This window comes from Candoia aspera, chromosome 15 (genome assembly GCF_035149785.1).
Source record: "Candoia aspera isolate rCanAsp1 chromosome 15, rCanAsp1.hap2, whole genome shotgun sequence".
NCBI lineage: Eukaryota > Metazoa > Chordata > Lepidosauria > Squamata > Boidae > Candoia > Candoia aspera.
The window spans coordinates 3,791,041-3,918,239 of record NC_086167.1 but is presented as its reverse complement, the minus strand read 5'-3'; the positions used below and the strand labels follow the sequence as shown (position 1 = coordinate 3,918,239).

General features: G+C 46.1%; 2 protein-coding genes across 2 annotated transcripts; one reads left to right on the top strand and one right to left on the bottom strand.

Annotated features, from left to right (window-relative positions):
* Positions 1-10,865: 10,865 nt before the first annotated feature.
* POLE (DNA polymerase epsilon, catalytic subunit) lies at positions 10,866-68,325 on the bottom strand. The gene is made up of 49 exons (XM_063315808.1): positions 68,216-68,325; positions 66,733-66,868; positions 66,150-66,230; positions 64,817-64,861; positions 63,965-64,057; positions 62,802-62,956; positions 60,779-60,920; positions 60,153-60,233; positions 59,750-59,857; positions 58,926-59,036; positions 56,207-56,292; positions 55,618-55,737; positions 54,514-54,646; positions 48,574-48,687; positions 46,907-47,119; positions 46,481-46,588; positions 45,082-45,210; positions 44,045-44,147; positions 43,776-43,922; positions 42,778-42,923; positions 41,920-42,068; positions 38,438-38,530; positions 36,099-36,243; positions 35,385-35,542; positions 34,967-35,162; positions 33,329-33,543; positions 33,005-33,107; positions 32,788-32,868; positions 31,187-31,309; positions 30,214-30,432; positions 29,160-29,369; positions 27,621-27,764; positions 25,797-25,937; positions 23,258-23,411; positions 23,069-23,175; positions 21,685-21,861; positions 20,731-20,954; positions 20,201-20,421; positions 19,255-19,459; positions 18,989-19,162; positions 17,679-17,804; positions 17,096-17,228; positions 16,692-16,863; positions 15,593-15,724; positions 14,504-14,697; positions 13,719-13,919; positions 13,011-13,136; positions 11,584-11,673; positions 10,866-11,410 (listed from the first exon to the last, which is right to left on the bottom strand). The coding sequence occupies exons 1-49, from the start codon at positions 68,323-68,325 to the stop codon at positions 11,297-11,299; spliced, it is 6,888 nt and encodes a 2,295-aa protein (XP_063171878.1). The 3' UTR covers positions 10,866-11,296.
* Positions 68,326-68,823: 498 nt separating this feature from the next.
* Positions 68,824-83,667, top strand: PXMP2 (peroxisomal membrane protein 2). The gene is made up of 5 exons (XM_063315807.1): positions 68,824-69,397; positions 76,944-77,048; positions 78,019-78,181; positions 79,707-79,826; positions 83,206-83,667. Exons 1-5 carry the CDS (start codon positions 68,835-68,837, stop codon positions 83,272-83,274), a joined length of 1,020 nt encoding a protein of 339 aa, XP_063171877.1. The 5' UTR covers positions 68,824-68,834; the 3' UTR covers positions 83,275-83,667.
* The last annotated feature ends 43,532 nt before the right edge of the window (positions 83,668-127,199 follow it).

Here is a 127,199-nt window from a genome sequence, read left to right as displayed (position 1 = left end):
TATGCAATTCTTACCTCGATCTGGTGTCAATTATATTTAAATATACATTAAATCCGATCAAGTTTAGCTTTCGTCTTCACCCACCTGGAAGCAAACTCCTACGTCCTGGATGCTGAGAGGTCCCCCCACCCCGCCGATGGTGATTTTCTATTGGGGGGGGGCTCAGCAGAGGGTAGCATCTGCCTGATTCTGTTTAGGACTGGAAGCCAAGCAGGGTTGGGCTTGGTTTGTACTTGGAGGGGTGACCACGAAAAAATCCCAAACCGGGAATGCAGAAACCATGCCACAAAGCTGCAGTGGCAAGCAGCTTTGGAAACTGTTGTTTCCAAGGTAACTACATGGCTGTGTCCATGAAGATACTGCCAATCAGGCTCAGCTCAGGTTTACAGCATGTTAAGCAGGGCATGCATTTAAGTATTAATTTTTATACGGCTTCCAAAAGATTGTGTCACTTCCAACAGATTGTTGAGGGTACCCTACATCAACTGAGAGGTTCCCCTTGTGCTGACAGAACCAGAGGGGAACTTTGCCAGTGCACCTCTGGAGAGGGCCCTTCCATGCACTGGCCATGCCAGCCTCCACATGTCCCAGGACAAAGGGAAAGAGGAAGAGTCTTTCACTGCCATTTACTACAGGCATACCTACGTTGTTTGTCTGACAATATCGAAATGGTTTGTCTTCTCCTAGGATGCTTTTTTTGTTTTTTTAATTCCCCAGCCTGGCCTACATCTCTGAGATTTCTTGGTGGCCACCCATCCAAGTACTCACCTGGCTCGACTCTACATCACTTCCTTTGAAATCAGCTGAGGCTTGCTACGTACAGGGGATGATATTTCACACCCTGAAAGCAACTACCGGTAACCAGATGCCAGCCCCACTAAGAAGACCAGCCCAGAAGATCAGCTCCATAGAAGGACCAGAACTATCCTTTGCTGTACATAGGCTGTAATGGCAGAGTCTTGCAAGTTTGATTGTGCTGTACCTCCCCTCCTTTGATTACCCCAGTGAACGAGGGAGCCTTATCTGCTTCCAAATACTATCTTGTTTCCCAGGACTTAAAGAATCCTTCAGCCCTCTTTGCTTAGATAGCGATTCTTGCATATTTCTGTCAAAGTCACCTCCCTTACTTTTCTACACCAGAAGAGATAGAGAGAAGAGACAGATCTACACATCAGTTTTATGGTGTTTGGAAAATATCAATTTAGTTGACTAGGTTCACACATTGAGTTAAACCATGGCTTGCAGGCTAAGCCTTGATTGGTTAGATCAACACAACATGTGACAATCTAACACTTAGATAAGAATTAGCACTTAGATAGGAATTTATTAATTAACAGGAGGCAACACTGATTAATCCTGAACAAGTTATGCTAGATTCTTCCTCCTTTTATGATAGAGTTACTAGTCTGGTTGATCAGAGAAATGCTGTGGATATAGTATATGTTCTTCAGCAAGGGATCATTACCTTGTCGTGGTGCTGGAGCTTGAGCACCTCAATGATGCCATGAGCTAAACCGTGAAGGGCCACCCAAGACGGGGAGGTCATGACAGAGAGGTCAGACTAAATGCGATCCCTGGGGAAAGTAATGGCAACCCATCCCAGTATTCTTGCCATGAAAACTAAATGGATCAGTACAACCAGAGATATGTCGGTATACCATCAGAAGATGAGACCCCCAGGTCGGAAGATGGTCAAAATGCTACTGGGGAGGAACCGAGGTTGAGTTCAACTAGCCCCAGACGTGATGACGCAGCTAGCTCAAAGCCAAAAGGATGGCTAGCGGCCGACGGTGCTGGTGGTGAAGGGTGAATCCGATGTTCTAAGGATCAACACACCATTGGAACCTGGAATGTAAGATCTATGAGCCAGGGCAAATTGGATGTGGTTATTGGTGAGATGTCAAGATTAAAGATAGACATTTTGGGCGTCAGTGAACTGAAATGGACTGGAATGGGCCACTTCCCATCAGATGACCACCAGATCTACTACTGTGGACAAGAGGACCACAGAAGAAATGGAGAGGCCTTCATAATTAATAGTAAAGTGGCTAAAGCAGTGCTTGGATACAATCCAAAAAACGACAGAATGATCTCAACTCGAATTCAGGGCAAGCCATCTAACATCACAGTGATCCAAATATACGCCCCAACCACAAATGCTGAAGAAGCTGAAGTAGAGCAGTTCTATGAGGATCTGCAGCACCTACTGGACAACACGCCTAAAAGAGATGTTATTTTCATCATGGGAGACTGGAAGGCTAAGGTGGGCAGTCAAATGACACCTGGAATTACAGGTAAGCATGGCCTGGGAGAACAAAACGAAGCAGGACATAGGCTGATAGAATTTTGCCAAGACAACTCACTTCGTGACTTCATGGACCAGACTCTTCGTGACTTCATGGACCAGCCCACGCCAGAGCTTCCTGTTGGTCGTCAAAACCCCCAGCTCCCCCAGGGACGAGTCCGTCACCTCTAGAATATCATCCATCCACCTTGCCCTTGGTCGGCCCCTCTTCCTTTTGCCCTCCACTCTCCCCAGCATCAACACCTTCTCCAGGGTGTCCTGTCTTCTCATTATGTGGCCAAAGTATTTCAGTTTTGCCTTTAATATCATTCCCTCAAGTGAGCAGTCTGGCTTGATTTCCTGGAGGATGGACTGGTTTGATCTTCTTGCAGTCCAAGGCACTCTCAGGATTTTCCTCCAACACCACAGTTCAAAAGCATCGATCTTCCTTCTCTCAGCCTTCCTTACGGTCCAGCTCTCGCAGCCATATGTTACTACGGGGAACAACGTTGCTTTAACTATGCGGACCTTTGTTGTCAGTGTGATGTCTCTGCTCTTAACTATTTTATCGAAATTTGTCATTGCTCTTCTCCCAAGGATTAAGCGTCTTCTGATTTCCTGACTGCAGTCAGCATGCGCAGTAATCTTTGCACCTAGAAATACAAAGTCTTTCACTGCCTCTATGTTTTCTCCCTCTATTTGCCAGTTATCAATCAAACTGGTTGCCATAATCTTGGTTTTTTTGAGGTTTAGCTGCAAGCCAGCTTTTCCACTTTCTTCTTTCACCTTCATCATAAGGTTCCTCAGTTCCTCTTCACTTTCAGCCATCAAAGTGGTATCATCTGCATATCTGAGATTGTTAATGTTTCTTCCAGCGATTTTAACTCCAGCCTTGGATTCCTCAAGCCCAGCATGTCGCATGATGTGTTCTGCGTACAAGTTGAATAGGTAGGGTGAGAGTATACAGCCCTGCCGTACTCCTTTCCCAATATTAAACCAGTCTGTTGTTCCGTGGTCTGTTCTTACTGTTGCTACTTGGTCATTATACAGATTCTTCAGGAGGCAGACAAGATGACTTGGTATCCCCATACCACTCAGAACTTGCCACAATTTGTTCTGGTCCACACAGTCAAAGGCTTTAGAATAGTCAATAAAACAGAAATAGATGTTTTTCTGAAACTCCCTGGCTTTTTCCATTATCCAGCAGATATTGGCAATTTGGTCCCTAGTTCCTCTGCCTTTTCTAAACCCAGCTTGTACATCTGGCAATTCTCGCTCCATGAATTGCTGAAGTCTACCTTGCAGGATCTTGAGCATTACCTTACTGGCATGTGAAATGAGTGCCACTGTTCGATAGTTTGAACATTCTTTAGTGTTTCCCTTTTTTGGTATGGGGATATAAGTTGATTTTTTCCAGTCTGATAGCCATTCTTGTGTTTTCCAAATTTGCTGGCATATAGTGTGCATTACCTTGACAGCATCATCTTGCAAGATTTTGAACAGTTCAGCTGGGATGCCGTCGTCTCCTGCTGCCTTGTTATTAGCAATGCTTCTTAAGGCCCACTCAACCTCACTCTTCAGAATGTCTGGCTCTAGCTCACTGACCACACCGTCAAAGCTATCCCCAATATTGTTATCCTTCCTATACAGGTCTCCTGTATATTCTTGCCACCTTTTCTTGATCTCTTCTTCTTCTGATAGGTCCTTGCCATCTTTGTTTTTGATCATACCCATTTTTGCCTGGAATTTGCCTCCAATGTTTCTAATTTTCTGGAAGAGGTCTCTTGTCCTTCCTATTCGATTGTCTTCTTCCACTTCCGCGCATTGCTCGTTTAAAATAATTCCTTATCTCTTCTGGCTAACCTCTGGAATTTTGCATTTAATTGGGCATATCTCCCCCTATCACTGTTGCCTTTTGCTTTCCTTCTTTCTTGGGCTACTTCTAGTGTCTCAGCAGACAGCCATTTTGCCTTCTTGGTTTTCTCTTTCTTTGGGATGTATTTTGTTGCCGCCTCCTGAACAATGTTGCGAACTTCTGTCCAGAGTTCTTCCGGGACCCTATCTACTAAGTCCAGTCCCTTAAATCTATTCTTCACCTCCACTGCATATTCCTTAGGAATATTAGTGAGCTCATATCTAGCTGATCTTTGAGTCTTCCCTAATCTCTTGAGTCTGATCCTAAATTGTGCAAGAAGAAGTTCGTGATCTCAACTACAGTCAGCTCCAGGTCTTGTTTTTACCAACTGTACAGATGTCCGCCACCTTTGGCTGCAAAGGATGTAGTCAATCTGATTTCGATGTTGTCCATCTGGGGAAGTCCATGTATAAAGCCGTCTCTTAGGTTGTTGGAAGACAGTGTTTGTTATGCAGAGTGAGTTGTCTTGGCAAAATTCTATCAGCCTATGTCCTGCTTCATTTTGTTCTCCCAGGCCATGCTTACCTGTAATTCCAGGTGTCATTTGACTGCCCACCTTAGCATTCCAGTCTCCTGTGATGAAAATAATGTCTCTTTTAGGCGTGTTGTCCAGTAGGTGCTGCAGATCCTCATAGAACTGCTCTACTTCAGCTTCTTCAGCATTTGTGGTTGGGGCGTATATTTGGATCACTGTGATGTTAGATGGCTTGCCCTGAATTCGAATTGAGATCATTCTGTCGTTTTTTGGATTGCATCCAAGCACTGCTTTAGCCACTTTACTATTAATTATGAAGGCCTCTCCATTTCTTCTGTGGTCTTCTTGTCCACAGTAGTAGATCTGGTGGTCATCTGATGGGAAGTGGCCCATTCCAGTCCATTTCAGTTCACTGACGCCCAAAATGTCTATCTTTAATCTTGACATCTCACCAATAACCACATCCAAATTGCCCTGGCTCATAGATCTTACATTCCAGGTTCCAATGGCGTGTTGATCCTTAGAACATCGGATTCGCCCTTCACCACCAGCACCGTCAGCCGCTAGCCGTCCTTTCGGCTTCGAGCTAGCTGTGTCATCATGTCTGGGGCTAGTTGAACTCATCCTCTGTTCCTCCCCAGTAGCATTTTGACCATCTTCCGACCTGGGGGTCTCATCTTCTGATGGTATACCGACATATCTCTGGTTGTACTGATCCATTTAGTTTTCATGGCAAGAATACTGGGGTGGGTTGCCATTCCCTTCCCCAGGGATCGCATTTAGTCTGACCTCTCTGTCATGACCTTCCCGTCTTGGGTGGCCCTTCACAGTTTAGCTCATGGCATCATTGAGGTGCTCAAGCTCCAGCACCACGACAAGGTAACGATCCTTTGCTGAAGAAAGTTATGCATCTAGGTAAGAAAAACAAAGGAAGCATGTACAGAATGGGGAAAATCTGGCTCAAGAGCAACACATGTGAGTGGGACTTGAATGTACTAAGGGATCACAAGCTCAGCACATCCCAATAGTGTAATGCAGTTGCAAAGAGGGCCAATAGCATCTTGAGGAGCATCAAGAGGGGCACAGATTCCAGTTTGGGAAGTAATTACCCTGCTCTACTCTGTGTTGGTCAGGCCTCACTCGGAGTGCGCTGTTCAGTTCTGTATACCCCAGAGTAAAAAAATAATTGATAAGCTGGAGCAAGTCTAGAGAAGGGTTAGCAAGACAGTGGAAACCAAGCTCTACAAGAAATGGTTAAAAACCTAGGTATGTTTACCTTGCAGAGGAGAAAGTTGAGAGGGGACATGACAGCTGTCTTCAAATATCTCAAGGGCTGTCAAATTGTAGAGGGTTCAGACTTATTCTCACTTGCTCCATAGGGTAAGGCTAGAACCAATGGGATGAAACTTCAAGGCTGTAGATACAGATTAGATATGAGGAAGAACTGCTTGACAGCAAGAGCTGTCAATCAGCGGAACATGCCACTGGATGTAACAGTTTGCAGAGACTGGAGAATCATTTACTGTATTAGGGATGGTGCAGTGAATTCTACAATGTGCTGGGGGTTGGATTTGATGACCTCTTAAGTCCCTTCCAACTTTATAATTCTATAGCTCTATATTAAATGATGATGCAGTGTCCCAACAGCTGGCAGTACACAGCACATTGTGATATTATGGTTTGCTTGATTTTGGTTTAGTATGTTTTTGCTTAATTAATTGGGTTGTGAAAAATGTTCCATACATGGACAATTCCATGCACAGAACACCCATTTCCCTGTGCTGTTGCAGGAGGGAGACTTGCATTTGGTCCAGATGTAGACCAAAATACACCTGTTCCATAAATAAGTATTATTTTTAGGGGGAGGGAAGAAAACAACAAAAAACTTGGCATTGCTTCCTAAGCCTGATCTCCTCAGCATTTTCCTTTTCTTATCTCCACTTAGCCACTGTCACCAGTGTTCTTGGCTTCAAGCATGACCTATCCAACAGACACAAGCCCCTTTTCCCCCCTAAAGTGGGGATGGGGAGAGGGGGAAAAGAAGGACACTGGAAAGAGGCAGGACAGTTGGATATGAGGCACTTGAGGCTGAGGGATGATGGGAAGGGAAGGGAAGGGAAAGATTGGTGCACAGACCACATGGAGGAGAGGGCAGAGAGAGGCAAGGTGCACTGGGCTTGTCCTACCAGCTCCAAAAGCAGGATTTTGTCCTGCTAAAACTCTGGGTTTTGGTTCTGCCAAACTGTAGACTGCCCAGGAAAGGTTAGTGGAACTTGCAAGACACAATGTCAACATTTTCCATTATGTGCTCACCCATACACTATAGTGAAACCAACCATGACTTCACATGATGTATCAGCTTAGTTTATAAACCCAGCCATGGATACTGAGCAACTTTGTTTTAAAGCAGATTAAAAATAAGTTTGAAAAGATCTTTAAAGTGAAGATGGGCCATGACGCTGTGTCTGCCCATTTCATCTCTGGTCCGTCTGGGAACTGTGACCTAGGAAGAAGACCCAGTACCACCAGGATTCCTTCTACAGCTCCCAGAGTGGCACGGGCCCCAAAACTTTGGCCCTTTTTTGCACTGAGGAGAGGTAGGGAGTTTAAAGGGAGAAATGGAAACGGTACAACTTCGAGATGCTTAAAGCTCTCATTTCACCCACCAATCTCCTGAATCCTCTGTCTCCATCAACTTTGGGATTGTGGCCTTGACATGCCATGCAAAGGATGGTCCAGTCCTTGTGAAGATGGATGATGGCTGCAGTCCCTTTAATTTTCATTGGTTTGTTCCATAGACAACAAGCTCCCCCAGTTCTAAGTGCCAGTTCAGTCAATTAAGGGGGAACCCCCCCCAACAATTTCAGTGGCAATTGAAGCAGGACAGAGAGCACATTTTTTTCCTCCTAATCAGATTGCCTGACAGTTCTGCTCCTGAAAATGCTGCACCTCACCATTTTTCCAGCCCACCACAGAGGGGGCACAGTAGCAGCCATCGATTCCTCCTTCCTGAAAGACACAAAAGCAAAGAAAGCTGCAGGGTCTTTCGAGGAGGTCAGCCTTAACCTGGGGGTAGGAAATCAGAACTGCAAGACTAGATTTCCAGCCGTGGCACCCTGGAAGTGTTTTATAAGCCACCGTGTATGCAAAGAAGAGTCCGTTTTCACTTGGAAAGAAACCAGGAGTGGGGCAGCAGCCCACTCCTAAGATTCTGGCTGCATTTGCAAGCTCTGCAGCAAACAGTAACTTTTCAGCTGCGCTCTCAGGCAGAAGAGGGCAAACTATTTCTTCTCTTGAAGGCTGCGTTCTCATGACAGTCTGTTGAGGTCAGGGTAGGCAGGGCTAAAGCCAGAGGGGAACAGGACCAGAGCCACTCTCTCTCTCTCCTCTTGCAGACAGCCTCTTTTCCTCTGCCTTTCTTGTGACCCCTCCTCTTCTTCCTCCCCAAGGAGGAGGAAATACAGCTCTTTGCAAAGAGCCAGCATGATTGCTTGATTTTGAAACCAGGCCAGGAACAGCTGCTTCTCCATCTCTGACATGAGGCCCTTCCTGGGATCTTGGGCAGGACCTTTCAGTGAAAAAGGTAAGAAGCCGACAGTAGGTAGAAGATGCAGCAAGGGAATTTGGGTAGCTGGGACTCCATTCTGTAGTGGACACCAATTACCCTTTATGTACCAACTTCTGGCCACTTTTGATCTTCTTTAAATTGGAAATTGTGAAAAAATAAACAGAACCTATGCTGGTGCCACATGATGGTATGTGAAGGTTAATGGTCCTGAGACATTGGCAGAGAGAACAAGAGGCACGTTGGGGGTCCTCTCCTAATGATAAGAGCCACTAAGCAATGGAGGGCTCCTCTTTGCCATAGGTCTTCTGTGGGGGCAGGATGGCCACTGCTGGGGTTGGTGTAGTGGATTAAGGAGTTGGACTAGCTGTCCTCAAGGATACCTTCTCTGTAGTCAAAGAATCCAAAAACACATAAAACAGATTGCAAGTTTCATCCCTTCTGCACAAAGCCCTCTTCTTTGATTGGCTTCCTGAGTGAAAAAGCATGGCAAGCCAAGTGAGTAGAAGTTAATTGAATCAGGCAATTTACCCAATCCAATTAGATGCATGGGGCATGGCCAGCTTCTGGGAAGCTCAAACACTTGAGATTTGCCTTTATCTCGGGAAGGGCTACTGTTTCAAAAGGGTCAAAGGGGAGCCTGTGGAGCCATGCAGATTGGGTTTTGGTTTGGCTAAATCCCAACTGTGCAGTGCTGACGGATGCAAACTGATGGCACTTTGGAGAAAACTGATGCTACAACCACAGGGAAGATTGCCCTATTTTTCAGGCCAAGGGCTTCATTCTGTCTTTAAGTGACATGCAGAAAAAGACGTGGGATTAGGCCCCAAAATTGAGCATCGCTGGGACAAAAACTAACTAGCTTGTATGACTGCTTCCCATTTATTTTATATGAGACAACCCTGGGTCATCCTTTGAGAGAAAGTTAGTGCAGTCTGATGTGACCAGAATATTAAATTTTAGGCTAACCATAGTTTTTTTACGCCAATGCTGGATGGTCCCATGATCATCTAAGAAGAATATACATTATAAATAGAAAAATAATTGTAGTGGCAAATGAGCTTCAGTAATAAGTCAATATTTACTTATCTAAACAGATAAACAAAATGACCATGGGTGGGCAAAAAAGCAGTTGACTGCTTGGGGGAAGCTGGCAGGGATTGTTGGAAATCATGATCACGTGACTGTGGGAACACTGCAATGGCCACAACTTTGCAAATAAAACCAGACTGAACACTGGAAATTTCAATTCCATAGGAGTAATGGGTCCTGGATTTCTTACGCATTCGTTAAGTTAGTGGATTTTAGGTACGCTGATTCAAAAATTGTGGCAGCATAATGCACCGTTTGGGCTAACTTGAGGGTACAAACAGATAAAGAGATACACACAATGAGAGGCTTAGTCGTAAATAGATACTTATTTTAGCCACATTAAAATTATAATTCAGTGGCAAATTTCATGGGGATCTGGAGGCTGGACCCAAAGCTGTCAGGAGACATGTGGACTCTGAAGCTTTGGGTGAGCTACTTTCGGCACAGAGGGGGCCCAGAAACGAGTCAGGTTGATCTATCTCTTGGACAACTCTGCTCCTAGTCAAGAGGGTCCAACCTTTGCAGTTTGCAAACTCTTCCTGCAAGATGAAACTTGTTTTTTTGTATACTCCAATTTTCCAGCCCATCTGTTCAGGTCTGCTCAGCCAGGAAGCCAAAGCAGGTACTTTATCATGCCTGCACATGTTGCTATAAATGATGCATTGTATGGGGAAGGTTAGAATGCTTCTGCTTCTCTCCCCATTTTTTACTCTCCCCCCCCCCCCCGCACTTCAGATAATGGCAGTGGCGCCACTGTGATCTTTCTCTGTGCTGAGATAGATGGTCATGATGAGGCGCTGAGACAGTCCAGGAGGAATTGTTGTCTCTTCCATTCCTTGACTAGATCTAGCCAAATTTCATTAGGAACCCCATTAGGAGCTGTAATGATTTCTTGACTTATTCATGTACTGTCAGAAATGCCTTGTACTCAGCCAAAGAAGTACAGGAGGGATGAGCTGATGGCATGAAAAAGCAGGTTAGAAGCTCCTATCCAAGGAGGACTCAAGGTACGGAATGGTAATGATAATGCCAGACCTACAACTTTTCAAAGGAATTACTAAAGTTGGGAAATCTGCCAAGCAAATTTTCCAAAGTCGTATGGCCCCCTGACAGAGTCCACGGGGCTGCAGCTTATATAGAAGTCAACCTTTATACAGCTCCCATAGGTATCTTTTTCTACAAACATCTTGCTGGACAGCATAGCTCATGGGGGAATTCCCTATTGACTAATGGCTAAATAAGGGTTCTGTAAGTCTCTAAAGCAAAACATCCCAGAACATGTCATAGTCCCTGCACAGAGGGGCAAGAGAGAATATGGCTGAGTTCACAGAACTTGCTGTTCTAGGCTAAAACCAAGCTGGGGTCCAGCACATTGTGGGGAACTCCAACCATTGTCTTAGCAGGTGGTAAGAACCTGGCCATCATGTTAAGCCATCAGGCAGTTTATTTCTTTGGGCATTGCATTTTATTTGTTTCATTAACCTGGATTTAGGTTGTATGAACTCAGCCTATTTATGAAATAGATTGGCAAATGCTGGTTTGAAGAAAAAAATTTATTTACACACAGACTTTAAAACAAACCAAAGCCAAAATAAAAACAGCAGAAAATCTGGGCAGAAAAATGCCCTATAATCCAAAGTCTGTCTGCTCCTAGTCTGCCAAAAGGGGCAAGGAGCAGCCAGAGTCTCCTCATGTTTCCTTGCTGCTGAGTTTCATGAGACAGATTGGCCTGATTCTGACAGAGATACGGCGTCTCTTCTTCCTCACAAGGCCTTCATTCTCCTCCTGAAGCTTCCATGTGGGACAGGACCACCTCGAGGCCTGCAACTTTCTTCCTCCCAGGGCAAAGTGTGCCTTGCAAGCTGCCTATACAAGCACTTCTGGTCCCAGGACTTCACAGCCAGGCAGGAAATGAGCCTGTGCACTATGGGTGTCATTTCTGCCTGACAGGGTAAGGTGCTCCTCTCACGAGAGAAGCTGAGGATTCATGTGAAGCAGCCACTGAACATTCTCCAGCAAGTATGCCATCCCATAATGCCGAGCAATGCCCTGGAAAACCTTCAAATGATCCAGGAAGCTCTGGGTACGAGAGGAAAGAGAGACAATGAAGGGAAGATGGGCAACCCTCAACCAGGGGAGTGAGAGATGAAAGTGGGGGGGGGGGGAAGGTGCTTCACCGCTCAGGGGACAACAAAGGCCAAGCACCGGAGGGAGGGAGGCTGGGAAGAGCTAGAAACTGGGGTTGGATATACCTTGGTGTGGAGGAGGAGGTCGAAGTCTCCTGCACAGCTACAGTACACGGGCATGTGGGTATCCTTGACGCCTTTGCATTTCAAGCACACCTGAAACACTCAAGACACAAGAAATTAGGCTCTGCTTTAAATCCCCCAGATAACAGTCCAGCCTTGCCAAGTTTGCAGCAAGCTCCACAGCCGTCCTCAGCATAGACCGGAGGACTCTGGTCCACCCCTCGGACTCGAGGGCATGAAGCGTCCAACCACTGGACCCGCCTTCAAAGCAGCTTGACTCCTTTCAAGTTTGAGCCTGAAAAATTCTGTGTTACAGCAATAGTTATCTTGCTTCTTCCTTTTTCAGGCTCCTGTGGAAGCCTGAAAAACGTCAGGCTGCATTAAGGGAGGGACACAGCACTTCCCATCGTCTTCCTAATAAACTCACTTAAAAGTGGAACAGGGTAGCCACCAAGGAAGGAAACCAAGCTACCTCAGCATGAATAAAATAAAAATGAGAGGAGAGGAGAGCAGCGCAGACTGTCCCATTCATTTCTTTCCTCTTCATTGCGAGAGTCCCTGTACTACAAGCCCAGACCTGGATTGTGAAAACTACTCCATTTTCATCCGTGGCAGGCGGATCACATAATGGTGCAGTAGTTTTTTAAGAAACAATTTTTAATCGCCCATCTCATGACAGTGACTCTGGGCAGTATACAAGGCTTAAAACAACAAGCAGCCAGCCTGGAGACTGCTAGAACCCCATTTGTGCCCCCCAACAAGCATTTGGAAATGTTCCCCCAGATCTGTTGGCCAAATGTTGGGCAATGTAATTTGGTTAGGGTTTCATTTAAGCAAAACAAGGGAGAATGGGAATAGCAGGCCTATCTGTGCCAATCAAGGAAATGAATGAGACAATCCCCCCATCCTGAAAACAGGCCAATATTGAAGAGGTTTAAGGGTGAGGAGAGGGACGCGGTGGCGCTGCGGGTTAAACTGCTGAGCTGCCGATCGGAAGGTCGGCGGTTCGAAACCGCGCGGTGGGGTGAGCTCCCGTTGCTCGTCCCAGCTCCTGCACACCAAGCAGTTCGAAAACATGCAAATGTGAGTAGATTAATTGGTACCGCTTTGGCGGGAAGGTAACGGCATTCCGAGTCGTCATGCTGGCCACATGACCCGGAAGTGTCTATGACAATGCCGGCTCCAAGGCTTTGAAACGGAGATGAGCACCGCCCCCTAGAGTCGGACACGACTGGACTTTACGTCAAGGGAAACCTTTACCTTTACCTTAAGGGTGAGGAGAGGTGTGGTTTGCATATCAAAGAATGTCTGCCATTCCACCTCCCAGGATGGCAGACAGGGCAAGTCATGTTTCAGAGTCATCTGTGTGGGCGGGCCTCCTGTTGGCCACAAGCCCTCTGCAGGGGAGCAGCGACCCCTCCCTTCCTCACCAGATCTTGCAAGGTGAAGGCCATCAACTTCTTCTGCAGCGCCTCCACAAGAGCCATCTCAATGGCATTGGAGTCATACTGGGATTGGCAATTGGAGCACAGCCAGCTAGGCAGCAGAGCGCCATCCTGGAAGAGAGGAAGCAGGACCACAGGTGGGCTGTGAAGAAGAAAGGGGGAGGGGGGCTTGCAGGAGAACGGTTTCAGATGCAACTAGAAGCACTGCAGTGGAAGAAGGACCAGGGAACAAGTGCTCCTTCCTGGATGGATGAGATCAGGACCAGGCAATCTACATCCCATATTTATTGCAGGCCCCGGAATCTCCCTCCTAGGAACGTGTAGGATTTGGAGAACAGCTCATTCCTGGAGTCCTCCCCTCTTTCCCTGAGACGAGAGCTTCTCCCATGCATATTTTCAACCTCCCCCAATTCTCTTTTTGCAGCTGCCTGAGCTTCCTCTGACCTCACTTGGTGAATTCTGCTTTCCAGCTATTTTGAAGCATGAAATACATGAGGAAAAAAAAAAGAAATTAAATAGAAAATCCTGGAGGAGTCCAGGTCTAGGATGTGGCTTCATCCTCTTTTTGAAATCTCCCCACGCCTTTCCCCTCCCGCAAACCACAACCCCCATAGGGAAGGAGGAGAGACCCCCAGGAGGGGGAAGGTGAGACCAGCAGCAGTGGACTCTGCAGGCCCGGAAGCTGCCCAGTACCTGAAAGAGAGCAGGATCCTTGCAGAGGTCCAGGTCTCTGCAGAAGTTGCAGCTTCTGCAGATCACCTCTGGGAGGACATAGGAGCGGCAGGGGTCCTGGAAGTTGGCCTCCTCAGAGAATTCACCCACATCAATGAGACGGAGGAGGTCCCGCTTCAGCTTCTGCACTTGGTTGGTGATGTTGGCATCCAGAGACAGTACCTGGGGGCAGAGAGAAAAGGGGGGTGGGCTTCAGGCAGGGGCCATTTTTATCTTGTACTGGGGATGCAAGCAGGACTAGGAAATACAACCCAGGGGTGCAGTTCCCCCCCTTCAAAGACTGCAGGCAACTTCCCCTGCTGAATTTCTGTCTGCTCCAGATGTGGCAAAGAAAGTAAGCATTTGACAATAAACATTTCCACACAGAAGAAATAATTTATGCAACTGATGACATTTATATCCCTCATTTCTGGCAACACATTTAGCACTCCCTCCCCCAGTTTTTACCAAACAGTCCAATTTTATAGGGAGAAAGAGCGAATGGCAAAGCCACCCAGTAGACTTCCCTGGCTTAAGGGAGCACTTGAATCTGGGCCTCCCAGTTCTATTCCAGTACTATGACCTGTGCCACATGGATTGCCTTTCTGGCCAGCAACATTGGGAGTTGCGCCCAAACGCACCTGGGCATGGTTGAGCCAACTCACACACCCGCCTGCTTGGACCCCGAGGGGTTCTCAGGACATCATTTTTGTCCCAGCCCCTTCTTCTCTTGCACACCGGCCAAGGCTCCCAGGGGGCTCCCTCACCTGACAGACATATTTGATGAATTCCAGCGCAGGATTGTTGAGCGTCAGATGTGAGCCAGGCAGGGATGGAAACATTTCTGAGGGCTCCGTGGTGTGGCGAGAACCAGTCACTTTCTTTTGGATCTTCTGAGTGATGGTGAAAAAGCTCTGGGTGAGCTCGTTGGAGACATACTCCTGCGAGAAAGCAATGGAGCCTGGAAGGGAGGAAGCAGGCAGAGGCAGCCATCACTGATGGGGAGGCAGCTGGTATAGAGGAAGACACCCCAAAAGGGCACACGGTTCATGCTTTATTCAGTGTACAATGGACATTTCACCCTTCTGTCCATGTGAGAGAGGGCCTTAAGTTTCCCACTCCACATAAGCAAACCCATCTATAGTGGTTTATAGCTTAGTTTGTTGTGTTAATCTGACACTTGAGAGCTATTTCATTAGCCATAATTAAAATTAATAATGGCTTGGCACAATGGGTGAACCCTGCCATTGAGCGGGGTATTCTTTGAAGACTCTGCCCGTTAATTTGTGTGGGCTACTTTTAAGTTTTGCCTGAGAGGAAGAAGACAAATGCATTAATTAATTGAAATAATCAAACAATTAAGCCTATATTTAGCCCTTTGGTACTGGTGCTGCGGGTTAAACCGCTGAGCTGTCGATCGGAAGGTCGGCGGTTCAAAACCGCGTGGCGGGGTGAGCTCCCGTTGCTAGTCCCAGCTCCTGCTCACCTAGCAGTTCGAAAACATGCAAATGTGAGTAGATCAATAGGTACCGCTTCGGCGGGCAGGTAACAGTGTTCCATGTAGTCATGCCAGCCACATGACCCGGAAGTGTCTACGGACAACGCCGGCTCTTCAGCTTAGAAACAGAGATGAGCAGCGCCCCCTAGAGTCGGACACGACTGGACTTTACGTCGAGGGAAACCTTTACCTTTACCTTACTGCTTGTGCTATGCGCAAAGTTGAGAAAACAGCACTTGCTGAATACTCCTTGGGGAGACAAGACTGGAATCAGGGGCTTCCACACTTTGCCACTGCCCAGCCCAGTTCTTCACTGGAGGAGCCTGAAGGTGGACATGGGGAGCCTATAAGCACTCACCTGGCATGGTGCCTATTTCTCCTACCGCCTCCTGGGAGCTCTGGCTGCCTGCTCGCCTCCTGACAGGGAGGCTTCTGTGGGTGTTTCGCTGCATCTCCTCCTTCATGCTGTGGTGAACAGCAACAATGTATGCTGGGAAGAGGTGGTCAGAATGGTGAAAACCCAAGCCAAGGTTCGACCCCCTTCCTCAAACTGCCTCTTCTGGAAGCTGCAATGTATTATATTCAGCATACATTTCTTCAATTATATGTCAAATCAGTGAGGGCCTACAGATTCTAAATCTGTAATTTCCTACTGCTTTGCATGCTCTCAGCAAGAAATCCAGCCCCTGATTTTTTCTTCTTTTTTGTCTTAAGTAACAGGTAATGGTTAAAGAGCTTTCTGGCAGCATTTTCTATCATGTGCTTTTGTAAAATTCATTTATTATATTTCAGAGAAACCTCAAGAGAGATAATCTTAAAGAAAAGTGATGTTGGGAAGAGCAGAAATAACAGAACCCAACAGTAACATATAGATCCACAACAGATTTATAACAAATGTTGTTTACGAGTGAACTCGAGAGCCAGTTTGGTGTGGTGGTTAAGGCACCAGGCTAGAAACTGGGAGACTGTGAGTTTTAGTCCCATCTTAGGCATGAAGCCTGCTGGGTTAGTTACTCCCTCTCAACCCTAGGAAGGAGGCAAGGGCAAACCACTTCTGAAATCTTGCCAGGATTTCACAGGTCTGGCTAACTATATGGAAAAGAACTAGCTACTGACCTGAACCTGCTGTTCTCTGGGAATTCACACTCTGCATTTTGCACCTGTGCAACACCCTGCTCAGAACATTCCAGAGACATGGAAAGCACCTTGCACAATGCATGTTGCGAACCGACAAGGACTCCTGTGCTCTACAACATTCCTAACTTGCCCTGTGCAGGCATAGAAGCCATTCTAGGAATCGCATGCTGGAGTAATGGAGCCCAAGAACCACTGGGAGCATGTGTGGCAGAACTGAAGAAGGGCCCTGGAAAGGACCCTGGACCTCTCCTTGGCCTCTTCAGAAGTGAACATTCAGCCAGGGCCCACTGCTCTGAAGCACAGACGTCTGCAGAACTTACCAGACACAATCATGAGGAAGTAATTCTGACAGGAAGCTGCCTGGGGCAAATACTGCATGATGTTCCAGTTGTTCTCCAGCAGGTCCTCTACACCATCTTCTCCTAAGCCTTCTTCCTCCTCCTCCTCTTCTTCCTCACTGTTGGCTACATCTGTCTGTTTACTCCTCATCTCCTGTATTTTAAGTTATTCAAAACCAAGAGTTCCACCTGCACAATGGCTTCTTCCCTGTTCTAAAGCACCTGGCACCCCTCTTGTTCCTTTTCTTTCGTTTGCCCTAGAAGAGGGCTATCATCTATCTCCCCTTGGTGCAGCTGAACAGAAAAGCCCACCCATACAGTTCCCTGTATGAAGAGCTCAGCCCCTCACAGGGTCGCCAGTGCCCCTCTCCTTGCCAGCCTTTTACCTCTCCATGGTGAATCTGGGATGGCACTTTGCCCTTGACCCCACCGTAATTGGTGGGGTCCATCCACAGCAAAAACTCCCAGCAGCAGGAAAAGGAAATGGCCAGAGAGTGGAAGAGTTCTTTTGAATGGATGCTGGAAGAGAAAAGACGAGCACCACTGAGTGAGCTGTGAGATGTCTCCAGAAAGAGGCAGGATGGCCCTCTTGGCTGCTCTCAGAACGCTGCAGCAGGGAGGTGGGAGAGGCAGTACCAGGAGAAGTTGGCAGCCAAAGCCTGAGCCCAGTGGCACAAAAGGCTCAGGAAGCTTGATATATCCTTCTATGAATACGCATAAAGGTGGATGGGCTTTTTACGTGCCCACAGGAGTATCTTCTGTTCTCCAGAATGCCAAGGTGGGGCAGCAGATTCGAAATATGAGGGGAAATTCCAGGGCTGTCCTGAAATTCCCAGAACTGCCTCCTTTCGTTAAGTTCACAATGGGGCACAAACCATTAGCTTTTTTAACACAGCCATTGAATAATCTCCCTTCCTAACCATGGAAATGGCTCAGAGCTGTGGCACCCTCTTTCCAGGACGAGCATACCTGTTGGTGATATACTCCACATAGGCAAGGGCATCTTCGATTCGGCGCTTCTTGGTGCACAGGACGATGCGGTTGAAGTTAGCGTAAATGACGGAGGAGCCGAGGCGCTTGAATTCTGCCACCAACCTGCGGAGGAGAGGCAGGAGGTAAAAGAGGGGAGTGGATTTAGTCCTGTGTAACCGGGGACCGTTGTGGAAATGCTACATACTTGTATCTTTTCTGTTACATTTTACTACTTTTAGGGTACTGTAGCTTTAAGAAGAAAAGCCTCATGGACATCCTGAGTCCTAGAGAACAACAGCTCCCTCCACACCTTCTTCTTGTTTGTCTGTCCTTGAATTTTCCTCCCTGGCCTGCTTTTCCACTGTTCTTCCAATGTGTCCTCGGCATGACTGGGCTTTTCACCCACTGCTGAAGAAGTGGAGCGCAACTAAGATTGGCCTGTACCTGCCCACAAGCCCACATTGTCGAAACCTGTCCTGTTTGCTCTCTTCAAGGCTGTTAACTGCCTAGATCTCAGTAAGTACTGTGACTGGTTCCATCTGGCACTCTTCTCAATCACTTAATTAATCCTAATCAACCTCCTGACCGCTAAATCTCATCAGGATATTCCTTCTATCATTGTTCCCAGGATTTCCTCTCCTCTTGGTTCAGAGTTTACCTGTGTACAAGAAATGTATCCAAACCTGTAACAATACACTGCAGAGAGGAGGGTGCAGCAATCTGTGCTACAATTCTAATTGCCTTTGCCCTGCTGCAAATTCTCCTAACAGGCTCCCAAGGAGACAGCCCACAAATCCCACAGAGGACGCTTCCTCTCAAGATCCAGGTTGTCTGGGAAGAGGACTTCGTGCAGCTGGGTCTGCACTGAGACAAGTCTTTGCACCCAGGCTATGGAGCTGGTTGCAATCAGCCAGGCAGGACTGCACAGCCTCCAAAGGCTGTGTCGTGGGCAAAGCTACGGAAGAGCTCAAGATGTGGTTTTATTTGGGGTACCCCCCAGTAGAAAGCCTCCCCCCCACCAAACTCAGGGTGACTCAAACCAACAGGTTTTTCAACAGAGTTAGTTCTCTGGCTGGGCCTGGGTGAAAGTCAAGAGCCGTAGGCAGAACTCAGCCTAATCCAGAGAAACAAACTTTGCACAGAGGATAACGAGGCAGCTCCAGTGGTGCAAAACAGATGCCAGTTTAAGGGAGGCTGCATGTGCCCCAGTGATATGCCCTATCACTGCATTTCCCCCATCCCTGCCCAGCGTGTCTCTCTCTGCCCCCCCAGTTCCACTACTTTGGCTCTCTGTAGGAAAGACTCACTGCAGAAAGAGCTTCTTCATCATGCCGTGGAGCATCCGATGCAGGGCAGGATCGTAGAGCAAGGAGGCTGGGGAGCGCAGCCAGCGGTAGAAATGGATCACTTGGTGGTCGGCATAGACATTGTGGTACTGTGTGATCTCCTTCACCCAGCCCACCACCAAACTCTTCAAGATTCTGCACAGGAACAAAAAGGACATCCCTCATTCTCCAGGTCCAAGATAAGCTACTTCTCTGGACATGGAGGGCTGGAGGGGGCCAAGCCGCACCTGAAAGTGTTGGAGCAAAGGGCAGTCTCATCGTAGCTGGCGGGGACACTGGCTGCCTGGTTCCCCATGACCATATCCTCTAGCGATGCCTGCTGGATCACATCAAAGCTGATGCACATGCTGGATGCTCCCTCCATGTCGTTGATATGATGGGACTGCAAGATGGTGTTTACAGCAAGGTTCTGGATGTCCAATTCCACACACACTGCAGGAATGGCAAAGGGAAAGTCTTCAACTTCCCTGAGGATCCACTTCCCTCCTGCTGTCCAAAGGGGACAGACTCAACCAACAGAAGAATGGCCACACTCTTTATTCCCCACAGTAGTTGAGGGAAGAGTTACTTGTGGGAGAGGGAGAGACAAACTGCTAGAGAACCAGGACCCCTCACCCTACCGGTATTAAACAGGGAAGGAAAGATACCAAAAGGTGGCATGGTCAGGATGACATACAGCTTTCAAGCCATTTTGCCTTGATCGTTCTGCTTCAGTTTTCTCCCACACAGTTCTAACCTGGCATTACAAGATGCCAGCAAAGAACTCTTGGAAAAACAAACTCACCCAATATGCACATTCATGGAGCAGGGTAAACATGTGGGCTGGGGTTATTGTGCTAGGCCAATTGCACCAACACCTGGAATGGCTCTTCGGTGACTTCTGAAGACACCCCCTTACCAATGGCGACCAAATGTTTCAGACAAGATTCTCTATGTGCTGACTAAGGTCCAGTACAACTTTCCTGGGGCAGTGGCAATGGTCTCAGCCTAGCCTAAGGGATGGACAAAGGCCAAGAAGACACCAGTAACGCAGTCAGGGGAAAGGGCCTGGCTGATATCAGAGTGAATGATCCTTCCTCAAATCCTTTTCCATCTGAGGGAATTAGCATGACTGCAGTTTGGCTGCCACAACAGGCAGAAACAAAGCAAGATCTCCATCCCTCCATTACTCACCTGTTGAATAACAGCCTGGGTGGTTGATCTCAACAGAGGCCCTTTCATCAAACTCCATGACCAGGCGACTATCATCTGCCTCCTTGCCCCCCAAGTCTGGGCGAGAGGTGGGAGAGAGCCACAGGAGATGATTGTGGCGGTGGAGGTGGCGAGAGAAGAACAGGTCTGTGCCAAAGGTGGAGATGTCATCTGGGAGGTTCCCAATAGGGAGGTGATAATACCTAGAGCAAAGGGAGGAACATTCACCATGCAGCTGAAAGCAAAATGCTTTGCTAAAGCTTGTACTGCATCAAGGCCCCCAATAAAAGGGTCCTGAGGTTTCAGACATCTATCCACATGAGACCTCAGGAATGGTGGCACTGGATGCCAATACCAGCCTTTGCTTGCTATTTCCCAGCTCTAACGTCAACCACTGATCACTGAGACCTAAGTATAAGAACTAAGCCTCCGGGTCTGGATTCAGGACAGGTGAGCCACACAAAGTTTCCTCTGGCTTCCAAAAGCCCATTTCTGCATTTCCCAAGGTTCACCTGCTCATGTCAAAGGCGTGAGACAGGCACGTGTCCAACTTGAGGTAGCGGCGGATCATGTGCCGGGCACCATGGCGCTGCCAGTCCAATATGCCGTAGTTGATGTCATCTGTCACCTGGATAGGAACCAGCGGGAACTCCTCGAGAACAGGCATGCCACTGACCAGCCTCTTCAAATCCCAGTTAGATTGCACAGCAATGAGGGTGGGCCCCCTACGCTCGTCCTGAGATAGACAAGATAGATTACTCAGAGAGGATGGGAGAAGCGAGAATTTATGTGAGAGAGACTTTTCTTACAGGAGGGGAAATGTAACAATGAGTTTGGCAACTTCCTCAACCACAGGTGGCTTTTCTTGACTTCCAGCAGCCTGGACAGCCCTTTCTAGTCTGACCAACAATCTTGCCTTCTGAAAGATCAGAACCAAAGCACAAGCCATGTGAAAGGTTAGTCAAAAAGGTAACGGAACCTTGGACTTCCCTCTTCTAAACCAAGAAGGAAACCTTGTCAATTTGGGGCAAGCAGTGGCAGAATTTATAACATCCTCAACTTCCATATATTGCTTTATTGAAATGAAGATATTGGTCTGCACTGCTTGGGACTGAGGAATTGGGCAGGCTGAGGGGGAGCAAAGAACATCTAGAAGTAGGGATTTTGTGTGGGCATGTAGTGCAGACCCTCACCCTGGGCAGCTGCTGTCACAGGCCTCTGAGCAAATGTGATTTATTTTCTCCTCCTCAACAGGTTTTTGTATGAACCTTCCAAAGAACAACAACAACAACAAAAAAAGCCCCAGAAGATCAGGAGTGGCTTTGCATTCAAGAGGCTGTGTGCATAGCAAGACAGCCGGATGCTCAGGTCAGCAGGGCCCACCCCAACAGCCAAGCTTCCAGAGTCTCTCCTTGGGGGTGCTGGGTGGGAAGAGGAAGACTGCAAGGGGGGTGTTCAGGCCTTACCTTGTACCCCATCAGGAGGCGCTGGACTGCCCTGCAGACACTCTTGACATCTGTTTCAGCTCGAACTTCAAAGATGTGCTTGTCTGGAGGGAGCAGCTCTTGGCCCACCTTCTCCACCATGGCAGCATGCTCAGCAGAGTACATGTTGCTGAGATTTGGCATCTGGTTACTGCGCACCTAAGCCAAACATGTTGTGTTACACAGGAAAGGGAGATGACCTGCAAGGAGGACCCTAGGCAGGGAGTCTAAGGAGCAGTGAAGCTTGACATGAATCTGACAAGATCTTAAAACACAGATGTGGGAGGGGGGGGGCTGCGACTTTCAGGATTGATTTGTTGTTATGGCTTCTACCCTGCTTTGCTGCCACAGCAGAAGCACAGATCTATTTTTGCCATCCTTCAGTTATCCAAATGAAGGCTATTTATTTTATGTGTTTACTTTACATTTATATACTGCCACAATCCCAAGATCTTTATTGTGGGTAAGTAATTCCGCAGCCTGCAGACTCACTGCACACCTTCAAATACCCACAACTTTGAGCACAAAGCCACAGGCAGAATTGGACCATGACTCTGGTTCTCGATATAGAAGAGCTGATATATGACAGCACTTAGAGCATCAGAGCAGAAATTGGGATAGAAGAAACCCTGACTTGGCTATGAAATTTGCTAGGTGGCCTTGGTCACCAAGGCTGCCTAGCAAATTTTCCCAGCTAGTCCCTCAGGGTTGTTGTGAAGATAAAATCAAGGGTAGGTCTATAGATGCCTTTGGAGCTCCATGGAGACAAATTGGACTATGAGTCTAGTAGATCAGAGCCAAAAAAGTATCTGCAGTTCCTTTGGCAAAGATCACTACGAAGTTCTGCACAAACCTCTGCCATGAACGACTGAGGGTGCATTCTTGTGCATCTCCTGCTTGTTTCTATGAAGTTTGGAAAAGAGGAGATTTCTGCTCAGCGGTCTGGCTGTCTGCCCTGCAAAATGAATCCCTGAATCCCTTGTTATCACTTTCTCAACATCCATATACTGCAATCTTCTATTTTCCCCCAAGTTGCTAAGCATTTTTGCAGTTTTATACAAACTGTGTCTAGATTAAAATGTAAGAATTTTCTACAAATGGAAACAAAAAGCAATACTCTTTGAAAGCAACATGAGATATTTTATTGTAAATATGTAATTGGGGCAGAGAGATTAGGAGAAAAACACAGGACCCTGTATCGTTGGTTTTCTTCTACCCCGCAAAACTTTCCAGCAACAACAGGAGGAAGGAAAAATGATATTTGGTCTGAATTCAGTAATAGTTCCAGATTGATCCCAATATGCGGAGGAAATTACCTAGATCTTCACCCCAAGCTTCTCCCTTATTTTCCTGCCTCTGAACTTACTGTATCAAGCACAAAGATTGCTGCTTTGCGCTGGGAGGGGATGAAGAGGCCAAGCAATGCCTTGCTGCCTTGGGAGTGGTGGTAGAGGTAGATGTGCCGGATGCTCCCTAGACACAGAAAGGAGCCTTGTATTAGAGGGGAGTCAACATCTCCACTGCTGCAGCACAGATCAGCCACACGCCTTCCTACCTGGCTCCAGGTAGCTGAACTGTGCCAGAGACCGCCTCTCTAGGTGCTCCAGGTCAAAGGTCTCAGCCTCCCGGCCACTCAGATGTCTCACCAAATGCCTATTCACCATGCAGACGCAGCCTAGGTGAATCAAGGCCCGCAGGAGTAATGGCACCTGGGAAAAGAGGAATCAGCTGATAAGGGTGTCTGTAGCATGCCACTGTCAGCCCCAGGTGTTAACCCTCTGATATCAGAGGAGTGGATCTCATGGACCAGACTGGCAGAGTGGAGATTAAGAACTGCTGAAGAAAGAAGAGCAGTGTTTGACCAAAGCGAGGTGTCATTCTCCATCTGTGGAACCAGTGCAAATGGCTTCTCCCATCCACTGCAACAGGCTGATGCAAATTAATGTCAGAATAATTACCCTCTCCCAGTCTCTGAACTGCCTCCTGCCTGTCAAGAGAGTTTACCTAAAGAACCAAACATCACCCAACACTCAGTACAGAACTTCTGCAATTCTGATTTTGGAAACCTGAGCGTGATCCTCCAAGATCTGCTTAACATGGAAGTTATTCTTCCCAACTGAAATGCTCGTCACCTGCATCCATCAGATCGCTAACTGGCAGCTGCAAATTCTGGAGACACTTCTGTAGATCCTGACTTGCTTAGCTCCCTCTTCTGTCCCCCTTCCTGAAAGGGCTTCTGTATTCTCCAGTTTTTGCCAGTAAGGCAATTATAACCAAGGCTGCTCCAGAGGACATCATGCTGGCCTTGACAGCAAAGCATAGCTCCTGTGCATCTTATTGCTCCCAGAAATGACTTTAAAAAAAGGAAAAGAAAAGCTTGAAGATGATTTACGAGGTCAAAAGTCAGGGGTAGGAAAGGTTCCTGAGGATGATCTCCCACAAAAGGAAGAAAATAGAGAATAAAATAGAAACAAACACAAAAATCACACGAAATGTTGCCCGTGTTACCGCCTCGCCAACTGAAGGCTGCTACCTCCAGAGGATCTGAATCCTGGAGACTTCAATAAAGGTGCACATGCGATAAGTGTGTGCACGTGCCCATATAGGAGTATACATACTTGCCAAAAGCCACACTTCATAAAAAGGGGTGGGAAAAGTCAATTGATTGAACAACTATTGTTTTAAATTAAGTATCTAATTTAAATTAAATAAGGCATCTCATTTATAAAATTGAAATCCCACCCTGCATAAACACACACAAACCACTGTCATATCCAGAACCCACAGTGGAAATAACAGGGTAGTGAAAGGAAAAGGGAAGGGGAGAGAAATTGAGAGAAACAAAACTGGATGGAGATCCAGCAAAGAGAGAGGTCTCTGGGCAGTGAAGGAAATTTGAGGGAGAAAGGCTCTGTTCAGACATTATGAGAGTCCAGATTCATTAGCCAAGCAGCAGGGATGAACTTCTTCCCCCCACGTACTACTGGAGGGGAATCATCATTAAAGGCAATCACAGTTTCAGCAGTGACGATATTGTTGCAGAAAAGCTGGGTGTCTCTGAAGATTAGACTGCCAGGATCAGAAGGGAGGAGCAGCTCACCCTCGCTGCTTGCCTGATGCATTTTAACCCTTTCTGTATGGCTCAATAGAATTTGATTGTTTGTCCTTCAAGTGTCTGCAGGGAGGCAGGAGGAGAAGAGAAAGCGGTGCCATCTTCTCCATCTAGGGCCCCACACTCATTTTTCTACCGTCCTCAATCCTGAGGCAGAAGCGGCCTCTTCCACACCATAGGATCTGCCTTTATATGATTCTACTATCCACCAAGATAGTTGCAGGGGGGAGAAACCTGTCTTCCTTTTGGGTAAAAAAGGTGCTTCTTTGTCCTGCTGAACCTTCCCCCATTATTTCTTCCCCACCCAGCCCCCAGCTTTGCTCCAGCTCTTCCTCTGCTCTTAACTGATTTCCCCCAATCCATAGATTCATTTTCTCAATCTCCTCCCCAGCTTTTTCCCTCAGGACAGCTCAAAACGGCACCAGGAGATCAGGACCAAAAGAAATAAAGGGAAAAACAAAAATCAGTAGGGAGCAAGGGAGAATCCTTTCTCCCCACCTTCTTGACTGGAGCAGCTGTCCTCTCTTTCTGGGTTCAGAAATATAGAAAGAAAAGTGCTGAGCACAGCAATCTACGTTCATGTTGGCCTCCTTGAGCAGGATGTCTGATTAAGTTCCACTGCATTTACTCCTCAGTAAGCATGTATAAGCCCAGGTTGGTGGCAACTCCTTGGCAACTTAGATTATTTTGAAAAGCTAATGCCAGACCTGGAAGTAGAAAACCATCTTGGGAGAAAGAAGTGGCTTGAATTGAATGAGACTGCGCAGTTGTCAGAAAGGAAGAAGGCAGGAGCACCTGTGCGTGTCTGCGGAGGGGACAGTGATGGGTTAGGTACAGTTTCCTCTGGCTAAAAAAGGTTACTGAAATCACATAAATATTGCAAACACTTTTTATGGTGTGGCTGCGGAAGAAGCAAGCGTATCACCTGTGAGTCTACGCTCACCTTGGCTCCCCCCATTTTCTATCTCAGTCAAGACATTACCTGGGTCTCATAAACCCCCTCAACGTCTGGGGCAGAGAGACTGGCATTGATCTCATTGATGCGTTCTAGATACATGTCTTCAGGCACTGAGTACTCGTACAGGTTGAAGACCAAGTTGGAACGAGGAAGAATTCGGCTCACCTGCAAAGAGAACGGGAAGAGCTCAGAAAGAGGCCTCTTTTGTTACTGGCCTGGATGTACTGATCGGTTCTGGGAGCTTAATCGATTTATCCCTTTAGGATAATCAGATGGCCTTTGCCTGTATGAAGCTCCCTCCCTATGGAATGCACCCGCTCAGGATCCACACACTTTCGGATCTTAGGAAAGAAGTTCCTTAGGAAAGCTCTTCTTTTTTATCTAGGCCTCTTCAGCTTGAATTGGTTAATTTGTTAACAGTGGTTTTAACTACAAAGTGATTAAAAAAACCTCTATTTTTCATTTTTAATCTTTTAGCTGCCTAGAGCGCTCTGTGTAGAAACGGAGGATAATTCTCCCCCACAAATTCAAAAGCCTAGCAAAATGAAATGGAAGAAAGGAGGGGCACAGGTCAAGACAGCAGAGGTGAACTTCATAGGAAGGGTTAGTGATGGCCTGGGAAAGAGCAGCCTGAGTGCCCAAACGAGAAAGTTTAGGGCGCAGTGGAGAACGGTGAGTAGAATTCCAAAAGAATGACAGTCACTGAAAATCCTAACACCACAGACACGGAGGGAAGTGGCTGTAATGACTGGCCACATCTGTGCTATGTCTATCTTCCTGCCAGAGAACAGCATTAATTACACCTTATAACCGCCAAACACTCTGATTTATCAAGGGTAAAAGGTTTTGAGGTAAGGGATAAGGAGGTCCTTAAAAAAGGTTACTGGAAAAGGAAGGTCTTCAAGGAGCAGAAGAAAGAAAAATGCAGGAGGTTGGAAAGTAGAAGCATGCAATACAAGTATGGACATTCCAAGAAATCAAGAGAGATCCGTGCTACTTGCACAAGAGACAGAACTACACATCTGCACAACATAAAATTCAGGTCGAAAGAGACAGCAGGAGCTTTATAACTAACGGGAGGAGGAACAAACTCTATGAACTCCTGAGCCCAAATGTCAAGAACAAAAACGTAAGTGAAAAGGAAGAGACTAACAAGCTTAATGGAAGGGTGCTCAGTAATTCGCAGACAAACGGAGCAGGGAAGCTGGAAGTCTCAGCAACCAGAGGCTCCACTGTTCCTATGTACGAAGGCTCAGTGCGTGGGACAGAAAACTGAATGTTTCATATTATCATGGCTGTACAAAATACTTCAGGAGAAACAGATGGATGGTGTCTCCCTAGAAAAGATAACAAAATATTCACGGAGGCAAGCCATAATAACAATTCTGGATAACTACTACTACTAGATTCCCATGTTGGGAAATTGATTTTTGACCACTTAGAAATGGTTGATAGATGTGAAAGTGGAAGGAACTTTGAGGAAAAAGTGGCCATCCCGTCTTGAAAACTATGATAATGAGAGCTGGTTCTGCTCAGGGTTAGGAGAAAGAAAGGAATCTAAATTAGTTTAATTTGTTGAAGACTCCAGGGCCAAATAGATTGTAATGCAAGATGCTAAAACAGATGATGGATGTTACTTCAGAGATATTCTTTGTAAACTCTGTGATATCTCCAAGAGCTGATCAAGGGCCGAAGATGGGCAAGCGTTGCCCTTGTCTCCAAAGAGGAGAGAAAAAAGGACTGTGAAATCTATTGGCCAGCCAAACTGATGTCAAAACTAGGCAGAATTCTAGAAGAGATGGGAAATCACATACCGTTCACTAGGAACCAACAGTAAGTTTAACATACCTTTTTATAGACCGTGCTCTCTTCAGGTTTAGGAACACGCTGATTGATGTAGAAGGTACGTGGGACATTCAGCTTGAGGCAATACAGATCACTCCCAATCACAGCCCAGAGCTTGAAGAGGCCTGGCTGGCTGGTCTCAGCAATCTAGGAGGAAAATCTTGACCGTCAACTATGGTGAATCTTTGGAGAAAAGGCATGAGGCAAATTTATACTTGGTATTATTAAAAAATACTGTTCAGATTGGACATAGCTTAGTATACTTGTTAGCAAAGTTTTGAGTCACACACAACACTGTTATGATCAGCATTCCATGTATCTGGTAACGAACTAAAACAAACAAAAGTTATTGGCCATAGTTGATGGATGACATCTTAATGAAGAGCAGTTGGTGTTCCTGAAGGTTATTCCTTCCACTGTAAGGGCTGCCTGAATGCCCTGTGATTTGAAGAGCAGTACTCTGCCCAGTCCAGGTTGAATATTGCTATTTCCAACCTCGCAGTCGCTCTCCTCTGCTCCCAACTCTTCTTGTTTAAGTCCCCATGTCTTTCCACCAATCCCTTCTCCTTTTTTTCATGCCCTCCTGCTTCTCTGATCTCTCCTCTCACTGCCTGCTGCCCTCCCATATGTAGGCGTTGTTTCAATGATCTGCAGATCCACGTGCCTTCCTTCCTTCCTTTTTTATTTAATTATTTTTTTATCCCACCTTTATTATTTTTATAAATAACTCAGGGTGGCAAACATACCTAATACTCCTTTCTCCTCCTACGAGCAGCTCAGTTGCCAGGCCCGTTATTATTAAAGGGACTGAGCTGTGCCAATTATAGGAGATACCTTTGGACAAATGTTATCTTCACTGTTATTGTTATGCAATTTATATAGCAATCCGAGCCTTCAGTCCTTTTCTGAACATTGGAATAACCTTAAAGTTTAAGATGATCATCTCCAGATTGCAAACAGGAGACAGGTCATCAAAACAGTTCTTGGTCAGGGATTTTCTGTTCCATGTACTCTGTCTGTCAGATGAGATGATGGAAGGATTTGTGCTGGATTTGTAGAAGGCAGATGCTGCATTGTGTGCATGACCAAGTATAATGAAATGGCAGGAGTACCCACTGAAGGTGACAAGATGCTTGGGTTATTTTTCAAAGGCGCTTCAAATGCAAGCAAGGAAAAGAAATATGAGCAGCTTAGGGTGCCCTGATAAAAGGCAATAGAGCGTAAGGAGGAACAATCTGACCTTTCCACTGAAGTGGAAGAGGAGCAAAGAAAAGGAAGGGAGCACAGGGAACCACCTCAGGAATGAGAAATCACAAATGAAGCTCTGCTCCACAGACTGTTGGCCCCTCCGTTACAGGACGTCTCCCATCACAATGGGGCAGACAGGAATCCCTCCTGTTTTCTCTAGCAAGGGGATCTGAGGGTTGAAGGGCACCATAGTTGGAGGGTATCAGGTCACTCTACAGGCCGTTGTGCCCACATTTAATGTTGCATCTTGCCACGGTCCTCAGCAAAAGGTGCGCGCTCCCCGTCGCCCCATACCTGCACTATCTGCCAGGGCATATCAAGGATGCTGCGGGCTGCCTTGCGCAGATAGATGCTCAGCCCCTCAGAGGGCCCAGCCCGAATCGGTCCGCCACCCAGAACCACTTCTCTGTCTGCCAGCCTCCGCTTCTTCCGGTGCTCCTGGCGCTGACGAGCCTGAAGCTCCCACTTTTTCTTATGGTAGCAGAGCCAGAGCAGGCGCTCCTCCTGTGGCAGAACAAACACAACGGATGCAGCTGTTGGGAGGGGCTACCGGCTGCTGCAAAGCCATCTGGGGTGCTTTAGCTCAGGGACAAGAATTCTGAATATTTCATCTAGACCAGGGGAAGGCAACCTTTTGTGGCATGGAGACTACACTTTTTCTCTCAGCCCTGCTGAAGGCTCAGAGGAAGCAGCCAACAAATTTGGGGGCTTTAAGGGACAAAATGGGTGCCACATTTTGCAGAGGTTTAGGGCACTTCTGAAATGAGGGAAGCAACCTGATTTGGCAGGGGAAGGTTCAAGGAGTACCATAGGCACCTTAAGGCTCTGCAAAGCTTAAGGCACTCATTTCATCCCTTACCTCCCCAACTTTCCCCAAAGAAGACAGCTGGGTTTGGAAGTGTTAGCCCTGCCCATCTTGATCCTGCATCTCTGATTACTTCATCTCGTCTTTTCACAGCTTCAACAGCAGAAGTAACAGCTAATCTAAAATTAGGGCTTCAGACCAGGCAGGGTAATTTATTTGTAAAACGTTTGTTACAGACCTTATATGTTCATTTGATGACTATAAATACAGCTTTTAAAAACAGAAGCCAGAAACATGTCAAATGCAAGCCCATGTGTGGCACTCCTTGAACGGGAGCAGCTGCTCTTCACAGTGCTTACCAAGCCCATCTGAGCAATGGTCAAAACCTTCCAACAACTTCCTTTTTCTGAAGCTGTCTCAGGAGTGAGGGACCATTGACTTTCCCACTGGGCAGCCCCAACACCAGAGCAACCCCTGCTTCTTATTTGCTGAGATTTTGGCCTGTTCTCTGATGCAGTTGCAGTCCTGAAGAGGCTGACTTACCTTAGTGGTACCAGTGGGTGGTGGAGGTCCCAGAATCTCCCTCCAGGATTGGGTGAGCTCCAGAGCTTGGGATTGCTGCTGGCTCTCCTCTGCTGTGGGGATCCGTTTACGCTTGATTGATATAGGGAGCACTAGCTGTAGAGCCTTGGTGGCCCCAAAATCCTCCATATCAGCCACCTGAGTTTTTGGGATATCCTTCTGGGGTAAGTTAGCAGAGACCTATGGGGAAAATCCAGCAGTTGGTTACATACTGAGTTATGGCAGAGCTCTCAAATAACTGATTCATATTACCCACTGAATTAATAGCTATGGACTAGAATTACGCAGTATTCTCCAATGCCTCTTAACAAAATCCCCGCATTCTTAAAAAGAAAAATATATCAGATCCATCATGTCATTTGTCTTCATCCTCCCCATAATCCCCAGATGTCAGAGGCTATGGCAGGGAAGTGCAAGTTTGTTATCCAAGGTACAACCCACCTCTAAAAATTAAAGAGAACTCACCCAACCCCATGTAGTCCTGAGCCAATCATAGGAGGGCTATATCAGTCTATCATTGGTCCTTTTAAGCCCATGTTATCCTCTCCTATTATTTACTCAACATGCTGCCCTACTAGGTAGTACTTTTACCTATTTCCAAGTGTTGAGCCTGCTCCACCACTCTTCTCAATCCAGCTGGCTGCCTTAGAGCCCCAGGAAGCTATACCAGCCCCACCTGCACACGCCCACAAGCTTGTTCCTTTAAACAGGAAGGAACTGGTGGTTATAGAGACAGACTGTTTACCAATCCTGAACCTGTCCATACCCAAAGGCCAGCTGAAGCCTAGATCATATTAGGGAGATGGACAGTGATCCTGACATACCAACCTCGCCCTTTAAATTTGTGATGACAAAAACCTGGTAAAAGCTTATGAAGTCGCAGGGTTGTTTTTTTTAAGCTTTGAATTGACCCTGTGTAATATGCCACTCTTACCTGTCTTTTGCCTTCACTGACAAAGAGCTCACTGATTTTTTTCTGCTTGTACACATCATTCTTCTCCAGCAGCTTCTTGTGCAGCCAGTCTGGGTGACGGACGCGGGGAACCGGATTCTTCACCTGCCAGGACACCTCATGTTTACCACTTGCTTGTTTTCGTTTCTTTCTCTTGCTGCAGCAAAGATGCTACTATTTTGTTTGCCATGAGCAAACAAACGACAATAGCAGTGACCCTGAATTTAGAGTCATCTTCTGCCAGAAAGCCAGTATTCCCTGCCTTGAATCCATTTGAACGGTAGTATGGACTGGAGTTTTTGGGGTGTGTGGAATTTGGTGCAGGATCTCAAGATCTTTACTCTGCGAGGCACCAATACGGCAAAGGATCCCTCTTCTACGTATTTGCTCTAAAATCTTATGGTTGTTCTTGTAGAATTCTTTTATTTTATGTTTTTATTTTATATGGTTAAAGATTTTGTTGTCTTCGATTTTAGATTATGGATTTGTTATGGAGCAATAAAACAGCCAGATTCAAACAAGAATGGAGAAATACGCTCTACAAAAGACATTCATGTACAGTAGCATGTTCTTCTGAACACAGAATACAAGCCTCGTGCACAATATGCAGCATAAACCGTCCACAGGGAATGACGGTGCATGAAGACTGGAAATCTTTCCCTTTAACACTCCCCCATCTTAAGAGTCCACTCTTTCCACACCCCACCACCACCCCCCGCTCTCCAGTTCCAAGCAGCACTGCGCAGAGCTAAGACATTTATCAGCAACCTGACAGGGACAGGCAACCCATTGCAGGGGAAATGGGAGAAGAGACCCTGCAGACGTTCCCTGAGGTTAAGTCTAAACTAGTTATTCTTTGCTCCTGAAGGGGTGATCATTTCCATTTCTTTGCTGCATCGCAAAACCCTTTTCGTTCACTGGTTAAACTTCTATTCTGCCTTTTGATCAGGAGCTCAAGGCAGCGTACACAATGCTTTTACCTTTGACTTCCCCCCAACAACCTCGTGCGGCAGACCGGGCTGAGAGCGACTGACCTGGCATAAAGTCATTCAGAGCTGGGCCCCCTCCCTAATCCATCAGCTTCACCACTACTTTGCCTTGGTGTCTTATGGGATGCTTCCACCTTATCTGCTGGATGCAACTTGCAACATTGTGAAAACTTTTTCATTCTTTTGGAATGATATTCTTTTATCATTTGTTTTATGCAATTCTAACTGGCTGAACTACGTACAGTACAAGCTTCTGAAGGATGGGATATAACACCTTTCTTCCAAGGAGCTCAAGATGCATAACTCCATTGCAACTTACAGCCCTGGGCACTTCCCAACTTCACGAAGCTCTGTCTTGTGCACTTGGATTCTGCCCAGCGCTAGGGTCAATCCCACATGCAAAGCTTCTGCTACGCTGAAAAAAACTGGCAAACTCTCTGAGCCAAAGGAAGGGAGGGAGGCCAGAAACGTGTTGGAGCCAAGAGCTTACAGCTTATGACTATAACAGCACAACACAAGGATGGCCTCTTGTGCCTTCAGAGAGCACGGAAGAGTCCAGGCTGTCACTAAGGATTCGTTCCCAAGCATAATTACCTGCTGCAGAGCTGCTGGGATGGTGATAATCTTTTGGATTGTGCTGCCCAGTCTTTCAATATAATAGTCCCAGTCTAGGATCTATAGAAAAACAGAAAACTCTGATTAAGGGGACAAAATTGAGTTATCTAAGCTAAGACTCTGGGGCTTAATGTCAGCAACCTCAACCCTTTCCATCCCGCTCCCCACCCCATTCCATTCCCCCTAGTTTGCTCACCATTCGGATATCAAAATCCTGCAGTGAAGGGCTTTTTAGCCACTTCCGGAGATAATGCCTGCGCACAGAGAGCTCAGCCTGGAAGATGGCAAGTGGGATGGCTCTGGATGGAAGGGAGAACATATCAGTTCTCCTCAAAGCCAGTTGGGAGACAAGCATAAAATCACCTGAAAACTTTTTCTGGCTGCACGTCTGGGCTTGTGCCAAGCTCTTGACCCTGCCTCAGAAAGACGACTGACTGTATCCCTTTAGGGTCTGTCCCATGTTCCAGTCCATCCTGAAAATGAGAATAAAAGCCCCCACTCAAAATGTCTTGGCATATACCTCTCTGTAACTGGGGAGCCTTCTGGTTTCTTTGAGATGATAAATCGACAGCTCAGACCTGCATCCTTCACCATCTGGTCCCCAAGAAACTCAGCTAAGCGCTTGGCTGTGCTGATGGAAGTGGATTTTTGCTCTCCGTAGTCCTCCAGCCTCCGAGACATGGATCTGTTCTCCGAGATCAACTCAAACAACTCAGAATCAGGCATATTGGCTGCCTGGAAGGAGAAAGACACGTTTCTTTTCTGCAGCTGTAGCTCTAGGCATTGTCCACTATGGATTCACACGTGTGGGTTCAGTGCCCGCATCAAGCTACACATAGCTCCACCCTTCATGGCTCCTGCTCCTCTCTCTCAGTACTACATTCAAACATCCAACATGTTCAACCATGGAAGCAAGAAGAAGAGGCCCTGCACCAACAGCAGCAGAACAGTAAAGTGGGCTGTGTAACCCAAATTAATGTATTCTCCTTGTTTTGGTCTCTGTGTAGTCCCATTTATGGGTAGAATAGCAACTCTATCTATCTATCTATCATCTATCTAATTTATCCCCGCCCATCTCCTCCTGTCGGAGGACTCTGGGCAGTTTACAACAATCGATTAAAACCATCACAATAATACAAAAAGTAAAATACAGTAAAATATATATATAAATAGAAATAAAAAAATAATAAAAAATCCAGGTGGTGAAGAATCTAAAACAGTCCAAGTGTGGGAGGAGTGGTCTATAAGAACCATCCCCATGTAGCTCTATTCCCCTCTCCACCCCAAGCGAGGCGGCAGAACCAGGTCTTCAGACTCCACCAAAAGGCCGGGAGCGATGGGGCGAATCTCACCTCCGGGGGCAGATGTCATGAGTACTGATGGTGAACAGGAGGGGGCCCCTATCCAGGGGGGAAAACGCATGCGTAGTACTGGGGAGTTAAGCAGCCATTCAGAGAGACACAGATCAGACTCTCCTTGACTTTTGGGGTTTATCTGTCTGGGTTTTTCCCACGCTTCTTCAGTTTGTTAGGATTTTCTGTCTAACGTAGCAGTAATAAACACTAGAGACCTATTCCTTGTCTCAGTGTGGTTCCTGACTGTTAGGACATCAGCATGTTCCACAGGGTGGGAGCTATTGCAGAGAAGGCCCGCTTCCTGGACCCCGCCAGATGGAATTCTTTTACAGACGGGGTCCGTAGCATGCCCTCTCTGCACGATCGGGTGGGACCGGTTGATGTAATGGGGAAGAGGCGGTCCCTCAGGTAACCTGGCCCCATGCCATGTAGGGCTTTAAAGGTGATAACCAACACCTTGAATTGGTATTTACTGGGTGAAGAGGCAGATGGTAACTTTAAAAATCCTAAACAGCTCTGAAAGACTGTTTTTCACTGCAAACTTAATCGAGCATTAAGACCCGCAGGAAATGCCTTTCTGAAAATGCCTCTGCTTTCCCAACTGTTCCAGGAGATGGTGGTCTCTTTCCAGAAGTGAATTTCCCAGAGCCAAAAGCAATCTGCCTTGTTCCAAAGGCCACAAAGCCATGTGGGGACTGACTGCCCACATGCAGTCATCTCATCTCCATTCCAGAGGCACAAAAGTGCTGCAGCGATAAACCTGACCATCTGCTGCAGGAACAAACCCAAGTCCTGACTCCCACCTTACTGTACAGCACGTCAAGCCAGTAATCGGCTACGTTGGCGACCGAAGCGTAGACCTCCTCCAAAGTTGCGCCCTTCAGGAAGGCCTCAAAGACCGACGACTGGAAGATCTTCACCAGCTGCAGCTCTCCCCGTCGCTTCACTTCAAACCCCTTCAGCTCAGCCAGGGAACCGTCTTCATTAAACACAGCGTATCTGAGGCACAGCAAGCACCAGCAGGGCTAAGACAAGCTCCCTTCCTCCCTCCCACAACTAGTTTTTGGGTGGCAATATCCAATTCCAACTTCACTGTAGAATCCAGGCGTGCCAGTGTGCTCGGCCAACACATTTCAGTACCTTCTGGCCTCCACCACCCCACCTGCCCTATCTAAGGACACTCCTTCTCGGAATTTTGTCTTCCCAGTCCCAGTCTCTCACCTTTTTTTCAGCTTCTTGCCCTCCTCCTTGGAGGCCGGAAGAATCATCGCCAGGTAGGGCCCATCAACTTCAAAAAAGATACTGTTCTCCGAGCGGGAAACATACTTGAGGGATGCTGGGTCCACCAGCTCCTGGTACTGATCGTTTGTAAAACCCTCCTGTACAGAAAGTGGAGACACACATAGCCTTTGGCCCCATTTATGTTATTTCTGCTAAAGAAAGGGAAGGCACATAATGACACACAGCGTTTAAATTTTGTTCCACTCATCTGTTGTATATTTTGTGAACCAGACCATCACATTAAGCATCATACAGTTTACTTTTTCAAGCATGCATATTATGTGAATACAAGAATTGCATTTTGTCAACCCTACTTTACAGTTTAGGCCTAAGATGATCTAAGGAACCAGCCTATCAGATGCCTGTTTGGTCTTACACGGTCCCAAGCTATGAATATTTTACATTTGCCTTCCACTGACTTTGTCTAGCTGAAATTGTCTATTCTAATCAGCAGCAAGTTTCTAGACAAGAACCTTTCCCAATTTATCCAATATACAATACTGGAAATGTCCAAAGAATCTCATAACTGCAATTAAGTGCTGTGCCCAGAGTAATGAGACCTTCTTGATGGGCCCTTAACATAAATGCTAGCTACTGAACCACAACAATTGACTATATCCTGTGGAGAGAAGAAAGCCGCATGGAGCTCCTTACCTTCACCATGATGTTCAGCATTGCCCCTGGATAGGAGATGGTCACCTTGGGTTTCTTGGCACTGGTTGACTTGATGACAAAGTTCTCTGGAAAGCTATTTGGAAGTACACACCATATCCCATCTGTGTCAAGCTCCAAGGGTCTCCTGGAAAGGAGAAAACAGGAGACCATGTTCAGATGGTCAGGTCACAGAATGTCACAGGTCACAAGGCCACAGTATGCCATACGAAGGCCAAATACTGCCAATGCCACAGTGGTTAACAGGTGTATTCTAAAACCTCTATATTCTGTTTTGAATAGCTGAAAAGACTTCCCTAACTAGAACAAAGCAAAAACTGAATAAAAGTGAGGATGCCCTTGGGTTCCACTCAGCCGCAGGGAGTAGCATCCATGCAGTTTTCTTGACATGTTACAAGAAGTGGTTTGCCATTGCCTTCTTCCGAGATGCTTCTTTTATTTCCTTCCTGAAAACAAGAATTACACATGCTCCAAGGGCTGGCTGTTAGCTCTTCAGGAAGAGGCAAAACTGCCCACCCTCTATTCCACAGTTTATCATGGAGGATGGAGTATTCTTGGACACAGGGAATATGGGAGGAGCACCACCACCAAGGAGCCTCCCAAAGGAGAGAAGGAAACCAAGTGGAGGGGAAAAATACAGGAAAGAAAAGGACACAAAGAACTGTCAAGAACTCTTTCACTCAGGAGCTTCAGAATAGTTTCCAGGGCCTCACTGATGATGGTCTCACTGGACAGGTGGGTGAAGAGCAGCTGCCACAGGCCTCAGGGACTGAGGAAAAGGACTCTACAAGCTTTACAAAGGGAAAGATTCCTGCCTCTGCTCTGATGAAGAGGAAATGATGGGTGGTGGGAATTGGAGACTCTATTAAGAGGGACAGTCTGCTGGCTGGACAGGCTATGAAGAGAACTGAGCTGCATGGGATGCGAAGGAAAGATTCCCAAGGTCCACTGACAAACAGCTCATTCTACTAACCTACCTAGGAAGAAATGACCTGTCTGGACACAGCTGTGAAGACCCTAAAAAGGGCTATGAAGCCCTGGGCAGAATGAGGGGGCCAGAGGCACAGAAGGGGTTTTCTTTCTCTCTCTCCTGTTAAAGGACACAGCCCAGGAAGAAGAAAGGAGTAATGGAAGAGAACAACTAGCTATGCAGATGGACCCAATGCAAATGGCCTGAATAAGATGAGGGAGTGCTGGGAACAGGGAAGTTTGTTTGGAAGCCATACCATAAACATGATCCAGAGGGTTTTAAAGTGAATTCTGGGAGGGACGGAGAAGAGAGCTCAGAAAACAGTGCAATCCAAGTACTGGCAATGGGACTGGGGAGGTCTGCAGGATGTGATGGTGACCAATAAGCACTGCATAAATACAGAAAGGAATAGGTCAGGTTATGTGACTCATATATGTCTTATTACAAATGCAGGGGAAGAAGAACTTGAAGTCTTAATGCAGAAAAGTGAATAAGATTTAATAGGTGTTACTGAAATGAGGTGGAATGAAACACAAGTGGAATACTAGTCGCAAAAAGAATGCAAGGAAGGGGAAATCACAATATTTTGTGCAGGTGTGCTACAGACCTCCAAGTTAGATTTGGATAATGCTCCTTTCGGGAGGAGAGACTAATTACTTGGACACCTGTTAGAGAATCAACTTGGCCAGAAGTGCAAGGTCCCCACAATTCCTCAGCAGTCTTTCTGTTTTATTTTCCAGAAGATTGGAGAAGAGACAAAGGAGCATGTGTAGAGGGAAGCAAGAGATAAGGTGCCTAGAAGGAAAAATGGTTGTGAGGAATGGTTGGAAGCACCGGGCCTGGAGAACAGAAAATTGCGGTGAAAACGTATCTGAAAGGTATCCTGTAAAAGACGAGGCAGGGTTGTTCCAGGACAAGAAGCAAAAGGTTTAAATGACAAGGAAATATATTTTGGTTGGATATCAGGAGAAGTTTCCTAATGGTAAGAGCAACTCAGCAATGGAACAGGCTGCCTGTTGGTGGATTCTCCTTTGCTAGATGTGTTCAAAGTGAGGCTGGATGGACTGGACTAGATAAGACGAAGTCTAAGGCCCCTCCAGCCCGTGAACTGTATGATTCTATGAGTCCCACTCTAGTCCCTGAGGAAAGGCAAGATGCCAGACTCGTTCCAAATTATCTCTTGCAATCAGAAACAGCAGACAACTGGAATTGGGTGCCTCCTGCTGAATATACCAGATAAACTGAAGGAGAAAAACTTCCTGGGGCAAGATAATACCTCCACTCTTAGAATTTCCTCCGGCTTACCTGCTAACCTTCTCAGCTGCTACAAGCAGCTCATTCAAGGACTCACCCAATCTGCTCAATCAGTTCTCTAGCCTGGGTAATGATATTTGCACCAGTGAAGCAGACAATGCCAGCCATTTCCATGGAATACCACCGGGCCCTGCATAGGGGAGAGAAAATGCTGGGTAAGAATGGGTCCCAGGTTCTATGCCTGGAGCTGCAACACTGGCTCTGTGAATAGGTTTCAACAATCCATGCCCTGAAATTTAATCTGATCCAAGATGCCTGGAGGCTTGATACCCTGGTGGCTCAGAACACAACCTGAGAAGTTGGAAACTCAAAGTGTTAAAGGGCCTTTTCAGTGATGGCACCACTTCTTGAACGCTTCCCTGAAAAAGTTTGACAGCAAACATTCAGGTCTTTCTGCTGCTAGGCAAAAAGCTTCCAATTTCCCCAGGCTTTGTAGAAAATGATTTCACAGGTACTAGATGTTGCTTAGCTACTGGCTTTACGGTTAGAACAGCTGTTTTTTTTCTCTATGTTGCCTTTTTTATTCTGGTTTTTATAACTTTATATAAGGAGATCCTATCAATAGATTTACACACTGTCCAGGGAACTGTGCTTATTGGATAGCCTTAAAGTGCAGGAAATGTTATTACACGTAAGCAAGCAAGGAAGCGCTCTTTTAGCCTCGCCAGCTCCACCTGCATGTTCCCAACATTTCAGCACAGCCAAGAACAGAGTCTCCTGGTGACCGTCAGCATGGCTAGCCATCATACCAAGGATAAATTTATTTATTATTCAAATTTAATTACCGCCCATCTCCCCCAAAAGAAGGACTCTGGGCGGTTTACAATAAAATCAGGCTCCAAATATAAACATTAAAATCTCATAAAAACGACATCAGAATTATTATAAAATACAATAAATAAATATGAAATCCAAGAAGGTATAAAATCCAGGCTGGTGGGAGGGACTCTAGGGTGCGAGCCACCCCCAAGAATGGTTATTCACTTTCCCGCCCCAGGCAAGATGGCAGAACCAGGTCTTCAGGGCCTTCCGGAAGGTCAGGAGTGAAGGGGCCTGCCTCACCTCCAGGGGCAAGATGTTCCAGAGGGCGGGGGCCATTGCAGAGAAGGCCCGTTTCCTGGACCCCGCCAGATGAAATTCTCTTACGGACAGGGTCCGCAACATGCCCTTTCTGGATGATCGGGTGGGGCGGGCCGATGTAATAGGGATGAGACGGTCCCTCAGGTAACCTGGTCCCGTGCCATGTAGGGCTTTAAATGTGATAACCAACACCTTGAATTGGACCCGGAAGCAAACTGGCACCCAGTGCAGCTTGCGCAGCAACGGTGTTATATGTGCCAACCTAGGGGCACCAAAAATGGCCCACGCAGCTGCATTCTGGACCAGCTGAAGCTTCCGGATACTCTTCAAGGGTAGCCCCATGTACAGCGCATTACAGTAATCTATATGGGAGATGACCAGGGCATCAGTGACCGAAGAGCCTCTCACTCCAGGAAGGGGCGTAACTGGCACACAACACGAAGTTGCGCAAAGGCCCTCCTGGCCACGACTGCCACCTGCTCTTCGAGCAGGAGCCGTGAGTCCACGAGGACCCCCAAGTTACGCACCGGGTCTGTCTGGGGCAGAGCAACCCCATCCAGCAATAAAGATGGCAAGTTCCTTGGAGCAGAGGGGCCATTAGCCCACAGCCACTCCGTCCTACCAGGGTTCAGCTGAAGCCTGTTGTTCCCCATCCAGGCCCCCACAGCCCCCAGGCACCTGGAGAGGGCAGTCACAGCATCTCTTACTTCCCCCGGGGTGGAGATATACAACTGAGTATCATCAGCATGTTGATGATCCCTCATCCCGTGATGACGGATGATCTCGTCCAGCGGTTTCATGTAGATGTTAAAAGGGAGAGGAGAGTGTACCGACCCCTGCGGCACCCCACAAAGGAGGGGCCGTGAGCCCGATCTCTCCTCCCCTATTAGCACCGACTGGGACCGGCCCTGGAAGAAGGAGGTGAACCAGCGCAAGACTACGCCACCCACCCCCAACTCCCTGAGCCGACCCAAAAGGATACCATGGTCGATGGTATTGAAGGCTGCTGAGAGGTCAAGGAGGGCAAGGATGGATGCACTGCCTCCATCCCGCTCCCACCAGAGATCATCCATAAGTGTGACCAATGCAGTTTCTGTCCCATATCCTGGCCTGAAACCTGACTGAAAGGGGTCTAAATAATCCGCTTCCTCCAGGATCCTCTGGAGCTGCAGTGCCACCACCTTCTAAACCACCTTCCCCATAAAGGGGAGTGGGAGACTGGACAAAAGTTATCCAGCACGGTAGGGTCCAGGGATGGTTTCTTGAGGAGGGGGCGTACCAATGGCTCCTTAAAGGCCGCCAGAAACACCCCTTCCCGCAAGGATGTATTTGCCATCGACTGGGCCCAACCACACGTCACCTCCCAAGCTGCCTCACCAGCCAGGAGGGACACGGGTCTAATTGACAGGTGGTGGCATTTACAGTCTGGAGGATCTTGTCCACTTCCTCAGGTCCAACAGGATCAAGCTGTTCCCAGATAACTGGGTAAGTACACTCCCCAGGCATCTCCCCAGACTCCATCCCACACTTGGAGTCCAACTTAGAGCGAATCCAAGCAATTTTATCTTGCAGATGCCCCGAAAATTCCTCAGCATGGCCCTGTAGATGATTTTACGGATCCCCTTTCCCCAACAGGGATCGGGTGACCCTAAACAGGGCCGTTGGGTGGCATTGTGTGGATGCAGTAAGAGCAGAGAAATACTGCCGTTTCGCCGCTCTTACCACCACAAGGTAGTGGCTCTAGCTTGTGTCCGGTCAGGTTCGGTCTTTGTCTTTCTCCAGCGGCACTCCAGGTGTCTCTTAATCCTCTTCGGAACCCTCAGCTCCTCCGTGAACCACGGGGAGTGTCGGGTTCGATAGGATAAGAGAGGTTGCACAGGCGCGATCCTGTCCAAGGCCCCGGCCGCCTCCCTATTCCAGGCGGCAGCCAGGGCCTCCGCTGGATCGTGCAGCAGATCCTTGGGTACAACCCCCAGCTCCCTCTGAAACCTCACTGGGTCCATCAGTCGCCAGGGGCGGACCAACCGAATGGGCCCTGCCTCCCTGCGGAGGGGGGTGGCATATGAGAATCCCACGGTCACCAGGGCGTGATCTGACCATGACAATGGGGATAGATGCGGCTCTCCCCTCAGATTATCCAAGGAGAAGTAAAAGGGTGTATCACAGATGGTTTCTCTCTTTAGTTTTGGTTCCCATCATAAAATTAAGCATTCTGCTAATAAAAATAGTATTAGTCTACCTTAAAAGGGGGTTGTAAAAATAGAGATAACCTAAGTGAAAAGCTTGGACATGCAAGAGGGAGCTATAACAACTTTAACATGTCCTCCTGCTTTTATTAAAACTTAGTCTGAAAGCAACTGTAGGATTGGAAGAAAAGCAGCTCCTCTTTAAGGCTTTTCATAATTCATTCAGAGCTGCCTAATTTAGTTTCACACTCACCCTTTGCGCATGACGTATCCATAGAAGGAGTTGAGGATACACTTGTGTGCCAGCTGCAGGGAATCATACAAGATCTCCATGTTCTTGCAGCGCTTCACTTCGGAGGCGTCGCCCATTTCAGTGGCAGCTGCCAGCTTCTTCTTCCATACCTGGCACAAGGAGGTAGGAAAGACTTGTGGTCCTCACGGGGCAGCAAGCCCCACTCAAGAAGCTCCATCTCTGAAGGTTCAGAGACGCATTTCTTGAGGCCTGAAGCAACCGTCTACCCAGGGCTGAACTTATTTATTGTATTCAATTTGTATAGCTGGCCATCTCACACAGCCAGGAACTTCAAATTTCCAGAAAGGCAGTAAGTTCAAAAAGATGTTTTTTTCTGCCTTGATAGCCATTATGGTAATTTTTACTTTGTACCGTTGTATGAGTCAATAGAAAAACAAATGCTTTTAAGCAGTACTATTGTGAATTAGACTAAACTGTATTGAGCTTGACTCGTGGTTACTTCAGGGTCACGTCCATGTAGTTTTCTGGCAACAATACGGAAATAATTTGCTATCAACTTCTGGGACGTTCTGATGATTCCCCTATCAAGCCCATCACTGTGGGATCCTCAGGAGGACCCTCTGTCCAACTATTAACCAGGTCTAACCCTGTTGAACTACTGCTTCTAGACAAGAATCAGCAGCTACTCCCACCCATTAAGGCTTGGCATAGAAATTAAAACCCCCATATTGCCTAGCCTTTGTTCCCCTGCAGCTTGGATGGTGGGAGTCAGTCCACATATCTGAACGGCGCCCAGCTGGAGAAGGAGGCAGGCATATTTGGGCTATGACCTGTTTGGCAAAATAACCCCAATCGCACCTTATGTAACCCTTTGAACTCATAGCGACGATCCCGAAAAGCCCGGACAGTGTCTACATAGAAGGAGTTTTCTCTTTGGCAAATAGTGGTGACACGCTCCTCCACTTTCGTCACATGGATCTTCTTGTAAGCTTTGCGACAATAATCTGCTCAAAAGATAGAGCAGAGCTATTTTATCTCAAACACAGGGCATTTCCAGAAAATCATTCCAGATCTTCCATACACACACATACACCTTTCATCAATGTTGTGTTTGACTTTACGTTTAAGGAGTTTCTGAGCATGGCAGAACTTTGCATGAACCTATGAAAAAAAAAAAGGTATTATGCTCATGGGGAGGTCAAGCCTCTAGCTGCTTAAATAAATCTGGATTGCAATAGCCATTTGTAGTTGCCTATGTGCCCGCACATTTCCAGACTAGAAAAGGCTGCTTGGGCTGGTTTCCACTGAAATTATCTGCTGTCCTACTGATTACAGAGCTGTCTGCAGCTGAGAATGAGCAGCAATTTCCTCTCACACCAGAGCTGGTTATTTGGGCTGTGAAGCACTTTGAATTCAAAGGGAAAATGCTTCGAAGCCATGGAGGGTAGTTGTGCAATCCTGGGAAAAGAGGTGCTATACATGTGCCTACATGCGCTCTGAAGCACTGCACATCTTTACCCATCTTCCTACAAGTTTTGTGCCATACAGAACATGTCCAAGCCAAAGAAAAGTCCTGGTGTGGCAGAACAACCTGGCTCTGAAATCTGAAGTCAGATAGACGACTATGATTGCCACGTCAAAAGCCTGCACCTCCAAACTACGTGGGAAAAAATCCTAGAAAACCTGGGAATCCCATACAGTTCTGGCTGCATCACTTGCATTACAAGACACCCCCCTTCACTCGCTCATCCGGAATGACAGTCTGAATAACAATAAAACTCTTTTTAGATCCTGAAACAAGCCAAGCCACGTTCAGGCAAATTTCAGGCCTAGAACCAAGTACATTTTATTCTCACCAGCCAAGCGCTTCTTTTCGTATTTGGCTTGATCTTCTCGGGACAGCTCATGGAACGCCCGGGGTGGCCCGTCAGGGGAAAGAGCAGGAAACTTCTCCGATTCCAGTTGTTGTTGGATACGGTGGAACTCACTGCGGCTTGCTGGCACTGCCATTGGGGGGAAAGTAGCCAAGAATACTTCTGAATAGTCAGACCTGGAGAACACAGACTAAAAGAGTTACGCCTGAGCCAGCAGTTATGCTTGACTGGGCAGCAGATGTAAGACTCACTGAATTCTCCCCTCCACTGCCAAGTCATTTTCCGCTGACAGCTGGCCCCTGGCTTGTTGAAGTCACAGGCAGCACACGTTGCCTCATCCACTACTGCTGAGGGCTGAGGAGGAAGAAAGCACTGATGACAAAGCATCTTTACCGTTCCTTAGTTCATAAATATTAGACCTCCATGGTTAAAGGAACATGCAGGACAAAAGTCAATATATAACTTAGACATGATGAGAAAAGAATGAAGATAAGTTGCTTTCTAGAGTCTCATTTTAATGCACTGACATGTAGTGGAAACCCAAAGAACAAACAGCTTTGAAATAAAAACTAAGTAAATGCATTCTTACCTGTTACTTTGAATGCAGCTAAGATAACATTACTGTATAGCTTAGTAACTCCTTACTCAAGTGTTCTTTTATTCTATGTATGTGCTGCACTTGGTTGTAAGCACACCAATGAAACACTACCACTACTGCTACTAAGATCACAAGTTGGCTTACATTATGTTCAGTAATATATACTGCCCTCTCAGGCTGTGTTGAAGCTCTTCTCTAACTATAAGGACTACTGTTAGAGGAAGCACCCAGCACCTTGAGGGGTCCCTCTCTCCTGCACTGCATGTTCTAAACAAGGGAAACTGTTGGTGGCCAACTGTGAGCTTCTTCAGCTCTTCCAAAGAACAAGGACATTACACAGGAGGAGCAGGTGTTTTCCATCTGCATCCTTCCTCCAAGACAGCAACTCCTTTGCTGTTGAGAAGGGAAAGAGCCAAGAAGAGGCCACTGTAGTGTGTACTTGCCCTAAGGGCCGTTCAAGGACATTCAGGAACCAGAACGTCCACATCATCAGTTACAAAATGGATTCAGCTGTTATTTTGAACAAAATAATTTTAAAATCCCATTCTGAACGTGAACTCCAAAATTACACCTAGTTGTTACAACCCCATTTTCCTGGGCAGACTGCCCCCCCGCAACACTCCATCCAAGAGCAGAGAATTAAAGTCTGAGTCCCCAACATCCACGGCTACAAAGAAAGCCATGCCTCACCTGCAGCCTATTGGTCAAGATGATGTTTGGATACATGGCTCCCACATCCAGATGGTAGATGAGAGGACATTCAATTCTGTTGGGAACATCCTTCAGGGAATTCAGCTTAACTTTGATTTCTTCACAAACCTGTGGCAAGAGAAAGAGATTTGAGGAAGCCAGATAAAAGGAAGCTTTCCCAAGAACAGCAACGTTTTGCTAAGCTGTACTGAAAATAATATGTAGCACTCAAGAACAGAGCAAGCAAAATGTACACTGGGAGCTACGTTGTTCCTCACGGACCATGTTTGTCTCTGAGAAGGCAGTTGTCAAGGCCAGCAGAAAAGGGAATGGCACACCCTTCCTCGCCTCACACCTATTAACCAACACCGAGATAAGCAGGAACAACAATCAAGAAAGAAACAATATACCAATCCATACAGGTAGTCCTCACTAAACTACCACAATTGAGACCAGAATTTCGGTTGCTAAGCAAAGTGGTCATTAAGTGAATCTGACCAGATTTTACAACCTTTTGTGCAGCGGCTGTTAAGCAAATCACCACAGGCATTAAGTGAACCACATGGTCGTTAAGCAAATCACACTGTTTCCCATTGATTTTGCTTGCCAGAAGCCAGCCAGGAAGATCGAAAATTGTCACGAGCACTGATGGTGAGCAGGAGGGGGCCCCTATCCAGGGGGGAAAACGCATGCATAGTAGTGAGGAGTTAAGCGGCCATTCAAAGAGACACAGAACAGACCAGCCTTAACTTTTGGGGTTTATCTGTATGGGTTTTCTCACGCTTCTTCAGTTTGTTAGGATTTTCTGTCTAATGTATCAGTAGTAAAACACTAGAGATTTATTCCTCATCTCAGTGTGGTTCCTGACTGTTAGGACAAAAATGGTGATCATGTGACCATGGGATGCTGCGACGGTCACAAATGCAAACTGGTTGCCAAACACGCAAATTGTGATCACGTGACCACGGGGATGCTGTGATGGTCTAGGTGTGAGAACCAGTCATAAGTCATTTTTTTCAACACTGCTGTAAGTCCAAACCATCACTAAATGAATGGTTGTTAAGTGAGGACTACCTGTATATAAAAAGCAAGCAGACTTTACTCCTCTGTGCACTAGCAATGTTAGCTAGCTTGGTAATGAAACATCTGTAAAAAGAAAATCAAGCTCAGAGAACCCAACAATTCAACCCTGAATGACTTATTTTTTCTTTTTTGCAATAGTGAAGAGTATCTAAGAAGCAAGCAGACAGACACAAGAATCAGTTAACAACTTCAGTAAGAAGAGACAAGTTCAACCACAACTGCAACCAAAGGACAGGAAATACCAAGCAGGGCAGTGCTGTTGCTTCACCCCCGTATCAAAGATCAAATTCTCCTAGGCACGGAAAGGCAAAGATACCTCTTGGAAATTGGTGACCTGCTCTAAGGGAATCCCCTCTTCTTCCTCAATGGCGTGGCGAAGTGTCTTCTCCACACGCTGCAGAAGGAAGTCAAAGGCAGCAGGATTCTGAAAAATACCCAGGAGAGGAACTTAGCATTCCAATTCTAGTAAAACCAAGGGTGGCCAAAAATGGTGGGTGAAAAACTGTGCAATGAGTGGCAAGCAGAAATGTAATTTGCTGTTTGAGAGAACTCCTAGTCCATCCAAAGGCACAAAGACAGCCCGGTTATGAGGAACTGGGTCTGCACTGAGAAAAGGCTTTCACTGAAAAAAATGTTGAAACTGGCCATTTCCATTTAATACTATATATTTGCAGAATCCATCACTTTCTCACTACCAAGACGGCCAGGCTCTCGGTTACTGCCTTTCCACCGAAGTGTGTACCATTTTAAAGCGGCAGGGGATATCGCTACGAAAGACCCCGGACTCCAGCGCCTCTACGTGGCCCCCGATGTATGTCTCCGAGTCTAGTACGTGCCCATCCTCCGTGAGCTTGTTGAACTCCTGCTCCTGCTTGTTGGGGAAGACTATGTTTGCGTGATGGGCTTGCACCATGAGCAGCGCCTCACACAAGGTTCCCGAGCCTTTCCGGAGTACCTGCAGGAGGAGGAAAATGGACACGCTGGAACCAAGGTGAACCCGCAATCAATAGAGTCCGTCCAGATTGTGCTGACAGTGGTTCCCTAACATCTTTTTTGAGATTTATCTTCTCAGTACAAGTGACTGAGTGCTTATAACTCTGAGCATGCAAAAATATTTGTTTTGATATCAAGCTACAGTCTGTACAACATGCAGTTTTAGAATGAACAGATTCTTTGCTTACTGAAGCATGTGACAACCTCTTGATCCTGAAAAGTCCTACTGCCCGGAGTCATCTAACCTCCGCATTCCACAACTTCCAAAGGACTTTATGTTAAACAGGTGAGAAACATGTCCAGGAGACCCAAGCTCACATTTTGAGCAGAAAGATCTTAAGACACTGCATTGGCAAACAGTTGCAGCCAAGTCATAACTCTCAGCCTCTACAAACCTCACGTTTTTTCTGCTTAAAGATGAGCATGCCCACTGCAGAAGATGCTGGAAGACTAAGGCAGGCATCTTAAAAATTCATGTGGCAGATGTGATCTGTGCTTGACTGTTTGAGCCATCCTCTTCTTTCTCCCTTCAAGGAATTTTCTCCCTTACAGAGTGGAGAGATTGCTTAAACAAGCTATCTCTTCCCAAACTGCTTTCTGCCCCAGCCCAGCGCTCCCCTAAAAGATGCTAGCCACAAGTTAATTAGCACCCTCTGGCTGGCTTGCGCTGCTATCTGAAACTGGGAAGACCCTAATCAATTTCAACCTAAAGGCTTTCTTCTGCCTCCTAAGTGGCTCCCAGCTGGCTGCTGCTAGCATGCTAAGCAAACAGCCAGCTAGCATGCTAAGCAAACAGCCAGCGCTAAGGCACTCCTTTCAATGTGTATTCCCCATTGAGTGCCTGTTTACTCTCTCGTAATCTCTTCCTCTCCAGTGAATGTAAATACAAACATTACTTTCCCCTTGCTAATTATCCCAGAACCAAGGTGAGGATTCCAAAGGACGGGGGAATGGGGAAAAAGGGCTATAAGATTTACCCCTTTCTCCCAGCTTCCTCGTTAGTCGTGTTCTGGAAATCTTCCCCGCTGTTTGGGGTCATATGTCTCTGATGCTGTAAGTATATTCAGGGGCAATTCTTAATAAACCTTTTTCAAGATTTATTACTGTTCTGGTGTCTCCCTTAGTATTCTCGTTTTTGGTATCCATCCTGCAAATTATAAATTAAGCTTCGACACACAGATTAAAGGCCACAAGATGTTACTAGCGAAATAACAGTAATATATTTCGCTGTTCAGGAGCAAAGCAGTCAGAGTATATACCACCAAGGGCTGGGTTCACACAATGCAATGAACTTGGAATAATAAGACACACAACATGCTATGCCCAAAAACCATATTATGGCTTAAAATGATGGCCTGGCTAGGCAAAGATAAATTGAGGCCCATCAAGGCAAAACAGAGGTGCTATCATACTCACCTCATCTGGCTCCATGGGAATGATAGTGCACAAGGCAAAGATGAAAGGGTGCACATACTTCATGTACATGTAGTAGGTAGCAACAGCATCTGACACTGAATAGGTGGCCAAAGTCTGGAAGGATCAAGAGGAGACCAGTTTAATACTGTGGCACTGGAAGCCCTGATCCGCATTTGCTAATGGTGCATGGAGGGGGCTCAGGAAGCCACCAGTTTATCGGCACATTGACTTAGGTAGATCACTTTTTGCTGCTTTCCCTATTAAAGATAAGAATTTTGCCCCATGAAAAAGATTTTGAGGCAAACCTACCTTAATAACCCAGCAGTGACCTAGCCTTTTGCCTTATATGCAAGAACTAAGGTTCAAGTACCATATACCTATCAAATACATGCCAGAGGTGAAACTTCAACTCCCAGACTCCTCCAGTTAGCCTGGGAAATGCTGAGAATTCTGGGAATTTGCTTGCCTGGAGCATGGCTGCTGCAAATTAGACACTGGTGGCTCAAGGCAGCTTTCTACTAGAAGCCTTTTCATTCAACAAAAGGAGACCGTAGGAAGAATACCCTGATATGCAGAAACCTAGTACTGTAAAGCTAGGAATCCCAGATTTTATGGCTAGAACAAATAAGGCATTCCTCCAACAATGTAGGGGCAACAGACAAAGGGGCAGTAATGGAGTGACTGGATTCATTCAAACATCATAGAAACTATGGCTTAAATAAATCATGGTTAACTGACTAATCTACAATTAGCTGGGCAGAACTGTAATTATACAGACTCATAGGGTTGGATCCTTCCAGTCCAACCGTTCTAGTCCAACCCTTGGCTAGGGCAGAAGTTCTCTGATCATCCCAGACAAATGACTGTCCAACTTTTGCTTCAAAACCTCCAGTGATGCCCCCCCACCCCTGGGCAGGCTGCTCCCATGCTTAATAAGTCTCACCTTCAGGAAATTCCTCCTGATTGTGAGTTTGGATCTCCCTCTGCAAAGCTTCCACTTGTTGGTTCTTGTCCTACCCTTGGTTACTGTGGAGAGCAAATCCACACACTCTGCCCTGTGACAGCCCTTCGGGCGTTGGACGTCTGCTGTCATGTCTCCCCTTAGCCTTCTCTTCTTTAGACCAAACACACCCAGTTCTTTCAACTGTCCTTCCTGGGATTTGGCCTCCAAGCCCCTTGCCACCTTGGTTTCTCTGCACTCTTTACAGTTCCTCAGCATCCTTCTTGTATTGTGGTGACCAGAACTAGACATCCCAGGTGTGGTCTGACCCATGGAACTATCCCTTCCCACGATCTTGAAGCTATACATCTATTGATTTAGCCCAAAACTTCATTCACTTATGCTTAATCCCTGGACCACCAAGACTCCCAGATCCTTCTCACAAGTATTTCTGCAGAAGGATCTTGATAGATTTGAACATTGAGTCTTATCCAATAAAAGGTGCTACTTGTATCTGTGCACCTGGTTTCTCCTGCCTAAGTGCAGACCCTTACATTTCTTACCACTGAACAACATTTTACTGGATAGGGCCCAATGCTCAAGTCTATCAAGATCCTTTTAAAACTTGAACTTGGGGTGTTAGCGCTAAGTAGGATTTCAATTTAAATCTGAGTTTTGCAATTATTTATTTATCATATTTATATACCACCCAATTGAGTGGACCTATTCCTCCATCTATGATATAATTATGTAATTAATTATGCAATTCCAAAAGGGCTTCTCCAATCCAGGTATGTTCAAGACTACTTTCATGCTAGGTTCCAAAATTACAGTCAGGGGGGCTGGCTTCCAAGTGAGTAATGGCAAGCTGTCTCTGAATGAGCGGAGACAATGACTGCAGCTCCTGTAAGACCGAAGGACCAGCAAGTAGACTGGTCCCATGGAATCTCTCTGGATAAGGAGAGGATGGGAGATCACCCACTTGTGCTCTGGATGGGGTGGAGCCAACCCAGTAACCCAGCACTGCACGTCTTTTTAAGCTCCAGCCTTTTTAATAATTTCATTATTTTTAAATAGTTTAGTTTAGCTTTGTTTCTTTTTTTGATAGTTTTAGTTGTAATAAGCTTTTAGGACATTGTAGCTTTTAAATTTGATTTTTATATTACACCTTTTCAAATATATTCGTATCTTTCCACGGTGAGACAAGTGTGGAGTAAAAGGTGCCAGCAAAAGTCTCAGAGTGGATCTAACAACGTGGGGGAAAAGGAAGAATCGTTATGGAAATAGTCCAAGTTCTCTTTCTTCTTCAAAGACTGTGAAACAACCAAAAATAGAAGAACTATTTAAACAAAAAGAAACTAAGTAAAACAAAGTCTTCTCCCCCCCACCCCCAGCAGCCCATGAATCATTCGAATGGGATTTTCAAACCAAGCTTGAAAAGCAACAGTTGCTAGACCTTTCACTATCTATTAGGGAGGAGATAAATGAAAATTTGGTCTCCATCCCAGACTCTCATTTCAGGTCTCCAGCACCATTAGCTAGCTCACCCAATAATCTTAAGGGAAATAAAAATAAGTTTAAAAACAGGATACAAAACCATAATTTGGAGAGACTCCCCTGGGAAAACACAACCGAATATATGGCAAAGCAATGCCTCCTTACAGTCCAAACCATTATCTCATTGTTTGAGCAGTTGTCTGATATTAAACACAATCTAGCCTTGTCGAAAAAAGACTTTGACGCTTTCATTTTTAAACACAACACAGGACTTACTGCCTTCACTAAATCAAAGGCAGAAGCTATGATAAGGCAAGACGTTCCTGATAGATGCTCAGCTAAAGGGCAAGTCAAAGGAAAAAAAACTGATAAAAGCAAGCAACGTCCTAACGATGGTACTAATAAACCCCAACCCTCTGATAAGGCAAAAGGAGGCAATGTACAAATTAATTCCTCTGTGGGTTCAGCTGAGGAACCTTCTTGCAAGCAGAAACGCATCCTGCGAACACGGCAGGTTGCTCTCTGTATCTCCCTGAATAAGATCAACACGGGACGTTGGGATTCTAGGAGAGCAATTAAAATCTCATTAGGGCAACTCCTGCACTGCCATCATAGACTGATAGATCTAGATGCTACCGAATCAGTGCAAAATCGAAAATGGATTTTACTATCTTGTAAACAGCCTACCATTCCATCTAAGATATTCAAGATGAGACCATATTTAGCAACTTTTCAAAATTTTCCCACCAGAATGTTCTGCAGGGTAACAGTTAATCCTTTATTTGGTGTTGCTGGACCCAGATGTTATTCCTACACCAAAATTGCAACAGAAGCTAGCAAGCCTCCCTCCCCTCATAAGACCTTGAAAAAGCAAGGCAGTGGGAGTCAATCTTCTCAAATAGACAGCGAGGCTGACTCAGCTGAAGGAGGCCTTATCAGTGCCTTTGGCTCCCTGCCCAGGAAGGAACAAGATAACATCATATACAAGCTAGAAAATCTCAAGAAAGCCTTACTGGACACTATTGCAACTGCAGAACCTCTCATTGATCTTATGTCTCCAACTACTGACACTAATTACCATCGTTTGGTGGACAAAGACATGGAGGAAAATCGATACCCAAACAACAACTGCTCCAGCCCTCATGAGATGAATGAGGTTTTCACCAGAGAGCGACAGTCGATGCAAACTATTGAGGCAGCATTTCCTATACCAGACAGGTGCTGACCAACATCTTGTGGATTTCAGATCTTCTCCACATGATGACTTGTTTCTACACCTTGTGGATTCCTCTAACCACTTTCCTCAAAATTAGACCTGAACACATCTGGCTCCCCGGATCTTCTCCCTGTTGATGAATGACTGAATGTGTCTCACCATGACCCTCCCCCACCCAGTTTTTCCACCCCACCCCTACAGGTGCTGTTAAGGATCCAGCCACTTGTATATTATCGTGGAATCCTGCTGGATGGAAAAACAAACTGCACAATTGCTCCAAATTTCTGTCCAACTATGATCTGATTGCAGTTCAAGAGACCTGGCTAACTGCTGATGATGAGCAGATTTTGATTCCTGGCTTCAAATCCTGGTCTACCCTGGCACGGAAAGTAAAAGGGAAAGGCCGGGCAATAGGGGGGTTGGCCATTTTGTTTAAGGAAGACCTGGGTTGGAAGGACACAGAAACTCTCTTGCACGCATCTTCTCCTATTGCCTAGCCGTTAAATTTCAATACAATGCCCCTGTGATCATGATGTTAAATATCTATATGCCTCCACAATCTATATATCATCCCTCAGATATAGGGGTGAACCTAGAGCAATCCCTGACAGAGCTAAGCTAAAAATCCCCCAAATCAGTTATAACTGTTTTGGGAGATTTTAATGCAAGGCTTGGCCCTAACATACAAGAGCATATTAATAATACGAATATTCCCAAAGAATTACTTCCGCTATTTCCTTCATGGTCTTTTAGGGACCAGAAAAGCAATGCTGCTGGTATACAGTTGCTAAACTTGCTGTTTAAAGTAACTTGCAAGTTCTAGGGGGCAAGGACCAAAGCTTTGTTTACCCCTACTTACCATCCAGTGAAATCAAGCAGCACATTAGACTATATATGTGTCACAAATAGCAAAGCGCCCCTTTTCTCAGAAATCCAGGTATATGAAAGAGAGGATAGTGATCACCAACCAGTTGCTGTAAAATTCTATGGACATTCAGACCTTAGACCCCATACTGCAAAAGACAGATGGGTTTCACACCATCTAGAGGTCCATCAGGACAGAAGAATAAAATGGGCCCAAGTGGATGCAAAGGCCCTGACTGACTATATGACTTCTACCCAAGCTCAGTCTTTTGTAGACACAGTTATTGCATCTGACTCTGAGGCTGTCTCCATTTTTACAGCCTATCAACATTTAAGTGAAGGTCTAAGGTCTAGTTCCACCCCAAAAGGCCCCTGAGAAAAGGCCCTCACTGGCTTGACTCAGAGCGGTATGCACTGAGGAAAGGATTAAGGCTAGCTATGCAGGTAGCACGGACTCAGCCTTCAAATGATAATCATAACTCTTGAGCTCGTTAAGTTCATTGGAACTTGATAGTGCAAAATGACAGAAAATGCTTTGACATTTGAAATACTTCAGAAGGTTTTTGAAGAATAGGGTAAAAAAACAGCAGCTTCAGTCTCAGCAATGATGTATGCTTCTACAAATACACTACGTCCCAAAGATTAAAGAATAAATTACTGATGCGAAAGAGAACATCTTGTAAGATTTACAAGATAAAGAGATGAAACAAGTTTTGCCTGAGGCAAAAACATCAGAACGTAAAGAATTTGCAGAAATACTGGAAATTTTTTTTAAAAAAGGACTATAAAACAGAAAACAACTAAAGTGGAAATACAAATGACAAGCCAAGAAATTAATCTGGATAATGACTTTTTACTGGTCTTACAAAATAAGTTTGTAAGTTTAAAGTCTTGAAGAAATCTTCAAAATGGGAAAAAGAAAAATGGAAAAATGGAAAATCCTACAACAGCATCTGAACAAACTAAAGATTAAGATTGTTAGAAGCAAAGGGAAGGAGTACAAAATTGGTTTGTTTGATCAAGGTTAAAATAAGACATGTTTGTATAAATCTGGGATCTTACAGACTTTTTGCTGACACTAGGACTGAAATGTTAATGATTTATGGATTTGCGTATGGATAAGGGATGAGTTATGGGAAGAAATACCTACATGTAACGTTATAGAGGGTGATGAATTATTAAGTTTGTTTGTACCTGTTGTGATGAAGGTTGGAAGCTACTTTAAATATTTCTTTTTTCTTTCTCTTATTCTTTTTTCTTTTCTCTTTTTTTTTGTCTACCTTTTATTCTCTATTTTCTTTACTTTCCCTTCTTTCTGAGTTTAGTTTGTATTTTATTATTGTTATTAAAATTTTTAATAAAAATTATTTTAAAAAAAACACAAAGTTACAATCAGGGGGAAATTGCCTTGGGTTGGACATACCTGAGGCTCTTCAGTTGCCATCCGGCACATCTCTTCAGGGTCTAGCTCCACAGGGTCATAACCCAACTTTGCTTTGGCTGCTGCTTTTAAGTTGTGGCTGCCCACTGGAAGGTAACTGTCTCTCTTCACCCACCTGCCAAGAGAAATCATGGCACCAGAGGGGACTGGTTAATAAACCAAGGGAGATAACACAGCTGGCATGGAAAAAGGGGCTTTCCAGAGTGGAATGAGAAGGACTCAGGCAAGTTTCATTTGGCGTTAAAAATACAAGGTTAGGCCGGTCTCCTCACCCACCCCGCATGGACCATTTATTTATTTATTTGCTGAAGAAGTCCTATAGGCTTGCAGTGGGTTATAAGGAATTCTGGGGACCAGGGAGTCAGTTGTGCTGACCCCACTGTTTCCAAGAGCAATGTGAAAGCATGCCTTAAAACCATTTCCAACACCCACAAGGAGCTGTGCAACGGAGGGGAAGATGGGCAGTAAGTGAACAGACTGTCTTTTGGGAAGCTCATGTATTGATCTTCTCCTTGAGAACCCCACGATCTTTCTGCTATTGCTTCTACAGTATTTTTCTGGGAAGCTGATCTGGAAGACTTACAGTCTGAAGAGAGGGGCACATCTCTTCAAACAAAATGAAACACCTCTTCGTCAAGCCAATGCCTTTTAAAGCTGCTAACAAGTTGGGAAAAACTCTTTTGGAGTAACATGCAATCATTGAAAACAAAGCAAAAGTTTCTGCCTGGCATTTTGGGGTGAAGATGTCTGGGTCAAAAGAGCCTTAGAGTGATGCGTTAGCACTGAAAGGCCCTCACCTGCCTAATTTTTGAAGGAAAGAGAATCCAAAGCAGTTTTTTTTGGCAAATATCCCAATAAAGTCCCCAAAACATCATATGGAAACATTGGGATCAGAACAGCAACATCCAGGTGCTCACCAGCTGATTGCAAAATGAAACACAGCCCAAAGGATGGAGATGAATCGTGATTATAAAGAGTTTTTTTCTCAAAAAGCAACAGTGTCAGAGGACGGGGCCTTTTTCCCACCGGCTGACGTCAGGCCGACCTCAAGAGCCCGTGACTCAACTGCGGAGCCGTGGCTCTTACCGAAGACAATCCATGTGGATGCACTGCGGGGATTTGTATTCCCCCTGGCTGTCCTTCTGGAACCCGATCTCCTGCTGCACATTCATCCCATGAACTGCTGCTCTGGCTTCCACAAAAGGCCTGGGGACAGACAGACAGTTTAGCCAAAGAATCGGAGCGTGTCTATAGCTCTTAGCACATCAGCGCTGTAACAAAAATCTTAACCCCACGCAAAATGGAGGGACCCAAGACCATTCTTCGAGACCACTCAAAGTTTCTCTATGCCTTAATGTTCCATCCCCATAATTCTCCAATATCCCATTTCCTTTCCTTCAAGCACGAAGCGGTAAAGCAGCATTCCAGGTTAACTGAAAATATGCTGGGCTGTTTTGGATGTTCTCTCTATCCTCAAGACTTTTTCTCATATTTAACGTGCTAATCTGTTCCTCTTGTGCAAGGATGATGCCCTTTTAAGTCAGTAAGTACGGGTGAGTTTGCAGGCTGGGTTCCACTTGGCTTTAGAACATCTTTCTTTCTTTTGACCAAATGTATATCCCCACATCTGGTTGTGTATGTACAGACAGTAGAGTTTACAAGATCTGATTCTCACCAGTCAAAGAAGTCTCCGTTGTATGTCACTATGATAGTTGGCTTGGTTTCCTGAACATGTTCAAACCACCGCTGGATAAGATGAGCCTGATGAAAGGAAAGGAAAGGGTGCCATTTAGAGACTGTTATGATTAATGAGTCTCTGCAAGCAACCATACCTGGCTGTGTCTGGGCTTGGAGAGCAAGCAGGGCCAGAAACCATCAATATTGGATGGAAATCCACTAGCACTTCCCTTCAGGGGAAGGGAAATCAGTCAGGGAAATCGAAAAAATAGTGCAGAAGAAAATTAACAGTAACACTTCCAAGAAAAGTGCACAGAAAAGTCCATGATGTCACTCAGAGATGAGCTTAACTTTAAAAAGTTTACTTTAAAAACTTTAAAAAGTTTTACTGAGTAACGATATTGAATAACAATTCAATAATGAATAGAGGTAGTCCTCGCCCTACAACCATTCGTTCGGCAACCATTCAAAGTTATGACGGCGCTGAACAAATAGTGGTTACGGCCAGTCCTCGGAGTTCTGGCCGTCACAGCACCCCCGTGGTCACATGATCATGACCTGGGTGCTTGGCAACCCATTTGCACTTGCATCCAGTTGCAGCACCCATGATCTACTGATCTCCATTTGAGACCTTCCCTGCCAGCTTCCCCAGAAAGTCAGTGGGGAAGCTGGCAGGGAAGGTCACAAGCTGCTGGGTAAGACTCCCCCTCCCGCACACCGCTCCCGTGCCTTCTACCCTTGTGCCACGCCAGCCCCTCACGCACCCTCCCTGATCCTTGCTGTGCCTCCCCTGCAGCCTCACGCACCCCCTCGCACCTTCCCCAACCTTTCCGTGCACCTCTGTGCACCCTCCCGCCCACCCCCGTGCAGCTCCTTGCTCCCTCCCCCACCTGGCAGCAGCCCCTTACTTGCCTGCTGGCCTGGACTTGCAACTTCCTGCCAGCTTCCCCACTGACTTTGGTTGTGGGAAGCCAGGAGGAAGTTACCTCACTTAATGACTGTGGGATTCGGTTAACAATGGCAATTGGGACTGCAGGGATTGCCGTTGCTAAGGGAAGTGATTGCCCTTTATGACCGCATCACTTAGCGATGGGAATTCCGGTCCCAATTGCTGTCATAGATCGAGGACTACCTGTACAGTAATAATAATAATGAGCTTGCACTACTCTTGATATGAGCAGGAGCTGTTCTGCCAATAAAACATGGGCCCTTTACACCAAATGCAAGCATAAATACCTCATACTTTGTAAAGGAATTATACATTTATTGTGTATCGGTTTTTTGCATCAATCGTTATACTGTCAAAGCAAGCAATGTGGGAAACCGGTGTTTATTTTCCATTGTGGCATAATTTAAGAGAGTACTTTTATAAAGTGATGTACTGATGGTATGTCACAGTGGCTAAATTGTCTAAAATGTATAAAGAAATATCAAGTAAGTGTTGGAAGTGTGAAAAGGAAGAGTGGACTTTTTACCATGCATGGCGGACTTGTGAAAAAGCGAAGGAATTTTGGGTGAAAATTCATACAACAACGCAAAAGATATTGTGGATTAATATTATGCTGAAACCAGAATTGTTTCCATTGGGTTTTATGGACGTTGAACTAGAAAAGAAATATGGGAAATTAATACTATATATGGTAACCATGGCAAGATTATTGTATGCACAAAGATGGAAGAATAATGAAATACCCACAGTAGAGGATGGAATTATAAAATTGATGGATCTTGCAGAAATGACAAAGCTGACCAGTTTAGTCAGGAAAAGAAACAATTAAGATTTTTTAAAAGACTGGACTTTTTGCTGAAAGCAGAAAAGACAGAACTGATTTATGGATTTGGGGATTAAAAAGGGTTAAAGAGGAAGGTAAAGCCTCATGTGGCGCAGCGTGGCAGGTGGCAGTATTGCAGCCAAAACTTTCCCCACAACCCGGGTTCGATCCCAGTGGAAGCTGGATTCTCTCTCGGGTAGCCAGTTCAGGTCGACTCAGCCTTCCACCCTTCCGAGGCTGGCAAAATGAGCGCCCGGCTTGCTGGGGAAGGTGACGACTGGGGAAGGCAGTGGCAAACCACCCTGCTCCATAGTCTGCCAAAAAAACGTTGCAAAAGCGGCGTCCCCCCAAAGGGTCAGACGTGACTCCGTGCTTGCACAGGGGACCTTTCACCTTTCATAAAGAGGAAGGGGAAAAGTAAGATGGCAATTACTCGATGGAAAGAAGGGCGGAAGTCAAAATCCCATGTTTTGTTTCTCTTTTTCTCTTTTCTTTTTTCTAATTCTTATTGTTTCTTTTTATTTTTCTTTTCATTTTTATGCTTTTATTGTATTGTAAAATTCTAATTAAAATCTTTTTTAAAAAAGACAAGGAAGCTCTAGACACTCTAGGCATAAAGAATTCATTTCTTATCCCGGGGACTGAAAATCCACTTCAAATGGCTTCTGGTTTCAGGCAGTTCATCCAATATTACTTCAACTGCTTTTTAATCCTTTATAGCTATAAAGACAAGAAACTTGCTTTAAAAAGTCATTATTTTTATTTCTGCATTGGATACGTTTTGAACTTGCAGGTAAACTATGTATATAAAGTGCACATGCACAGCCAAATAGGTAACGATATTTCATCAAAACCTGATTATAGAGTAGCCATTTGATTCTTTAATTTGTGGGTTTAGGGGCAAGAAAACAAGGTAGGGGGTATCTTCAACTACTGCCTGCTTACCTCATCTGGTTCGTTGAATACACAGAATGGACCCTCATACTCTGGTTTGGGAGTAAATTCAAAATCTTCAATGTCTTCTGAAACAATCTCCCGGTTTGTGATCAGGTATCCCTGAACCACACAATATGGGAAAAAAATGTGACTGAATGTTTGCTGACCAAGCAGCAGCCATTGCATTGTCAACCAATAATAGTATCTCTCAAGAGATTAACTTGAAACCGAGCAAGCCCCCAGTCTAGTCATCTCTCTGTTCCCCCCTCTCATCCTCATTTGATGCACACATCGCTACCTAAGCCAGGAAGGAGGCTGGGTTTCAGTGAGCAGCCAAAGCCTGAGGAAGAGGGGAGTGAGAACAGAATCAGCTGCTCAAGTGGATCATGAAACGGTCACAGAAAAAGTGAAGGGACTCCCACTCCAAATTTCAAACCCCTCTGGTCAGAAAAGGCTACACATTCTCCTTCCCCAACACGACTTCTTTCAGAGCAGAGTTAGTGGCAGCCCTGTTCTTATTCTCCTTTTCTGTGGGATCCTAGTCATTACACCTGAACAAATACTGGGCCACATAAGACAATGGAGTTTTAAAAACGTCACATACAAATACATCTCTAGTGCTTTAAGCGCCTTGCGTCCACAGTGCAATCTGCAAGCCTTCTTGGACAAACACAGAACGTCACGAAGCCCAGTCGCAGACTGGCTTCACACCCCCCGTGTTCTTTATTATTGTGCCATCTCAGTGTATCGATCTGGAGTTGTTCGTGTTCTAAATGGCACTTTTTTGGCATGTCACGCAGCCTCATGACTACATTACAGGGACAACAAATTACCTGGCCATCAATCATGTAGGAGATCATCATGATCTGGTCTGTTTCTGCATCAGGAAATTTTAAAGGGAGTTTGGTAGTCTCAATGTCAAAGGCAAGAACAACAGGATCCTAGAAGGAATCAAACATGCCACAGGTGCTAGAATGAGGCAGAGAGCAATTCTGACTGAATGTGGGCTGAAATATAGCAGTAACAAGTTTTTCTTCCTCCAACTGATTTCCTCTCAGTCCACCTAGCCCACAGTGGAGGGTTTACAGACTCTACGGACTACAGCTTCTAGGATGCCATAGGCTCACCCAATGCCCAGGAATTTGAGAGAATGTTCATTCTGTGCAAAAGATGCCATATTTAAAGGGCCAGTAATTTCAGACAGATCCCTGGAGCAGCCTCTGCAGAAATACTCACAGGCCGTTCCACCAAGTCATCTCGGCGAGAAATCTCAGGAGGAAAACTGCCGCCCCGGTGGCAAATGTTGTACCAGTGAGCCTGTCACAGGATGAGAGGATCCAGCAGAATTAAGCAGAAATGGAATTAGATCCTAGCCTCTCTCCATCACTCTACTACTAATGAAGCCATTCTAAACCTATCTTCAAAGTACTGGAATTACTTCAGAAGAAAGGAAGAAGACACAATGGTAGGTTGTTCCAGCTAGTGGAACTGAACCAAACTTGCTTTATGTGGGAAAAGATCTCATGTTCTATCTCCGCAAACACTGATTTATGTGTTTGCAATAAAATAACACATTTCAGGAATGTTCATAATAATCATTTCTTTCCAACTGTATCACAATATTATCACAATATAATTTTTATATCTAACTCTAAACCCACCTTTCCCCAACCCTTCTTCAACATTTGAAGATGGGGGCCTACAACACCTCAAAGTTTCAGCTGATGTACAGGCAGGAGCTCTGGAACTGCAGTCCAATCCATCTGGAGTGCCATGTTGGGTGAGTCTGTTGCACCTGCCTGTGATTTTGGTTACTGGGAATTAAACAAGAACAGAAGGCAGAGCTTGCCCATCCCACTCACCACATGAATCTTCAGATCAATGGACAGACGGATGTGGTAGGGTACATCATACTCCCGCATGTCTACTATGTTGTCCATCTGGTCTGCGGTCTTCTTTGAGGGCTCCTGCTCCTTATGGGTCAGACCCTGCCCAGTGAGAGCACTAGAAAAAACAGCCAGGTTGTTCTACAAGTCTGCATGTGGGCTGAGAGCCAGGCAAAGCAGTTGCAACTGAGCAGAAACTGTGACTCTGTGGTCTCCTTTCCATGTCTAATTGAGATACAAAGAAGCTTTGTTTTTAAAGGATGTTTCCCAAGCATGTTGCCTCCAATTCATCCCTAACCCACTGTGAAGGCAGCCTAAAGCCACATTTAATTGTTCCACTGTTATGGTCTTCTCCCTTTTTTCCCAGTACAAACCTTGCTGTTTGAACAGTCTGTGATGCCTTGGCGACTGTATTGGCAACGATTTGGGGCCTGCCAAACTCCTACTGGCTGCCTGAGGCCACTGTGGGCATGCACTCTCCCCTGCAGTGATTTTGACTTGAACTGCCAGCAACACTGGACATCTGACTTCCTCAGCAGTACCTGTCTGGCTAGTGCTTTAGCTGCACTTCAGAAAGGGCAAGCCAGGCATCCCACAGGATATAAGGTATTTCTGTGGGTTTACTGTTCTTTTTTGGCACTATTTAATTTGGAAAAGAAACAGGTTCTTGCTGCTTTGGTTCCATGATGGCAGCAGATTTTCAGCTGGTTCTGCCAACAATGAATTTGGTACAGTATATTTTCCACGGTTTAAATAACTTGGGGGCGGGGGGCGGGTGCCCCTTTCCCTATTCCGAGTGGCCACTTGCTGCCAGCATTCCAGTCTCTGTAGCATCAACCATCTGAGATACAGGGGAGCAGGGTGAAATTGACGAGACTTCTGGCTGCTTCCTCTTTCCCCTCAGGTTTTTTCCAAACACAGGTCTATTGACCTTCTGGAAGGCAGGCATTTCTATGCCAAAAAAACCCTATGTATCCTGGCTGATAAATAAGGGGGGTGTAGGAAATGTTTCTGACTGTACGTGCTCAGAGTTCCCATGTTATACAGAGCTATTGGTGGCCGTGTGGAAGAGCCCTGTGACTCCTTCCCCCATCATTCTGGATGCTTCAGTGCAGGAACTACATATGTGGGATGGATGGCAACGTTTCTCCTACCTAAACCCTATCTTCCATTATTGCTTTGGTAAAGAAATCTGACAGAAGCTTGTCATTTGCTAGTTTCTTGTAAAACTGCTCTCCAGTTGGAAAGCTGATTCTAGAATCTACAAAATACCACAACAGGAAAGGAAGCTCCATGAACATGGTTCTCATGTTACTGGGATAACACCTGTCTCCACCTTTAAACCCCCTTCAGTCTGAAACAGACAAATGGTGGATTTACCATGAAGATTCTCTCTGTCCAGGAGGAAGAGGACAGCAAAGGAAGGACAAAAGCTGAGAGAGGATCCGCCACATAAGAAGCAAATGGAGCTTCTACAAGTGAATGGGACAAGTCACCCATCATGGGAGGAGCTTCCTTCTCCAAACAAGAGTAAGAGAAGCGATAATTATGTGACAGGACAGATCAAACATTACTAGAAGGGGGTAAGTTATATTAATGCACCAACCAAATGCATCCAGGAGAAGGCAGAGGTACTGAGAGACAGGGGAAGATCTAGGTAACCCACTCTCACAGAGGAATCTGGAGATAACAGATCTCCATTCAGTTTTATCTGGTGCATTGTGCTTCTTTAATATGCCCAGAAAACTGAGCTCAGGGGTATTTCCATAGATAGGTATATACTGGAAAGATGCAAGTTCGTTTGTATGAGCAAGTGAAGGTTCTCTGGCAACACTGTGCGTAATCTATGTTCTACAGCCCCTTTCAAAACACCAAAAACTGTGAGCAGGGAAGCAACACAGTTACAATGTCACACAGAGTCAAGTGACTGTCTGGAGCAGCTCAACTCAACCAAAATGGAATTCCTCCAGGATCTGAAATGATTCTTTGATTACCCTACCTAGTCAGCAGGGTGGTGTAAGTGTCCAAAGCTTGGTCCCGGTCTCTATTCTTCTTTACCGCAGGGGTGATCTCCCTGCGCACTTTTACCAGGTCATCTACTGTGTTGAAAGAAAGCTTGATATAACTCCGTTTCAGGCCAACGAGGTGATTGGGCTAAAAAAACCAAAACCAGGACAAAATACAGAGTCAAGCTTTGAGAGACGCACTGAGATGCATTGAGACATGGGATCAGAGCAATTGACACCACCAAATGGAGCACAGAAGGAGAATTTTTAAAAATAGCGAACACAAACCAGGCTAACTATGGCAACTCTGAGCCTCGAGAATCATTACAGCCCTGTCAGATCAGGCCAAACACTGACAGGAAAGCCCTCTGTGTTCCATGGCAGCCATTCATTTTTATCTAGGAATCCTGTAACTACGGGAGCTCATAGAAAAGACATGCTGTCTGTTATTCCAGAAGAAGCAAAGAGCCATCTAGTCTCATAGCTACTTAGTCTGATCTTCTGTGAATTTGTCCAACCCCTTAAATACCTTCAGCCGTGGCAAAGAATTCCACTTTATGCTGTTAAAAAAGTCCTTTTTATGACCGATAAGTCATAAATCTGTCTACATTTAGTTTTAATGGATATTTAAATTAAGTTTAGTTTTATTAAGAAAATGGTGTGAGACAAAACTAACAGAGCTAAGGCTCACAGAGCAAAGACAAACAATATAATAAAAGCAAAGTAGTCTCAAAAAGAATATGCATTACTATTTTGTTACGCTGTCATGCATGTTACAGCCCCTTCCCCATTCTGCTTGCTCACTAGTAGCCTCTCACTCTCTGGCATAAGTTTTTTTCTCCAATATCTGCCACATGATTCTTGGTATTTTGACTGGAGATGCCAAGAACAGAATTTTGGTCCTTCTGCAAGGAAAGCATATGCTGTATTCATGATCAGTAGACCTGCCCCATATGCAAAGTGCTGGAGAAGAGGAAAGTAGCAAAAGATAGGACAACAACAACAGTTTCTCAGGAATATTCTCATTTCCTGTTTATGTCCCTCAAAAATATTAGGAAGGGACAGCTTGCAAACAAAATGGATCAGGATTTTTGCACTACATCTTTAAATAAAGTTGCCACAATGTTAAAATAATCTTATTGAATCCATTTCTCACCAGGTCCAGATCCTCTTTGGGTACACTTTCCAATTTTGTTATTTTCCCCTGGAATTTCTTGGAAAGGAAGGATGACACTTCTCGGTCACAACCCTAAAAAGACACCTTACATTAAATGGATTAAGCAGAACTTATTTCCACATCAATCCAAATTCTGCCTGAACAGGAAAGCTTATAGACTGGCCTAATAAAGTGTCTGTGAACATTTGCAAAGGATACTGGGAATGATGAGCTGACCTTATACAGCTGCTGCCTCCTTGAAGTAAGAATACAATTAAAGCACAGCCATCATGCTGCTGCAGTTGATGGTGAGCAAACTTTCAGGAAAAGTTTGTCATTGCTAATATGTTCCCAAAGAGCCTTAACATTTCCACACATATATACACAAATCTCTCAGTGCACAAGGCACTGGCACATGTAATCACATAATAACCACAGCAGTTATTAAGGAAGAACTTCTTACTTACAACTTACTACTTGTCAGGCACATTCACAAATGTAGTATTTAGAGAGCTAGTTTGGTCTTGTGGTTAAGGTGCTGGGCTAGAAACCAGGAGTCTGTGAGTTCTAGTCCCACCTTAGCCATGAAAGCCGGCTGGGTGGCCTTGGGCCAGTCCCTCTCTCTCGGCCCAACCCAACTCACAGGATGGTTGTTGTGGGGAAAATAGGAGGAGGAAGGAGTATTAGGGATGTTCACCGCCTTGAATTATTTATAAAAATAATAAAGGCGGGATAGAAAATAAATAAATTTAACAGTGCAATGTCTGCTCAGGGGTAATATTATAGTGGACTGAAGCCAAATGGCTTAAGGCTTGAAATCAATCTGGGGTTGCAATTTTAGATTATACTAACCTTCTGGGCTGCAATGTAGAAGTATGGCCTATAGGGCAAAGCCACCTGGGAGAGAGAACAAAGTAAAAGTTCAGTTTCCAATGTTTTAAGAATAGCTCATGTTTCTTTCTAACTAACACAAGCATACTCCAGAGACCAGCTGTTCTTAGCCTACTCCATCTATAAAATGGGAGCCATTTTCTCACTGAATAAAGAAAAGTATTTAGTGAGTGATAAAATAATAGAGAAGCCAGGAAGATTGATTCACACAGATTTTATAGGTGACTGTATTTATTAACTGGATTCATAAGCTGCCCGACTCCATTATGACTCTAGATGGCACACAGTGTAACTTCAAGACAATATAATTCCACCTATCACACATCTATCTTCCCCAAATTTCCAGGAATATTTTTAAAATGTACAATATAAAAACTTCAGAGGTAACCTAACTTATAAACGATAACAAGAGACGAAGAAAAGAATCCGTGTTCTCTTCTGGATCCGGCCTGCCCTCCCCTCATTCTCTGGCCACACGGGAAACTGCATGTTGGGGGTCTGATTGTCAAGCTTCTTATCTTCCTCACTGACAGTTCTGGTTCTCCCCTCTGTGCCTGCTGTAGAGCTACTATAGCGGATTCATGACATACTCAGCTTGGCTGGGTGCAGAGATGTTGGGTCCTGCCTTTGTCCCACGTGAATTCAGAGTACACGCAGAAGGTTATTTTTCAAGTATATAAGGAAAGTTCAAGCAAGCTGCAAGCTAGGACAGAGATGGTGAATCTGTGGCCCCCAGAAATTGCTAGACCCCAATTCCAGTGAGAACTAGCAAGCATGATTAAATAATGAGATTAATAATGCAACAATTTTATTGTAAACCGCCCAGACTCCCTCCTTGGGAGGGAGATGGACGGTGATAAAGTTTGATAAATAAGCAAACAAACAAACAATATTTGCATTATGATGCAAAATTCCCAATTCTTGTTACAAGGGAACGACGAAAAACAAAGACTGCACTGAACTGTTGTGGGCTTCTTTCTCATTTTACACTGAGAAGTTGATGTCGGCACTGTTTTATTTAAATGAGTTATAAAGCCTCTAAAAAGAACTCTCTCACACTCCAAATAGCATCACTTCCTGCGGAATTCCTAAAAATGTAAATGGAAATCTTCAGCCTAACTTGATTAGGAAGACAATTGATTCAACACATGTTATGTATTATTATTATGAACACGTATGTGCTAAAATCCCATCCATCATAGATCTATGTTTCCCAAATTTCCAGGAATATTTTTAAAATGTACCCATGGATAAATATTCCTTTTAAAGGTCCCCCTTTCAAGACACTACTGACCTTAAATCTACTTCCATCCTCCTGAATGAAGTAATAATCCACAGCACTGACCAAGCGTTTATCCTCATCCAAAACCTCCGTCTAAAACAAACCAAGTCACCAAAGCCAATTAATTGGAAAATGACATCCTCCCAACATACTACTCTACAGTCAGGGGCAAGCAGATCAATGTCCTGAATCACATTTCCCCCCCCAAAGAACTGCTGATGAACTAAGCTGGGTGTATGAGAAAATGGAGGCTCCAGGCAAGGACAGTAATCCCTGAAGGTCTGAAACTGAAAGATAATTATGATAAGATAATTTGAAGCCATTTGTAATTTCATCGTAGCAGGTTCTGTAGTACAGGAAGAAATGGACAGAAACACTTTGACAACAAAAAGTAATTTTCTGCCATTACTCTAGACAGTAGGAGCAACAATTATACATACATACTTATGCTCTGGATTTTAGTCCCCAAATATTTCAAAATGTGGAGACAACATCTTTTACAGCAGCCACAATAACAAACTTACTTTTCTGGCATGTTCACCCAAAGAGCCATGTCTGAGCTTTATTTCTGAAAAGGAAAGAGGGAGGTTCATACCGGGTGCATGTTGATCAACCAGCCTGTCCTTTCTGCAGGTTCCTTCAGTCTCTCAAATCCAAACTGTGCATCAATTTTGTCTGTCCACTGGCTGCGCTCTAAGCGCCTGAGAGCAGAAAGGGAGGAGCTGTCATCCCTATGGCAAGAAAATGAAAATGATTTTGGCCCATTTGTCAAGTCTCAGAACAGAGAAGCCAACATTCAAAGACTGAAAAAGGTCTTTTGACAAACCACTAGCAAAATGGCTGTGGCTAACATCACGTGCAGTCAGAAAAAGCTGCAAAATGACACATCAGTCAGAAAACACCTAGAACAACAGTTTACAGTCTATTTTAAATATATATATAAGCTGAAGGGAATATTGAGATGCAGGAAACAGCAAGGGTAAGAATTCAGTTACAAGAACATTGGCACAGTTGCAATATGTTGTTGGAACTTGGGAGATGATCCAAAAACTTTTTAGAAAATGGAAGTGCTGAGGGGGAACTGATGAAACAGACTTTCTAGTGCTAACAAGCAATAAAGACAAATGGACCGCCATGTCACAGAATAGACAACAGGGAGCAATGGGGGTGGATGAGCAACAGACATGAAGGAATTTAACAATTGGATGTCAGGCTAATGTGAGAGTGAAAAAGAATTGATCAATTTTTATCAGTGGATAAAGGTGAAGCAACACAAGAAAAGAGGGGAAAAGACCATGGTAGTTGAAGAGCTTTCAGTGATGTGCCAGGGAAAAAGAGAATTTTTTAAAGGGCTGGACAGACAGGAAACCAGGAGATGAAGGACAGAACAAAGCCGAAGAGAAAATCAAGACCCCATGCCGCCTAATTAGTAGAGTGGATCAAACTGGTGCCCAGGATGGTGACCCTAACGGAGGATGATACGGTGGTGACTGTAAGGCACGGTGAAAGGATCAGTACCAGCCGATTTCTTGCTGCCCTAAGAAGACAGCAAACCCCTCACCAGGCACAGATCTGAGCCCTGAGGCTGTCCCCTTCCAGAGCATCTGGAAATTAACTTCGCACGTGCTCAAGTGAGCTCCTTCTCTGGCTGACGAATAAAAGCCGAAGCTCCTTCAGCGAGCAAGAAACGTCAAGAGCTCAGGTCTGCTCCAAGCGTGAAGAAACTCCCTCTGCGCGGGATCGGAAGCTTCCCTCGGACGGCCTCCAAAGAAGCCCAAGTTCATTCCCGCCACCAGCTCCAGAGCGCAAGAAGCTTCAACGCGACACGCCCAAGTTAACGTGAAGCGGCCGATCCAACGGGCCGGAGCAAGCGCAACCGCCGCTGCGTGTCACCGGCCGTGCCAGAACGGGGGAAGCACTTGCTGCCCACGCGCTGAGCGCGGCCCCCAACTGAAAGCCGATGCCGGGCTGGGTCAGCTGTACCCCTAACACCGCCGCTGCCCTTTGCAGCCGTGACAAGCAGTCAGGGCTCCGCGGGGTTCGGGCGCAAAGCCCCCCGCCGTGCGCAGAACCCTCACCGCGGCGCCTCTCTCTCGCCGTCTTCCGCCGCGGGCTCCGCAGCCCACCGGCGCCGCCGCCACCCGCCGCCGCCGCCGCCGCCGCCGCCGCCGCCCTTCCTCAGCGCCATCCTCGCCGGCACCCCGACCGCGTCCCCGGCGCATTTCGCGCCCTGCAGGAAATCTCGCAGGATCCAGTCACTCGCGGGAGCTCGCAGCTTCCGCGCCCCGAAGGTTCCTTAAACCAATCACATTTCTGCGCCTGGGTCTCGCTGCTGCGCCGCGACCAACGGAAGAGCAGAACCCCGCCCCTTTTCTCCACACGATCTGTCCGTTCGCTAATTCCCTGACCCGCCCTTCCCCTCTCTTCTCTGATTGGATGAAATGACTCCTCTCATCTTGATTGCCACCCAGATTCTCTTGCCCTCACCACACCCCGCGGCGAGCGGAGGCAGGCCGCCTCGCGGGCAGCCAGTGGCAGGCGAGGCGGTCCCCGTCCCGCCCCCTCACTGCCTGAACTCCGCCCCGCCGCTCCGCCTTTCTTCTCTGCCCGCCCACGCTCCCTGCCGATTGGCTTAGAGCGGGGCGTCGCCGTCGGCGGGCAGAGCGGCTTCGCGGGGAGCGGCCGGACGTCGGCGCGATGTCTCCGGTGCTGTCGAAGCCCAATTCGGGGCCGCTGTCGCGGAGGCTGCACGCGCGCTACCTGCTGCGCCTGTATCCGGTATCCCGAGGAAGTCCGGCGCAGGAGACGCACCGCGATCCTGAGCCACTTTCCCGGCGGAGGACGCCGGAGACACTCCCTGCCCAGACGGGGCCGGGCCGGGGTACCTGCTCCCGGCTTGGAATTCGACCCGAAGGAGGCGCGCTCTGGGCCGGCCCCGAGGCGGCTGCCGCGCACGCCTCTCGGGGAGCGTGCTTTGGATCGGGCCCGCGCCCCGAGAGGCCTCGACGAAGGCGCCGGACCTGTCGGGTTCGGAGGGTCTCCTGCGCGCTGAGCAGTTTTATTAGCCGAACCCCGGGAGCAGCTGCGTTTCGAAGCAAAAAGGACGAGCAGGCTTTCGCATCCTTGCGAAAGGGGCGCCCCTCTCCTTGCGAGTCTCCAGGCCGCGCTTCCCCTCCTGGGACCGAGCGCCCGCCGTGTTTTATTTCATCTCACTTCCCTCCGGGGACCCGAGGCAGGACCCCGTTCTTCCTGTCCGCACGGTGAATCGGCTGGGAATTGCAGGGCTGACCGTGGGCCGCCGTCGCACCTCCTTCGCTGCAGTTGCGGTTGGCGGTCCGGTGTATTTAGATCCATTCCCTGGGTGTCAGTAAGGAACTCGGCTTGCCTGATGGTGCATAAAATTGCAACATTAGGGCAGCTTTGGTGCATTAGAAAGATCCAGGGGGGTTCATTCAAAGCACCCGTTTGGTCAAAGCCAGTCCCGCTCTGCTCCTCCTCGGAAGTTTCAGAAAGTTTGTTCTCAAGGAAACGGGAACCGAGCTGTAAGTCTGCCAATATTCATTCCGTGCATGCAGCTCTGATGTATGTAAAGGGAGCCCCTGAGCAAATTCACTGAGAAGTGAGCAAATACCACCAGTCTGTCTAAAAAGGGGATACCAGCCTATTTTCTCATCCAAGGAGCTGCTGAGTCTGGCCTTGGACCTGGATCTGCACTCCCAGTCCAGTATTTTCATCCCTGGTTCTCTTATTTTAAAATCTTCAGTTCTCTTAATTTTTGCCTTTTCCATCTAAATTTTTATATCCCCCCCCCCATGAAAAACTTGCGATCTTTCTTGTTTTTTACCTGGCTTGTTAGTGATTGATTGATTATGTGCCATCAAGTTGGTATCAACTCTTAGTGACCACATAGATAGACCGTTTCCACGATGATCTGCCCCTAACCTGGTCCTTCAGGTCTCCCAACAGTCCACTCATTGCCACTATGAGTCCCTCCACCTGGCTGCTGGTCCTCCTCCTCTTCTCTTTCCTTCTACCTTTCCCAGCATCAGGGCCTTTTCCAGGGAGCCGCCAGGTCTTCGCGTAAGATGTCCGAAGTAGGATAATTTGAGCCTGGTCGTTTGTGCCTCGAGGGAGAACTCGGGGCTGATTTGTTCAGCGACCCATCAGTTTGTTTTCTTGGCTGTCCATGGTATTAGGAGTCTTCTCCAACACCAAAGTTCAAAAGTGCCAATACTCTTCGGTGGTGGGAAAAGGTACCCCCCTCATGCACTTGTAAGATGCATGGACTACCAAACCAGTGAGATGCTCCCCCCAATATGATCTGTTTGCAGTGCCCTTGTATGTTTACAGTGAGTTGAGTTGACCCTGAGTGGCAACAGAGAGAAGCATCAGCCAGGAATCTCTGGCCCAGCACTGACCGTATCTCAGAGATAGTGTAGGTAGCATGCTGACCTAGGGGGGTTTTTTTTGGCTGTTCAGTCGTGTCCAATCCTCAGTGACTGCCTGGACAAGTCCCTGCAGTTTTCTTGGAAAGATTTCAAAAGTGGTTTGCCATTGCCTTCTTCCTGAGGCTGAGAGAGAGTGGCCCAAAGTCACCCAGCCAGCATTTATGTCTAAGGTGGGACTAGAACTTGTGGTCTCCTGGTTTCCAGCCCTTTGCCTAGACCAAACTGGCTCTCGCTGACCTAGAAGGAAGGGATAAATAACACGGAGGTCACCCGGATGGGTTGATCAAAAACATTCCAGTGCCATGTTGTACTTTATGCTGCATCTGCCTTTCCCTTTGTCTTGTTTTTGTGATGTAGTAGGCCAAGGGTATATAAGCTGTGGGTCTGCCTTTGCTCACGGCTGCTCAGCAAAGTGCCACAGCTTTGCTGGGAGCCTAGTATGTCTGCGTGCATGTGTGCATGTCTGCGTGTGTGTGTACTGATTGCACGCTAGTAAAATTATGTTGTATCTTCAAAGTGGCTTGGTTGCTTTAGGTGAGCCAGGTTTTGGCCACAACAGTTCAGTGCTGTGACTTGGATTGGAAGGATGAGAGGGGAGGCAGTCAATCCCTGGTAGGGCGCTTCTGCCACTTTGCTTCTGCCAGCTCCCTTTTCCTCTCTGATCCTGAACCCATTTGAAGATGCACTTGAGGGAATTTTAATTTGGGCAGGGAAGTTTTTATTTTGGGAGAACCCTGCTTCTTCAGAGTCTTACCTTTTGCTTTCACAGCGTGTCACATGCCTTGTACTTTTTTGATCTGTGTAGGTATAGACCCATCACAGCATCTGAATGTCTTTGCCAAGGCCTTCAGGGCTGCTCTGCTGAGTGCTAGTCAGCGGTGTATTTCTTGACTGCTGCTTTGTTATTGTTGATGGTTGATCCTAGAAGGCAGAAGCCCTCCACCACTTCAGTATCTTCATTGCCAATTCTAAGGCTGGTTGTTCTGCCTGCTGTCATTAGTTTGGTCTTCTTGATACTTAATTTTAGTCCCATTTTTTCGCTTTGCTCCTTAAATTTTTTTACTAGAGCTTGCAGATCCTTTGTATGTTCAGCTATCAGAGTAGGCTAATGATTTTTTTTTCTCCAAGCTGGGAAAATAAATGTTCTTCCAAACCTCAGAAAGCTGGATGAGCAAGTTATTAACTTGAACAACACCAAGTTCCCTGGGAAAGATATGAGAGAGCTGTTAAAGGGGGAAGGAAGGGGTGAGCCACTGAGGAGGGACTTAAAGAAGTGATAGCACAGGAAACATGAGAAAGAAAGTCAAACTAACCTGCCTGGATTTTGTCTAGTACAAGATGGGGCAGAGAATAACTTGGATAGGCTTTTGAGATTTGGTTAATATATCCCACAACACTAAAATAGTGTTCCTGGGATCCCTGCAGTGTCTGTTTCTTAACCTGGCCTATCTCATAGGGCTGGTCCCCATATCCCTCAACACTGGCGATGCTGGTTAGGGAGGCTGGGAGCAATACCTGGAGGGCTTCAGGGTTCCCACATAGGGTCTAAAATATCTGGAGGTGGGTTGCCCAATCACAGAAGAAAACATCCCAGAAAAAAGAGGTCTTGTGGAAGGAAATGAACAGAAGGGGCAGGTTTGGGAGAGGCTTCTGGGTCTAGGGGGAAAGAAAGGAAGGTGGGCATTTCTTTAGAAAGCAGGCACTGGAAGGGGGTTACCGTAATGTGAAAAAGTACACCCCACTAACATTTTTGATTTTTTTCAACATATTTCAACATACAGATACTTGATCTTCAGTTCAGCAATATTGGCAGATAAAAGGGATATTGTCGGGCCTCGCCCAAGAATGGCATAGAATCAACCCAGCCAAGTTCAGTTTTGTATTTGCTTAAGCCGTATTGACAGAATCTTGCCAGACTCAACCTGTACTACTCTAACCTAGTGGATATACTCTGGGGGCTTCTAGGGCATGGCTATTCTGAATCTCTTCCTCTTCCCACCATCCAACTCCGGGCTGTGCTGTCTCTTGTCTCTCCCCAATCCTTGGAACATGCTCCCTCCTTCCTGAGGGCCAGCTGCATACTGTAGACCATGTAACAAATAGAATGTACCATTTACATTTTGTAGTCCATTGTGTAATTTAAATAAATGCAAATTTTGTGTGTGGACAATTAAGTACACCCCTTCATTTATCGCTACCTCACATACCTAAAATTAGAATCAGGTGCACCAGATCAGGTGCAAATGGTTAGAACATTTTTAGAGAGGATCTGGGAGGAGCCTGTCCTATTGAAACCTCAGACATTTACTGGTAGTCCTCGCTTAACAACCCTAATTGGGACCGGCAACTCTGCCGCTAACAAAGCAGTCGCTAAGTGGGAAATCATGTGACCGTGACTCTGCTTTCCGGCTGAAAAGAGAGAAGACCCACTCAGTTTCACACCTTCTGCTTTTTTTGCCTCCTAACCACTCCCCCGCCCTTTGGAATGCTCGAGTAGCTGCTTACTGTATTCTCTTGAAATCCCTTGCTCTCCAATCTCTCTGCGAGGGAGGTGGGGAGAAAAAAAGCAAGTAGTTTCTGTAACCAATCTCTCTTTTGCCTGACCCTGATTGCACTGCCAGCGCAATCGCATTGCTTTCAATGTGTAGAAGAGCAAACAGCTTACAGGTGGTCCTGGTTAACGACTATTCAGTGACTGTTCGAAGTTACAACACTGCTGAATGAGCAGTGGTTATGACCAGTCCTCGAAGTTCCGGCCATCTGAGTACCTTGGCTGTCACGTGATTGTGATCTGGGCACTTGGCAATGGTTGAAGCATCCTGCAGTCATGTGATTGCAATTTGCAATCTTCCCTGCCAGGTTCCCGCAAGCAAAGTCAATTGGGAAGGCAGCAGGGAAGGTTGCAAGTTGCTTGGGTAACTCTCCCACACCTGTGCACCCCCCCTGAGCCTTGCACTCACACCACACCACCCCAGCCACTAGTGCAACGTCCCCCACCCAGCAGCAGCCACCTACCTGCTGGCCTACTTGTGAGCCACCTGGGATTTGCAACTTCCCACTGACTTTGGTTGTTGGAAGCTGGCAGGAAGTTGCAAGGAGGTACTTAGTGGCCCACAATCCTAGCCTAACAATGGCAATGGGTACTGCAGGGATTGCTGTTGCTAAGCGATGTGGTCATACGATGTACTTTATGATCACATTGCTTAGTGACAGAAATTCCAGTCACAGTTGCCGTCATAACCTGAGGACTACCTGTACTCTCTTGAAATCTCTTTCTCTCTGATCTTTGCTCTGTGGGGGTGGGCGGGAAGGTTCAGGCAGAGGAGAGATTGCGTACAGAAATCGCTTGCTTCTTTCTGTTATGGTTTGGGGCTGCTTTGCTCCATCAGGGCCTGGACACTCCCTACTATGAAGCCCTCATTGTACCAGAGGGTGCTTGAGGATACTGTGAGACCATTTGTCAGAAGACTGAAGCTCAGCTGAAAGTGGACCTTGCAACATGACAGGCACCTAAACATTCCAGTAGATCCACCAAGGAATGGCTGGAGAAAAAAGAAATGGAGGGTTCTGGGATGGCCAAGTCAAAGCCCGGATCTAAATCCCATCAAGATGCTGTGGGTGATTTGAAACAGCCTGCGTGTGCAAGAAACCCTTCCAACATCACACAGCTGAAAAAAATTCTGCAGGGAGGAGTGGGAAAAAAATCCAGCCAATGTCAGAGACTGGTAGACAGTTACAAGAAATGCCTACCTGAAGTTGTTTCTGCCAAAGGGGGCAATACCAGGGATTAAAGCCGAGGGGGCACGTACTCGCCACAGAAGGAAATGGCATTTCTGTTAATTTTTTGTTGAATAGATGACTGCAAAGTCAGTTTTTCATAGTTTTTTTGTTCATTTACATCACCTTTATAATGTATGTTCACATATGTTAAAAATAAACTTTACATGGGGTATACTTACTTTTTCACCCCATTTTGATTGTATGCAGGTAGTCTTTGCTTAACCATGGTAATTGGGACTGGAATTTTCATCGCTAAGTGATGCAGTTGTAAAGGGCACGCGTCACGTGACCACATCGCTTAGCAACGGCAATCCTGGCAGTCCCCGCTGCCCTCGTTAAGCAAGGACTATGTGCCGTTAAGCAAGGGCCTCACGTGACTGCAACTTGCGACTTCCTGCTGGCTTCCCACAAGCAAAGTCAGCGGTGGCAAGTTGCTCCGGTAAGCTGTTCCCACCACTTTTCCTGCCAAGGAGCCCACTACCCAGGGATCTCATACTCTGCATGCCTAGCTGCAGCACCTGCCCACCTGGCCATGCTTGCGTGGCCCTGCAGCACCCCCTCCCCCACCCTCATGTGACCCCGCAGCACCCCCTCCCCACCCTTGCGTGGCCCCGCAGCACCCCTCCCCCACCCTTGCGTGGCCCCGCAGCACCCCTCCCCCACCCTTGCGTGGCCCCGCAGCACCCCTCCCTCACCCTGTGGTCCCGCAGCACCCCCTCCCCAGCCTGGCCACACTTGCGCGGCACTGCAATACCACCCTCGCCCAGCCACACTCCGTGGCACTCACCCGCTTGCTTGCCCACCTGCAAATGGCAATCACGTGACTTCAGGATGCTGCAACCCTTGTAAGTGAGCTGGTTGCGAAGAGCCCAAATCACAATCACGTGACTGCAGGGGCTGGAACTTTGAGGACCAGTCATAAGTAGCACCTGTTCAGCGCTGTCGCAACTTTGAACGGTTGCTGAACAAGAGGCCATTAACCGAGGACTGCCTGTATAGCTTTTCAAATATCAGCGGATCACCATGCACCACCTGTTGAGGGCCTCTGTCCCTCTGCCTGGGCACATGAAGCTCCTCTCTTGCTCTGTGGGAATTGCCTGCCTTGCTTCGGGTTCTGCTTGCTTTGGTTGGCAATGAAAAACAAGAACAATCTTTTTTTAAAGCTATGTGGAGCCTTCCAAACCTGGCTGGGTTTGTACCCAGGCCAGAAATAGGTTTTGGATGGGCATTTTTGCCTGGTGCTGCATTGGGCTGTGGAGTGTCGTGCTGAGGGCCTGATCCACAAGCAGTGAATGGGGCCCAGACCAAAAATCAAACTTGGTTTGATTTGATTTCATGTCAGTGCAATAAAAGACAATAAACAAGGTTACTTTCCAGTCATGGATTTAATAATTTTTCCTTTGCAATGTTTAAAGATTTCTGCAGCAGGCCCATACCGAAGGTTTTTTGGGGCTGAAGGGACCCCAAAGTCTTTGCTTTAAGCTGGTGTCTTTTTTTAGCTCTGGCTGAAGCCCTGATTCTCAGCCATTCCCTTCCCTTGAGAATACTCTTCACTGGGAAAGATCTGTTTTTAAAACCTATTTTCCTCAGTGTTTGCTGATCTAGGACACTCATTCCAGGCTTATTAAAGACTTTGATTCCTGCAGAGAATGACTTCTTTTTTCCTTTGGTTGTTGTAGATGATTAAATAATGTATTCCAGACTTCCTGGTTATATTAACTAGATACTGTTTTGAGGTTTGTGCTTGCATTTTTTACAGTTCTTTAAAACGTTAGGCACAGTTTGGTGTCATTAAGGCATCGGGCTAGAAACCGGGAGGTTGTGAATTCTAGTCCCGCCTTAGGCACGAAGCCAGCTGGGAGCCAGCCTTGGGCCAGTCACTCTCTCTCAGCCCTGGGAAGGAGGCAATGCAGACCACTTCTGAGAAACCTTGCCAAGAAAACTGCAGGGACTTGTCCAGGCAGTCACCATGAATTGGACATGATTGAATGGATTAAAAAAAAATGTTAGTAGCAGCTGGGTGGGGGCAATGGGAGGAAGAGAATTTGGGTCTGAAAAGTCATGCAGTAAGAAATGTATTCCTCCCTGCCCTGTGACCACCAACCCCTCAAGCTTTGGCTGCTATTAACAATATTTCGAAGCACAAGAGATCCAGTTATGGAGGCTTCAATGGTATATTTGTCTTGGACTTTAGACTGTAGTCCCATCTGGAAGAGTGTTGCATGGTTTGTACAGGAGCAAGCATTTTTCCCATGTGGCTGATATGGATACAGCACAGAGTTCTGTGCCATTCTGGATTAAGTGGGAATTGCATTTCCGAATACCACGTATTCATTTTACAATCTTGCGGCATGTAGAAACCTAGCAGTTCAAGGAGAAGGCTAAGTTAGAATTCTCTCCCTGACATGCTAGTTTTCAAAAGCAGGAAAAGGACCTATGGGCAGTTTTGGAGCTTGTACCGAGTAAATTTCTCTGCCCAGGGCTATGACTTTTGCTGATGTGAACTAAGTCACTTGATGCCTCCTACTCCAGCATTCCAGACCCTGATGCTATTCCAATGCTTCCTTTCTTCCCACAGTGCCTTCTTGTCAGCTCTAGGGAGCCTCCTGTCCCAGGTCATTGGGAGGAGCCAGAAAAAGAGGAGCTTCGACTGGCAGGAACCCCTGCAGTTTGCTGTCTATGGGTAAGTTGGGACTGGTGGAAGATGCTCACTGACGGCGCCGTCAAGCAACTTGCGTGGGCTGGAAAGGCAGGAGTCAGGCTTTGGAGGACACCTTGTCCCCTGGTGTTGCCTTTTGGTAGGCATGTACATTGTGTGGCCCCTCCACCAAGCCTTTAGTTTCCAAAATTGGTGGGGCAAACCCCCCATCCTGTGGTATTTTCATTGTTGGAGCTTGGGGGAGTTTCTAGGGCCAACCTGGATGCTTAATTTCTGGATCCTTTTTGGCCCTGCCCACTTGGCAGTGGGAGTTTTGCAACCCTGCTTTCTGGGGACAGAGGAGGGTCTGCTTCGTGTAGCCTTGCTCTTCTGACTCGTAGCCAGAATTTAAGCTGGCCAGAGCCGATCGCTTTTTGAAATCCACTTCCATTCTTGCTGTGGCTGCTGCTGTTCCCAGCTTCTTTGCCTTCTATGTCCTATAACTTCTAGTCCTTTTTATTCCGAAGTGCAAGCTAAAAGCTTTTGTTAGCCTCATTTTCTTCAGTTCCAGACAACAGTCCCCTTTGTTCTAGCTTTCCTTTAAACTCCTACTCTGGATTTCTCCCCCATTTTGTCTGCTTGCTGAGGCTTCCTTGCTCTCCCTCCATCTGTACGCGCTCCCCGTTGCCTTTGCTTGACGATCCTCCCTCCCCCCACAACCCAGCCTTTCACTTCCCTTGCAGAACGCGCTCCATTTCTCAGCAGTCAGGACGCAGCAGTGGCTGTCCATTTCCCCAGGAGCAGCTGGAATGTTTTCCGAGGCCTGGAAGATGGCAGAGCAGCTCAGCCAATGACTGATGCAGAAGAGTGGCCGCAGGGCCCTTGGGGTTTTGTGCAGCTTATTACTAAATATTAAGCTGTTTGAGACCAAGTTTTATAATTAGTTAATTTTGTAGGAGAGCCTGTTGGTATCAGCACCGTTCGCCATTTTGTTCAAAACAAAAAACTTTTGCAGGTTTTTGTTCACTGGACCCCATAGTCATTATTTCTACCTACACTTGGAGCAACGGATTCCTTCAGATGCCTCTTTTGCTCTCCTCAGATGTCTGCTGGTGGACCATCTCATTGTCTCCCCGGTCTTTGTGGCCCTCTTTTTCCTAGTCATGAACGTTTTGGAGGTAGGGTCTTGCTCAGGGATGTTCTGAGGGCCCAGGAGTCCTAGAAACGGAGGGCGCCCAGTTTATCCCCTGCTCACTGCTGGAATCCAGACTGACAGCTCTCTGGCCTCTGCTTGGACTCATCCGGTGGAGGGAAGCTTACCTCCTTCTGTGGTCGTTGGTTCTACTGTTCTTACTGGGAGGATTTTTTTTTTCTCCCTGACAGGCAATCAGTGTCTGTTTCTGGTGACCTGAACCCGGTTATTTTGGTCTCCAGTGCTAGATGGCAGAGTTTAATCAACTTTTGTGTGTCACTTTTTCAGGGATTTGGGTGATCATATCCACCCCCCCAAGCTGTTTTTTTCCAAGGCAAAACGTGCACAGAACTTTGCCCCCTTCTTCACTCTGGATTATTGGTTCTGTTGTCAAACAACTCAAACCCTTAGGAAGTTTTTTCTCATGTTTGACTGGATTCTGTTTTCTGTAACTTACAGTAAAGCCCTTATTCCATGTCCTGCACTTGGGAACAGGAGAGGTCTTGCCCTTCTTCTTGTGACATTGTTTCAGGGATTTGAAGACAGCAGCCACGTTTTTCCTGCAGTCTTCTCTTCTAAAAGGAGTGCCTTGTGGCAGCTAAATGAGCAGACAGTTCTGGACAGCATAAAGAAAATTGTTGCATCACGATCATGAGTGGAAAGAACATTGCTGCAGTCCATTCCAAGCAGATGATTGCTGGAGTTTTGTTCTCACTGGGGCTTGGAAGTTTACAAATGGATTATTTTTATTTATTGTATGGTGTTTGGGTAACGAAGAACAATATTATTAACAGAACAATCTAATAATACCATCAGTCCATAGTCACATTATGAGAGCCAGTCTGGCGTCATGGTTAAGGATCAGGCTAGAAACCGGGAGTTCTAGTCCTGCCTTAGGCACAAAGCCAGCTGGGTGACCTTGGGCCAGTCCCTCTCTCGGCCCTAGGAAGCAGGAGGAGGCCAGGACAAACCACTTCCAAAACCTTGCCAAGAAAACTGCAGGGACTTGTCCAGGCAGTCACCAGGAGTCAAAAAGGTGATTTGAAGGCACCAAAAACGGAAAAAAAAATGAAATCATGGGCCAAAAGATTCCATTGAGTTAATGCCCTTCAAGTCTATCTGGAGTGCAGGCAGTGTGTCTCTGGTTGCCAGACAATATCTAGAACAGTGGAGAGAGATCTGGAGGCCAAGGCACATGAGGATCTTTCAAGACTGTGCCCCCAAATTCCCAGATTTGGGGTTCCTCTTTCATCTGCTTCCAAGCACTCCTCGGTTGTAGAAAAAAGGGCTACAAAGTTGGACCATGTTCCAAGGAAAACTTGTGTGAAAATCTTTTATTCGGGCACAAAACCTAGTATGTGCCTCTGATCCCTGTTGCCCTGACCCCCCTCTCAGGATTCTTGCCATGGTGCTCCTTCTTGTGCCAGAAGAGCCTTTCTCTCTGGGGGCTTTTGGTATCTCTTGGATGGGGGCAGTTTCATTTCCCTTTGTGTGTCACTGTTTTCTTTCAGGGGAAGGGCATGTCTGCATTCTCCAGAAAGATGAAGTCTGGTTACTGGGCAGCCCTAAAGATGAACTGGAAGGTGTGGACCCCCGTCCAGGTTATTAACTTCACCTATGTTCCTTTGCAGGTAAAGCCCTCCCGTTCTTTCCTCTAACTTCATTTTCACAGATTGCTAACTGGATTGTGCAGGACAGAAAGTCAGAACTATTCACGATGAGGGCAAAGTCCACCATCACTGGCTAAGCCAACCGTAGCAATGGAGCGTCAGGTCTCACGAGTCCTTGGATGGGGAGCCTCCGGGCTGCAGGCCGGACTGGGAAGGGGACAGGCTGCTTCTGCAGTGTGGCTGAGAGACTGAGGGAGGCGTCTCTGAGAGCTGCGCTTCAAGCGAGGGAATCTCTCCCTTACATGGTTTGAGGAAAAGGATCTTCATAATAATACAGATAACACACCGCTCATGGCGGGTGTGAAAATAAAACCCCAAATTTAAATGAAAATCAATATATTCACTCCCCTCTGCCTCTGGAGTTCTCTCTGGGCGCCCCCACTGCAGGGAGGAAGGGCCTGTTCCGTAGGCCCTCCCCAAGCGACTGATGGACCCCGCTGGGTTTCAGCGGGAACTTGGGTTTATTCCCAAAACTCTGTTGCATGCTCCAGGTGAGACCTTAGTTGTTGCCTGGAATGAGTGGGCAACAACAGCCTTGGATCAGGTCATGCCTGTGCAGATTCTTCGATCGAGCAGATGTCTGGAGCGCTGCTGAGGTAGACAAACCCGTCTGAGCACCATCAGGAGCCTTTAGACATACTTGCCTGGCGCTAAGAGCATACAGTGGGCCCGCTTCTCCAATGTTCCCACGTCTGCAGATAGCTGGCCAGAAGCCCTGTTTTGGATAATCAGATCCCTCCTTGGTCAGAAGGGCACCCTTGCAGGGTTGCTGTGAAGATTATTCTAGGCACCTGTCAGGCAAAGTCACTCGGATCCACTCAGAGTTGCCCTCCAGCTGGGCAGGTTGTATATGTCCTCTCCCAAGCCAGTTGCACAGCCACACCCCAGCAAGGAGTTTAATTGCAAGACTTTACTTGGGGTTTCTGCAGACACTTTGCTCCTGGAGCAGCAAAGTCCCAGTCCCTAGAGAACTTGCCTACAAAGGGTCCAAGTAGGGAAAGCAAAAGTGCAGTCAGTCCACCATTCAGAAGTCTCCCCATTCAGACATTTCCCTGGCAAAGGCTGCTCAAGGATCAGGTGGCAGCCATGGGCAGGGGTCCTGTGCACCAATTCACCTTGTGCACTAGTTGTGCCCGTTCCTAGACCAGGGGGTTCTGCTCCCTGATACTTGTGCCTTCGAAGCAAATTGAATTGCATTCGGTCGTATCCGACCCTTGGCGATTCCATAAGCCAGCGCTCTCCATGATTACCAATCTTGTACAGCTTCTTTCAGTTGCTTTATATTTTGGCCTGCGTCTGCCTTGATTACATCCAGCCAGCGTGTTCTCTGGTGTCCTCGTCATCTTTTGCCACTGACCGTTCCAGGCATAATGTCTTTCTCCAACGATGTTGATCTCGTGACACGACCGAAGTAACTGAGTCTAAGTTTGGTTATTTTTCCTTCCAGTGACACGACCGGTTGTATGCGCTTCGACGCTTCTTTATTTGTTATCTTTGCAGTCCAAGGGATGCGCAAGAGCCTCCTCCTGCACCATAGTTCAAATGAATCAATTTTCCTTCTATCCAACTTTTTCCAACATCCAACTTTCACAGCCATATGTAGTTATGGGGAACATGATAGTGCAGACTAGTCCACACTTAGTCATCAAGCTGACATCCTTGTTTTTCCAAATCTGATTCATACATATCATTGCTGTGCGACCCGGTATGATTCGGTGTTTAATTTCTTGGCTGCGTTCGCCATTTTGATTGACCAGTGATCCTAAAAAGGTGAATTCTTCCATGCATTCCACCTCCTCTCCATCAATTACTATTCTGATGTTTCCATTCCTCGCAGTTGTCACGAGTTTGGTCTTCTTTGCTATTCTGAAAGAGGCCAAACTTCTCGCTTTCTCCTTTGAGTCTCATGATTAGGTGCTTTAGGCCTTCCTGGGCTTCTGAGAGGAGGGTTGTATCATCCGCATATCGATGTTTCTTCTGCCAATTTTTACCCCAATTTTTTATTTGTCTAGCTCCGGTTTCCTGAAGATCACTTCAGTGTACAAGTTGAATAAGAAAGGTGTCAGAATGCAACCTTGTCGCACACCTTTTTCGATCTTGAACTAATCAGTGTCTCCATATTGAGTTCCTACAGTGGCTTCCTAATTTGCATACAGAGATTTCACCAGCTTCACCAAATGTAGTGGCACCCCAAGGTCTGCTAGAGCTCTCCATAGTTTGTCATGGACAGCACAATCAAAAGCTTTCCTGTAGACTTGTGCCTTAGTCATCTGTTAATTGCATTACTGCAATGCACTCTATGTCGGGTTGCCCTTGAAAAACACTTGGAAGTTCCAACTGGTGCAGAATCGGGGGGGGGGTATGCAGTTTGGTGTTCCAAAGTTTGCCCGTTTCTTGCACTGTTATGCATGCTGCATTGGCTTCCAGTATGTTTACGAGTGCAATTCAAGGTGTGGTTATCACCTTTAAAGCCTTGCATTTCATAGGGCTAGGTGACTTGTGGGACCACCTGTCTCGAAGACTTTCTGCCTATTCCACCAGATCCAACAAGGTGGGCACACTCCTGGTCTCTATTAAACGATGCCAACCTGAGGGACTTGGAAGGTGTGCCTTCTCTGTTGCAGTGCCTGCCCTATGGAACAGCCACTCCCCTAACATTTCGATGGCCCCAGCCCTCTTGGCCTTCTGGAAAACCCCAGGTGCTTGGCCACCCCAACACAGATTTGCATGGAATTGTTATATCGTGCCTTGGTTTTCTCCCTTCCCTTCCCTTCCTTTCCTTTTCTTGAATTATTTTCATTGGTTATGGGGTTTTTATATTGTTTCTGTATGGATTCTTTGCCACTCAGAGTTATGTATTTAAGATGGGCTACTATATAAATGTTGTAAATGAATAAATAATACATCAATAGAGGGCAGCATGTAGTCAACCTTGGCTGATCTTGAAGTGTTAAGCAGGATCAGGCCCAGTGAGCACTTGGATGGGAGACTACTAGAAAATTCGGCACTTCTGGTAGACTGAGATTTTTTTGTCCCTTAAAACAAAAACCAAAAGAAATGGGGATACCCAGGGGGAAATGGGTGTTCTTTTGTGCATGGCCAGTAATTTGCCCCTTAACTCACTCTCTCCCTAAATACCAAATTTATACATTTTGGTCCTGCCAAATAGGGGGCAAAAACGGCATTTTGGAGGAGGTTGCCCATCAGTGCCCTACTCTAAGGTTGGTTCTATTCTCAAGGCCCCATTACACTACCATTTATTTTATTTTTATATCATTCTTCCTGCCATTGAGTCCTGCTCCCCGTTCCTGTTATTGGTGCCCTTTTCTTCTCTTGGCAGTTCCAGGTGCTCTTTGGAAACTTCATTGCCCTCTTGTGGTTTGCATACTTGGCATCCATCAAGAAGTGACAACGTAGAAGCTGTGGATCTGGCACGGCAAAAGAGGTGGCCGTGGCTGTCCCATAGGGCCGTGGAAGGAAGGAGCAGAGGAGGGTGGCTGGGAGCCTGACGGCCCTTTCCCTCCCTTGCAAGTTGCACTTTTGCCCCATCCTGCACTTCCGGGCCTGGGAGAAGGGGCTTCATTCAGCACTCCCACCCATGACTGTCACAACTAACAAGGCCATTTTATTCTCTCTCGGTTTTTTTTTTCTGGGGTGACTGCAGGCAAGATCTTTCTATCTTTTCTCCTATGGTGCTGAATGGTAATAGTTAATCTGTGGACTGGGATCAGAGCAGGCCATAAATATGTGTGTGCCTGGTTTTCTGAGCAATAAACATAATGAGAACAATCTTTTGAATTAACCCCCCCCCCCACAAAATGATCGTAGCATTGCTGTTTTTTATAATATTTCTTTGATGTGCATTCTGCTTTTCTGCCCAGACACTTGAGGGGGTTTATAGAGGAAAATAAAATGTGAACAATGAAAACTAGATGAATTTAACTTGAAAGGATCTGGCTAAAGAGGAAGACATCTTTCCTAAAAGTGGAAAGAGTGGGGTTCTGAGGGTGTGCCTTCCACTGCTTAGGAATATTGCATGAGAAGGCCCTTAAGTGCCCTCAGATGTGAAGCCATTAGCGGCCTGCTAGGACCACAGAATGGAGCAGAGCTTAACACAGCAGAGAAGCTGCGCACAGAAAAAGAATATTATCGTAGATAGCTTTAATGAGCAGATCAGAGAAACAGGTTATTGATTTTACACACTCAGCCCTCCCAAGCATAAAGAATTACATGCTTAGACAGAGTAGGTTCAGAGCAAAGTAAAAAGAGTCTTACTGACTTTTATTCTTGGTTCAGTTACATCCATCTTCGGTAGAAAATGATGTTCCTTGTTCTATTCTTTCTCTATACTTAGTGATCTCTCAGCCCTATAGCTGCCAAGAGCTGCGTGTAGAAAGGGGAATTCCAGGCCCACCGCATGGCGCCCAGAAAGATGGAGCAGCACACAGCCATGTGTTTCACTCCCGGTGGTGAAGGAGAAAAAGAGAAAGTGGGAGTGGCAACAAACAGCTTCCTCTAACAAGCATGGAGAGTTGCATCCTGGGAACAAACTACATGCTAATTGAGGCATGCTGGTTTGTTAACATTTCCAACAAGATGGGCCTCTCAACCAGAGGCATCTTTAACGGGGCCTCTCCTGCTCACCTTAATGTCTAGACGAGTTCGTTCTGAGATAGATGATTCCTCAAACAGCAATGGCTCGAGCTGTTTAGGGCTTTAAAGGTCAAATGAATACCTTAAATTATGCCAAGGAAACAACTTGCCAAGTGCTGGTCTTTCAAAGCTGGTGTATGCTCCTGTTACTGTTCACCAATCTGGCTACCAAATTTTGCACCCCTGGGAGTTGCCAGACTGTCCTCAGGGGAGCCCCAAGTAGAGTGCATGGCAGTAGTCAAGCTAGGATGTAACTAAGGCAAGAGTAGCTATTGCTTGATGTGACCAGGAACGGCTGCAAGTGATGCACGAAATGTAAGTGCGATTACACCCTTCAGCACCGTTTCTTCCTCTCAGATCTTCCTCTGATTGGTGGAGTTTGGCTGATTAGCTTCCATTGGCATTGTGTGGCAGAGCTTTCTTCCTGGAACATCATAAAGTATCTAGCTGGGATTTAGCCTCAAGATTTTTTTTTCCCCATCCCAGTGGGAGAAAGATTCAATTTCATCAACTGTTGCAATGGGGATTAGAGCCTGGCGAGGGGAAGACAGGAATCCCTTCTGGAAGAAAGATGGGCATCTCTCATGTGCCAGGGCATTTGTTTCCCGAACTGAGGGACAGGTATTGCGAAAATGAGGCCCCAGGAGAATAGTTGCAAAAGGAAGTTGCTCTCTCTCATTTACAAGCAAATGCAGGACAAGAAGGGGCCCAGCGGATGCACACCCTGGCTATTTTCACACAATATGCTCAACCGGGCCAGGTGAAGTTTGAGCAGCTGTATTTGAACCACAAGCTAAGCGTGGCTGGTGATAGTCTTGGCTAAGTTTTGAGTCTAGGTGGTTTGGCTATTTTATGGTTCAGTGGGAGGTCAAAAAAGTCAAGAGCTCAACTTTTATGGCTCCTCCATTGATGCCTTTGCATATAGTGGTGAGGCTGAAAAAAAAAAAGCGGGGAATAAATGCAAGGATAGTTAAGCTGCAATAAGCACAGCTGACCAGAGGATTCTAAATAGTTTTTTTTCTTTTTTGTCCTCTAAACTGAAGGAAAGCCAAAGAGGAAACTAAGATACAAACTTAGTTCTAATATTTTTCCAAAACTCCAGTCCATTGGATCCAGAGCAGAGATCCTACAAACTTTGTTTCCCAGCACCCTTTTTGCAGTCTCTGGAGTTCCCTCAGAGATCAAATATGTTGGCAAACCGCCAACATTTGGTATCATGATTTTCCTTTTTTATATTTTGGAAAAAAAGAATTAAATCAGTGGCTGCATATAAAGCTCCTATCTAACTATCAACACCTTCCTGCTGCCTCCCAAAAAGAAAAAAAAAAAAATGACAGCTAAATAAAGCTGGAAAAGGATACGGATTTTGTCTACCAGAATTTGTATTTACAAAAATGGGGACTTTAAATAGCTGACTAGGGTTGAGCCTGGTTACTACTTGGGCAGAAGACACCAGAGTAACTCAGGGCTTTAAAGCTACTTCACCATTGGAAGACCTGACAGATCCTTATGGAGAAAATCTATCTGTGTGGTCACAGAGTCAACAACAACCTGAAGGCGCATAAGCTAGATCTGGAAGTCTAAAACAAAACTTTGGCCTAACAAGAAAAAAATCAGTCAACAAGAGCCGAATAGAACAAAATGCGCCTTCTGAAGAAGGCAGTGAGAAACCACTTCTGTTGCCAAGAAAACAGGGTGGTGACATCTAGGAGCTGAGCTCACTCTAATGTTTTGCATATTTCCCCTCAAGTTGGCAGAGACTGTGCTGCTGGTTTTTCAGCAGTTGTGGCTAAAGGGGCTGGGGAGATTGCACGCCGCCCTGGGCCTCAGGTTGTCAACCCCGCTGGGCTAAAGAATATCCATATTGCATTTCTAGAGACTATCTCACCCCACTTATGCATGGGGCTAGAATAGCAATGGCTTGTAACAATCAGACACAATTTCCCCTTTTTTCTAATTTTTGACTAATTCACCTGATGAATTATGAAAACTTCCAGTTATTACAATTTTTTGAGCGGGGTGGGGTGGGATGGGCTGGCTGAGTTGCAATTATTACTCAGCCATGGATTTTGAGAGAAGCAGCCTTCCTCCTCCTCCTCCTCCTCCTCCTCCTCGCAAAGAACAAGCTCTTGCCTCAACTCAGCACCAGATGGTGCTCTTGCTTCAGTCATGAGCTGGCAGGGCTGCCATGATTTGGCAGGCTGTCCCTGAAGCCCAGCAAAGGGGCTGCAACACATCCTATGACTTAGAGACTTAAAAGATTTCCAGCCTAAAAGAAGGTGGCCAGCCATGCCTGCAAAGAACAGCGCGCAGCATTAAGAGCAAAACAGGGAAATGTTGCCGCGAAGCAAAGGTCCAGCCTCCGGCACTTCTTCCCTAGCCCCAAAGGCTGCTCAGCCCCCTCTCCCAAACAGCCACCATGTTGAACTAGAACCAGGAGGCTCAAATTCCATGCCTTGCAGGTTGGTTGGGAATAAGACTGGAGGAGAGAGTGCTTCGTACACCATGTGGAGATCCTAGAGGAAATTGTTGTTATATGTTAGAAAACAGAAAGCGTGCGTGGCTGCATAACAATGACCAAGGTTTGGTTTGAAAATAAGCCTGCCTGTCTTGAAGAAAACCTATGCTGGAACATTGCTATCCTTTGTTTGCCTTGCAAAATGAGTAAGTTGTGATGATGGCCCACCATGGCTGCCATTTTATAAGTAATCAAGCCCCTGCCATTTTGTGAGAGTGCTCTCAAGACACTTTTGACATTCCAAACATTGAAACACTGGCTTTCTTCTGGTTTGATATGTGTCACCTCCCAACGCCTTGTGGGGAGAGGGGAAGCTCCGGGGATGCATGATGCTTCTGCAAATCACACTCTAGGGAAGAATGTTTCCAGGATGTTTCCCTGGTGTCACTCTTCACCTCATTTCCCGTCAGTGAAAAGAAAATACTACTCTGCAAGATTTTCAGTTTAAAAACACTCATGATTATAATAAATTTGCATACTATAAGACAGTAACTGCCAAGAGAAGGTTAGAACATATTGTCATGTTCACCGTTCCAATGTTACCGTTACATCGTAACGTTTCGCATGTCATTTGGCTGATGCGTGTTTTGTCTGGGAGGGGAGGAGGATTCCATCTCGTGGGATTGTTATATGTTAGCAGCTGGATTGGAATGTGTTTGGGTTATCTTGTGTGTTCAAGGTTCCTTTCCCAGGACATCAGCAGAAACGGTTACCAGCACCTGGGGGGGGGGGGGGGAGTTTGCAACGGCAGGGCGAGGGGAGGGATTACGTTTGAGCCGAGGGTTTTTAGTTTGTATTTGGCGCGCTTTTGCTCATTCTCAGCTTTCTCTGTATTTGCATACTATTCTTTAATAAATCAGATATCATTAAGTTCCTGCTTGTGAGTCTGAGTCTATTAGGGTAGGCAATCCTTACACATATGAACAGACAGTACAAAATCTCACATGCAGAAGAAATCCAGACTTTTTTCAGACTTTACTATAGTGTGAAGTATTTCCAGTGCTGACACAATATAATCAAAAGGAGAACTTTCCAAAAAAGCCCTGATTTGGAGTGGGGGGGTGCTTTGAGTCAGGGTTGACTCCTGGCAACTGCCTGGACAAACCCCTGCAGTTTTCTTGGCAAGTTTTTGGAAGTTGCCCTTGTCTCCTCGCTAGGGCTGAGAGAAAGTGACTGGCCCAAGGCCACCTAGAACTCACGGTCTCCTAATTTCTAGCCTGCTGCCTTAACCACTACACCAAACTGGCACAGTAATAAAGCCCTTAGTTTTCCAATGAAATGCACTCTATTTTTTTTCCATTGCAAGGAACACCTGGTTCTTCATACACCAAACTGAAGTATTACCTGGTGTCAGCAGCAAACCTTGAGCCACCTCCATTTCCATCTTCGTGCACTGATTATAATGGAGAAGGACATTTCAGAATAAAAAACTGACCACCTCATTCCCCAAAGGAAGCAAATTGCAGCCCCAGAAGAGGAAATGCCCTCTGATACACAAGGAGAGTATCTTTTTCAGAGCAGAAAATATATTAGCTTATCTAGGCAGGTTGGCAGCAGAAGGGGGTTTCCTGCCAGGCTTCTGTATCAGCTGTATCCTTGCTGGGATAAGAGCACAACGTCCTTAATGGGGAAACAAGTCTTACTTCATGTTGTGTATCAAATGCCACGTAGTGCTTCAGAGTGGCATGGGACTCCCTGGAGGAGGGTTAGCAATTGAATTAGAGATGATAGGGCAAATCTGGGTTTTGTGCACACACAGAATGAGACGCCACGGGGCCAGTTTGAGGCCCAGGCCAAGTAGGGACTGGCCTAGAGTGCCAAACCTTGGGGCCACCAATGCCTCCCCTCCTTCAGAATCATTATAAAAATGCAAATCTCTGCATCCGCGGGAGGTGGCACTGTCAGTCAAGGTAGCCTGGGGTGCTGAATACTCTGAGCCAGCACTGAGGAGCAGAAAGAGGAATGTGTTGCTGCACAAGGCTGCCCCATTCTTTCAGCCAGAAGTGTTGACCACAATTCCCATCATCATCAGCTGGACCCTGCTGACTAAAGATGGTGGTCCAGCACAGCCAGGGAGGGTCACTAGATCAAGGAATTCCTTGTTTGGCATCACTCAGGAAGATGACTGGTTGGAGGGAGCGAGGGACTTTGGATAGCTGGATTCTGCACTTGTGTAACCAATTTTGGGGTTTTTTTTAGTGTCTGGAGATCAGTAAATTAGAAGAAAGGGCAAGGTGATCAGAGTTCGCCATCCTGTAGACTCCCCCCACATCCATGCATTGAAAAAAATGCAAAAGAAGAGGGGTCAAGTCATGGTGACAGAGGAAGAGCCACCTCCACACTTTAATTTTGAGGATAATTTTTTAAGGGATAAAGTGATACCCCACATTTCCTCCAGCAGATCAAGGCAGCCTCCATAGCATTCCTTCCTCCTATTTGTCCCCACAACAACCCTGTGACGTAGGTCAGGCCCTAATCCTGCCAATGCCCTTCCATGGCTGAGGGTGAACTTTAACCTGTGTCTCCTTGGTTCTAAATCCAACCGCTTAACCACAACACCCCACTGGTTCTCCAAGACTCCTTTTCTTAACTCTGACCAGGGTGCCCAGTGGCTCCATAGCAGCAGAACCAAGAACTAGGAACAACCATAAAGACATACATTTATTGATTGGACAGGGTGACAGAAATTTGTTAAAGAAGACCCCGCACAGAGAGTCTAGTTACATAAGTCCAATATGGATGATTTAATGAATAGTAAATTAAAGTCGTTGCTTGATGACTTTGTGGGCATTGTCTTGTTTACTTAGGTTGCCATTGCCTTCTTGGGGCCCCATTTTACATACAAAAGGGAATGGGGCTGGGAAAACATTCTTCTTGCTTATGTGTGGTTTAAATAGGATAAATAAACAATTATTTTTCAAACCTTAATATAGAAATGTGTTAGTGATTTGAGTAGGAGTGTACTGCTCTGCTAAACTAACCTTGAAAACTTCGGATATATTTTTGCCTGTTTCAACTTGTCATGGGAGTGTGTGATAAAATGAGGGAAAGACACCTTTTTGCCTTGGGGAATGATTTAAAGATAAATGCTACATATCTGAGACCCAAGGAAGTTTGAGTGTACTTCAAAGAGAGTAAATACGCCTGTAATTCCCAAGTAGTGGCTTAGCTAACATTGAGAGGCACAAAGATTTTTGAATATATGGCAATAACTCACATTTCTCCTTACGTACTGGACCACCAGGAAGTTGGGCTTTTAAGCTGTTGCGTATAGAAGAACATTTGGGGCAGTGCAACTACTGTATCTTGGATTGAGCATGGCAGGGACTTACAGTCCAAACTTGCACCATTTCTTCTGAGACACAATAAGAAAAGCCACTTCTGATTAATGCAAGATGATCAGCAGCACAATGAGGGAGGGAGCCACCAAGATCTTGGACAACAGACAATGCAAACTGCTTATTCTTGGGGGAGCTGTTCTCCTAGCAAAAGGGAGAGGGGGGCTCTTGAGAAGCCTGCTCCATGACTACCCTTCAGATCTGTTGGGATTGCAATTCCCAGAATTCTTCAGCCAGTATGGGGACAAAGTCATATTGGTTGGTTAGGAACTCTAGAAGTTGCAAAGCAATCCAAAACGGCTAGAGGACGCTTTCCTGCGGCTGCGCGTGCCTGCCTCCTTCCTGCCTGCCGGTTCCCCAGTCTTCTCCCTAACAACTACTTCTCTATCTGCATGGCCAACAGCAAGAGAGGATGTGCCACAGATTACAGTATATATGCCCACCTCATTTAGAAAAATTATGCCCAGGAGACCCTGTTTCTGCCTGTCTTGGTTAACACTGACATGAGATGGATGAACATGCTTTGAAAATGGTTCAGAAGTGCTTTAGAGGTCATGGGAGCACACCAGCACCTTGGCTTAAACCCGCCTGGTCTTTGTTCAGGCTTCCACACCAGATGCAAACCAGTGACTAAGTCAGTTTCCTGCTTCCGGTTCCAGCCACCCCACTTTCCAAAAGAGGTCCTAGAAACACCACCAAATACATGTTGGGGCTGGACCAGCAAACTTGGAGTGAGGGAGTTAATCAGTCCAAGATTCCCCTTGCATCTTTTTGCACAAATAGAACTAATACCGTATGCCATGGCTTTGGAGTCATAATCAGCTTTAGGTTTAGCAGGAACTGAAAGAGACCTTTTTGGGTTAAGCTCTTGATGGTTAAGAATATGCAGGGCTCTAAAATGGGGCATGTGCGGGGGTGGGTGGGGTGGGTGGAGGAGAAGATAAGCCTTAAAGATTCAAATGATAGCAGCATCTGTGCCAGCAAGACATCTTGGTTAAATTGCAGCTAGCTTAGTAGGGCAGAACATATGATTTAATTAGATTATTTCGAATATATTCTTTTTCCAATGGTTAACAGTTTATCTCTGTGTATAAACTTAGAGTGGTTGTTTTCGATTCAGCCTCTCTCTTCCTCCCCCCCCCCATTACTCTTGTTCTATTCTTTTTTTAATCATAATAAAACCAGACATCACCCTGCTGTACCCTGTTGAAATCTATGAGGGCAGAAGGAAAAAGTCCAGGATTTTAAAAGAGCGATACAGAGATAGTTAGGGTTCCATTCCTACAGTATACAGAACTACTGCCTATCTATGATTTCCTCTTGTCTGCAATGCAGCCATTATTCTAGCCATGTCAAGTCTGTAAATCTTCTCCTGTTATCTAATTCCTGAATGCAAGGTGGAATTTCTGGAGAGCTGAGATTTATTGACATGCCTGGTATGAAACTGACAAAATCCTTATGTTTCCATGAAAATAATGTTCTAAAAGCTGATTCCCATAATTTGGGGAATTGATTCTGCTCTGTGTCCCACCGTACCTGTATGATACTTGGGCAAACCAGACAGGGCCATGACTCTGCTTGGCCAGAGATACCAGAATTCTTTGACCCGAAGTGTTTTCCCTCCATGCCTTTTAGCACCTGGTAAAGATAACTTTTTTAAAGGCATCTTAAATTATTTACTACACTGATGTACCGCCAAATCAGATTGACTCACAGTGGTAGACAAGGTCATGTTCAAAAACATAACTATTGCCCCCTCCCCAAAACAAGAATATCGTATCAAATAAAAAGCAATTATTGGTGCCAACTCCATCTGACTAAAACAACTAACTTCTACAATTTGATGGGCAGATGTGCAAATTGACATTGACTTGTCATAGGCTATGACATAGTGCCATGGTGACAGAAGAATGGTGGTGATGATGATGATGCAATTGTGTTGTGATACAAAGTCTGTCCTTTCATATTTGCATCTTGAGAGGGGGCACAGGCAAGTCATACGGTTTAGATCGTGATCTTATGACATATGTTTCATCACTTTCCATCCTCCCTGTAGACACTGATGTTCCTGAGAATGGCTGTTGCCCAGAGTGAAGGCCACCATGCAGAAGACTTGTCTCTGGGCTGCCTCTTCTCACCTTCCCAACGTAGAGAACAGAAAGCATCCCCAGCAGGGACAAGCGCACAGGAGAAGCCATTTATATTGGCTCTTCCAGAGGTGGCTCTGGAAACACCTGGGGGCCGAGCCACTTGGGACTTCATAGATCAAAACCTGGAACCCACCAGCAGCCACAGTAGCACCTCCAAATAGACATTATGTGGCCGGAGCTGCTTTGACCTGCTACAAAATGGGCATTTTTACCAGTTGTACAGTAGTTTCTGAGTAGTCTCCATAGTCCAGTCAAATGATGATGGGCATGAGCCATAATTGCTGGGCCTCCTCCTCTGTGTCAGGTCTCGAATGCCTCAGCTGGGTGAAAGCCCTCTGGCTGTGGCCTCTGCACGCACATCCTGTAGTGGCTATGGCTCTAGGAGGACACAGAAGTCTTGGGCCAGCTTCTCCATGGGAGTGGAGTGATTGAGTGATTCTCAATCCATAGTTAAAAGCAGAAGAAGGCAGCCAGCCAGCAAGAGGCTTCTCAGCAGAGGGAGATGCTGCCTTCTTGGGTTCAGTTGCAGCTTGTTTTGCCCCATCCAGACCCCCACAGCCTCCAGGCACTGGGTCAAATGCTTTATAAATCCTTCTCGTTTTCTAAGTTGGGCAATCTTTCTGTGCCAGGGAAACAATTGGAATTTTGAAAGTCAGTGGTGGGTGGCTCGGAAAATGGTTTCCATGGGAGACTTGTCTATTTGCAAATTAGCTCCCAGAGTAGCCATCACAAAACACCAATTGGTTAGGAGGCAATGTTGCCTCCCAGATGCTCTCCACCACCTTAGAATAATACAATACTTCCTATTTAGTGTTTTAATTACAATAGTTTTTTAAAAAAACTCAGGTGGGGTTTGGGAGCTGGTGCATATGAGCTCCATGATGCTTACCATGCTATATGATTTGCGCTGGCTACAATTATGCAGTTTTAGCTCATCCTTTTAACTTGCTTTATTGATTTACTATTTTGTTTTGATAGATAGCCACATTGAGGGTCCCATCTGGGGACAAAAAATGGCAGGTAGAAATACTTCAGTCAATTAATTAATCCATCAGATCTCTCTTTTAGCAAAATCAAGGGAACTTAGCTGTACTTATCTTAGTTAGGGCTTGCATTCTCCTCTTATCTGCTGTAATTTATCTGAGTTGGCAGGTGATGCTGTTCTTGTCCTTGTGCAAAATACTGATGCCAAGGGGTGTGTGTGTGTGAGAGAGAGAGAGAGAGAAAACGCTAAATCTGCACTCCAGTTTACCTTTAGAGGGCAGACTAGTCCACTATAAAAAAATGCAGAATGCAATTCTAACATTGCCACAAGCTCCACATTTGCCCCAAAACTCTGATCTTTACATGAATCCAAATTGCTTGTTTCAGTGTGGATTGGCTGAGATGTTTCTGTACTTGTCCTCTTCAGTGCCCTGTTGACTTCTTGACTTTTTTCTATGTAGGAGCACCTTACAAACAGTGGTATTCATGGTGTACGTACAGTATGTATGTGTGGTAAAAATGTCAAGGTGGTGGCCATGACTGCATGATCAAAACCCCATCCCTTTATTAAATGTGATGCATGTTCATGGCTGCCATTTTGATTTCTTTTACCTCCTCCATAGATGCCACTGCTTACAAAGCTTTTGCCTGGCACCATCTCTTTGGAGGGCCTTTCCCCACTGCTAAGTCAGAATGGTTCTCCGTCTATTCTTAAGCCAGCGCAAAACAACGCCAGCATAAAACTGGCCATCCCCATCACCAGCCTCCATCCTGCCGCTGCTGCGTCTGTTCTGATGCTGCATGGGGCTGTCCTGGCTGGGGAGAGTCCAGTCATTGCAGGCAAAGCGACTGGTGGGTTTGCTGCTCTGGTTTTGGTGCCATCCCCTTTCAGCAGGTCCCCAGCCAGCAGGAAAGACACCCCCCGCCATCAAGGCCCTGTACTGCAGTGATGGGGAGGGTCCGGTTCCGGGACTCTGGCTGGACTTCTGGAGGCTGGTTGGTCTGCCTGTCCTTCATGCCCCATTTGGCATTTCTGAGGTTAATGCCCACATGAAGAAACCAGACAAGAACAGGAGGGAGGGGGATCCTGCCAGGCCCCCTCCAGGAAGCACTGAAGTGGACCAGATGCTGGACAGCTATTCTCTTATGTTACAGGAAAAGTGATTGAAACAGACAAATGCAGAAAAACTGGCAAAGAAGCTATGAAGGTCCAGTCTGATATCTCATTATTTTCTGGATGTGTGGGAAAGCCAGGCATCTGAAGGAAAAGGGAAAGGAAGAGTTGAAAAAATCCCCTTTTCTTCTCAAAGTGGCAACTGGCCATTTTAGAATATTGTTATAACAGGCTAATGTGCTCCCACTTCTTCCCCAAATGAAAAGGAGGAGGCCTGTCTGGCTCCTCTTCTTACTTGATGGGTGGTTGGAGAGAATTGGTTTCAAAAGTTGCATGCAAAGGGAAGAAACTTGGGAAACAAAGTGCCCAGGGAAAGAGAAACAGCCACAGCAGCATTTGGCTTGTGGGCAGAAGGGAGGGGACCACTCACATCTGCCACACTCACAAAATTGTTGGCAGATTGCTAAAAAAGCATTTGGCCCAGGAGAGATCAGAAAAGCCACACACCAGGCGTTTCTATAAAAATAATTTTATTTACAGAAAACAAAGATATTTAAAGGCTGTTTGCTGAGAGGAGAGATTTCTCTCAGCTGCATATTCTCTGCAAGCCTACATAGAAGGGAAACTGAAACTAAAACAAGTCCAGGCATGTTCCTCCCTTAGGCAATGCAACCATTAACACGTGAAAAGGGGACAATTAAATTCAACCTCTTCACTTGGCCAAAATGATTAGTTACCATAGTAACCTTAATCTGTAGTAGAAAAACATATTAAAAAAAATGCACTACTGGTCACCCCCCAAACAGGTGACCTAACCTTGCCTCCAAGATAACAGGTGACAAAACATGTAAAAGCCGGGGGTGGGGGTGGAGCAGGACTCAGATCATGCACTTACAGCTGCCATGGATCCCCCCAACAACATGTTACACACACCTGGAAACTACGGGGGGATAGCGTTGTTCTAAGAAGGAAAGTCTGCTACTACTTTTACAGCAGAACAAATGGTGGCTTGAGGTTGGTTCACTCATGGGCAATGTGTGTGGGAAAAGTACTCTGGTAATTTCCAGTTTGGTTTCTCCCCAGCACACCCAATCAGTCCTTAGAGCCAGATCAAAGCAAGGACACTCAGCACTCAGTTCAGCTAGTAAAAAAATATAACAGCTTGATATTTATTAAACAAGTAAAGATAAAAATAATTAACTGCCAAAAAGGGAATAAAAGGCAGGCGAAAACAGAGAGGTCCACATGAACAACAGATAAGAATTTACACAGAACTTTCCAGAGACCCTGGAAAGAATATTGTGGTAATTAGCAGGGACTGTCCCAAAGGGAGTCAACTTTGGCTGTTGCAGCCTTAACCCTCTTATGTACATGATGGCAGCAGAATACTGTAGAGACGGAAAGGAGGGTGCCAGGTGGTCCCTCCTCTATTCAGTACCATGAAAGGAACAATTTGGTGGATGGGGATGATGCAGGGGAAGACTGGGACTGTCAAGGGTGTGTGGTGCTGTGTTGATGGGGCTGAGTGGTAACAGAGCCCTCCAGGTAGTGGGACAGGATTTTCCAGTCTTCTGACCTCTTAATTTTGTTCTGCTGCTCCCCACCTCTGTTCAGTCCATCAGCAGTGTGTGCAGTTCTGGGTGCTTCGCAGTTCACCTGAATTACACTGCTGCTGTATGAGTAGAATTAAAGGTGCTGGTTATCACCTTTAAAGTCCTGAATGGCACAGGCCAAGTTATTTGTGGGATTGCATCTGCCTGAGGGTAGCTGCCCACCCCACCAGGTCCCTTCCCTTAAATTTTGCCATCTGGTGGGACCTTGGAGGTGTGCCTTCTCCAGAGCTGCCCCGGACCTTTGGAACAGCCCCCCCACCACCACCCCCAGCATTCCAGAGCGCTAGGAAGACCTGGCTCTGCAAGGAAGCCATTGAAACCTGACTTTGTAGAAGAGAGATTGGACCATAAAGGTGCACAGCAATGAAGGTCTCCTGGCTCAAAATGTATTCAATTTTTTTTAATGTATGCATATTTCACACATTGGGTAAAAAAATCTTCAGTATGTAACAAATGTGGAAATGTCATTTGCCCCATGGGTTTTCTGTAAGAGGGTACCAGGAAAGGATGGAGCGTTGCCTTCAATACATTTTTGCCCATCTGAAAGGCCATGGAAATCTCTGCATTCCAAATATCTCGCAGCCTTTGAGAAATTAATTTTCTAACCTGTCACAGTATTTCCCTCCAACCTTTTATAAAACTCAAGCTGTGCAACTGCAGTGACCAAGCTAACACTGTGGATCCTGACACAAGCTTGGGTGGGACACATTCATTAGTGGAACATTTTGCTGCTACCCAAGGTTAACAATGGAATAGGTACGATGCCACAAGCCCACCCTCCTTGCCTGGGAATTCTGTGGCGGGGCCACAACTGAGGCATCCATGGGCTGAGGTCAGTGGTGTGAGGCTACTCTGGTTTTCTTGAGGGGTGGGTGGGTTTAAGAGAAGAACCCCACCCAAGCCAGGAAAAGGGCTGATGCGAGGTGGGATCACATGCTCTGGGTGGGGGGCTCTTGGGGCTGCCCCAAATTCTATTCTATTCCATGCCTTTCAGTAAGTGTTTATTTTGGATCAGGAGCATCCATGGAGTCAAAAAGTCAAGATGGAGCCCTGACTGTGAGATCAGAGCCTTTCCCTGCACATGTGCAACTCAGGAAAAAGGGGGGCTGCGTTTCAGTTGCATGGTCATGATTGCTGTCTTGAGTTTTTTGAACCCCCTGCAGACACCCCTGCTTTGGAATGTCTTCGTTCCTTCATCCCCACGAGGGAATGTGCCCCCTCGTGGTGAAGGGAAGACCAGGGTCTCTCCGCCTGAGAGATTCCGAAATCTTCCCTTTGGCAAGCAAAGAGAAAACAGGCTTTGGCTTGAAGAATCAGAGCAGCACCAGAAATCCTGGCTCCTCTTTGTCGTTCGAAAGCATTTCTGCGCCTGCTGCTGTTTTGAAAGGAGCCAGAGGTGTACATGTCAGGGACAGCTAGTTCTGCCTATTTCAGTTTCTCATTTTTGTGAGTCTGCCAGGGTTGGTTTTCTTCCTTTTCTTATTTTTGCAAATTTGTTAATTAAAAAAAACACACTAAAACTTGCATGTTTTGGAGCACCTTCTTCTAAACATACGTCCTTTTGTTTGCTAATTTGGCCTTACGCACTGGTTTTTATTTTAAAAACCCCCCAGTATGCTTTGTTTTTCTGCATTAAGTTCATGTATATATGCAGTTTTGATAGGTGGGTATGTAGGTATGTAGATAGATAGAGAAAGAGATGGACTTCAATGAACTCCACTGTAATATTTATAATATTGAAGATTTCAAATGCTACGTTTTGTTTCAGATATTGGTTGACAATATGAAATGAGATACATTTGTATTCTAATGTAAAGATAAAGACTCCTGCAAGTTGCATTTGATGCTGGGTGATTCTGTGGCCACATTTGGGTGCCTTCTTCCATGATACTTTTTAACTTTCTTTTCTAGTCTACACCCCTGAGAGATTTCATAGCAGTTTCCCATCTAAGTATAAACCAGACAAGGTTCTGCTTGTCATGGCCCAGGACTCAGACTCTGACTCTGAAGAAGCTGCTCCAGCTGAACCACTGGAATGTCAGCCTCAGGAGATACCAAACCAGAAATCACCTGAGGCTGATCAAACACAAGCACCACTGAACAGCTGGGGCAGTCAGATGATGAGGTATGGCCTCCAAGCCCTCTGACTTGGCAAGTAGAATGGAGAGCAGAGCAGAGATGCTCAGTGAGTCTCCTTGCCAAGCAAGGGAGTAACTCTCTTAATTGAAGAGAGCTGGCTGCAGCCTGATTTAAGAGGCAGCCCTGACCCTGTTTCTCCATTGGAAACAACTGTCTGATCTCCTGCTCTGGTGTGATGTTCCTGTGAACCTGGCTTGTTTAAAACCCCCGAAGAAACTCTGACCTTTGGACTGGCTGACACACCTGACTTGGCTGTCTGAACTTTGGACTGGATTTTGACTTCCCTTTTGTTGTTGAAAGTGAAACTACCCAGGCAAGCTTTCTTTCTGACACTGTTTTGATTTATACTCCTTTCCACATCTGCCGGTTATCTACTCAGCCTTGAATAACTGAGTTTGCAACCTGAAACAGGGCACTGCTTAATTTTTGCAAGATCAACCAAGTTGGTTAACTGCTACTATCTGCTGTGACCCAAATTAATGAGAGAAAATTATCTGCCCTCATCTCTGGTGCACAGACAAAAGTAGAGAAAGCTTTCTTTAGTGGGTTCTGAAGTCATGGAAAACACCTCTAAATTCTTCCTATACTTTGCTATTAAAAGCACAAAAATGGAGGAAGGCAGTTATAGCATGCCAGGTAGACCACAGAAGGACCCTTCCTGCTTGCTTGCATCATTATTGCTCTCGGGGCCGAAAATAATTCCAGGTCTGGGAAATTGGCATGATTCCCATGGGCAGTGATAAACTTCAGTGTCCTGTGCAAAATGTAGTGAATTACTGACAAGGCTGGGACTGGATATCAGCCAGCAATTGGGCAAAATTCCCAGCAACTAATTGCTTTACCTTCCACCTTTCTTCTTTTAACCACACGGTGACTGGCAAAGCTGCTGTCAAAGGTTTTCCCCAAATGCTCAGAACGGTGAGACGCACATGAAATGCAACTTTAATAACTGGCTCAGCATCTCTGGGAGAAAGGATGAAGAGCCAATAAGCAACTGATGGTGAGGGAAGAGAATAAAAAACACATTTAAGGGCACACTCCCCCCTTTCCCTCACTGCACTGGAGTGAGAAAAGCAACAAACACTTTAACAAAGCTGTATTGGGGAGCAAACTGACACACCTTACTGTTATCCAAAGAATATACCCAACACACAGACACTTTCTTTGATCCTACTTAAACAAATTGTGTTCCTAGTTTGCCACACCTCTTTCAGTGCTCAAGATGATCTCACACTGTTTTTCTGAAGCAGTTGAATTTTTCCACCAGTTGGGTGGTGAGAGATTTGTGTGCTGTATTTTGAAGGATTCTGCTTCCTCTTTTCAGAAAATGAGAAAAGAGAAAGAAGCTTTGCTGTAGAAGCAATTCTATTCATACTGGCTCCAAGGCCCAAAGAGGCAATGCCTAGTCAAGAGTATTTTTAATTGGTTCCCTTTTAATGCCTGCCCAGCACACCCTTTGAAAGGCTCATAATTCCTATTAATTTTCCAAATAGCATGCGTGGCTTGCTTTTGATGTGCAAATCTGAAACCATTTTTTTTTCTCTCTCTTTCCGCTCAACAGAGCTAAAGATTACTGGGATTACTGTACTGAGAAATGAAAAGGCTGATGGGGTGGGTCAGGAGACAAATCTGCCAGGAGATAATGTTTAAGAAAATGAAAGTAAGGGAGGAGGAGGTCAAAAACAAGTCAAAACTTTGAGGAAAGGGGTGCTGCGATCTCTCGCCTCTCCCAAGAGCCCTGTAAGGTAGACAAGTTCAAGAGAGGGAGGAGGACAAAGGGTAGGAAGCTGAAAAGCTAACAAGTCTCAGGTCTACTGCAGCAGGTTGTGAACGTCAGGGTGAGCAACCTGCCGTCTACAGACCACGTGTCTCCTCTCTGGCACAACGTTGCTTCTCAAATGAACCTGTGATAAAAGGGTGACAGGTGAGGTCCCGGAAAGCAGGCCTTCAATAGCAGCCTGAAATGCTCCCTCGCACTCCATTCCATTCAGCTGAGCAAATGAACTTCATGGAGACCAGGTAAGGAAAACCCTTTGCTTGCAGAGCACATCAAGCGATGACTCTGAAATAGGGGTTTGGGCTGAGTATTTTCTGAGTCTCCCACAGCTGGAACTACCCTGCTCTCATCTACATTGTCTTCTCTCAGTGTCTGAAGTGAGGAGTGGGAAATAGGGCATCAAGGTCCTTGGGCTGCCCGCTCTTTTCACAGCCTCCTGAGCCTCTAGAGATCATATTGTCAAAGCAAATGACCAATAAATGGAGATGTGATTTTCTGGTGCATTTTGATACCACTAAATAAAATCAAACAAACCATGTGCCAGTAGCAGGAGAGTGCAAAGTCAACCTTCCCCAAATCCTGCTCTAGCCCATTTGCAGGTCCCACAGGCCAGGGTCCTAATTGCTTCCCTGCCTTTTTGTTGTAGCTCCAGATGCAACGAAGTGTTCTCCACGTTTTCACCAGCTTGGGAAATGTACCCATCGCTAGTGGTCATGAAGGCGATGTGTTCCCTTCAGGACCTGGAGAGTGAGGTACCACCAATTTTGTCTGTATCTTCTGATCATTCTCACCCAGTCTGATGGAAAGTAATAGTAAATAGAACAGGAAACAACACTAGCAACAGTGTCCTCCGCCACACCCAACAATAAAATCAGTTCAAAAACATCAGGAGACATTAAAAAAAAATTTCAAGCACCCTGAGATTAAGATAGAGACCTCTTTTGCAAGAGAAGAAAACTTTCAGGAAATTAGAAGAGAGATTTCATTATAGGAGGAGAGCCATGTTAGTTTGTGGTAGCCACACATCAGAAACAATCTAGTAGCCCCTCTTCTAACTAATACATTATTTATTTGTATTTCAAATTTCATCATTATAACTGATGGGTTGTTTGAGTTCATTTGTTGAGTAGCTACACTAAGCTAGATAGCTTGATCCAGGACAAACACAGACTGGTTCATAGCAAAGATTTGGGGAAAACAGGCTTTGGAAGCAGGTCAGTGAAATAAATTATTTGTTATGATTTGAGGAGAAATTAGCCCAAGTAGCTGTCCATGTTCTGGAAGTAATATTTCTTTGCTTGCAGTGGCAACTTTTTCATTGATTAGCATCCTTTTGCGAATGGTTGGATATCCACCCAGGGAGCCTCAAAGCTGCAATTATTATTTTATTAACACCGGCCCGGTAGTTGGTGGGGAGTCTTTGAGATAAAAGGCACCCTCTAATGATGGTTGTTTCCCATAATGGAGATGAATAGGCCAGGAACGAGTGAGCGACAGCTTTAACGTGCTATCGATCAAACCATTTAAACAGTTTTCCCACCGGAGTTGCAATAAAACAAGGAAATGCTTTACTTTGCAATTGAGATGCAACACTATCCCTTAAACTTTAGAGAAAATATCTGGTGGGAGAAAACGAATCAAACCGGAGGAAAAGAAAGTAGCCTTCTTCACATCCAACAAAAAATGTGTCAAGTGACAATAACCAAAGGAAGCTCTGGCAGGAATACCTTGGTCAGTTGGCACCTGTCTGTTCAGGTTAAGGGTGCTCCTTTTACCATGGCCAGGATACATCTCAGATACCTTATCGCCATTCAAGGAGAAATATTAGAGTGCTGAAACGTTTTCCCTGGACCATTTCAGGAACTAGCTACTTTATCTTTTTTCCCCCCCTTTTTCTTGCAGAAATCCCTAAAATCAATAACAGAGGTGATCACAGGATTAGGGGAGGAATTGTACCTCCTATATATCATTTCCTCTGATTATTTTCTTTATTTCCACACAGGGATGAGGTGGTGAAAAAAGTAAAGATGGTAGCTACAACTGCATAATCAAAGTCCTGGCAGACACCACTGTCCACCAGCCATCAGCGCATATCTTTCTCTCCAGGATAATGTTTCAAGCAAGTAATAAAGTGGGCTGAAGTGCACTGAGTACTACAAATGCTTAAGGACACACCCACCAGATTCCTTATTTTCTTAGATTCTTTGCACTAAGACAAACAAAAACAGTGGGAAGGCATGCTTCAAAGCAAGCATCCTTTTCCAATTTCATTTTCAATTTCCAAGGATGCTTCTGGATGCCATAAAGACCTCATGGGTATTTTTAGAAAATAAATATAGTGATGGCTACAGTCCAATGCTGCTTCTCCTGAAAAAATAAAAAAAACTAAAGCAGAAATAGATAAGAAACAACGTGTGAAGTTGGAAGAAACTGTATTAGTCTTACTTGGGGAAAAAGGAATTTTATATGGCCATACAGGACACTTTGAATTTGAAATGTTTCAAGCTAAAGTGGCTCTGCTTTGTTCAAAACACTTGTTTTGAGTTTGAAATGGGTGGTTGTGCTGAAAACAGCCATTTCAAACTTCAAACGTTATTCCAGATTCACATCCAGAGCACCTTTGAGTTTGAAACACTTCCAAAATCATTGGAATACCTCACTGTGAGCTCAAAACATTTGATTCCAAGCTATTTATTTGTTTATCGCATTTCTTCACCGCCCATCTCAATAACGGCTCTGGGTGGTTTACAAGCGAACTTAAAAGGAAAAAATTAAATATTGATTAAAAGAGGTACATTATACAATATACATATACAAATATACTTCGCATACCCTGGGTGTTTTGTGACTGGCCCAGCACACCTACAGCCATTTTGTATTAAAAAGGTAAATGCAGTTTTAGGCTGCATATAATCATGGGAAGTAATAGAGTTGCTTTATTCCGCATTGGTCAGATTTCACCTCAGTATTGTGTCCGCTTCTGGGTACCATATATGAAGAAGGATTCAGTGAAATTTGAACAAAGTCAGAGAAGGGCAGTGAGGAAGATCAAGGGACTAAAAACTTATTCTTAGTTTTAATTTTAAGAGGTTAAAAGAAGTGGGTAAATTTAACCTTGAGAAAGAATTATGCTCTCAAGCACCTGTAAGGTTGTAAATGAAGAAGACTAAGCCATGGTTTCTATCATGCCACAGGACAGGACATAGAATAATGGATTACAGGAAGGCAGATTTTGACTGAATGTTAGAAAAACTATCCAACAGTAAGGACTTCCGGTGGGAGAATGGCAGATTGAACTGTGTCTTTTGCAATCTCCATGGTAGACTGGTCAGCGCAGCAATTTTTGGGGACTCAGACTATGTTATGGAGGTTGCTGGCAAGGAAGGAGGGGGCCCCTTCCAGGGAGAAAAATGTGTGCACAGTGTAGAAAGCCTTGGGCACCTGGACAAGAGGATCAGACAGGACCCACCATAGAGTTTCTGGAGTTTTCCCCTTAGAGTTTGCTTGTTCTGCTCAGTTTTGGCGAGATTCTGTTATAGGGTAGAAACAATAAAGACTAGAGTTTCATTCCTGACTCAGCGTTGTTTCTTCACCTCATTCTTGACAGGCAGGCTTCCTTCGAGCCCAGAAGTGTTCTCCGGAGCAAGGAAAACCCTAGGAATGACCTCATGTGCTCTCTGGATGGCTAGTCACAGCTAGAAGACTGCAAAATGGCATTTCATGATTGACTGGTGAGTAATCAGCTGGTAGATGGGGCTGTCATCTTTTCCCAAGCCGTGCTGAAGCTGAAAATGCTCTAAAGCTGCCCACCCATTTCTATAACATCAAGGTTTTTTTTGTTTAATTTTTACCAAAGAGAGGCTTTTTACAGCAAAGAAATGCGGAGTCTCTTGGTGATTTTCATTATTTTTGGAATTTATTAATTTGGCAACTAATTTGGCAATTTATTAATTTTGGCTTTTTATATACATATAATCTGTAACACAGATTTAAAGAATTTTTTCTTTTTGTTGTTGTTCTTTCTACTAAGGTGAGCTTTGAGGGGTATAACAGATTTTTTCTTCTTCGCTGAATCTGAGGATTGGAATTCTGACCTATTTGCTTTCACTTTTCTGTGGGAACGGCTTTTGTTACTACTTTCCATTTTCCCAATTGGCCATACTGAAGTTAAATGAGCTGAGGAAGTTTCCAATTATCGTCTTAATGGACTTTACCTTCCTGAGTGTCCTGTTCAGACTATGCAACCAGGCAGAGTAATATCAAAAATACTCTTCATTAAATAACTATTTACAATAAATAAGTCCTTGATATACAAAGACTTGGATTCAACAAGACCAACTGAGCCACAACAAGGCAGCACAACAGGACTTCTAACTGGGACTGGAGGCTGGATGAAGCTGGAACGCAAGGTGCTGATGCAACAGATCTCAAACTGGAACAGTACTGGAGCTGCTCTGGCGCTGGATCACTGGATAGCTGGAGACTCGTGTTGGACTAGAAGTAGTAACTGGAACCTCGAAGCAGGACTAGGAAGCGGGAACAAGGCTGGACTTGACTAGAAACTTGACTGGGTTGACGACTTGAAGCAAGACTGGTACTCGGGGCAAGACTAGACTTGGCTGGATGCCCTGGACTAGGCTGGATTCTCTGGACTGGAGACTTGGAACAAGGCTGGGAACTCGGGGCAAGGCTAGACTCAGCTAGAAGCCCTGGACTAGGCTGGATTCTCTGGACTGGAGACTTGAAGCAAGGTGGGGAAACAGTCTCACAACAAAGTAAGTGTGAAACTCCAGAGCAAGGCTCTGCCACACGTGGCACGGTTGGACTGTGCTGAGGGCATGCCACAGAATGAAGGTTTCAAGGCAGACAGATGCTACGAGGAAGATCACAGAGCTCCACAGTTGGAAGCAAGACTGATCGCTTGGCACAGTGAATCCAGAATTCTTGATGGCGGCAGAAACCGGAATCAAGTCCTCTTCAGAGCGGAGCAAGGGCGCTGGTTCCTCTTTGGCAAGAGATGCTGTCTCCGATGCAGGTAGGGACTCTTCTGCTAAAGCTGCAGGCTTGGAGGATTGGTTGTCTCCGGCATCTTGCTTTCCACACGTCTGCCTTTTATTCTGATCATTCGCGCACCTAGACCCTTCTGCAGCCTTCTCCTTCGTGTGCTTTTCTGCCCATTGGTGCACGCTGATTGGAGGATTTGAATCCTCCCCCAAATCCTGGCCTATCAGCGCCTTGGACATTTCCAGCGCTGCTGGCTCCTCTTGGAGTTTCATTTTCCTGGTTTCAGCCTGGTAAGTTTCCAATTCCTCCTCTGACTCAGAGAGTTTCACTTTCTGAGTCAGAGGCAGGCTTGACTCTGACACTGAGACACTAGAAGGCACCATACTCTACTGTGGAGAGATACAGCATGGAGGAAACTAAAGCGATTTTTAAAAGATCTTTACGCTGAGGTCACCCAGGACTAGGTCTCTCAGAACGTGGGGAGTCCAAATTGCCCCCCAAATTGAGCGAAGCTGACAAGGCTGGTAATTATTCTAAGAATAAAGTGACTTCCCCAAAGAAGAAGATGAGAACTGGTGACTTGGACTAAATAGTCAAGGGAAGAAAATTGAGTTATGGACAGTTGAAGTACTGCCATCATATCAGGACCAAGAAAGAGAATTAGGCTTCAAAGGCTGGAAGGTTTTCGAAAAATATTTGGACCTTTCAAGGCAGGCTGTAAAATCTGAGATATGTAAATGCCTTGGTTTACTTTGAAGTTTAAATGTGTTTATCAGGATGGTCTTTTAAAGGTTTTAAAGGGTTAGATAAACGCTTTTGCCATTTGGATAACACTTATGTTTTTGATAAAAGGGTATTAATAAAGTTACTTTTTCAAATATATAATAGTAATAAGATGTTCTTCAGCAAAGGATCGTTACCTTGTCGTGGTGCTGGAGCTTGAGCACCTCAGTGATGCCATGAGCTAAACCGTGAAGGGCCACCCAAGACGGGAAGGTCATGACAGAGAGGTCAGACTAAATGCAATCCCTGGGGAAGGGAATGGCAACCCACCCCAGTATTCTTGCCATGAAAACTAAATGCATCAGTACAACCAGAGATATGTTGGTATACCATCAGAAGATGAGACCCCCAGGTCGGAAGATGGTCAAAATGCTACTGGGGAGGAACAGAGGATGAGTTCAACTAGCCCCAGACGTGATGATGCAGCTAGCTCAAAGCTGAAAGGACGGCTAGTGGCCGACGGTGCTGGTGGTGAAGGGCGAATCCGATGTTCTAAGGATCAACACGCCATTGGAACCTGGAATGTAAGATCTATGAGCCAGGGCAAATTGGATGTGGTTATTGGTGAGATGTCAAGATTAAAGATAGACATTTTGGGTGTCAGTGAACTGAAATGGACTGGAATGGGCCACTTCACATCAAATGACCACCAGATCTACTACTGTGGACAAGAGGACCACAGAAGAAATGGAGTAGCCTTCATAATTAATAGCAAAGTGGCTAAAGCAGTGCTTGGATATAATCCAAAAAACAATAGAATGATCTCAATTTGAATTCAGGGCAAGCCATCTAACATCACAGTGATCCAAATATATGCCCCAACCACAGATGCTGAAGAAGCTGAAGTAGAGCAGTTCTATGAGGATCTGCAGCACCTACTGGATGACATGCCTAAAAGATGTTATTTTCATCACAGGAGACTGGAATGCTAAGGTGGGCAGTCAAATGACACCTGGAATTACAGGTAAGCATGGCCTGGGAGAACAAAATGAAGCAGGACATAGGCTGATAGAATTTTGCCAAGACAACTCACTCTGCATAACAAACACGCTCTTCCAACAACCTAAGAGATGGCTTTATACATGGACTTCACCAGATGGACAACACCGAAATCAGATTGATTACATCCTTTGCAGCCAAAGGTAGCAGACATCTATACAGTCGGTAAAAACAAGGCCTGGAGCTGACTGTAGTTCAGATCACGAACTTCTTCTTGCACAATTTAGGATCAGACTCAAGAGATTAGGGAAGACCCAAAGATCAGCTAGATATGAGCTCACTAATATTCCTAAGGAATATGCAGTGGAGGTGAAGAATCGATTTAAGGGACTGGACTTAGTCGATAGGGTCCCGGAAGAACTATGGACAGAGGTTTGCAACATTGTTCAGGAGGCGGCAACAAAATACATCCCAAAGAAAGAGAAAACCAAGAAGGCAAAATGGCTGTCTGCTGAGACACTAGAAGTAGCCCAAGAAAGAAGGAAAGCAAAAGGCAACAGTGATAGGGGGAGATATGCCCAATTAAATGCAAAATTCCAGAGGTTAGCCAGAAGAGATAAGGAATTATTTTTAAACGAGCAATGTGTGGAAGTGGAAGAAGACAATAGAATAGGAAGGACAAGAGGCCTCTTCCAGAAAATTAGAAACATCGGAGGTAAATTCCAGGCCAAAATGGGTATGATCAAAAACAAAGATGGCAAGGACCTAACAGAAGAAGAAGAGATCAAGAAAAGGTGGCAAGAATATACAGAAGACCTGTATAGGAAGGATAACAATATCGGGGATAGCTTTGATGGTGTGGTCAGTGAGCTAGACCTGAAGAGTGAGGTTGAATGGGCCTTAAGAAGCATTGCTAATAACAAGGCAGCAGGAGACGACGGCATCCCAGCTGAATTTTTCAAAATCTTGTGAGATGATGCTGTAAAGATAATACATGCTATATGCCAGCAAATTTGGAAAACACAAGAATGGCTATCAGACTGGAAAAAATCAACTTATATCCCCATACCAAAAAAGGGAAACACTAAAGAATGTTCAAACTATCGAACAGTGGCACTCATTTCACATGCCAGTAAGGTAATGCTCAAGATCCTGCAAGGTAGACTTCAGCAGTTCATGGAGCGAGAATTGCCAGATGTACAAGCTGGGTTTAGAAAAGGCAGAGGAACTAGGGACCAAATTGCCAATATCCGCTGGATAATGGAAAAAGCCAGGGAGTTTCAGAAAGACATCTATTTCTGTTTTATTGACTATTCTAAAGCCTTTGACTGTGTGGACCAGAACAAATTGTGGCAAGTTCTTAGTGGTATGGGGATACCAAGTCATCTTGTCTGCCTCCTGAAGAATCTGTATAACGACCAAGTAGCAACACTAAGAACAGACCACAGAACAACGGACTGGTTTAAGATTGGGAAAGGAGTACGGCAGGGCTGTATACTCTCACCCTACCTATTCAACTTGTATGCAGAACACATCATGCGACATGCTGGGCTTGAGGAATCCAAGGCTGGAGTTAAAATCGCTGGAAGAAACATTAACAATCTCAGATATGCAGATGATACCACTTTGATGGCTGTAAGCGAAGAGGAACTGAGGAGCCTTATGATGAAGGTGAAAGAAGAAAGTGCAAAAGCTGGCTTGCAGCTAAACCTCAAAAAAACCAAGATTATGGCAACCAGCTTGATTGATAACTGGCAAATAGAGGGAGAAAATGTAGAAGCAGTGAAAGACTTTGTATTTCTAGGTGCAAAGATTACTGCGCATGCTGACTGCAGTCAGGAAATCAGAAGACGCTTAATCCTTGGGAGAAGAGCAATGACAAATCTCGGTAAAATAGTTAAGAGCAGAGACATCACACTGACAACAAAGCTCCGCATAGTTAAAGCAATGGTGTTCCCCGTAGTAACATATGGCTGCGAGAGCTGGACCATAAGGAAGGCTGAGAGAAGGAAGATGGATGCTTTTGAACTGTGGTGTTGGAGGAAAATCCTGAGAGTGCCTTGGACTGCAAGAAGATCCAACCAGTCCATCCTCCAGGAAATAAAGCCAGACTGCTCACTTGAGGGAATGATATTAAAGGCAAAACTGAAATACTTTGGCCACATAATGAGAAGACAGGACACCCTGGAGAAGATGCTGATGCTGGGGAGAGTGGAGGGCAAAAGGAAGAGGGGCCGACCAAGGGCAAGGTGGATGGATGATATTCTAGAAGTGACAGACTCGTCCCTGGGGGAGCTGGGGGTGTTGACGACCAACAGGAAGCTCTGGTGTGGGCTGGTCCATGAAGTCACGAAGAGTCGGAAGCGACTGAATGAATAAACAACAATAAGATGTTGGCAGGTTACTTTGTTTTCATTTAAATGCTCTAGTTTACCTTGATAATTGTTTAAATTTGTTTATCAGGATGATTTTTTATGGGTTTATATGATTGTTTTTAGATTTTGGATAATATTTTTATAAATAAAAAATAACTATATATAGTTGATCTAGTTAGGTTGCTTTTTGTTAGTTTAGCCAGCAGACAGGAGCAAATTATAATGGATATCGTTTGTTAGTAGATTAGGTGCAAAATTAGGTCTGAAAGGTTTTTTTTTATGTTTTTTAACTGGGAGGGAAAAATTGTTTTAGAAGGGAATGTTATAATGAGAATTGAAATGCTTTATAGAAATAATGCTTATTATAATATAAATTGGAGTAAGAGACTGATACTGATTTATGTATATCTTCGTTGTAGAAAGTCAGAAGTCACTTTGTAGTAGTTTGTTTTGTCTTTTCACACCTTTTCACTTCTCTTTTTTCTTTGTAGGTTCTTTTGTTTTATACTTTTTAGTTTTCATGTATATGTTGAAAAAATTTAATAAAGCTTTTAATAAAGAAAAAAGAAAAAAATATCCAACAGCAGATAGTGGGGCAGTGGGACTGACACTCAGAGGGTTGGTGGAATCCTATTCTTGGGCGTCTCCAAGCAGAGGCTGGATAGCCATTTCTCTGGGATGCTGGGATTTGGATTCCTGCATAGAGCAGGGGGTTGAACTTGATGGCCTCAGTGGTTCCTTCCAACACTTGGATTCTACAATTCTGTGAATAGACAATCTTCCCCCTCTTCTTGGAGGTGAGTCGATGCTTCCCAATTTGAAAAAGGTGAATGTAGACCTCTGAATAGTCACATACATATTTAAATTTATATTCTCCGTTTTCTCATCACTCAATAAGTGCAAACACACATATTGAGCAATCTGTCATGGCAGATTTCTACCAAATTCTCTTATCTTGGAATGAAATTTCAAAGCTAAATTCTCTTTCTTCTGAATGAGAACTAATTTTAAAACATGAAAATGAATTTCTCTACCCAGCACTAGCTTTCTGGCATCTCTCCAAAGCTTGATGCTTTTGGGGTATGATGCAAGCAGAGCTAAATGGCGTTTTTTCTCTCTCCTAATGAGGACCTCTTTCTCTGGCCATACAATGTTTGTGGGGGATATTGGGAGGAAAGGCGTTGGTTGCCAAATTAGTTTTGATTAGCAAGGTTGAAAGGAAATCTCCCTCCAACAAATTCTTAGGTCTTTCTCTTTAACCGTGTTACACTCCTGGGGTTAACTGGTGGTTAGAAGAAGATGCATGCTCCTTCATTCCAGAATTGCAGAAAAAATATGTGGAGAGAGACAGAGAATTCTTCTGGCTGATGATGCATTCCTGATGTTAAACCAACATGCAATCAACTGCCATTTTTTTATGTGTTCTGAATGTGAGGTGTGGGCCTTCTATTATGTACTTGTGGGAGCCACATTGACTTTTTTCACTCCTGTGTACAACCCTGCACTAGAGTCAAGAGTAGTATTTTCTGTTGCTTAGTTCAATGAAATTTTCAGAAGTAACTCCAATGTGTTTGCAAGAATTACAGCATCTGAAGACATCAATGAAATCGAGCAACAATACATCATCATATACATACTTAATCAATCAATCAATCAATAATAATAATCCAAGTCTGGACAACATCTGGCCAGGTTATGTTCCCTAAAAAGAGGCTTTTCACTAAAACCTGAATCTCTAAAATTAGGGGGAGAGGGAGCAGGCTTAAAGGAATTATCTCAAAACATCAACAAAGCAACTCAAAGTGATTAACACTTTTTCTTTCTGCTGGGTGACCACAGGATTGCAACTGGGTCCACATGAACACCAGCATTTGAGGCCACTGATCTATCAAGTTCACACTGGCCAGCCAGTAACAAAGTATATTTTATCTGTTCCATTCTTGTTTAAATAGTGTCAAGCTACTTTTCAGAGTTACAAACCTCAGAAATGTCTCTTACAGAGTAAAAACTACAGCAATGGAAAATCTACTTTAATAAAAGGCAGGAGCTGTAAGTTACTATTATTTTACACCTAATCTTCAGTGACGCAGTGGCGCTGCGGGTTAAACCGCTGAGCTGTCGATCGGAAGGTCGGCGGTTCAAAACCGCGCGGCGGGGTGAGCTCCCGTTGCTCGTCCCAGCTCCTGCACACCAAGCAGTTCGAAAACATGCAAATGTGAGTAGATTAATTGGTACCGCTTCGGCGGGAAGGTAACGGCGTTCCATGAGTCATGCTGGCCACATGACCCGGAAGTGTCCTATGGACAACGCCGGCTCCAAGGCTTTGAAACGGAGATGAGCACCGCCCCCTAGAGTCGGACACGACTGGACTTTACGTCAAGGGAAACCTTTACCTTTAATCTTCAGTGAAAACACTGACCATGGCTATCACTTATTTTCACATGAATGACGCAGCCTAAAATACTTGTTTTTTATGGGATTTCAGGTCTTGCTTGAGATTAAATTTAATTACTCATTTACTAATTTCATCTTTAAAAATAATTTTCTGATAACTCTTTCTTAATATTGAGGACATTAAAAAGTGAGAAACCAGATCTGCTGATTTCATGTTTGCATGTTAAATTTTAACCTTTTTTTAAAAAAAGATAATAACTTCAGTTCTGTGTTGGATATATATCACACACATCTTGGCATGAATTTAGGATGCGCTTGAAAAAAAAGAGAAAACTGCAAAGCAGATTAAGTTGCCTGCCAAGAAGGATATGTGGTGGTTTAATTCATTTTTTTGTCAATACATGTAATTTTCTTTCTGAAAGTATCAGATTTGAAGTTTTACATGGTGACTGTTGATAACTGATCAAAATGGTAAAGGTAAAGGTAAAGGTTTCCCTTGACATGAAGTCCAGTCGTGTCTGACTCTAGGGGGCGGTGCTCATCTCCGTTTCAAAGCCGAAGAGCCGGCGTTTGTCCGTAGACACTTCCTCTGTGGTCATGTGGCCGGCATGACGACTCGGAACGCCGTTACCTGCCCGCCGAAGCGGTACCTATTAATCTACTCACATTTGCATGTTTTCGAACTGCTAGGTTGGCAGGAGCTGGGACTAGCAACGGGAGCTCACCCCGCCACGCGGATTTGAACCCCCGATCTTCCGATCGGCAAGCTCACCAGCTCAGCGGTTTAACCCGCAGCGCCACCGCATCCCTTGATCAAAATGGAGACTTAGCTAAATCAGGTTTACAGATCCTGGACACGCGTTCCAGCACAAACCATTCCACGAATCATGAACAGAACAAAAATGCAATAGTGCTGGTGCAACAGGGTAAGGAGAAGAGCTTTTACTTGATCTTCTTCTATAGCCATGGAATCTTCTATAGCTATGGATCTTCTTCTATAGCTATATCCATGGGCCCTGAAATCTAGAATGATTGCTTACACTGCGGCTTTCTCTTTATGCTTTTTGATGCCTTAAAATAAGTTTTGGCAGCCTTTCTTTCTTCTAAGATATGCAGCCCCTGTTCCCAGTCAGAGGCCATTTTGAAATTCCCTGGCTTTTCCATAATGGTTCTGTCTGGCTTTGGCCCTTGTGTGATACGGGCTTTAGGTTAAACTCCAGAGTTAGCTGGGCAGGGGGAGTTTTCAGAACGAAGGGACAAAAAACAGCTGAGCAAGTTTGGAATTGATCTAGGGCTTGGAGAAACCCCGGGCAGAGTAGAGATGAAAAAAGAAGAGTATTTCAAGATAATGGGAGGGAGATAGGTTAGGAAAACAGGATACGCAGGTTCACAAGGATGTCTCCTCCCATCTTTGCATTAGGGCAATTGCCTGTGAAAATATAATGCATTGTCTTTTTGTACTTGTTTCCAAGACAGCACCATTTCACAGAGGACCAAATATTCTCCACTTTCAATGGGGGAAAATAGCCATTTCAGAAAGTGTAAAACTGATAAACACTTTGCGGGAATATTTGCTGCCAGTCTTCTTCAGTGGTTCTGTCTCCCCCACAGAAAACAGGGACAGGCAATGTTTTTGTTGCTAATAGCTACATTTAATGGTGTGTTTTTGAGCTATTTTTCAGAGGCAGAGGTTGCAAGGGGCATGCTCATAATTTTTTTCCACCTTTCTCTCCTTTTCAAGATGGCTTTTGAAGTAAAATGACTATATAGGGCCTCTGGGGAGCTTAGTTCGCTTATTTTACATATAGTAGAAAAATTGCAGAAAATTGTGTCATTATTTGGTGAGTTGCTCTGAATTTTGATGGGCAATTCTGGACAGATCCAGAGGCTGCAAAATACCCTGGAGAAGATCTGCTTTTTTCAGAACTATATCACAAGCTTTCCTGCTCCACTCTGCAGTTTGTTCAGAGTAGACCTGTAAGCTGGGATTTTTTGTTTGAATGTTTGTTGACAAAGAAATATCAATAGTTTTATTGCAACCCCCCTCCCAATTTTCCAGCTGACTGGTCACAGGGTTTTGGAAGGAAGGTGGGGTGAAGTTCAATGGAGCCCTGTTTATCTGCATGTGAACTTCCTCCCTTCAGACAGGTCATTTTTTGACTGTTAGTTGGTGTTTTTGGTTTTATTTTTAACACAGGACTATTGATCTTCTAGAGGTTCAATAGTCCTATGGCAAACAAAGACACAAAAAAATTCTAGTTTCTTGTCTGATGAGGCATAGGAGAGGCATGAAATGAACCAGCAGAAGCATGTGGAATTGCCAAACCCTTATGGAGAGCAACTGGTGGTGGTTTTTCCCACTGAAGAGTTGAAATTATCATCCAGCACAGCACAGCATACAGCATTAACCTGGGGAAGAGAGGAATTCATGATTGGCAATGATTGCTCTGGATCATCTCTCTGTGTTTTAATTTGAATCTCCTTTATTATGTATCTGTGGATATTTATGGGCCTTCCTATTTACATTTGACTTGGTGGCTCATCCTGGCATCTCCCACTACCTTTTCTTAGTGCCTGTTTCAGCCAGGATCCCACAAACAACACCTCTTTTCTTCCCTTTGACTGATTGAAGTCATATTTCAGTCATGTTAGAACCTTAATTTCACAGCTAAATCTTATCTTTTAATAACCCTTCTTTGAACAATTTGCTTGGTATAGAGCAAGTCCCACATGATGTTTGGAATTGGTGGATGGAGAAACAGGGAGGGACAGTAGGCCCAAGGGCTGACAATCACAAATTTTGAAAAGCAAATTCTCTTGTCAAATTGAATGAGAACCGGTAGAAAATATAATCAAGAACATTTCTCTGCCCAGCACTATATTAGTTCTTTTTGACTATTCCAAGTTCTGTGTCCCCTTCTCAAAGTGTGAATTACTATAGTAGTTGGCCAATATATACAGTATATGAACATGACAGTGGTGTGTAGCTGTCCTATCCCCCACTTCTTTTTAAGGAATGTGAATGTGACCACCCGGATGTCCCAGAAAATCTTGGTTTCATCTTTTAAGTTCCTAGTTCTTGAGGCTGTGGTGGATCAGAAGGCACATACAAGCCAGGGCTGATATCAGATTTGACAAAGTTTTTCTGTTCTCTTGATATTGTGGGAGTTCTCTTGGTGAGGAGTGAAATGCATGGCACAGCAGCTGGTTTTCTTTCAGGGTTTCTTTTTCTGCAGTGTGTCATGATGCAGGGGAATGCCATATAGCAAAAACTAGGCTAGACAAAGTGGTGTCCATGGGATGGAGTATGTGTCAAAAAGCCAACATTGCAGCTGCAACTGTGCAGTTGAAACTCCACCCGTCCAGGCATGCAAAACAAGCTCCACTTGTTTCGCATGTGTGACAGACATGAAAAATGGACAAGGGCTTCAGTTGGATGGTTCTGGCTGCCGTCTTGAGTTTTTTTTACTCCCCTCTTGACACTTGTGGCTAGCCAGGACTTTCTCCTGGGTGCCCATTGTAGACAGCCCAAAAAGAACAGCCCTTACTTTTAGTGAAAGCCTATTTACATTATGGCCAATTCTGGGCTCCAAATGAATGTATTTAAGGTTGATTTTTTGAGTTACTGAATATGGGTTGTTGATCATTTTACTGTAATTTTATCTGTACTTCCTGTTATTGGATTTTATTTCAATGATGCTTTTTGTAATGTATTCCCTTGCTTTACATTATACTTTTTTTAACATTCTAGGAATGTAGCACGCAGGTGGCAGGGTCCAGCTGATGATGGCTGTTCTCGAGAACCAAAACAAGACTGAGCCTGGTTAGTCCTTGCAAGGGAGATCACAGGAATCCCAGGGCTGTAGGCAGCTAAGAAGAAAACTAGTCTTGAAGAAGATGATTGCAAGCCACTTCTGAAATAAAACTATGTGGACATACCCATGTATCTATCCCAAGGGATGTCTGACTCAAAAGACTTTATTTTACACTTTAAAATGTGCTACCTGCCCATCTGGATCTAAATCCTGTTGATGTACAAGAGGCACTTTGGAGTCATGAAAGAAATGGGTGCCTACATCTAAAGTTTTTTGGTTGCAGCACATTGAAGATATGTAGCCCCACAATGCTGAAGACCCCAGATAGTTCTCTGTGGGCATTCTTGAACTCAGAGGGACCAAAACTGCTGCTGCTCTCCAAGGTCCTGACACTCTGCCCCTAAGCAGGCCAGTAACTATCTCGGCCAGACTTATTTCCTTCCACTTACTTCTGCCTTGCAAGTTGGAGAGGAGTAAACAAAGCCAACTTCATGCTCATGTTCATACAACAACCTTTTGAAAATATCTGTTCATGCGTATCAATCAAAATGGCAGATGGAGCTTCTGTGAATTTAGAATAGTGTGTATGTGTGGTGGTGGGGGGGGCCTCCAACTTTGGAAAGTGCTGGAAAAAAACTGAAAAGATAAACAGTAATTTGTGCAGAACACAAATTAATAGAAACAGTGTGGATCTGGCTTTATAGAGCAATGCTTTTATTTATTTTTTGCTTCTTCTTCGGCCAACTCTCCAGTGCATGAAATCCTTTTTAAACTCATCATCCTGGACTGACTTTCTCTGCTGGAAACAGGACCTTGATTGTCACCAAGCAGGTTGTTTCCTAGTTAAAAGCAAAAGAGAACACCAGTGCTTATTTGCCATTCATCACTCTGGCAAATGTACTATGTGCCAGGAGAGACGTGACCATGGAGGTTTGGATTTACCAGGTGTATTCTTCTAAAAAGGATCAGGGCCTATCGATCTGAGAAGAGAAGAGAAGCAACAAACAACTCTCTAGTGTCAAAAGTCAGGGACTAACTTTCTCTGCCTCCAGGAGTAAATATTTGATGTTTCCGCATACTGCGGGTGAGTTAGAATCCATACACTTTCCTTTTTTTTTCACTATTTCTTTTTCAGAAAGAAGGAAAAAAATCATAAGACAATAAACAAAACTTTCCAATTTCTAAAAAAAAATGACATAAAAATAATAAAGCAAACAAAAAAAGAGTATGAATATTAGGATTCTCTTCTCTCTTCTCTTCACTATACAGTTCCATCCATCTTTTCTTTTTTTGAACATTTTATTACAATGTTAATAAAGCTTAAAGGAATTGCTAAGAACCTAAAGTCTGATACTGATGAAGCCATCAGTAAAAAAATAAACCTACCAAGACTGGTTAAGATTGATATTCATTTATTTATTTTATTTTATTTATCCAATTTGTCCCCACCCATCTCCTCCCATTGGGGGACTCTGGGCAGTTTTTTATAATTTGGCTAAAATATAACACAAATAAAATATGAGAAGTAAAAAATAAAACCCTGACCTAGCTAAGCATCCTCATGGGCTGTTGAATTTAGAAAAGGGAAGAAATCAGTTATTTACATTTTGGCTATTTCAACTAACAGTATTCAAAGGTCTTTTTCACCCTGTGCCATTGTAAACATCAGGATTTTCCCCTCGGTTTTTGAAGTTTATGGCTCCCTGCTATGCAATTTTGTAATACGTGGGCAGGCTTCTGATTTGTAACACTTATGCAGTTGAAAGGGAACATTAATACTCTTGCTGATCAACACAAAATTCCCTTTTGAAAGTTGCAGTGCTGGAGCTCATCGGGCTTGGAATTTTGCCTTGCCTCACCTTATGCAGCTTGTGCTTGGAACTACTTAGCAGATTTTCCAGGTACTCTTAATAGTAAAGGTAAAGGTAAAGGCTTCCCTCGACGTAAAGTCCAGTTGTGTCCGACTCTAGGGGGCGGTGCTCATCTCCGTTTCTAAGCCTTAGAGCCGGCGTTGTCCGTAGACACTTCCGGGTCGTGTGGCCAGCATGACGACACGGAACGCCGTTACCTTCCTGCCGAAGCGGTACCTGTTGATCTACTCACATTGGCATGTTTTCGAACTGCTAGGTGAGCAGGAGCTGGGACGAGCAACGGGAGCTCACCCCGCCACGCGGTTTCGAACCGCCGACCTTCCGATCGGCAGCTTGGATATGGACTTCCAGGGAAGGTATGGCAAACTGAAGACGGCTCTGCGAAAGCAAAGACCAAGGAACCAGTGAGTAGAGCAGTCCCTTGGAACCTCTCTGGATAAGGAGAGGATGGGAGATCACCCACTTATGCTTCAGACAGCTGCTCCTCATGAGGAGAATGCAGGACAGTGGCTTTCCATGGGCTTGAATACTAGGAGATGATAGGATTGGCCATCTCATTCACAACCATGACAGAGCCTTTTAAGTTCACAAACCTCACTTTCTAATCACTTTTGGAAATTGCCTATTAACCATCTTATAGCTATAAGAGACCTTCAGAACAAGTGTGAAGTCTTTATCAGGTGAGTTTATCTTCAACTCTGAACAAAAGAAAAATTAATTATAAGCTTAAGAACTTAAAAAACTTGAAATAAACAGCAAAAAGCTAAATAAAATTTTGATCTTAGAAAGTTATAAACAGATTAAAGGTCCAGATAAATTTGGAATATTGACTTTTACTATAAGATTTTGGAATTAGCTATAAAAAATAAACAACTTCTCATGGGAAACAGACTTATTTTGGCTATCCTGACTATTGCAAGTCATAACAAAGTGATGATTTTAGAAACTGGACACTAAAGGGGACTAAAGATTCTAAGCAGAAAACAAAATACAAGCCTGTTCTTGATGCCAGTTAATACTGGGACTTACAAAATGACACAGAACATTATAACATCAGAAATATTAAAGGAGATCTTTGAAGAATGGAGCCAGAAATTAGTAACCACAACATCAGCACTGTCAGTAATGATGTCTATGACTATGTCTAAAAGATGTTAACGAAGGAATGACGGATGTGGAACAAATTTTATCTGACAAGACAGAGAAAGTACAAAATGTGGAACTGCAAATGACAAACTAAGATAATGATTTGGAAAAGGACGCTTTACTAGATATACAAAAGAAACTGACTGAAGTTTTAAAAATTAAAAGGGAAATACAAATGATAAACCAAGATAATGACCTGGAAAAGGTTTTCTTATTAGATCTACAAAAGAGACTTGTTAAAGCCTTGAAGAAATCTGTGTGATGGGATAAAGAAGAAGAGAAATCAAATCCTATGATGGTATTTGATTTAATTAAAGATTAAGACTGTTAGAAGTAAAAAGGAGGACTGTAAAGTTGGTTTATTTGCTCAAGGTTCAAATAAGACATTTTTTGCAATCTTCTGGCAATTCTTTATGGACTTTTTGCTCACACCAGGATTTGAAAAGTTGATGTTTTATGGATTTGCTTATAGTTAAGGGATGGAATATGGGATGAAGAGATATATGTTTTATCTATAGGGGATGAAGAGTTATTAAATTTGTTATGATGAAAGTTGGAAGTAACTTCTGTATATATTTCTTTTTTCTTTATTATATTCTTTCATTTCTTCTTCTTCATTTTTTCTGCACTTTTTATTCTTTCTTTCCAGTCTCTTCTCTTTCTCTAAGTTCAGTATGTATCAGTTTTTACTATTGTAGTTAAAATCCTTAATAAAAATTATATTTTAAAAAAGTGATATTTGAGCAAGACAACATCTGAAAATCTCCAAATCATAAGGCCGTGAAGACCTGGCTTTGTGCCTGGGCCCTCGAGCGTGTGGATAGTCCCGCCTCTTGGTTATATTAACATCCATACATTGCTTACTTACTTCAGCAAAGGACTGTTACCTTGTCATGGTGCTGGAGCTTGAACACCACAATGATGTCATGAGCTAAACCATGAAGGGCCACCCAGGACAGGAAGGTCGTGGCAGAGAGGTCAGCCTAAATGCGATCCCTGGGGAAGGTAATGGCAACCCACCCCAGTATTTGTAATGATTGCCTATCCTAACAGACTCAGACTCACAAGCAGGAGCTTAAGAATATCTGGTTTATTAAAGAATAGTATGCAAATACAGAGAAAGCTGAGAATGAGCAAAAGTGCACCAAATACAAACTAAAAACCCTCGGTACAAACATAATCCCTCCCCTCACCCAACCGTTTCAAATTCCCCAACCCCAGGTGCTGGTAATGAGTTCTGCTGATGTCCTGGGAAGAAAACCTTGAACACAGTAGATAACCCAAACACATTCCATTCCCCTGAAGACAGATAACAAACCCAGCAGAAGGAGTTCACAGCCCCCTCCTAGACAGCACACGCATCAGCAACTTAGCTTGACATGTGAAACGGTACGATGTACAGTGCACATTGAAACAGTGAATGTCATGCGCTGCCTACTTCTGAATAACATTCAGACGCTGGTTTGCAAAGCAGGTTCTGGTTTATTTCAGGTTAGGTACAACGTTGGTAGAAAAAAGCTGAGAGTGACAGGAGCGCGCCGGTGCGGGGTTTAAATACCCCGCGCCGGTCAGCGCCCCCTCGCTCACGGTCACGTCACCCCCCTTTGTCCCATGCGTTGCCCTGCCATTGGTTGAGGGTTTCCAGGATCGCCCATCCTCAGGTTTCCATTCTTCTGCTGATTGCTTTCAGCTGGGCGATCCCCGTTGTATTGTCGCTGATGGCTTGGGTGGCTCCGTGATTAGTTTAGCTATTGTTTGTTAGCCGTTAGTCGTTGTGGGTTGATGGCTACTTAACTTGTGCCCCTTCACTTATTTCCTTGTCATTGTCATGAGTGCCATTGCGCTGATGACTTTAGCTCAACGGCACTCATGACATACTGCCCCCTTTCCGAATAGTGTTCTCCCTCGGGTTTCTGGGTTTTCCCCGTGGAGCTGTCAAAACGCCACATTTTTTTTTTTTTTTTTTTTTTTCAAAGTTCCCGCCGGAGTAGTTGTCGCCCCTCCCTTTGCTCCTCCCTCTACCACGTGCCTTCCCAGGGTGTGTCCATGGTGCGCATGCTCGGGTTCTGACCTGGCGTGCGCATGCTCCAACCACACCCTGTTTGTTTGGCTCAGTTCGGCGAGGCGAGAGGCGTGGCTGGTCGGGTGCTGCTCAGCTCCAGGTAGGGCCCTTCTTTTCTTATTTAGAGTGCGTCGCCTTTGTTGTGTCTCCTGGGCGTTGCCCCCAGGTTGCCCTGTTGACTTGCTTGCCACTCCCCCGCGGCCGGGGGGCGGGGGGAGGGTGCTGGCGATCGTTTGTCACCACCCCGTGGGCCCGGGGCGGGGGGAGTGAGTCCCGGGGGGGGGAAGGTCCACCCAAGTCGCGGGCTTGGGGGGGGCCCTTTCCCTTGGGGCACGGGAGGCGGGGGGGGGCCTGCGGGGGGGGGGTTGGATTTGCTGACCTTGGTTGCGGTTTGTCGGGGTATGCCCGGTGAAATGCTCTGGTCAGGTCAGGCGCGTTAACGTTGTGCGCCGCCACCCATTCCGGGTGGGGGAAGTGTTTCCACCTGACCAGATAGTGTAGCGTTCCTCGTTGCTTGCGGGAGTCGAGGATGTCCCTGATCTCGAAGTGGTGTTGCCCGTCGATCATTAGCGGTGCGGGCTGTGGCGTGCTTGGGTGCCATCGGGAGGTGGTTGCCGGTTTTAGGAGGCTGGTATGGAACACCGGGTGGAGTCTCCGGAGGTTGTGTGGCAGGTCCAGGCGTATTGCTACCGGGTTCACTATTTGCGTGACTCGGAACGGCCCGATGTACTTAGGCCCCAGTTTTTTCGAGGGTTGGGTTGACTTTAGGAACTTGGTGGAGAGATAGGCCATATCTCCCGCCTGGAACGGCGGTTGTTGGCGCCGGTGCTTGTCGGCCTGCTCTTTGTAAGCAGCCTGTGCCTCCTTTAGCGCCGCCGTGATTACTGGCCATGCTTCCGCGATCTTCCGTCCCCAGTCGCTGGCGTCCACCTGGGGTTCCGGGGGTTGAGGTAGCTCCGGTATGGGGACAAAGTCGCGCCCCGAGACTACTTCGAACGGGGTTTTCCCCGTGCTCGTGTGGACGGCGTTGTTGTATGCGACTTCGGCGAACGGGAGCAGTTCAGCCCAGTCGTCTTGGTGGTAGTTCGTATATGATCGTATAAATTGCTCTAAGGTGGCATTAAGAACCTCAGTGGCTCCGTCCGTCTGCGGATGCCAAGCCGTAGATAGGGCCTGTTGGGTCCCCGTCAGCTTCAGGAAGGCCCGCCAGAATTTGGAGGTGAACTGTGTGCCCCTGTCGGTCACCACACGTGCGGGACATCCGTGTAGCCTGTACACGTGGATGAGGAAGAGTTTGGCTAGTTGTTGTGAGGATGGGACCGACGTGCAGGGGATGAAGTGGGCCTGCTTTGAGAAGTAGTCCTTCACCACCCAAATGGCCGTTTTCTTCTGGCTGGGTGGGAGGTCCACTATAAAATCCATAGAGATTTCCTCCCATGGGCGGGAGGGTTCTGCCACTCGTTGCAATAGCCCCGCGGGTTTGCCTGGTGCCCGTTTGGCCCTAGCGCACGTTGGGCAGGACGCCACGTAGGTTTTTACGTCTCGCCTGAGCGCGGGCCACCAGAATTGGCGCCGTGTTAGGTGTAGGGTCTTGAGGAACCCAAAGTGTCCCGCTTGCTTGGCGTCGTGTGACCTATGCAAGATCGCCTGGCGTTGCGAGTCCGGGACGTAGATTCTGCCTTCCCCCCATGCCAGGTCTTGCGCCATCGTTACCTTGTCGGGGTTTGCCAGGAACCAGGGGTCGGTTTTGAGGGCGGCGGCGAGGTCCGTGCGCATTCCCCCTGGTAGTTGCGGTTGGCTTCTTTCCGTCGCCGGTTGTCCCGCCGTCGGCTGCGCCGTAGCGTCGAGTTGCCTCCGTGCGCCGCTTCGGGTGGTCACGGCCATTCCCAGTTGCGAGGCGGATAGGACCGTCCCAATGGTGTCTGGGGCGGGCTCTTCGTCTTGGGGCAGCCGGGAGAGGGCGTCGGCCAGGAAGTTCTTCTTGCCCGGCATGAACTTCAGCTGGAAATCAAAGCGGCTGAAGAATTGGGCCCATCGGACCTGTTTTGGGCTAAGGCGTCTAGGCGTTCGTAGGGCCTCGAGGTTCCGGTGGTCCGTCCAGACCTCGAATGGTTGGGTGGCTCCCTCGAGTAGGTGACGCCATGTCTCTAGTGCCGATTTCACCGCGAAGGCTTCTTTCTCCCAGACGTGCCATCGCCTCTCTGTCTCGGAGAACTTCCTTGACAGGTAGGCGCATGGTTTCAGGAGCCCCGTGGAGTCTTTTTGTAGCAGGATGGCTCCCAGGGAGAAGTCTGAGGCGTCGGCTTGGACCACGAACGGCCGTTCTGGGTCCGGGTGTGCGAGGATTGGCTCCGTCGTGAACAGCGCTTTCAGCTTGTCGAATGCGGTCTGGCACGCGGGAGTCCAATTCAGCACTGTGCCTGGGTTCTTGGCGCGTCGGGTGTCCCCCACCCCTTTGGTTTTGAGGAGGTCCGTTAAGGGGAGGGCTATCTCAGCGAACCCCCGGGCGAAGGACCTGTAGAAATTCGCGAATCCCAGGAAGCTCTGTAGTTGCCGTCTGTTGCGGGGCCGCTCCCAGTTTAGCACCGCTTCGACTTTTGCGGGGTCCATTTCGATGCCGTCCCCGGAGATTCGATACCCCAAATAGTCTAGGCGCTCTTTGTGAAACTCGCACTTTGTAGGCTTTGCGTAGAGCTGCGCCCTTCTGAGCTTGTCGAGGACTTGCCTGACTAAGGTTACGTGTTCCTCGTGTGTTTTTGTGTAAATGAGGACGTCGTCGATGTAGACCAGGACCCCTTTAAACAGATGTTCATGCAGTACCTCATTGATGAGCTGCATGAACACCCCAGGGGCCCCCGCGAGTCCGAAGGGCAGTACCTTGTACTGGAAGGCGCCTAGGGGGCAGTTAAACGCCGTCTTCCATTCGTCCCCCTCCCTGATTCGGATGCGATAGTACGCTTCGCGAAGGTCCAATTTGGAAAAGACTTTGCCCGTGGAGAGGTGGGCGAGCATGTCCTTTACCAGGGGTAAGGGGTATTTGTTGGACAGGGAAGCCGCGTTTAGGCCCCGGTAGTCGGTGCAGAGCCGTAGGGTCCCGTCTTTCTTCTCCCGGAATAAGACGGGGGCTCCGACCGGTGAGCATGCTGGCTCTATGAATCCCCTGTCTAGGTTTTTGTCGATGAACTCCCGGAGGGTTGCCATCTCCTTCGGGGTCATCGAATAGATCTTTGGTCTAGGTAGGGGGACGTCGGGCAGTAGGTCGATCCGGCAATCCGTCTTGCGGTGGGGGGGTAGTTGGTCTGCCTCTGCCTCTCCGAAGACCTCGGAGAAGTCGGCGTATTGTTCTGGTAGGTCTGCTGTGGTAGCGGCGTTGTCTTGTGTGGTCGCCTCCGCTCGTCCTACCGTGGGGTTGCTTTTGCCAGCTGGTGCTGGTGCTCGATACTCGCCGTCGCCGAATGTGAAGGTGCGGGTCGCCCAGTTGATCCGCGGGTTGTTTTTCGCGAGCCATGGCATCCCCAGGACTGCAATGGGCCGTCCGATGGGCGTGACTACGAACGATGTGCGCTCGGTGTGAGTGCCCATTTGCAGGGTGACCGGCTCGGTTTGTAGCGTGGCTGGTTTCCCTCCCGCTGTAGAGCCGTCCAGCTGGTGGAATGCCAGCGGCGTGGGGAGGGGGAAGCAGCGGAGGTCAAGTTTGGCAACTAGGTCGGGGTGGATGAGGTTTTTTGAGCACCCCGAGTCCACTAGTGCCGCGGCCGTGGTGGCTCCGTTGCCGGCAGAGAGTTGGATTGCTGCCAATATTACGGAGCTTTTGTCGTTTCGTTGAGGTGGTCCGCGTTGCTGTCCCACCGCCTGCCTTGCCACGCGTCTCAGAGCAGGCGGGGAGCATTTCCCGCCGGCTGGTCGGGGTCGGTATTGTCCTCTTCCCCCCAGTGCGCGTCCCAGCCCTCTTCCGGTGTCGCTGTGGCCACGGTCATTCGGCGGTGAGGGGGCGGCCCCGGGTTGGGTGGTTTGGGGCTAATTTTCGGGGCGGGCTTGGGCGCGCTGGTCGGCGGTCGGTTGGCGAAGCAATCCGCCGTCTTGTGCCCTAATTTGCCACACCTCCCGCAGGGCTCCCGGTTGAACCTCTTTTTTGGGTATATGGGGCCGGCCATCCCCCCGTGTGGTGCGGGTACCTTTTTCCCGACATAGTTTGTGTCTTCCGTGGTTGTCATAAGGAAGGTGCGGTGCGCGTGTTCGGCTCTCCCCGCGAGGTGGATCCACCCGTGTAACGTTTCTGGGTCGTCGCGGTAGAGGGCCCATTGGAGAACGTCGCGGTTGAGCCCCCTTTTGAAGATTTCCAGCAGGGTGGTCTCAGACCAGTCGCAGACCTTTCCCGCGAGGGCTTTGAACTCCAGGGCGTAGTCAGGGACCGTGCGTGTGCCCTGTTTAAGTCTCTGGAGTGCGCTTTTCGCCCGTACTTTAGCTAGGGGGTCTTCGAAGTAGTTTTTCATCTCTTTGATGAAAGCAGGGAAGGTGGCGAGGGCGGGGGAGCTGGACTCGTACAGTTGGACGTACCAGTCCGCCGCCCTGTCTTGGAGTTTGATCGCCACGGCGGCGATCTTGTCGGCCTCGGAGTCATAGGAGTGTCCGTGCCTCCCCATGAACTCCCTAGCGTTGGTGATGAAAAACGAGAGTTTTGAGGGGGTCCCATCGAAGAAGATGGGGAAGTCCTTTGGGGCCCGGGCGTTTTGTGCGGCCCCGCCTCTCGCTTCCTGGGGTGTGGTGTCGGCCGCCTGTGCCGTCTGCTGGCTCTCCGCTGGCCCGTGTGGGTTCGGTGCTTCGCTCGGGGTGTGGGCTTGTGCGGGGACGTCGTTGGGTGGCGTGGGGGGCATAAGCGCCTGGAGCATGGTCCGGAGTTCCGTCAGCTGAGCCCGCATGGCCGCGAGTTCAGCTCGTGCCTCCTCGTCCACAGCCTGCGCCGCCGCTGGGGCCGGTTCCGTTGGCGCGTCCTCGGGGGTGGGTTGCCGGTGGGGTTCATCGTCCCTCCGCCGCGGATCCGCTTCCTCCTCCGTCTGATGGGTGTCTCCGTCGTCCTCCTCCGTGTTGAGCACCGTGGGGCTGTCGCTCCACGCCCGTTGCTGGGGTGCGATGTGGGGCGCGGGGTCCTCCGCTGGTTTCGGAAGTCGTGCTGCTCCCTCCCGCGGTCGGGTTGCCTCCGTCGCCCTCTCCCCTTGGGGTTGGAGCTGAGGCTCGGGTCGGGTGGGGTGGGCGTCCATGGCTCCGGGAGTCCGCGGTGCCTCTGGCCTCGGTCGGTCCTCCTCTGTCTCTTGCCGCGCGGCTCGCCCTCCTTGCCCGCGCCGTTCCGGCCTCATCTTGCTGGTCTTCTCGCCGTCTACTCCTCCCGCGGCTCGTTGTCGTCCGGTGGGGCTCGGCGAGGCTGAGTTTATGACTCTCAGCTTTATGTCATGCGCTGCCTACTTCTGAATAACATTCAGACGCTGGTTTGCAAAGCAGGTTCTGGTTTATTTCAGGTTAGGTACAACGTTGGTAGAAAAAAGCTGAGAGTGACAGGAGCGCGCCGGTGCGGGGTTTAAATACCCCGCGCCGGTCAGCGCCCCCTCGCTCACGGTCACGTCACCCCCCTTTGTCCCATGCGTTGCCCTGCCATTGGTTGAGGGTTTCCAGGATCGCCCATCCTCAGGTTTCCATTCTTCTGCTGATTGCTTTCAGCTGGGCGATCCCCGTTGTATTGTCGCTGATGGCTTGGGTGGCTCCGTGATTAGTTTAGCTATTGTTTGTTAGCCGTTAGTCGTTGTGGGTTGATGGCTACTTAACTTGTGCCCCTTCACTTATTTCCTTGTCATTGTCATGAGTGCCATTGCGCTGATGACTTTAGCTCAACGGCACTCATGACAGTGAACATCACAGTATTCTTGCCATGAAAACTAAATGGATCAGTACAACCAGAGATATGTCGGTATACCATCGGAAGATGAGACCCCCAGGTCGGAAGATGGTCAAAATGCTACTGGGGAGGAACAGAGGATGAGTTCAACTAGCCCCAGATGTAATGATGCAGCTAGCTCAAAGCCGAAAGGATGGCTAGTGGCCAACGGTGCTGGTGGTGAAGGGCGAATCCGATGTTCTAAGGATCAACACATCATTGGAACCTGGAATGTAAGATCTATGAGCCAGGGCAAATTGGATGTGGTTATTGGTGAGATGTCAAGATTAAAGATGGACATTTTGGGCATCAGTGAACTGAAATGGACTGGAATGGGCCACTTCACATCAAATGACCACCAGATCTACTACTGTGGACAAGAGGACCACAGAAGAAATGGAGTAGCCTTCAAAATTAATAGTAAAGTGGCTAAAGCAGTGCTTGGATACAATCCAAAAAATGATAGAATGATCTCCATTCGAATTCAGGGCAAGCCATCTAACATCACAGTGATCCAAATATATGCACCAACCACAGATGCTGAAGAAGCTGAAGTAGAGCAGTTCTATGAGGATCTGCAGCACCTACTGGACAACACGCCTAAAAGAGATGTTATTTTCATCACAGGAGACTGGAATGCTAAGGTGGGCAGTCAAATGATGCCTGGAATTACAGGTAAGCATGGCCTGGGAGAACAAAATGAAGCAGGACATAGGCTGATAGAATTTTGCCA

Excerpts from the sequence above, each read along its gene's own strand:
- POLE (XM_063315808.1), bottom strand. The coding sequence starts at position 68,325 with ATGGCGCTGAGGAAGGGCGGCGGCGGCGGCGGCGGCGGCGGCGGCGGG. Across the intron at positions 66,869-68,215 it reads GGCGAGAGAGAGGCGCCGCG|GGATGACAGCTCCTCCCTTT; the intron begins GTGAGGGTTCTG and ends TTCTTGCCATAG. Across the intron at positions 20,422-20,730 it reads CACGCCTTTGACATGAGCAG|GTATTATCACCTCCCTATTG; the intron begins GTGAACCTTGGG and ends CCTTTGCTCTAG.
- PXMP2 (XM_063315807.1), top strand. The coding sequence starts at position 68,835 with ATGTCTCCGGTGCTGTCGAAGCCCAATTCGGGGCCGCTGTCGCGGAGG. Across the intron at positions 69,398-76,943 it reads CCGTTCTTCCTGTCCGCACG|TGCCTTCTTGTCAGCTCTAG; the intron begins GTGAATCGGCTG and ends TTCTTCCCACAG. Across the intron at positions 77,049-78,018 it reads CTGCAGTTTGCTGTCTATGG|GTTTTTGTTCACTGGACCCC; the intron begins GTAAGTTGGGAC and ends AAACTTTTGCAG.